General features: G+C 28.9%; 17 protein-coding genes and 1 long non-coding RNA gene across 26 annotated transcripts; 6 read left to right on the top strand and 12 right to left on the bottom strand.

Moving 5' to 3' along the window:
- Positions 1-397: 397 nt before the first annotated feature.
- LOC132940054 (acylphosphatase-2) lies at positions 398-5,975 on the top strand. The gene is made up of 3 exons (XM_061007452.1): positions 398-550; positions 3,624-3,750; positions 5,532-5,975. The coding sequence occupies exons 1-3, from the start codon at positions 484-486 to the stop codon at positions 5,644-5,646; spliced, it is 309 nt and encodes a 102-aa protein (XP_060863435.1). The 5' UTR covers positions 398-483; the 3' UTR covers positions 5,647-5,975.
- On the bottom strand, positions 4,968-15,833 carry LOC132940051 (WD repeat-containing protein 26). 3 transcript variants are annotated; one of them, XM_061007446.1, is made up of 13 exons: positions 15,506-15,833; positions 14,977-15,329; positions 13,018-13,117; positions 12,703-12,762; positions 11,913-12,049; positions 11,678-11,812; positions 10,823-10,942; positions 10,611-10,749; positions 10,290-10,550; positions 10,062-10,207; positions 9,784-9,992; positions 9,535-9,726; positions 4,968-5,118 (listed from the first exon to the last, which is right to left on the bottom strand). In XM_061007446.1, exons 2-13 carry the CDS (start codon positions 15,168-15,170, stop codon positions 5,069-5,071), a joined length of 1,743 nt encoding a protein of 580 aa, XP_060863429.1. In that variant the 5' UTR covers positions 15,171-15,329; positions 15,506-15,833; the 3' UTR covers positions 4,968-5,068. The 3 variants fall into 3 exon arrangements, with proteins under 3 accessions (XP_060863429.1, XP_060863430.1, XP_060863431.1); XM_061007447.1 differs by lacking the exon at positions 15,506-15,833 and adding an exon at positions 15,408-15,425; XM_061007448.1 differs by lacking the exon at positions 4,968-5,118 and adding an exon at positions 5,728-6,248 and having other exon boundaries at positions 15,506-15,830.
- On the top strand, positions 14,689-20,566 carry LOC132940052 (Golgi resident protein GCP60). Of its 3 annotated transcripts, none has more exons than XM_061007451.1 (9): positions 14,689-14,854; positions 16,993-17,134; positions 17,196-17,336; positions 17,402-17,506; positions 17,579-17,666; positions 18,881-19,073; positions 19,132-19,256; positions 19,371-19,563; positions 19,705-20,566. In XM_061007451.1, exons 3-9 carry the CDS (start codon positions 17,221-17,223, stop codon positions 19,941-19,943), a joined length of 1,059 nt encoding a protein of 352 aa, XP_060863434.1. In that variant the 5' UTR covers positions 14,689-14,854; positions 16,993-17,134; positions 17,196-17,220; the 3' UTR covers positions 19,944-20,566. The 3 variants fall into 3 exon arrangements, with proteins under 3 accessions (XP_060863434.1, XP_060863433.1, XP_060863432.1); XM_061007450.1 differs by lacking the exon at positions 14,689-14,854 and adding an exon at positions 16,031-16,363 and having other exon boundaries at positions 19,371-19,548; XM_061007449.1 differs by lacking the exon at positions 14,689-14,854 and adding an exon at positions 16,032-16,363 and having other exon boundaries at positions 19,705-20,565.
- Positions 20,567-21,784: 1,218 nt separating this feature from the next.
- On the bottom strand, positions 21,785-24,541 carry LOC132940050 (mRNA export factor GLE1-like). The gene is made up of 2 exons (XM_061007445.1): positions 24,321-24,541; positions 21,785-24,220 (listed from the first exon to the last, which is right to left on the bottom strand). The coding sequence occupies exon 2, from the start codon at positions 24,178-24,180 to the stop codon at positions 22,141-22,143; it is 2,040 nt and encodes a 679-aa protein (XP_060863428.1). The 5' UTR covers positions 24,181-24,220; positions 24,321-24,541; the 3' UTR covers positions 21,785-22,140.
- A 457-nt stretch (positions 24,542-24,998) lies between these two features.
- Positions 24,999-25,978, bottom strand: LOC132940277 (uncharacterized). Its single transcript, XR_009664074.1, has 3 exons — positions 25,811-25,978; positions 25,595-25,743; positions 24,999-25,075 (listed from the first exon to the last, which is right to left on the bottom strand). It is a non-coding gene; the product is annotated as an uncharacterized LOC132940277 (long non-coding RNA).
- A 772-nt stretch (positions 25,979-26,750) lies between these two features.
- On the bottom strand, positions 26,751-28,034 carry LOC132940594 (uncharacterized). Its single transcript, XM_061008321.1, has one exon. The coding sequence runs from the start codon at positions 28,032-28,034 to the stop codon at positions 26,751-26,753; it is 1,284 nt and encodes a 427-aa protein (XP_060864304.1).
- A 5,231-nt stretch (positions 28,035-33,265) lies between these two features.
- On the bottom strand, positions 33,266-41,961 carry LOC132940593 (putative uncharacterized protein DDB_G0284695). The gene is made up of 3 exons (XM_061008320.1): positions 41,910-41,961; positions 35,403-35,645; positions 33,266-33,630 (listed from the first exon to the last, which is right to left on the bottom strand). The coding sequence occupies exons 1-3, from the start codon at positions 41,959-41,961 to the stop codon at positions 33,266-33,268; spliced, it is 660 nt and encodes a 219-aa protein (XP_060864303.1).
- Positions 41,962-42,213: 252 nt separating this feature from the next.
- Positions 42,214-47,746, top strand: LOC132940592 (beta-galactosidase-like). Its single transcript, XM_061008319.1, is given in 8 exon segments — positions 42,214-42,318; positions 45,694-45,883; positions 46,044-46,183; positions 46,186-46,411; positions 46,461-46,754; positions 46,796-46,932; positions 47,216-47,431; positions 47,514-47,746. Coding segments are annotated over 8 exon segments (1,512 nt in total). The 3' UTR covers positions 47,718-47,746.
- An 8,545-nt stretch (positions 47,747-56,291) lies between these two features.
- LOC132942193 (52 kDa repressor of the inhibitor of the protein kinase-like) lies at positions 56,292-57,644 on the bottom strand. Its single transcript, XM_061010511.1, has 4 exons — positions 57,537-57,644; positions 57,245-57,437; positions 56,758-57,086; positions 56,292-56,682 (listed from the first exon to the last, which is right to left on the bottom strand). Exons 2-4 carry the CDS (start codon positions 57,432-57,434, stop codon positions 56,569-56,571), a joined length of 633 nt encoding a protein of 210 aa, XP_060866494.1. The 5' UTR covers positions 57,435-57,437; positions 57,537-57,644; the 3' UTR covers positions 56,292-56,568.
- Positions 57,645-79,723: 22,079 nt separating this feature from the next.
- Positions 79,724-82,360, top strand: LOC132941305 (uncharacterized). Its single transcript, XM_061009299.1, has 4 exons — positions 79,724-81,582; positions 81,643-81,729; positions 81,797-81,874; positions 81,934-82,360. The coding sequence occupies exons 1-4, from the start codon at positions 80,863-80,865 to the stop codon at positions 82,177-82,179; spliced, it is 1,131 nt and encodes a 376-aa protein (XP_060865282.1). The 5' UTR covers positions 79,724-80,862; the 3' UTR covers positions 82,180-82,360.
- A 355-nt stretch (positions 82,361-82,715) lies between these two features.
- Positions 82,716-83,573, bottom strand: LOC132940591 (uncharacterized). Its single transcript, XM_061008318.1, has one exon. The coding sequence runs from the start codon at positions 83,571-83,573 to the stop codon at positions 82,716-82,718; it is 858 nt and encodes a 285-aa protein (XP_060864301.1).
- A 1,527-nt stretch (positions 83,574-85,100) lies between these two features.
- On the bottom strand, positions 85,101-85,573 carry LOC132940590 (uncharacterized; the record flags this gene model as incomplete). Its single annotated transcript, XM_061008317.1, has 2 exons — positions 85,483-85,573; positions 85,101-85,426 (listed from the first exon to the last, which is right to left on the bottom strand). Coding segments are annotated over exons 1-2 (417 nt in total), but the record flags the coding sequence as incomplete, so codon positions are not given.
- A 3,698-nt stretch (positions 85,574-89,271) lies between these two features.
- Positions 89,272-90,661, bottom strand: LOC132940589 (uncharacterized). Its single transcript, XM_061008315.1, has 6 exons — positions 90,575-90,661; positions 90,388-90,520; positions 90,147-90,323; positions 89,980-90,084; positions 89,432-89,909; positions 89,272-89,377 (listed from the first exon to the last, which is right to left on the bottom strand). The coding sequence occupies exons 1-6, from the start codon at positions 90,659-90,661 to the stop codon at positions 89,272-89,274; spliced, it is 1,086 nt and encodes a 361-aa protein (XP_060864298.1).
- A 106-nt stretch (positions 90,662-90,767) lies between these two features.
- LOC132941347 (uncharacterized) lies at positions 90,768-94,623 on the bottom strand. Its single transcript, XM_061009363.1, has 6 exons — positions 93,987-94,623; positions 93,777-93,926; positions 93,407-93,595; positions 91,109-93,349; positions 90,942-91,052; positions 90,768-90,886 (listed from the first exon to the last, which is right to left on the bottom strand). Exons 1-6 carry the CDS (start codon positions 94,141-94,143, stop codon positions 90,822-90,824), a joined length of 2,913 nt encoding a protein of 970 aa, XP_060865346.1. The 5' UTR covers positions 94,144-94,623; the 3' UTR covers positions 90,768-90,821.
- Positions 94,624-106,022: 11,399 nt separating this feature from the next.
- Positions 106,023-107,650, top strand: LOC132942150 (52 kDa repressor of the inhibitor of the protein kinase-like). The gene is made up of 5 exons (XM_061010458.1): positions 106,023-106,178; positions 106,247-106,405; positions 106,505-106,697; positions 106,856-107,184; positions 107,260-107,650. The coding sequence occupies exons 1-5, from the start codon at positions 106,122-106,124 to the stop codon at positions 107,371-107,373; spliced, it is 852 nt and encodes a 283-aa protein (XP_060866441.1). The 5' UTR covers positions 106,023-106,121; the 3' UTR covers positions 107,374-107,650.
- Positions 107,651-116,182: 8,532 nt separating this feature from the next.
- LOC132940588 (beta-galactosidase-like) lies at positions 116,183-121,993 on the bottom strand. Its single transcript, XM_061008314.1, is given in 8 exon segments — positions 116,183-116,415; positions 116,498-116,713; positions 116,997-117,133; positions 117,175-117,468; positions 117,518-117,743; positions 117,746-117,885; positions 118,046-118,231; positions 121,963-121,993. Coding segments are annotated over 8 exon segments (1,434 nt in total). The 3' UTR covers positions 116,183-116,211.
- A 1,701-nt stretch (positions 121,994-123,694) lies between these two features.
- LOC132941357 (E3 ubiquitin-protein ligase siah-1-like) lies at positions 123,695-136,875 on the bottom strand. Of its 5 annotated transcripts, none has more exons than XM_061009374.1 (13): positions 136,530-136,875; positions 136,341-136,464; positions 133,708-133,804; positions 133,532-133,627; positions 132,169-132,318; positions 131,640-131,917; positions 128,881-128,969; positions 128,475-128,792; positions 125,480-125,740; positions 124,938-125,178; positions 124,657-124,869; positions 124,430-124,545; positions 123,695-124,245 (listed from the first exon to the last, which is right to left on the bottom strand). In XM_061009374.1, exons 2-13 carry the CDS (start codon positions 136,407-136,409, stop codon positions 123,975-123,977), a joined length of 2,199 nt encoding a protein of 732 aa, XP_060865357.1. In that variant the 5' UTR covers positions 136,410-136,464; positions 136,530-136,875; the 3' UTR covers positions 123,695-123,974. The 5 variants fall into 5 exon arrangements, with proteins under 5 accessions (XP_060865357.1, XP_060865359.1, XP_060865356.1 ...); XM_061009376.1 differs by having other exon boundaries at positions 133,708-133,795; positions 136,530-136,874; XM_061009373.1 differs by having other exon boundaries at positions 136,341-136,875.
- A 563-nt stretch (positions 136,876-137,438) lies between these two features.
- LOC132941866 (uncharacterized) lies at positions 137,439-143,566 on the top strand. The gene is made up of 4 exons (XM_061010081.1): positions 137,439-137,712; positions 137,880-138,017; positions 142,692-142,845; positions 142,903-143,566. Exons 1-4 carry the CDS (start codon positions 137,655-137,657, stop codon positions 143,036-143,038), a joined length of 486 nt encoding a protein of 161 aa, XP_060866064.1. The 5' UTR covers positions 137,439-137,654; the 3' UTR covers positions 143,039-143,566.
- Positions 143,567-144,179: the final 613 nt, after the last annotated feature.

Here is a 144,179-nt window from a genome sequence, read left to right as displayed (position 1 = left end):
ATCACATAACTAATTTGGCTTTTGTTTTGTAATTTAAATTGATTTATAAAACCCTCTCTTAAAATCAAAAAAATTTGGCAAGTGTGAATCTCAATGTCTATACTTCACACACCCATTTATCAAGCATATTATTTTAATTAAACAAGTGTTAACCATGTCAAGTGGATCTGGAAAAAAAGACACTGATACGTTCATGTACTATTATTTAACCCCTAGCTTGCGGAATAATTCTAGTTCCGCATTACGTATACTAAGTTATATCTGTTTATGTACCTATCTACTACTATAGTAAATATGTACAACATTTTTAGGCTCCGATTTTAAGCGTATTGAGAAATTTTCGAGAGCTCAAGGTGAGTTGAAATTGACATGGTAAACATCTGTGTTGCTTAATATAGAACACTTATCAAAAATAGAAATGGTAAGAGAAAATATATCGAGAAAAGGTTTGACAGAGACTTAGTTCGTGTTTTGGCATGCACCATGGCACATCTAGAGTCAGGTCATTCATACGTCTCGGTCGAGTTTGAAGTATTCGGAAAAGTACAAGGTAAATTGTTTTTCTCATATTTTTAATTAATTCACGTAAAATATTGAAAACTCACAATTTACATTTTATGGACACCTGCAGATACACAAACATGATTCTAATATATTAGGTATTTTAAAAATCAATTTGTTTTGAATTGTTTCGTCTTATTAAAAGTGCAATCAATTAAAAATTAATTCTATAATTTTAGATAGGTAAAAAAAATTGGGTAGTTATACATTTATAAAAATTCCCGCGAATATAAAATTGTTTATATATAACTTATCCATTAAAAAATTAACAGTTTGACGAAAATATATATTTTTTAATTGTATTAATAATTTATACATTTTATAGGTAAGTAGGTAGGTTAGATTTACAATATACATGTTGCAACTTGCAAAAAGAGTATACACTTAGCCACTTTAGGTACTTATTATAACTTATCAGCAGGTAGATAATAACATTAACAATATAATACCACATCTAAATTGTTTACCGTTAACGTTAAATTATTTTAGTTTCCAAATTTCCACCATCAGCAAAACTGTGCAGTGTGCACATTTTAAATAATATTTGATTCATATTAAAGCAACAGTGAACAGTTACTGCTTACTAATACTAAATACAAATTTAATGATTTTCTTTATCTATTGTCATTTGACCAGTACCTACCTACTTAACTGAATATTGGTTCAAGAGTTCAAGACCGATAGTCAGGGATTCTTTTGTCCACATTCCTGCATTTGTCAATTACGTAATTTTATGGTATTGTTTATAATTTGTATTTTAAATAAACACTACCTACCTGGCTACTATAATGTTTTGATTACACATGCACATTGTTACTTAGATTCAGAGTAGCGAAGAACTATTATCTTTCTATAACGTTTTTGTTATTTTTTGGAAACTATTATTTGAGGAAGAAAATTAGAGTAGATATTAGATAATATTGCTGCAAAATACGTTAAAAACGTCCATATATGGAAAAGTAATCAATAATAATAGGTACCTACACTTTACGACTTTAATTCTAAAAATGTTAATAAAATTGGGAGAAAAAAACTAAATTGTAAATTATAGGTAAAATGTAGTTGTTTAGTTTAAAATCATGTTTTATTTTATGTACATAATATTATATTGGTGTTCTATTGTGATTTGTGATGTTATTTTAAGAGGATGTCGACACGTCGTACCCGCATGTGTTGTCTCCGTCTTACACACGTATGACATACCAAATGTTCGTTCACCAGTTTCAATAGTGTGATGTTAGTTTTGATATTAGAGTGAATTGACCTATTATAAAATTTAAAGGTAAGATTATTATCTAGGGCACTAACTACAAAGTAGCCTTTTATTGATATTATTTTTAAGTAAGTTATGACATTTTTGAAACTGTACATGATCAATTAAAAATAATAATATTAATAAAAGCCTATGCCATGCCCTATAATCTTATAATAATCTTACTTTTAAATTTTAAAATGGATCTGATGGATTAAACTGGCAAACGAAAATTTGCTACGTTGTATCTACGTAACGGGTGTAAAACGGAGACAACACATGCGGGTACGACGTCCTCTTAATGGAATATTAAGTTGTAGTTAGTTATCTACCGTCAAATGTCTGAGAAAACAGGAAACAAATAAGCTGCTTTTTACAAACAATTTAAAGTAAAATTTCTTTGTTCAATATAACCAATGATTTTTCGAATGAAATGATAAACTATAATTGTTTTTAAATTTATAACTATGACAGAATATCCTAACTTTTCATAATTGCATAGGTATTTCACAATAGGTTATAAAATAGAACAAGATCCCAAAAACATAAAATTATGTGTATGTCCGTTTCTCTTGTACTTGGAAAACTTATAAAATGTAAAAGAAAAATTATTTTAATTTATATACTTAAATTTCAAGAAATTGTCTACAAAATGTATTAAAAACTACACATTTAAGAAAAAATATAATTAGGTTCTGCCTACTAAAATAAATTTGAAACTAACAATGAATATAAGAAACTAAAGTCTAGAAAAATATAAAAGAAAAAAAATATATTTATACTTATTATATTCTTGAGCTTATAAATAAACGTTATTACTATAAAATTAACTAACTGAAAGTCTGAGAAATATAAAAAAACAACAATGTTTTAATAGTTGGCACATGATAATAGTTTTATATATATATAGGTACTATTGCCAAACATCATTAGTGTAAGTATGCATTATTAAATATTTTAACTTAAGTTTGGAAAACTAAAATGATTTATATGCGGTGAAATTGATACTTTTATATTATTTAAATTGAATTAATAGGAATGATATGGAAAACTTTCTACCTAATAGAAAATTACTATATGTGATATTTTATATAAACTATATTTTATTTTTAATTAAACTTATCTATATAAATTAAAATTAAATGCTGTTTGTTGATAATTTCATCATTTGAACCGTTTTCAATAAAAGTTATATCAATAGAATCCTCGAAACTTGGAGGGTGTTATTAAATTATTTCTTCAACCCCCTTAGGTAACAAGGGGTAGTTATAACATAAATTTTTTTTTTCAGTTCACGAAAAAAGAATTTTTTTGTTTATCTAAATGGTTGCCATTCATTACATATTATATTACTATTATAATTAGTATAAATATACATTGTTTTACAAATTTATAGTATGGACAACGTCCTAAGGGGAAAATTCTCAATAAAGATAATAATAATAACTATAAAGTGGCTTGGCTGTTACCAAAGAATGCGGCTGAGAGTAAGTAACGCTCACTGCTACTAGCTCCCGGATGGGTGACCTCCTGTAGTAGTAAAAACCTTGCCACCCATACACGTGTTTGCCACCATAACAATCGTAACACCTTACCAACTATAGTTCATAATCCCCTACAACAGCTAATGACCATAGTCATCAGGCTTAAGTTCAATAATAAAAAATGGATGTTTCATTTTAATGAAAATATACTTTTATAAGCAATTTAATTTTGAATATTCTTAAGATACTTATTATTTAATTTATTATAAATAAATTATTATGTAGAATTTCTAATGATTAAAACGGTATTAATTTTTATCATTTAGGAGTGTACTTCACCAAATATTGCAGAGATCGAAGCACTGAACTTGATATTGTCGGATGGGTAAAAAACAGTAAAAGAGGTACTATAATGGGCAAAATGCAAGGACCAAAAGCAAATGTTGAAGGAATGTGAGTTATACTATCATGGCTTGTTGTATAATACAAATAAAATATTAATTTTATTATTTCGACATACATACTAACACTAGGCACACGTCATTAAATGCTGGACAATGCCTAAAATATTACTTTTTTAAAAATTACAATTAATTAGGTAAATGTAGATAAATTAAAATACAAAAAGAATTGTATACAAATTCTTCTTCATTCAATTCAGAATTATGTAAAAGGTTGAGAGTTAGACTTCAACTCGAAAATTAAAATTATAAAATTAGTTAACATATAATAATGAAATTGACAAGCCACTCTGCTGTATGTGGTCTTGTGTGTATCATCATATTTAATCTATGGTGTCATCAAGTAGCTGATCACTGTAATATATGTGTTAAATTTGAATTTAAGAGGATGTCAGCGCACTATTTGTTTTCTCTCTCTGTCCCACGTGCAAAATAGACAAAACACATTTACGCAGAATAATTTTTGCTATGTTTTTAAGTAATCTTAGAGTAAAATCACCAATCACAAAAAAGATAGAGAATAATATTTTTGAGGAAATGACATTGATTTACCTAAATATTGTCTTAAAACAATTTAAACATAATTTAAATTGTTGTTTATTTTGAAAGTCGAATACAAACTCAAATAACAATAAAATATAAAATCGATGTCATTCCCTCAAAAATATTATTCTCTATCTTTTTTGTAATGAGTGATTTTACTCTAAGATTACTTAATTAAAAACATAAAAAAAAATATTCTGCATTAATGCGTTTTGTCTATGTTGCGCATTCTCTCTCAGAAAGAGAAAACAAATAGTGCGCTGACATCATCTGAATGATAAATCATTATAATATACAAAAAACGAATCTGACAAAAACCATGTGTCAGCCTCTATTTCTAACTATAACTAATAACTATAATAGCTTATAAATTATTTATATTACTATTATTCATACAGTGGTTTTTATTTTTATTTTTGAGGTATCTGGATCCCAATGGCTCCATACTCCAAAATCGCCCTCACAAGGGCACAATATAAAGATTTTATAGGAGTCAATAATTTAAATTCATTACAAATTATTTTTATAAATGTAATATATTCATCGCTCCACTTAGAGTACAAAATGTTAAACAACTTACCAACAACATTCAATAAATCGTAAAATAGAAAAACTAATTTTTATAATAATTAGATAAGAACTACCTTTATTTTTTTGATAGTTTAAAGTACAAATCAATTATTTTAAATGTACTAAATACTTAATGTCCATACACCAGATCCTAGAATTAGTGCAAGTTTTTGATGAGTATTTTTTTGTACCGCGTTTCAACACACTTTGGGTTCATTTTTCCGTTCACATTTAACAACCTTGCTACCTGCATGAAAATGTTGGAGTTTTATTATAGATTATGTACCATTAATTTTATAATATACTTTATTATAATGATATGTACATTGTAAACAATACTATGGAGTTGTTTTGGAGATTTGCCGTTTTTTCTATTCAAATATTACACAATATAATATATTATGGACATAATATGGTAATAGTATTATTGGTATCAATGACCCTGGCAGTGCTTTAACGGGAGAAAATATTATGTAAACAAACTATTATTTTTAATAAAACTGAGGTTTTGGGAAGAAATGATGCATGCTCTCAATATAAATAATATGAAAATTCCAAACAATTCTTAAGTAGACATAACTAAGTTAAATCAGCAAACTTATGAAGCTTATATCATTTAGAAAAGTTTATACACATAATATACTTAATATTTTATTACAGGATCGCATGGTTGTCAAACGAAGGAAGTCCTGGAAGTAAAATTGAGCGATGTGATCTAATGAACTTTGAATATTTGGCAAGGAAAGAGTTCAATGGATTTAGCATAAGATTTTAAACATCCTTAAAAAGTAATATTTTATTAATGCAGGAAAGATAAAAAACACTAAAATATTGGTGAAAAAAAAAGACATGCATATATTGTTAAAATTTTTATACATTATTTATTATTTTTAAAAATCGATACTAGCTCGAAAGGCAAATACATAATACATAATATTTTATAATGTAAATCAAATTGCTTAAATATTATAATGTATTAGAAAAATGAATAAAGTAAACTATTGGTATGACAAACTATTTAAAATAATAAGTAATAAGTATTGTAAATACACATCTTAAACTCTAAGAATTTTGCAAATAAAAAAAATATTTACAGATTTTTAATTTTGCTTTATTATACTATACTCATACACACTATATGTAATTCTAAGCAACCATTATTTTAGAACTATGTTCTATAAACTTGTCTTTGAAGTAAAAGAACACAAAGAAAACAGATAGTTAAATAATATATATATATAAAAAAAAAAGACTTTTAAATTATAAAGTTTATTAATGGCAAAACAAAATTTACTATACAATATTTGTTTTCAAATAGTCTCAATAATTTTTTTTTTTACATATGTTTGGAAGGTGACCCAGAATCGTTGTTTATATCTGCGTAAAAAAAAAATAATACAAAAAAATGTATACATTTTAAAACAGGTTTCATAAACTGATTTAAGTGTGATAAAATATAAATCCAGATATTCTTTAAAAATTAACAATATCCTTTTTATTTGAGATCTATTTGGTTTATATTAATGAGGAAATCTACAAAATATAATTCACAATAGTTCTACTATGTAAAAATTATGAAAAGTGTTCATGTTAAATGTTTACTTTAGACTATGAAACAAGAACATTATATCATCTTAATTATAATAAATTATTATTAACACATACAAATTAATGAATAAATTCATTAAGAAAATAATTATCTATTAATAATGCATTTTCAGATATGATATTATAATATTATAATGGTTAATAATTAATCTATATTCTATAGATAATAGTTAATAGTTGATAATCACAATATATTTAGTAAAATAACATTATATTATATAAGTTTATATCAGTAATTAATAACTAAATACTTATCATAATATGTCATATACAAATATTGTTTACTATGAATCATTGTTAACTATAAAAAATAGTTTATTTATAATTTATATTACAGTAAATTCTGTTTTTATCATGATCTTTAAGAATAGACCTGAATGTTACATAATACATGATGAATTGAACTAAAGATGATATATTATAGATACTGTAGCAAGAGGTTTTATTTGAGTAGGACAGACACGCATTGGCTAAACCTTAACTTTTAAAAAAATTATTTTTAGATTCCATTAATTGGACTGAAGAGAACAAAATTATCCATGCTAGATCAATATCAACTTTAATGAGCAAACACCTAAACATACTAATGATGGTTGCCACTTGCCAGTTAGTCAATTTATCAATATATGTATTATGACATTTTCTCTTTTGCCTTTTTGGGATATTATGTTCTCATAAATTATACAATGTGCAATAGATCATAACCAGGGCAAATTTTATTGCAAATGCATATTTTCTAGAATATTCCAAAAAATAGCTGTCAGTTTCAAGATAAAAGAAGTGTAAATATTAAATTTTACTTGACATAATATACCAATTTAGGGTTTAAAAAGTATATTTTAACATTTTACACTTATTTTATAGGTTTTATGTTTTCAAGTTAATTTCAAATGAATTCTGAAATTTATTAAATGACTAGAAAAATATAATAGTAAATTATTTTTAAGTGAACCTCCTAAACACCAAAAGTGGAAAATTATGGTTTTACACTATCTATCTACAATTATATTATTGATAATATATAAATATAATATTTTTATTAGGTGTTAAACAATATAAAAACGATTTTTTAAATTAATTTTTGTAGTAAAAATAGTAATTACAAACAATAAACTTTTATTTTTTAAGACCATAATTTTACTGCATATTATACTATCATTGATTATAAATACTAGTATTAATATTACTATTTTTTTAATTCATATTATATTATACATTTTAATATTTTTTAGTGCTATAAAATCGTAGCCATGATAATAACAAAAGGCTTTTGTCATTATTGAACAATTTTAAATTAATATTTGAACTTAAAACAGAATTAATAAAGTATGAACTTTAAATTAAAACACTTCATTTGTTCAGTCAATTATATACAAAAAATATTATTTCTTTATTTAGTTAAAATTAATTTAATTTTAAGTTTATTATATATCATCAAGTAAATTAATGAAAATAGGATGTAAAATAAAATATAAAGTTTAAATTGTATAGGTTTAAGACATACAGGTACAGTTTAATCATAAAACTGCAAATATTTTGAATTGATTTGCTTACGTTTTATTCTAAGTAATTCATGGAATCACTTACAATTTTTATTAATAACAGATTGTACTATAAATTTATTTTTTAAAAGGTTTTTACTTTTTGAAATTAAATTTTTTTTTTTATTTCATAATCTCAGACAAAATAATTTATATGAAAATAATATTATATAAATAGTAAATGAATAGAAAACGCGTTTTTTAAATTAGGAATGAATTCCGTATTTGTTAGCTCTGTCTTACAAACCTAGCAGCATTCGGCAGGAACAATTTTGTGGTCAGTTCAATATTAAAATGAGTAAAACACTTATTATCAAAATTAAAGTTAAGAACATTATATGTGTTTGTATATTGGCATAATTTTTTAATTATTAAGTGGGTTATAAGTAGAGACTGGTTTTCATAGGGCTGCAATCAGGCAACACCCGTTTGTTACCCCCACATAGTCAATTATCTGTATACCTGACGTGTAGTATTTTCACACTCTTGCGCATAAGTCGGCCAACAACTACGTTTCTTAACTTGAACAGAGTATAGAGATGCGGACTCGAGTTTAGCGTGGTGTTTTTGAGCATCAAGGAAAGCGCATCTGGTCTCAAACGGTAGAGAGCGAGCTGGGCTCGCTATGACTAAACATGACTGTTTGAATAGTTTTTTAAAGATAAGGATTAATTTAACTATTTTATAATTTTTATTTGTTTTTCCAGTATTTAGTACATTTTTATGAAAAACCATATTTTTTCAAAAAAGATTATTTTTGCATATAAAAGATAATTTTGATGAAATTATAAAGAATAAAAACATCTTATTTTTAAGATTTTAAGAGCATATAAAACCAGTCTACTTATGAGCATTACTATAATGCAATATTTTATACTCTATAAATTGAATTTAAATATCAACAAAAAGCCAACGAATAAACACAGATAATGTTACTTTATTTGCTTATACTTAATTACATACATAAAGCATACTTTAAGTTTGATAATAGGTCAATTCATTCCAATGTTAAAACTAACAACACATATAATTAGGTTCAACAGAACACAAATTAGCTATGTTGTTTGTTTTTAAGCAAAGAAATGCGGCTAGCTAAACAATCATCTTAAATGGAATTGTGTATTAATGTCAAGCCATATCCTCTATATCCTCTACTTCATTTACCTAAACTTTTATAAATAAATAATTTTATTTATAGATAATAAATCATGATTCAATATTTAATAATTTATAAATTTCTGAAAAGTATTCTTTTTCCGAACACAAAACTATAAATGTACACTTATTTTAAAATCACAAGTGGATACCACTTTATATTATCTATAATACTGAATAGTAAAACTGAGTGCAATAAAATTTGGGTAAAAAATTCTAAAATAATTTAAATATTCATAAATATTATTTGATCAATGATAAAAGAATCACCCTGTATATATCATTGACAAGTTTAATAGTTCATTTTAACAAATTAAACTAATTTTAATTACGAAGTAAATCATCAATGTAAAACTTACCACTTTTATTAGATTTTTGTTTACGGTATTTAGCAGCAGGACCCCAAATACGAACAGTACAATCATCAGAAACCGATGCAAGCATTTGATGATAAACAGGGTTCCAACTAACACATGTAACTGCTCTTGTATGACCAGTTAATGTTGCTATTGGTAGTTCATGCTTAATATGCCACAAATATACTTTATTATCTAAAACAAAATATTTTTTCAAATAGGTACAAATTTTATTTAATGACAGTATCAAACCTTCACTTCCACTAGCAATAAAATCATGATTAACACCGCCAAAACAACTATGTATTGAAAAATGGCCCTGTGTAACTCCTTGAAATTTTCTTACTAAACACTTATCTTGGAGATCCCATAAATGAACACCTTGTGATACAACATTTAGGAGTGCAAGACGATCAGTTTTATTAACTGTGAATGACATTATAGGATGATCTTCTTGTATTCTATTTAAACATAATAAACATGATCCATATTTAGACAGACGCACAAAATGTATTTTTTACTTTGCTTACAAATTTTGATCACTGAGCTCATCAAAATTGTATGAACGAATTCGTTGACGTGTATCTGCTGCCAACACAGTTTTTCCATCCGATCGACACCAAAGACAATTTACACGAACACCTTCCCATGAATCTAATACGGAACCGTCTAAATCCTACAATTTATTTATTATTTAATTCAAATTATTTTGAAAGCCTATATGCATGTACGTTGATTATTTATTTATGTATATTTACACATTGATAAAATTGTCCTCGGATTCCTCCACAGACAAATTTTTGGCCATCTTTATGCCAAGAACAGGCAGTTAATGAGTCGTCTGATGAATGTGAGAGTTTCAACCTCAAAACACCAGTGCTAACATTCCACACCCATAAGTCGGGACAGTCTTCTGGCCCACAAGCCATGAGGAGTTCGCCATCTGGAGACCATGAAAGGTAACTAACACCGTATGAGTGGCCATCTAAAGTGATCGATTGTTCTACAGTTAATGTTTCCTGTAAATAATAATATTGTTAAGATGTAACAAGCAAGAAGTGATTTTTAATTAAACACACTGGATCAACGTCATATATTATAATGGATGCATCTTTTGAGCCAGTTGCTAATTTTTTTCCATTAGGCGAGAACCGACAGAACCATACTTCATCACAATGTTCAGTCAGTATTTGGACGGTTTCACATGGAATTTGTTCTCTGCAATAAGAACAATTTCTATTTTTACACAAATACAAAATTATAATATTATTTTAAAACACAATTTACTTACAATGAACACTTATGGTCAGTAAGTAAGGAAACAGTTTCAATGGAATCATCAAACGTTGTATTATGGAATAAACATTGATTTCTTTGCAGTTCTACTGCTTGAGTCAATAACATATGTAACCTAAAATAAGTGTAAAATAATTTAATTAAATATAAAAAAACATTAGTAGATTATAAAATATATAATATGAATATTGTATATGGTCAGTGGTGAAGTCGAGGGTGCACCTCCTAATTTTATATTTATGTGTGCACCCTTAACCAAAATTGTGGTGCGCGGGTTAGGTATAGCCCTGTTATTTTTTACAATGAATAAGGCGTGTGCCCATAAATTTTTTTAAGGACTACATACTGCATAACATATCATTTATTTGTTTTCAATGTAATAACAGAATATTCTTTGATAAAAAATTAATAATTTTACAAAACATATTTATAACTCATTAGCCTAACCTAATAATATTGAAGCATCTTTAAAAAACAAAAACTATTAAAACTTTATATTATTATATAGTCCTACCACTTTAAAATGTTTCACTATAATATTATAAAAAAAAAAACTTTTATTTGTGTTTAATGTATACTTGTATATTTATATCTACAGTAGTAATAGTGCGGTCATAACTCATAAGTAACAACGAGACAGTATTTAACCTTATTTAAATTAGAAAAATTAATAATTAAATTAAATTTTAGAATGACAAGCTCAACAATATGTATTAGTTTAAGCCATTATTTTGAAAAATTAATAAAAAAATGCAAACTCAGAATATATTTTATGTTGATATACACAAATGTACACAATGAATAATAAAATCATAGAATATATCTAATATTAAAACAAATAATTATTTACCTTTTGGGTGGTAGCATAATATGTGGGGGCAAAAATTGTTGAATCATATCCATGAGTAAAGTTCTAGATTTATGTCCTTTTCCCTCCCAATTTGCTCGTTTCATTAATTCATCTCGTCCACTACACATCATATAGCTAAAACAATAAGATCGGATAATTAAGAATACATTATAAATAAAATAAAATAATAAATTATACAAAGAATGATCCAATTTAACTTTAAAATAATCCAAACCTGCTAAGAATATGAACTTTGTCAATATTGTGTTGCAAAGGTGTCAACTCATTACGCAACACATGCAATGCATCCAAAACTTTACCATCCTCTAAATATTCCAAGTACTTTTGTTCACATATCAAAAATTTCATGTCCTTAAAAAAAAATGTAGAAATATTATTAAAATTAATAGCTTTAGGCAATAGAGTTTCTGAGATATACCTACTATTTTAAAAACAACAAAATATTATAAATATAAATATACTATTATTATTTATTGCATAAGTAATGTTCATAATAATGATAATATAAAATAAAATCATTTCACATAAGTAAAATTAGAATTAAATATATAAAAATGACTAAAATATGATCTAGATGATTTTATAGATACTAGCGCATTAAATTATAATCAAGAACTAAAGAACAGCTGGCAAGGAGGAATAGTTAAATATTATCATAACAAAGATGATAAATTTAGTCGGCAGTATAATATGAGTTGTGCTAATTGCAAGAGGTAATATTCCAGATTTGGTAGCATGGAGTATGATCTGTAATTGAGTTTTGTATTGTATATATAAACTTAGAATAGTCACCAAACCTGGCATAAAGAGTATTTTTAAAAAATGTATGAGAATATAAAATAAATAATATTAACTTATATAATATATATAAAAATAAATCATTATTTGAATATATATTTAGTGGACATATCAAGGTATATAATTCTCTGAATTAATTCTATTTTTTTTTTGAATTAAAAACATATGCTGAATTCATTACAAAAATAAATAATAAAAATACTCACTGAAAAATATTGGCATGAATTCCCTACTAAAGCTTGAAGTTCGTTCAAATCTGCACTAACCTGAAATGTTATAATTATTTTCAGTATAAACATAATATTAACTTAATTCAAATAAAAGTAGTATCAATGTTTTATAATTTAATTGATAAGATTATCTCATTTAATTTGGTTTTTTGTTTGTAGTAATATTAACAATATTAATACTAAAATATATACAATTTTAACATATTTTCTATAGCCTTATGTATTTTAAGTAAATAAAAACAGTTTTCAATTAAGTACTTGTATGAGATAATAATTAATATTAATACATACCTTGTGCCATTCACCGTCCATTACATGATGGCGAAATTGAGTGGCAGCAGGATGTTCTAAACGACACCCAGATTCTTGCATTAACACTTCTGCAGTTTGACTAAAATCAAAATTTAAAAAAGCGGGTAAGTGGGTGTTTTGCTCTGCTGTACAGTAAGTTACAAGTGGATCATTGTAATGGATGGTGTGTGTTCAGTGGTATATCTACTAGGGGTGGGAGGGTATGCAGGTCATATTCCCTCCCCTGAGACTAAATTTTGTACACAATACAACAGGTATAATATAATAATATGAATATAATATGTTTATACTGAATCCCTTGAAAAATCTTAGATACGCTACTGATGATACTCCATACGCTATGATATTACTAAGTATATTTGATGATATTTTTGAGAATAAAGTAATTTATATAATATAACCTATTTATGTGGAACCACCCTGTTTTAAATTTTTAATTCTTAGGTGTAAAAGTTGAAAATTTTATAAATTGTTAACTACGAAATCGTTTTTAAATTTTAAATTTGATACATTAAATACTTGAAAATAAAAATTGTGCCTATGTATTTTTAATGTTATTCAACTTCTATTGTAACAATATATCAGGAGCTTTGTATTAATTTTTCATGCTTTTTGACCCAATAAATTAAATTTTATTGACAAAAATTGAAAATGTCCTTAAGGAGCTCAAAACGAGTCAAAATATTTTGAAAATTTTATCAAGTATAGGAATTGATAAAATAAACACATGAAATACATCTCATTTATCTATAGTTGTTCGTTTTTGAAAAGTTTTGTTTTTCCTAGAGCTTTTGAAAACTACTGATAATTTTAAATTTTGACTTCACTAATGCACCAACTAGATTCACTTTTCCATCGAACAAGGTACTGAAGTTGAAAATCAAAGTATTATTTCGACTACTTATCGTGTAAACCTCCCCAAAAAAACAAATAACACATTGTTATAAAATTAATAGGTACATTCTTTGTTCCGCTCTGAATCTAAAATTGTAAATAGCTAGATATTAACTTATTATTTTCATATTTATTTGATGTATTACTTATTATCAAATTGCAGTCTTGTTAATTAATGAATATTTGTATTTCAATACTTTTGACAAATATATTTAACATTTTTTTTCTTTTTACGGTCATATTTCAACAAATAATATTTTTGTTTGTATATTACAAATTTAAAAATTAGCCTTAATTTATTTATTGAATAAAAATATTTATTAATTATTAAAAGTATACATTTGTGATAGACGTAAAAGATTTATATATAGTGCATCATTTTCAACCCATTTAAAATGTTGTTTACGTCATACATACGACTCAATATTTTTCTATTCTTATAAATCATGAGATAATTTTTAATAGCCGATTATGATTTATTTTTAATTTAAATTTTGGGATGGGCCACAAGGGGGGAGAGACTTTTTAAGGTAGGCCTGGGCCTACCCTGGTGCCGCCACTGTCATAAAAATTTAAAGCAATGACTTGCCTGAAACAAGGTGATGCACTTTTACTGTTCTTATGTAGCATTTATTAATGATGATAATTGTGTTTATTACATTCAAATTAATAAGTGCATTATAATATACAAAGGAATACTAATATTATTAAATATTTCATGTTACAGGTTTATAATTTAACTGAAGGTATCTTCTATCTGGTCCAACATAAATGTAAACATAGATTGATATTGATAAAATGTTTACTGTAGATTTGTGACATTGTCTAAAAAAAATAGCCACCCTAGCTCCCTCTAATTGTATTACTGTTCAAGAATCAACTATAAATATTGAAACTATCAGTTATATCATGAAATAAATAGGTAAATATAATGTAGATACTAAGTGTCTAAGTACGAATGAGTATATATTTTAAACATAGTAGGGCAGTGGTTTTTTATCGTTTAATTTTATAAGAAGACCCATATATAGGTAGGTAACTTACTTAAGCCCGATAAGCTTTAAATGTTGACCTATGAGCCGAACGATCTCTTGGCTTGACCTGCCCTTGATGTTACAACTATTACTTTGTTCCTGATCATCGCCGTTGCCAGTGGCTGAACCATTAACGGTCGAACTGGACGATGGCTGATCCACCGATCCATTGTGTTGCAAACACCCATTGGTTGGCTGCAACATGGTCTCTTCCGTATCCAAGTGCCTTTTCTTACGCGGTGGTGGAACAAGCCCACCGTCATCAGAATCGCCACTCGAGGCCAGTCTTGCTACGCGACGGCAAGATTTAAACGCTTTTCCCTCCTCTACAAAAATCTATTATTGGACTACGAAACATCAAATCTAAAATAACGAATGCATCAATAAACATAATATTATATTATGTATTCCTGATTCTTTTTTTATTTATTGCATTTTTACCCTCAACAGCTGTGCGAGATAAACATTAAACATACGCACACTGCACACCCATACGCGCGCGCGCAAACGTACAGTGTACACGCTACACACATACCCACCTTTGTTGTTTTGGATTTCTTCGTCCTTGAAAAATCGTTGTATCTCTAGGCACTGGGGTAACTACTTTACTACTGTAACAAGTCCAAAATATAAAACTCAAAAGCCTCAAATTTGGTTGAACAAAATTATGAAAATTAATTTAAATTATTAATTAATATGGTTGGAACTTGCATCATAGATTCATAGCACTATATCAAAATTATTATTATTAAATAATAATTTCCATTTTTCTTTTGGTTTATTTTTTTACGCAACAAAATTCAATATCAGAACAGGTATCAGATGACGGACAATAACAAGTCGTTGAGGAGAAATTAATAGTTTATCATGATATTTACTATTTTTTTATCCACCGTTGGACAATTTACTTAACCTCAAAATTATTTGAGATTTTAATATTGCTACCATTACATCGTTATTGATAACACGTATAACCAGCACACCACGGTTATTCAGTGGTGATAATAAAGATCTTTTAAGGGCCGTATCTGCGCTTGTCTTTGATTATTTTACATTATTATCATATTTTATCAAATGTAATTTAATATCAATACAAATATACAATAGGTATTGGCTATTACACCTCTAGTCAATACATTTTATTTTTAGCCGATTATAAATTAAATTATTCGTATTGAGTATTTGTGTATTTGTGAAATTGTGTTGGTGTAATGTGTATTATATGAAATACAAATACATATCAATAAATCGTTATTCGTTAAATAAAATTTCAATTTAATTATATCTCGTCCGATAATTTTATACGATGTGTAATAATACCAAAGAAGAAGATATTGTTGAAAAATGGGGCTTGCCATTGAAAGAATTGTATACATTGGCGCTTAAGTTTTTTAAGGGTACGTCAAGTTTTATTTAAAAATATTATTCATTCTATTCATTTTAAGAACAACTTTTTTGTGCTTAAATGTTGATAAATAAAATTTTTAATAACTTAGGTATCAAATAAAAATAGTCATCCTAAAAAATATGTTGTGTTTACTTTACTTTAGTAGTACCTATGATTTTAAATTAATTGTTAAGTACCAATCTATTTTCTAAAATATGAATACAATATTATCTTGTAAATTATATGGAATTATTGGAAAAGTATTTAGAATCTTATGCTCTTGCTACTCATTACTTTGCTTTGTTGTCTTCGTTCAAATGTATTTATTTTGTTATTAGGTAGGCTTGGTAATCTTTCTAATCAACTGTCAATATTCATTATATTCTCAAAATGTTGCTGTCCAAGACAATAAATTATTCAATTTGCCTTTTTCGAATACACCTCTTAATATATTTATTACCTTTATAAATAGTAACTATCATAATATACTAAGTACAATATATACTTATAAAAAACATGTTGAAGTACAGGTATTATACCTGTTTTATATTATATTTAACTGAAAACAAAAATAATTGTAAGTTGTAAGTATTCAGTAAGTTGTGATTATTAATTACTTTATTATTGATTGTGTTGTAGAAAAAGAAGGTAAAGCCATACATTTTACTTATGATGATAAATTAAAACTTGTTGCATATACACGTCAAGTTAGCCATGGAAAGTTGGATGAATCGAAATTACCACCTTTAGGTGTATTTGATGTTATTGGAAGAGATCGAAGGTAAATAAAATCTACAACTATACTTTAAGTATATGTATTCAAGAATATTAACATTTTATAGATTAGCATGGCAAGCACTTGGTGATATGTCAACAGAAAACTCTATGGTCAATTTTGTTAAATTGGTGAATAAAGAATGTACTTTATTCAAACATACTGTTGAAGCTTATAAAGCTGATTTGATTGAACAAAAACGCATAACGTAACTATTATTTAGTTATGATATTCATATTATATTTATATAGTTTAATTTTTATAATATTGCAGAGATGAAAATATGAAAAAAGAACAGGAAGAACTAGAAAAACAGCTTGCACTAATGGAATTAAAACAAAAAGACGAAGAAGATAGATGTAGACAAGAAAATACCAAGTAATTAAAATAGTTATACTGAAGATAACATACATTTTTATTGCAGATTCTAATTTATTATTAATATTTCAGACAACTCATTCAAGAAGCTTTAAATAAACAGACATATAGCCAGTTTTTAACATATGCTCAAAATCAATTTCCAAACAACCCAGATGAAGTAATTATTTACTAACTAACTAATTTATGTATACTTGTTAATAGAGTACATACAGTTTGTACTATTAGTGTATGCTACCTACAGTAACTCCAATGGTGTCGTATTCTACCTATCTTTAAATTGTTTCCTACTGTCAACTTTTCTGTTATTATTTTATTAATGAAATGTGATTTTTCCTGTAACTTGGATTATTCAGATAAACAATATGAACAGCAGTAGATGATATAGCTAATATAGGGGTTCATTCCCACTACATCGTGGATTAATAAAAAATTGGCATGCTCATAAAGAAAATAAAATGTTGTTTTATAGTTAAAGAAACTTGAATAATATAGTAATTTTATGTACATAAAAAATGTTACATTTCCTCTATGAGAAAATCCTAAATTGTCCATTGATAAACATAAATTAAAATACAATGGGTACTAAAGTAATTGATCTATTGTTTAGGAGTTATGGTAACTCCTAGTCATAAATATCCACTAAGACACAATACAAAAAGTTACTTTTAGGTATATTATTTTATTCTGTGTTGTGATATAATTCCAAATGAAGACAGGATTCTTATTCAAGGTTCATTGTTTTTTTGGTATATTACAAAACTATTGATTGGGTTTTAGAACAATGATTTTTAAAGTTGAAAAAGAGATCAGTAATTTTAATTACCTATTATACAAAATGTAATTTAATGAGGCAATAATTTATTTTGATAAATGGAGAGCATTTAGCATATATAACCTTATATATAAAAGATTTAGGGTATCTTCATGAAAAGGTCAACCATTCTATATTTTTTTTATGGTCCTTACAGTGGTTGCACAAACAAATTTTAGAATTTATATGGCAGACATTTTAATTCTTAATATATAATGAAAACTTGAGGAACTACAGATTTATTAGATCTCTAACTAAAAGAGGAATGGTGGCGATTAGTTAATACTGTATTCAACAATTTATTAGGTTATTTTGGGTGACTTAAAATCAATGTATTATCCTTAAAGAACATTTTAAAACACTCAAAAATGATGATGATCATCAGCAAAAAATAAAGTACGATAAAGTGTAATTAATTATTAAGTAGTATAAAATGTGACATTTAACAGTTTTTTGTAAGTAGCATACAATAGAAGTACCACAATACCACCTATTTAACTATAATAGTTAATAGAAATATCATATAATGATTAGTCAATCAAACATAATGTTATTTATAGCAAGCTGTACTTGTAAGACAATTACAAGAACAACATTATCATCAGTATATGCAACAGTTACAACAAAACTATGAACCCGGCAAAGAATTGGAAATAACAACTAACTCTGTAACTGTTCCTGAAGATAAAATTATTGAACATGAGAGCATCTGCAATGAGCAATGTGAAAATGGGCAATGTCTTTCTGGAGAATGTACATTTTGAATTAATTTCTTTCACATTTCATTCAATAATTTTTTTTTTAATTATAGGCTCTGTTCAAACATTGTTTCCTGCATCAATGTGGACAAGAAAAGATATTGATGAATTTAAAGCTAATTTACTACGAGAAGGTGGAGAAGCCGTTATTAAAGTAAATCATGGAGAAACGGTTACGGTAAATATTTTAATTACTATATAGATACATTTTACTGTAGACAATTTTTTATTGTTTTTCAAAATGTGTTACTATTTTAAAAACTGATTGTACTGTTTATTTTTAATCCTACAGGTTCGAGTCCCAACAGCTGAAGGCGGCAACTGTGTATTTTGGGAGTTTGCAACTGATGGTCACGATATAGGTTTCGGTGTTTACTTTGAATGGGTTAAACCTAGTACTAGTCAAGTTTCAGTGCATGTATCTGAGAGTGAAGATGATGATTGTGACGACTTGGAAGACGATGATGATGGTAATATCAATCAAGGTATAAATATGTATATTGAAAACGTGAATCATTTGTTCAAAATTTAGTTATACGACTTAGAATAAAATTAATATGTCATACAAATATAAGTAAATTATATATAAATATAAATTATATATGTAAAATAATAATTTGTATTAGATCTACTTCATGAATTGGAACAAAATGGTGTTACAATTAAAGATATCAAAAAGAGTAATCAGTTGAATCGACCACCATTGTCAATAATAATACCAGTATACCGAAGAGATTGTCACAAAGAAGTATATGCTGGAAGTCATTTATATCCTGGGGAAGGAGTTTATTTACTTAAATTTGATAACTCCTATAGTTTATGGAGGTCAAAAACATTGTATTATAGAATATATTACTCACAATAATATATAAATGTTGTTCTGTATAAAATTCCTACCAATCTGCAATCTGTTAGTCAGTTTAAAATGTATTAATATTTATATTCAGCTTTTTTTTTATCCAAACTATAGTTGAAATAACTCAAAGAACAATATATTACATATTAAAATATGTTTAAAATTAAAATTTTTACTATTCAATTTTTTTTTTGAATCAATATTCATACAATATGCATATAAATAATATTATCTAGTATTGATTCACTTACATAACTATTACAATAAATTTTGAAAACATTAAGAAAAATCATTGTTTTTCTTCTCCATCTAACATATTATATTGTAACCTATAGGTATAAATAAAAAGTTAAAGATTTCCTTTTTTAGTGCACAATAAAAATTAGTGCAATATAAAGAACATTTCATATGAAATAACCATTCATTTTATATTTGAAGATGCAGAAAAATCCTTTTTATTTCTTATTATTATATACAACTACTGATACTGACTAGTAAGTCAGAAGTTAACTATTGTTAAATGTTTTAAAACAAAAAAACTGCTTGTTAAGTATATTTATTTATTTATTATGAATAATAACCGTATTTTAAACTTATAATATTTAACTCTATGCTATAACCAAAAATACAAATATTTATTAATTATAATTAGGGATATTACCTAATCTGTATATTTTTAATTTGTAGTTAAAAAGTAATTAAGATTTATAACATTACAGTTATTATATATTTTTTATTCATTTCAACTTTCAAGTATCTTATTTAATTCGTATTTTTCAACTTTCTTAATATGTATAAATATCAAGATCAAAATTTAATTGATAGTACTATTGTACTATAATTCCATTAATAGCATTAAAAAAAAAAACTACTTAAAACTGAATATAATTGTATAATGTTTTAGTTTTGTAATATAATTAGGTATTTATTGAAATTAAAACCAGTCAGAATATTTGTATAAGGATTAATTTTAAATGTAAATAAATGTTTATGTACCAACCGTATATTATAATTATTAGATATTATGTATTATTGATTTAAATTAACACATTATTATAAATTCTATTAAGCTTCCCATTTTTTTTTTAATTTTGTTGAATATATATAAATATACTTAGTTCATTTTTCCTAACTTTTCTACAGGGTTATACTATACAGCATAGATAAGTATAATATAATTATGCTAGAGTATACTGTAATATTATAAAAAAAAATGTTCAGAGCCCCTCTTGAGAATTTTATTTTATTTAGGTTGTCACATCAAACATGAGTCATGACTAAATTCAAAAGCTAATTTAAGTAAAAAGTAGTAATATATTTTTAAAAACTGCATTATTGAGTTATACTGTAATCGTTAACATTTTTTTTTTTTTTTTTTTACTTTCATAATTTTTATTTACAATCTGTTACAATAAAATGAACAATAAGTAAAATAGATAATAGAATAAGTGTCTTGAGGAAAGGACGGATTTAAGAAGCCTTCCAGTGAAGACACTTTGTCAGCTGTTTAATCGTTAACATAATTATTTTTTAACAATAATATTCTCAAGCTATAGTTACTGGACAATCAAATAGCTCCTATTTTTCGAGAAAAATATATGTAAAATATATTTTTTACTGAATAGATTACTTTGATCATTGTTTTACAATATGACAAGCAATTGCTGACCACAATACTATTAATTATAAATATAGTATACCTACTGAGACATAAGTACACATTTTATTTATATATTAGTTGAAGGGATCAGCGGATAAAGGTGATGGCTTATAAATGGTATTTTTCTGCCTTGTAATTTAAATGTTCCAATAATGTTATAGAGCATAATATGAGTAAGTACAAGACAGTGTACAAGATGTATACATTTATTACATTTTACAAAATGTTTCCATAATCAAAATATTATGCAGTACAATAATTTTCTAGTTTTATACTTACATATAGGAACTAAAAATATTACTTATTGCTAGATACTATTGAGTCGTAACTTTCCACAATATACTATAGGTATATAGCCATAATATGAACCCTTTTATGAAACATATTTAAAGATTTATAATTTTATGAAAACAGCACACTTCAAAACTTAAAATAATTTATTAATGATTTCACATACATTTGAATCAAATAATTGTATTTTTATATTTATCAAAATTTAAAAATATGATTTTACAAAATAAAAGATGTTACATGATCAATTGTTATTTACCAAAAATTATGAGCTATTATACCTTTAGGTTTTTCAATATAACCTACTTGAATAACTTTGTTGATAAATGTTTTTAATCTTTGTACTGGACCTCCACAACCAACAGGTGTAACTTCATCAATCTTTTTAATATAGTTGGTATTTATGTATTCTAACATTTTCATAAATTGTTTTCCGTAAGTTTGTTTAAGACTATAACCAGTAATTATCAGTATTTCATGTAACAAAATGGCTGTAACATCTAATTGGGGAACTAAATGTACAGTTGCTGCAATCAGCATCCAGGCTTGTGCAATACCTAATGCTTTACCACTCTTAGATTCAGTTACTATGATTGCTGCAAATAATCTTACAATACCAGTCATTCTTTTTACATACTTATCCTGTTTTTCTACAACTCCATTTTTATAATTATAACATAATGATTTATAATATTCCTCATCAGTTTCTTCATTTGTTTTTTCAGCATTGTATGGGATAAGACATGGACATTTTTGTTTAAATCTAGCGTATAGTAAAATACCAAAATCTGGATGAATTTTCCAAAGTTCTGTAACAATTGATGCAACTTCAAAAGCAGTTTCGGTTTTAACACTAGCCACTTGCTCTCCAATATTTATAATTTTTTTTGCCAATGTATCCTTACAAAATATCAATGCATCTGGATGACTATTTGCTGTTACAGTAGAATTACCAGTTTTCACCGTTTTACATTTCAGTAATGCATCAAGTTTCTCAAATTTGTCTTTCATATGCCATGCCGAGACAGAAGATATACTATTAACTGGTGTATTAATTGCTTTGACTAATTCTTGTCTCAAAGGTTTTAGGTTATCATTACAAAGAAAAGAAGAATAACAATTTTTAATTTTTTTTAAATATTTCTGCACAGTTAGATGATTTTCTAAAAATTGTTTGTATTCATCTTCAAAATTATAAAAACAATTATTCTTAATATCTTCGTGTTTTGAATCTTTATTAATTTTAAAAGAAAAATTTGAGATATTAATATTGTTAACTTTTTTATTCGAGTTAAACTTGAAAGTGAAGAATTCATCAGATTTACCAACAGGCTTTTCATTTATTTTAAAAGTAAAATTGTTTATTTCAATTTTGGTTTCCTCGCATTTATTTTTTGTTTCAAGATCACTATGTTTTATTATCTGATTTTGATAATTATTTTCATTGCTTTTAAGTATATTTTCATTTGGTATATCACTCTCTTCACTTTTATGACCATCAATTTTAAATGAAACATGTTTATCTTGTAATTTTAGTAACTGTTCATAAAATGTTTGAATATTTTGTTGATGATGATTAATAATCAAGATATCTTGCTCATTAGTATTTGAAGATTTATTTTTTAATTCATTTAAAGCCGTTTCAAGAAACATATAATTGTGTTTATAACTACTAAGTAATTGTGGTGTCGTAATATGACTTTCACTTAACAATTTTTTTATGTCGCTTAATGAACTTAATGCCCTGTTTAGAGCTGATACAAATTTCATACTTAGTTTTTTTTTATCGAATGTATTTTGTTCTTCACGTAATCTAGTTTGAAATTGATCATTATTGTTATCAAGTAGTTTAATATTATAAGTTCTATCAATTATAAGTCTCTTTCGAACGGAATCCTTTGAGTCTTCATTAACATTTGTAAGTATTTTAGAACAATCTCTTTTCGTCTGTTCCCAAGTATCAACTTTTTTGTTCAATGAATCCCGTACAGACATTTTCCTACTTACTTCAATTTCATTCATTTTAATTTTGTGTAATTCATCATAGAAATGTAAAGATTCATCAATATTTTCATCAATTGGTTCATTAAATTTTTCGCTTCTTGTGACCTGAGAATGATTTTCAACTGAATGTGAATGATCATTTTGAGAGGAGTAATATTCATTAACTGCTACTAGATTTTTATTAATTCTTTTCAAGTTTTTATCAAAAAGAGAAAAATTGTTTTCGTATACTTGATTTTGAGTTGAAAAATTCTCTTGATGCATATTTGAAAATGATGTATTACACTGCATTACAACTTTTAAGTATTTATTAATAACCACAATAATTATCCTAAAACAAACACAATAATAGGTGCTTAATACACTTAGGTACTTTAGGTATCGTATACCTTAAAATGGACTACCCAAGTAATAAGAATGATTTAACTTACTTGTTAGTGTTGTTGTGGAAGCTGTGAAGCTGTGATAGCTTTTGCGGTTTCAACGTTCCGCGCTTTGCAACCACGATTTAAGATATACTCATGACAAATTAAATTTGTCATAGATAAACTTATTAAAATATACTATATATTTAAGGTATATCTTAAATCGTGGTACTGATCATGACAAATTAAATTAAGTTAAATTAAATTTGTCATGGTACTGATCACGATTGAAGATACTATCTTTAAATGTGGTCCTGATAAGGAAGGTAACCGCAATAACACTATATACTATTGCCTATGCATATCTTAAAAGGAGTTTTATTAAACTTATTTATTTTTACACAAATTATTAAATTAATTAATAAGTATCTATTATGCATATTGCATATTATTATGTACCTACTTAATAACAAAAAAAACTATTAACTAATTATAAAAGAAATATAAAAGAAGATAATTATTGTTAAAATCATAACAGTATAACACAATAAAACATTTTAAAGAATTTTACAATAAGTTAACTTACAATTTAGTAAAAACAATTATTGTTATAATAAAAATAAATATTAAATATGGAAAACAGCACATTATTATAGCTAATTGAAATTTTTGGTATTTTCATATATACCCGGTGTAGTCACTCGCACACTGTGCTTGCTCGAACAATTAAAATCAAAAACATCCCTCGACTTGTTATGTAAAACCACCATGGGTGGGTGTCAGAATTATTTTGCATCATCAATTTTAAAACGTTGATTTACCTAGATTAAAAAAAAAAATTAATTTCTTATACTTTAGCTCGGTAAACTTTAAACGTTGTACGGTTGCGTAAAACACTGAAAATCGTGAACTTCGTAAGGCTATACCATAAAAACCAATGATTTCCCGGTAGTCGAGTTTTGGACAATTAGCACCTACATAAGTAACTTATAATAATTCATATTGTAAATAAATTAGGTCCAAAAAAATATATCGGCGTCGCCGCGGACGGGAGCTTTAATTAGTCTAGTATCGACTGCCGATGTGTGTGGATAATTTAAAATGCACTGCGCGTATCCTTCGTCAAGTGCAAAAATAATTATCCTGTCATCGGAATTTAATTTGTTATCATATAGCAAAAACCGTTCGTTTTTGTAAAGTGTCCATTCATCTTTAATTGTCAGTTCAGCCAAAGAATTGGGTTTCGGTGGAATACCTCGGTTTCTATAGTTTCTAAGTGTACGTTTAATACTTTCTTCAGATCTAAATGATTTTAAACAATTTTGAGGAAGTTCACTTACTACAGCTGAAAATACTTGGCATGGTTTATTTGTTGTTATTTTCATTCGATTATTCATGTCTTCTTTAGCTTTCTCAACTGTCGCTAAATATTATGATCACCAGCGTCCAGCATATGAATGATTCTTGATTAACCGAGGGTTAGTGATACCTACAGTAATTTTTTTTTTTATAATTATTTTTAATTTATTATTATTATTTTATTTATTGTAATTTACCTTTGGAAGTGATTAAAATACCCTGACACTTTTTAGATAATGTTTGAGAGCATTTCCAGCGGATGCTTGTTGATAGATTATGATTAACTGTGTAAGCAAAACCATTACAAATAATTTTTTTATCCAATTTCAGATTTACTACTTCTTCCATTTCGATGTGAATAACTATACGAGGGTGGACAACGACTGGATTTCTTATGCGTTATCGTAACATCAATATTGTATACGTTGGGTATTTCATATTTTATCTTATAATACAGATTAATTGTGCTATCTTTATTGCCTTTTAATGTACACGATTTTTCTATCATATATTCTAGTATATTTTTTCTATCTACCTTACCTTAATACCTTCTATTTCTGTAGATTGTATAACGACGTTAAATTTTAATTCTTTATAGTTTTAAATTATATTAGATCATACCAATCATATATATTATTAATTTTGATTAATTAAGTAAGTTTAAATATTTTTTATGAAACAATAAATCAAACCGGACTTTTTTTCCGTATAATAATTTTACTGTCGGACTTTTTTTCCGGGATTCATTTTTTGTGTGTCTGTCGGTCGCGTTCACCAAACGGTTTACTTACACTGTAATATATTAAGTATACTATATTTAATATAGTATTAGTATAGATATTATATTTTGTATTGTATACTCAGTCCATGATATGAAGTACAGATAATTAAAATATTCATTTGTTTATTAACAATACTACCAATAGGGTATTGTAAATATTATACAAAACAATTACGTATACGCCAGTCATTCATAAATTAAAACTATTTTTATTTACGTTTTTTTATAAGACAACTTATTATATATAAATCACAAACATTTTTAAATGATCGTCAAAATAATAATAGCAAATTTAAATACAATATAAATACATAATAGATTTATTTTTTTAGACAATTATATACATTCTATTACAATTAAAAATCAGAAGAATCTGAAGTTTCGCCTGTTATGGTGAGGACGCATGGTTCCAAATTATCAATAATTTCGTCCATATTACGGTCAACTTCAGTCATTTTATTCTCCTCCGTTTTGACGTGTTCAATAAAATTTTGCCAATTTTCACTGGTTACACGATCAATTGCAGTATTCAGTAAGTTCTTAACGTCGTCAATTTTAAATGTGTTATTGTTCTGCTTGACATAGGTCTTCACCATTGCCCATGCCAATTCAATTGGGTTTAATTCACAATGATAGGGCGGCAATCTGAGTACAGTATGGCCGGCATTTTTAGCCATATTGTCGACGACATACGAAATATATTTTCCTTTTATTTCTCTCACCTTCGCCATCAGTTGTGGTTTAAACATACGTTTGTCAATGACAACGCCTTTTGAAGACAACCATGACAAAATTTCGTCCTTTTTTGAGGAAGCCGTTGGTATTTTGTCTATACTTACTGAGTGATACGGGGCATTGTCCATCACAATTACCGAGTTTGGTTCGAGATGTGGAATTATCGACTCGAACCATTTACGAAAATTGTCGCCATTCATCTCGTCATAGTAGTCGCTACTATTTTTCTTAGACAGAAAACATAACAGTCCACCTTCTAAAAATCCTCTGTGTGACCCAATATGTAACACAATTAAACGCCGACCCTTACCAGTAGGGTTCGTCGCACCAGTTGTCAAACCTCTGGTAAACGCATCATGTTTGGATTTTATTGATTTGTCAACCCACAACTTATCAACACAATCGCCTTCATTTACACAGGTTTCATCCAGGTAATAGACAGTACGACCTTCTTCACGAAATTTACGAACATCATATATGTAGTTTTGTCGCCAAACAAGCAAGTCTTCCCTCTCCGTCAACACGCTACATCTCTTCCTTTTAGTGAAGACGAAGTCCAATTTTTTAATAGTAGTGTAGAATGTGGTGCGTTTGAAGTTAGGAAGAGCCGGATCATCATTCACTGCTTCCAAAACCTTGTCGATTGTCGGCAATTCCTTTTTCAACCAAAAACTGTCTACTTTTTGACGAAGCGCATTCCTATCCAAGTCGTCAATTTTGTCGAACAGACACTTCTTACTCCGTTTCTTGATAGGAGATGCAACAGTCCCGGTTGATTTGTACTCAGAAATTATTTTACGTACCGAATTCAAGCCAATACCCAAAGTTTGCGAAATCTCGGACATAATTTGCTTGTACGGCATATCTGGAGCCTTCGATTTTACCTTGTACGCATTTACTATCATGGTTTTTTGACGACTCGATATCCACTAAAATAAAAAAAATATTTATAAAAAAAAAATTCGTAATTGTAAATTATAAAAGTTTTGTGTGCGTAATTATTTTTTTACCTAACTTTCAAAAAAAGCCGATCAAACTTATTTTAGAAGTTATGGTCAAAAAAATTCGAAATGCTCAATTTTTCTAAAAACCGTTTTTGAGTTTAAAATACAAAAAAAATTATTATTTTTTTAGAAATGTTAGTATTTATATGCTCAACATTTTCGTGAAATCAGAATTTGCCTATCTTACTTAATTTTTATGTTATTTCTAATAAACAATATAAAACTGAATTAAAAAGTTATTTCCAGTCGTGCTCACGCAGTGAATGTGTACAGTCGTGTGTCTCGTATTTTGCTGATAAAGTTGATTCGTTATTGCTATATCGATACACCAGTTATTTTAGTATTTCATTATGCTGTCGTCTTCGGGCGGCACAAATCGCGCCGGCCTGAATCAAGCCGGTAATAAACTCAAGTCTATGGTTGCCAAAAATTCTGCCACAAGTTCTGGATTTCAGTTAGTCGGTAAAAACGGTAAGCCACTTAAAAATCTGTCCAGCCCCGTCTCACCAAGTTTTCAACAAATTGTCAAAAATCCTCCATCTTTAAACGTATCTAACATATCTATATAGCTCGGCTTTCGATTATAATAATATCTCACTGCTAACCGATAAATCGTCTGAGTCTACGGCCATGGACATACATGATAACGCTAACGACCTCACTAATGAGTTCGATATCGATTCCTCGTCTCCAACAGATAACTCCGTTGCGGGCCTCTCCTCAACAAAACACCATAACACTTCTAATAATAATAAGTACGTCAATATTCTACAACAATCTTTTTCATCTGACTATATTGGGCCAGTAATTGTTTTAATTGAGAGCTTAATTGAAAATACAAATCTAGGAAACTGGCATCCTATCAGAGCCGCCAAATTCTTCTCTATGAATTTTACGGGCATTATAAACATTAAGCCCGCGGCCTCCAAAAAAATTAAGATCACGTTCGATACAATTACCAATGGTAACCTCTGTTTAAATTCTAATATTTTAAAAGAAAATAATTACAATGCTTGCATACCTTCTACGATTATTTTTTCGTAAGGGATAATTAAATTAGATAGCACTATCTCGGAATCGGAGTTTTTCGAAGGTGTCAAGTCTCCTGTTACTATTGATGCATTCAAGCGCATCAACATCAAAAAAGATGGAAATATCGTGCAGACTCGTATTTATGAGCTAAAATTTGTTGCCCCAAAAATCCCATCGGTCATCTCTATTTTCAACATGATTTTCGAAGTCGAGCCAAGCATCCGGTCCCCCGTCCAATGTAACTGGTGCCTTCGGTTCGGCCATACGCAGAAATATTGTCGTAGTGGTCCTAGATGCAGCCATTGCGGTGAAAGTGTGAAACCAAGCACTCGATTGACTCCTGTCCCTACTCTCAAGCCACCGACCCAGATTTGACTGGTTTATCCTAACCAAATTGTCTTTTGAAGTTGCTCCTGAAAAATGCAAATCTGTTATCTTCACTCGACGCAGATACATTAACCATCTTAACATATATTTTGATAACAATATTATACCTTTTGTACCAATTATCACTTATTTAGGTATCATCCTTGATCCCAAACTTCGTTGGTCACCTCACATTACGTCACTCACAATTTTCGCCCCACGTTGTTCTAATTTTCTTAGATCAATAACTGGTACGTGGTGGGGCTCTCATCCCTCATGCTTATTATCCATTTACTTCTCAATTATACGCTCTAAATTGGACTATGGTTGTTTTCTTTTTGGGTCAGCCTCTTTTTGTAATTGGAAAAAATTTAACAAACTTCAAATCTCCTGCCTCAGAACCATTATGTAGATTCCATTCCATGCCCTGCCATTGAAGTCGAATCTATTTGCCCGCCCTTCAATATTAGATGTCGTTGGCTCGCTGCATTTGAAATTCATATTTTTACAATATTAGATATTCACTCGATTTCTCGCATGTAGCGGTTTTGTTATTTTATTGTTATTCAAAAACGAATAACTGTAGATACATGAAAATATTTCTGAATGTTTACATTTTCATTTTCTATTCACCATAAAATTTTGAAAATATTTTGACTCTTTTTGGGATGTTTACGTACATTGTCAGTTTTCATGTAATGCAAGGCTCCTGATTTATTGTTAAAATAGCAGTTAAAAAATATTAAAAATACATAGGCACAATTTTTTTATAAGCATTTAAAATTTGAATTTTGACAAAATTTAATAATTATTTTGTAGTTAAAATGTATAAAATGTTCAATTTTTATAGCTATAGATTGAAAATTTTAAACAAGGTTCCACGTAAATAGGTTATATTATATAAATTACTTTATTCACAATAATATCATCAATTGTACTTGGTAATATCATAGGCTGACTGACCGTTTTCGCTCAGAATCGTTTTTCTTATACAATGATATTATATCATTGAATTCAAATTGAACACCACCCATTACAGTGACCCACTTGTAACCTACCGTACAGCAGAGTGACATCCACTTACCCACATTTTATGAATTTAGCTCTAGTTGATTTTTTTTATAGACTTTTGAACAATGATAACCTGGTTCCCTATGAATAATTCTTCTTTAATGATGTAATGATATGCTCACACACCATTATAATAAATAAACTAAAATCTTACAGAATAATAAATAAAAGCCAGACTGTCGTTTGTAGAAATCGGTCTCATCCAATAAAACCATTATCAACGACAATAAAAGACGACCCTATAGAAGATATGTTAACGGATTAAGAATAATCGGCGCGCACTTATAACGGTAAAATGTTGGGCGTGTGACTTTATCATATGCCGCCAGACTGGCAGAGAGAAGAAAAGGCAAAAAGTGTATCTGCCGCCAAAGAATAATCTAGTTCTAAAGCTCACGATAAACCTTTTAATAAAGCCGTCTACCACTCTGGTCAGCATATCCGTGTCGTCCCTAAAGCAGTCCATGAGCCAGTCACCTGAGTGGCCCCAACAACCTCTAATATCTCAATACCGATTTCATCGAGCGACAACTTACTGGACTTCTTATGACAAGCCATAATTAGTGCGTTCTTTATATTTTCAATTTGTGTATATTTGAAGACTTGAAGTATTACTTTGTGCCACTTAAAACTCCTACAACATTATCCATAAATAACTGCGAATCAGGTAAGGCATTTAATATAATATTTTGTATTGATTGCAGTTATTACAGTATTTGTGCTTTTTACATACAATTTTATTGTACGGCGTGTATTTGATCTAATTCTCGAATACACGATCTCGAGAGCCCTCCGAACTCGTTAATTTTACTATTTTCACATCTGATTTTAATATAACTATCGACAGGAGTTGTTTTTATATTTATCGTATTTTTACGACATTACAATGAACTAATTATTTTGAATAGTTTTTTTCTGTTTAAGAATTTGGAGATTGTAGTTTGCTTTTTTAAATATAGGTTTTTTGTTTTCTAAGATGCATTTGCCTGCGGGTGCTAACACCACCTTTCAATTTTTTTCAAAATTAATTTAACTCTTGTTGATATTTTAGTGGAGTTTTTTAAACAGTGATAACCATCTGGTGCCCTCTGTATTATTATTATTTAATGAGCTTTTTTACAAGCGACGAAGTGCGAGGGACCTACTAGTATATCATATTCATCACTTAAAAGTAGAAATATAATCGTTTTTTTATAAGTTTTAAATTTTTGAGTAATTTATATTTTGAATTATAAAATGTGTTGAACAATACAGTAAGCATATTTACACACAATATTTATTTTTAAATTAACCCAGCATGAAATATAAATGGAGTTTTAAAATGATACAGCTTAACAGGTTTTAAATTATTATTATTATTTTTAATATATATATTCATAGGTTGATAGGTACTTTGATAGGTTTAAATGTACAATACTATACAAGTGATTATAACTTATTTTAATACCTGTTTAATGCATTTTTAAAAAAAAATAAATTAACTTAACTTATTTATTTAAGTTAAGTTAAGTTCACAGTATTTGTTAACTTAATTTAAACTTAATTGATGCTAGGGGCTAAAATACTAAGTGACGAATGCGTGTCAAATATTAATAAGTGAAGACGTAAGGTAAGCGGTATTTAAAAGAAGGGGGGATTTAGGTGTTACAACCCTCACAGGTTTTTTTCGATTTAGAAATCTATCAAAGCCCAAACGTAACAGCTAAATTAATAAATGTTATAAGCCCGGATTAATGTATTAAAAATGTCTACTAACTTAAATTTTAATTTAATTGAAAAAAAAATACTTATAAGTTAACTTAACTGAGTTAAAAAACATTATTAACTTGTCCAGCCTTGGCAGTTGGCGCCACTTGGTAAATTTTCAAACGTGGTTCAAACTTCTCTCTAGACTTTACTAATATCTCTAAGAACAATTAGAAATTTTCGTAAAAATCAGTCGATTAGTTTTTGAGTACCTATTATTTAAGCTACACAACATTCATTTTTATAAATTATATAAAAGTCAGTCAGTCAGGACATGTTCGATTTTATTTATATATAGATATTCGATGAAGATATTAAATTATTTCCTTGTAATTCCATTATAATGTCTTCCCCAGTGAGATTTTCTTTATGATTTTTTTATAAACGAAGGTACCTATGTTTTTCATTCTATATAGGTACTGCAATTTAGCAATCTGTTTTAAAAGGTTTTTTTTCTGGATTACGATTTACTATTATTTTTAGGCAGTAAAAGACAATTTTCTCATTATAATTAATTGAAAATATGTACATAAATACATGTTAATTTTTATTATAGATCATTCCAAATTGACAACCATATGGGTTTTTCCATGGTCATAGAAAACAATTTTCAGTAATATAAAGGTTATCTGATAATTGAATCCGATAAAACTCTTCATGTTCTTCTTGTTAGTTGTTGCTAACTTGTATTTTATTTTGTCGAGTTTACAGATTCTAATACATTTTTGTAATAGTAGGTAATCACGTTAATAACCATAATACTAATATAGATCTACTGACATTACTGAAATGTCTTCTGGGGAAGACTTTATTGACAATGAAGAATAAATTGCTGGTCAACTCAACAAAATAAATTTGTCGTGCAAATAACGCATACAAAATCCTCTGACCATGATATTTTGTATTCTGAAAGTAAATTAATCACAATAATAAGGATTATACGAATGCATAGAACAATGTGCATTCGTACAACAATCCTTATTGTTGTGATTTGTATCAAATTTACTATTAGAATATAAGTCATGGTCATCATGGTCAGTGGATTTTCTATGCATCATTTGCTCGACAATTGTATTTCGTTGAGTTGACTCATATTCTTCATTGTCAATGAAGTCTTCACCAGCAGACATTTCAGTAATATTAGTGGACCGATTAGTGTTATAGTTATTAAAGTTCATACTATTGCAAAATGAATTAGAATCTGTATTGTTTGAAAATAGTTCTTTTAATTTTGTAATTTCATTATTAAGCTCGTCCAACATTCCATAAAATTTGATGCAATCTAATATAAAACAGAAAATAGGTAGAGCTTTAAATGTATTAGGTATTATTAGGTTTTGTATTTTATTTGTGTTTTTATAATAATTTATAGTTATAATATTTAGCTCTATAAGTAGGTAGTTGAAAATTTAATTGTAGAAACAATTTAATATTTATAATTTATAATTTGAATAATCATTGTTTTGTTTACTCTAACACCATATGTCCCTGTATAGATAGACCTATACAAAGATATATAGATATATACAACAACTAGAAAGCCGTCTGTATACTACAGTTGTGACCAATGTTGAAGTCTGCCGCCATTTATAAAGTACCTAGGCAATGTTTACATTTATTTTACATTTATTCATGAGCAATGAGCATATTATATAGTTGTTTTTTTTTTTAGGTTTTAAGTCTTCGATGAAAGGTCATTAGCCTGATGGAGCGATGTTTAGGTAAGTTAAGAAAACAGTTTTTCGCATAGATAGCATACGACTCATGTAATCATTTTTTTGTAGATAGCATACACTACAGCTGTACCTTTATAATGCTAAATATAAAATAGGTATTTCATTTTTTAATGACATTTTTAATTCATTACCTCCTTCGTGGTTTTGAATATTTTCATTTTTTTGATTTTTCTGAACATTTTTTGTTATGTTTTCAGCATGAAGACATCCTAGTTTTTCTTTGTTACATTTTCCGTGTTTATGCTTATCAATGTGTTGATCATTATAGTTATTATATTTAAATGACATTTCTTTATTATTATTTTTTTTCAAAAATGTTTGACTATATGAATTTTTCTTTTGTTTGAGATTTTGAGCTATAAGAAGAGAATCAATTAATTGTAATAATAAAATATGCCGTATCGTTTGATTTTAGAGGTGAGCGATGAGTGTGGTATTAGTTTTACAATAATGTGTTTTATTGCCTGTAGTCACGTTTTGGAGCTGTACCTACCACTTTTGGGTGGTTCCTGGTTGGAAATTGGATCTAACTGGTACTTTGGGAGGTCAAAATTAAAAATTCATAAGTATCATTTTCCAAATAACTGGTGAAAACAAACACAAGTTATGGGAAAATAGGAATATTTATGTAAAACTAGTTTTAAACAAAATTGATGTTGTTTTCAAGTTGTAATTTAAAAATAATAACCATAAAGGGACATGAAATGTCTCTAATTATCACTATTTATACTAACATTTTGGAGATATGGTAATATGGTATACCTAATTTTAAAATATTTTGGATTTTTTTATATATATTTGAAGATATTTGAAATTTTTGAATTTTTTCAGGTTTTTCGATTTATATATGTTACAACTTTTGTTTGTAAGGAAAATCTTTAAAATATGATATAATGTTCATAATATTTTTATCTTACAATTTTATAGCAATTAAATAACATTGAAAATATATAGCCAATAGTGTACCTATAATATCAATAATAATACATTTATACATCATGGGCGATGTGAATACCTAATACCTATCATGTGAATCAAGGTATGTTAATTCATATTTTGTCCTTAAGATTTACTTTTCCCATAATTTGTTTGAATTTTCCTTACAAATAGGTACTGTGTTTAACATGAGTCATTATATAATATATTATATAGTAGGTACAACCAATTTATTTTAGTAACATCTTTTAATATCTTGTTTGAATCTTGATAATATGTTATTGTTTTTGTTTCGTACTTATGTGCAGCCAAGTAAATTGTCAATGTGTTTATTTAGGTATAATAGGCTCCTATATCTATATTAGGTATTATTTATACTTACACATATCAAAGTTTGAATCACTCATTGTGTTACTATCAATTTCTTCTAGTTCTATTGTATTGTTAGAACTCAATTCAGTATGATTTGATATCAAAAATTCATCCGAAGAATATAAATTAATATTACTTGATTCAATACTTTTGCTATGACTGTTTGGTGATATTACATTATTTTTTATTGAACTTTTTATAGACTGAATTTCGTTTTTTTGTTTCATCAAATCACTGTATTCTTGTTTAAATCCTATAATCAACAATAATAACTAATATGTAGGTAAATTACTTATAATATGCAGTATAAGTCCACTATCCACACAGTCCACTGTTTCTTAAACATTTATTTAATTTGTGTATAATAATAATAAATAATTAGTTAAAAATTGTATACTTTTAAATAGTTAGTTTAGACATAAAGTTTCTCAAAAATCAAAAATTGTGTACCTTATAGTACCTACCTAAAAAGATATTTTTCAAAAGCCTGTGTTATTTTAAGGAACCTTTTACCCAAAAATAATCATTATACCTTTACTAACTTAATTTTATTTTATAAAATTCATCAAAGAATAATAATAAATAAAAAATAATAGGTAGATAGTAGGTACTTATAATTCAATTAAGTTAACTTTAATGTCTTCTGATACCAATTATTAAATTCTAAACCTATACAAATATACAATAACACAATATAGGCAAGTACATACGTTTCAAACAATTTTCGGTATCCTTTTGATCGTTCTGCACATCCTATAAATCATATAATAATTTACTGGTGTTCATAAAAATAATAATTATAACAATAATAATATATATTGTATCATTTAGTATCAATAAAGTCAATTATTAAGAACACAATATTATTCAATACCTACTATATAATATAATTATTGTTTCTCATTTGTTTTTTTAACACTTTTCTTAAGTTTGGTTTCACGTCTGTCTGTGATAAAATCTTGCGCGCTCGATTTGAGGCACTTTTTGAAGATGAAAAATTCTGAAAATTGGTATAGACCTTGGTCTTGGATGACAATACAATAATCCGTTGTCATTTTGGGACATGGACCAAAAAAAAAAAAAAGGATTGTCCCCACGACGTCGCCGTAATATCTCTCGCAGATATTGAACTTTCTCTCTTCCCCAAAAAAAACCGCAACCTCTTACGAAGCAAGTATAGGCGTGTCCTATCCATTATTATAATATCTATGGTAACAACGGTAATTATTACCAAATAACATTATACCGGTATTCTGATATAGGTACCGAAAACACCGGATACCGATATTCTTTAAACACTACAGTCAGCAGTGAAAATAAGAGCAACAGACTGTTCGTAACTTCATGTTCTTAATTATTTACTTTCAACTAAAAAGTAGAAAATAAAAAATAAAAAAAAAATTTTAAAAACACACTTTTCCATAAAAACATTTAAAAAAAAATTTTAAAAATTGCACTAAAAAGACAAAAATAATTCTCTGTACTTAAAAATAATGAAAAATTTATTGATGAAAAATTTAAAAGTGTGTGGTGCATCATACAAAACATTAAAAGCCGAGCTAAGTCTCACATACACTTCTTTGTTCAATCCTGTTTATAAGATAGTGACTGGCAGTATATGTCAAGTATAAGAGCAAAATAATGAAAAATTTACTGATGAAAAATTTAAAAGCCAAGGAAAGTCTCACATACACTTCTTTGTTCAATCATGTTTATAAGATAGTGACTGGGAATATATGTCAAGTGTATGAGCACCACACACTTTTAAATTTTTCATCAATAAATTTTTCATTATTTTTAAGTACAGAGAATTATTTTTGTCTTTTTAGTGCAATTTTTAAAATTTTTTTTTAAATGTTTTTATGGAAAAGTGTGTTTTTAAAATTTTTTTTTTTATTTTTTATTTTAAACTATATTACTTTGGAAATATGTAGATACAAACCTACACGTTATAGAAGATACCTAACTTTATTATGTTTTGGGTTTAAAATTATGAAATGTATCTATTGGCAAATTAAATAAGTTTTAAAAATTATTATAAAAATAACCTTACATATACTCTGTTCCAAAAAAGAACTCTCAATTTTCGCGCATACAACTGACGGCTGCGGCAGTGCAAAGGCCAAACTTTCCCCACCTTCTTACCAAACGATCGTCAACGTCTTCGAGAAACGTCGGCTATCAAGGTGGGGAAAGTTTGGCCTTTGCACTGCCGCAGCCGTCAGTTGTATGCGCAAAAAGTGACCGTTCTCTTTTCGAACAGAGTATAGGTATGTAAAATAATTTAATTAAGTGTATCAATGAAAACAAATAAATGCAATGCATTAAAAATTATCTTTATTTGTGGGAAATTAATATTTTTAACGCAACCCATCATGACAGCGATACTATCTAAAATAATAACCTAATATCATTGATTATAAATACTATAATAGTAGTATAATAGTATTTATAATCAATGATGATACCTATGTTATGGGCTATGGCTATACAGTATATACTAGGTGTGCAGATCACGTAATGTATTGTATATTAATATATTATAGGTAGTATAATATAGGTACCTATATTATTATGTGTAAAGGAATACTTATTTTATATTTAAATGTACAGAATGCACCATCAATTTGTTACTTAAAATTTAAATAATTATATTATACTAATACTGTTTTGTGATTTAAATATTGTATTAAATGTCAAATGTTACCAATATATTATATCCTTTGGTATTTTGAAACGATGAAATATTATCACTTAAATTTTGAGAATCATTTACTTTCTTACTGGAGTCCATTTTCAAGTGTTAAAATAATTTTTTAATTTATTTAAAATAGGTAGCTAAAAAATTTATTTTATAAGCTCTTTATAATATGTTGTATTATTTATTGTTATATTAATGAAATATTGTTGTTGAGTATAAATTATATGAGTTTTATATATTATCAGTATATCAACCAGAATATATAAAAAAAAATAGTTTTCTAAAAAATATTTTGTATTTATTTATTTTTTTTTTTTTGAAAGAATAGTGATAATTGGACAATAAATATTTTGAAAATTGCATATTTTCGGTTAGTTTTTTAATTTCATGAATTTTTTTAACACATTCAAACTAATTCTCTAATGGTGATATTATCATTTTAGTTTTTTTACATATTATATAGTGTTAGACGTTAGTAAATTAACAAAAATTCTCGTGGAGATTTTAAATATTTCAGTGCAGTAATTACATTAATTAAAGGTAAAAAAAAGGTGGACAAGTATAGGTATTGCTCTGTTTTATAGTAGCAGGTGTCTATAGGGGATCACTGTAATAGATGTGTTAAATTTGAATTCAATGATATGATATAATTTTATACCAAAAACGATTCTGAGCGAAGTCGGTATGTCAGCCTATATTACAAGGTATATAAATATAATATTTTATTATATATTACTAATTACTATAATAACTACATTAGTAAATAGTAATACAGTAAGTCAAATTATTTTTTGCAAAAAAATTTTTTTTTGAAATTGTCAAAATTAAAATTAAAAATATACAAGTAATATTTTGGGGCACTGTCCAACTTTACCATATGATAGCTACGCCACTAATATCTGCTCAAATACCTTTAAAATACATTACCTACTTTATTTAATATATTATAATTATGCACCTATTACTAAAATCAAAAATATTTCTATTAAAACAAATTAAAACATTTTACCTTTTTATATAAATATTATAATTGTAACTGTCAATTCGAAATTGCAAATGTATAAAATAAAACACTACTATTGGCATCATTGGGCTCATCGTAATTGCCTATCTTATACGTGTTAATAAGTTACTCGCTTCACACAACGATTTAGTTGATTTACCAATCTAAAAATTTTATTTTTGAAATTTAATTTGCGTGTAAATGTGTGATTGTATGTGTTTAAGCCGATAAAAGTATCAGAAATTCAATATAATATTTAGTTTTTTAAATATTAATAAATCTTTGAAGTGGTATTTTTGTTAAATTCCGCGTCATGACTCATGAGTCATGACCATTTAAATGTAAAATCAAAATTCAAATATATCTCTTAAGATTTTTAATATTTAAAAATCTAAACGTTATACTGAAGTTCTGATACATGTATCGTCTTAACTTGTAACTGAGCAAAAACGGTCAGTCAGCCTATGATATTACCATATGCGCAAATTGACTAAATTTTTTAGGGGGACTCAAGCCCCCTCACCATAGGCCATATTGCTTAGTACCACAGAATATAAAAATTAGTACCAATTACTAGATTTTGAACTGGGGGGACTTGACTGGCATTTAGGGGGACTCAGTCCCCTCAAGCCCCCCTCCTATTTGCGCCAATGGATATTACTAAGTATATTTGATGATATTATTGTGAATAAAGTAATTTATATATTTACTTATTTACGTGGAACCTTGTTTTAAATTTTCCATCCTTAGTTACAAAAGTTGAGCATTTAATAAATTTTTAACTACAAAATAATTATTACATTTTAAATTTGATAAATTTTGTCAAAATTTGAACTTTAAATGATTATAAAAAAAAATTGTGCCTATGTATTTTTAATATTTTTCAACTGCTATTGTAAAAATATATCAGGGGCCTTGCATACATTTTTCACGCTTTTCTACCCAGCAATTACAATTTTATTGATATTTATAGACAAAATTGAAAACTGATAATGTCCGTAAACAGCTCAAAAAGAGTTAAATTATTTTCAAAATTTTATCGTGTATAGAAAATGCTAATACAAACATTCAGTGAAATTTTCAAGTATCTACAGTGATACGTTTTTTTATTACAACAAAATAAGAAAATTGTTACACGAGAAATCGAGTCAATATCAAATGTTGTAAAAATAGGAATTTCAAACGCTTGTTACGTCCCAACCGACGTCGATATATACATCAACGTAGAAATAAAATACGTGATGTACTATGATGAATGTTTATTAACGTAGTACAAAAATACAATGTTATAATATATGGTGTAAAAGAGTGGTGTTACGACTCTTTAAGATAGAATTTAAACTGTGAGTGGTGTTACGACCTGACTCTGAATGTCCCTAACCGTCTGAAGAGCTCTTGTCCTGGGCTTCTATATAATATATGATTGTGTCCTTTGGAGTAGGTGGTTGTAGTAGTGGCTAAGCTCGGTCATGAGACAGAGTTCGGGTCTCGTATTTGGTATGCTGGTCGACTCGTATCCTGCGTATGGGCGTTGGCTTTCCAGGAAAGATACGTATGTGACGGCACCTTCTATAGTTTAATTGTTTTCTCTACGCTTTTGCAACGACCTCCGCATGTTATACTAACTAATTGCCTTATTAGTTATAGTGTCAAATATTATTAGAAACGTGCGGCGCGCTTTACATAGTTAATATATGACTACTTAATACGTGGGTACGTAACACGCCCATAAAAATTTAATTTGACTTTCTTGTAGACATTTTTTTTTGATAAAGTTCGATAAACTTTTGGATAATCTTCTATTATATTTTCAAATCTTAGATTGAAAAAGAAAATTTTTATGAATTCTTAACTCAAAATAATTTGCTAATTTTCGTGATTTTTTCATATTTTGTCAATATTTGAACTTTAAATGCTTATAAATAAAAACTGTGACTAAGGATTTTTAATATTTTTCAAATGTCATTGTAAAAATATAGTATGAGCCTTGTATTACATTTTCAAGCTTTTTTACCCAACAAATAAAATTTTATTGATATTTGTAGAAAAAAAAACTAAAAAAAAATGGAAACTGAAAATGTCCGTAAACAGGTCAAAATAAGTCAAAATATTTGGAAAATGTTATAGTGTATAGAAAATGCTAATATAAACATTCAGTCAAAATGTCATGTATCTATACGGTCATTTGTTTTAGAGTTACACCAAAAACCAAAATCGATTTTGTTGTAAAAATTCCCGTTTTTCCTTAATTTTTCTTTTGTTTTTCATGTCGCTTTTGAAAACTACTGGGAAATTTTTACTTTTGACCCCCAACGTACCAACTAGATTCACTTTCCTATCAGAAAAGTTACTGTTGAAGAAAATCCAAGTACTTTTACTATCCTAAAAGGTTATGACACACAAAAAAATTTAAAAATTAAAAAAAAACACATCATTGTAAAATTAATACATTCATCACTTCGCTCAGAATTTAAAATGTTTGGGTGTGATTTTGTAAATAAAGAATTGAGTTTTGCATGGAAAAATTCACAACTATTTGTGATACTTCACTCAGAACTAATGGAGAAAGAGGCCCAAACATTGGGTAGAAATCTCGAAAACTCGTCAATGTAGTTTTCAGTTAAATAATCACAAATGTTAAAATGTTTGGATCATTAGGGCAGTGTGCCATAAACTCTTCTATAAAACAATCAGAAACTTCTTCTGGGCTTAAAAAAGAAAGTCCAAATATTTTTCCTACCAGATTCCGGACTCACAGTTTTTATTTTTATACACGTCTGTTAATCTAATTTCTTGGATTTTTCTCTACCAACTTTGCGTTAAATGGAATCTGCATCTAATTACTTGTATTAATGGCCAAATCATTTTTGCCCCAGCATGAATAGATTCTTCAAAATCAACCACAATTGTTGTCAAATTTAAATTTAAATTTAATTCAGCACATTTAGTTTTCAAAAAACTAAATGTTACTTCATAAATATGTGTTGTTTTGTTAGTTAATAAAAAAAAAACGAATGGAACATAATGCCCATTCATATTTACAACGAACGTCTCTCCAGCACCACCCATTCAAAAATTTTACAATTTTTTTTTACAGGAAATTAGCATGTAATTAGCATGAATTTGCATGACTATCGCCAAAGTTTGCATGACAAAGTATACAACTCTATGACAAAAAATGATGTGCGGTGCTGGAGAGACGTATCACCAGCACCACCCAACGTGAAAAATTAAAAATAATAACAAACTCGATATACCAAAATGTAGCACGTGATTAGCACGAATTTGCACGATATACCCCGAAATTCGCACGTGTCTGGTTCGCGAACAAACCACGTTCGACTATTTCGCGCGTTTCGCCAGCACCGCCCAAAATGGAAATTTTGCGAAAATCAAAAAACTGTTTATGCCAATATTTAGCACGTCATTAGCACGAATTTGCACGATATACCCCGAAATTCGCACGTGTCTGGTTCGCGAACAAACCCCGATCGCCTATTTTGCGCGTCTCGCCAGCAGCCCCGTAAATCTAAAAATTGTTATAACGAAATTCAGTGCACTATATGCATATCGTGGCATACGAATTTTCGGGCGAATGTAAGTTCCCACACAAGAAAAAAATCACATAATTATAATACCTACACATTGATAATTAAATAATTATATGTTCAATGTCGGTTATAAAATCTAATATAAATCGCATAGGTAGGTAGTTAATGTATTTTCACAAAGAAATATTAAATTATAATTATAAAATCTAACATAGGTACTATCCAGTACTCACCTTTTTTTTACTGTGTAGGAATTTTGACATCTCATTTTTTTTGACTTAAAAATAAATATTTTAAAATAAAAAAATAATAATTAATTGAGTTTAAAAGGCAATAGAAATCTATATTTGTTTTATATAATAGTATAATATATTATACCGGGTGATTCTTTTATCATTGAACACTTATTATTTCAAAAAGTATAAATGTTTTTGAAAATATTTTTTTACATAGTTTCAAGTTGTTAATAAACCAATGTTTTTATTAAAAAATTATATTTTTAAATATTTTTTATCCTTATAATTTTTAAGGTTTTTACTTTTTTGAATGACAACATAAAGATTTCATTACATATTCCAAAGCAGAATATTTTTCTAAGTCTTGATTCATAAAAATTGAATTTAGAACGAGTATTTTATGAGTTATAAGTATAGACAAGCGGAGTAGTGGATAAACATTTTGTGGGGTAACCCCGCGTACCACTTCACTCCACCATCTAAACTTTTTTATTTATTAAATTTTCATTTTCCATTATTTTTTAGTTTTATTTCTAGAAATGTCAATAAAATTTTATTTGTTGGTTAAAAAAGCTTGAAAATGTAATAGAAGGCTCCTAGTATATTGTTTCAAAGGTAGATGAAAAATATTAAAAATATTTAGTCACAGTTTTTTTTTTATAAGCATTTAAAGTTCAAAAATCACGGAAGTTAGCAAATTATTTTGAGTTGAGAATTCGTAAAAATTTTTCTTTTTAAATCTAAGATTTTAATTTTGGTAATAATACAAAACTGTGTACAAAGTTAAATTCGAGTTGCACCAAGTTTATATTTTTAAATTAAAGGTTTTCGAAACGTAATTTCTGGTTAAGAAAATTTTGAAATAAAGTTCCCCATTTGATATTTTAATTAATTTAACTTTAGTTTTACTCAGACGCATCCACGTTGAATCAAAATCAACATATAATTTTGCTTTATTATCCCAATTTAATAAGTTTTCGGCCTCTTCTCAGGCAGCTGAAGCTGGTATTGAATCATAAAATACCTCCATTGGTATAGGCACCTATTGTATAAGTACAGGTATGAAGTATTTTATTCCCCACTCATTACACTTCTGCAGTATTATATTTAAGTATTTATTAGAACTTTACACAGAGTTTTTCAAACGTTTAATAGAAATTTCGTAAACAATCTTATTAAATTTTATTTTTTAAAATTGGTTACACTTGGAGGTTGGAATTTTTTTAAATAGATAACAATATATTGTCAAGTTATTTTAATGTAGTACCTATACAATTTGAATTCAGTTAATCAAAATGTTTTATTTGTACATTTTATGGTATACAAATGCTTTGATAATTTATTTTATTATACTGTATAAATCAGAAGCTCACACAATACAACTGTATTTTGATTGACTGCTTTTGACTTTTTGATAGTGTCATCAAATAATTCCCAATTGTTAGGCCCTCTTTTACAGTACGCTACATAGTGACCAACAGATGTGCGCAATCTACTTAGCCCTTTAGGATTATGTTATTTAGGATTATATTAATACCTACGTTTCTACTCATAAATTATACTATGTATAATTTATTATTTTACTTATTTTATTTAAAATAGTATAATGGCTTTTGGGTTTACTACAGCGCCAACACCTCTCTTCAATTTTTTTTTTTAGTACTGTAACTCTAGTTGAATAATTTGTATTGACTTGAAAATTGATAATTTGGTGCCCCATGAATAATCATTCTTTAATGAACTAAATATTTTGAATAGTTTTTTCTGTTTAAGTTTCGGGGCATTTTAGTTTGAACTTCGTAATGTGTGTTTCTACTGTCAAATTTTTTCCAAACTTTTATTTTTGTTTTCTAAAATCAATTTGCCTGCGGGCGCCAACACCTCCCTTCAATTTTTTTTTTATGATTTTAACTCTAGCCAAATTTTTTAAACATTAACAATCTGGTACCCTTTGAATAATTCTTTAATGAACTAAATATTTTGAATAGTTTTTTCTGTTTAACATTTTGGAGATTTTAGTTTGATGTTTGTAATGTGTATTCCAACAATATAATTTATATAAATTTTTTTTTGTATTCTAAAATGCATTTGCCGGCGGGCGCCAACACCTTCCTTCAATTTTTTTTTATAATTTTAACTCTAGCCGAATTTTTTAAACATTTTTAGTACTGTAATCATTCTTTAATGAACTAAATATTTTGAATAGTTTTTTCTGTTTAAGTTTCGGGACATTTTAGTTTGAACTTCGTAATAATTTCCAAATTTTATAGAATTGAGGAAAATTTGAAAAACCGGTACTGGTTCCGTTAAGGTATAAATAAATTAATCCAACTGTGATATTTAAATTAATGTTAATGATATATTTAAGGTATTAGTGTTTTAAAACAGTCAGTACTCATCACTTTAGTCACAATGTGGTAAATCCTAGTTTTTGCACTTTTCGGAACGTTATTGACTTAGTGACAAAATAGTGATAAAAGTTGAAAGTAAGCAGTACTAAGCAGTTTTAATAAGCAAAGTTAATAACTTGAATCATAATATGATGTTTCAGATCAAAATTATATTTTAATACTACATTAAAAACCGAACAGGAATTTAACAAGTAATAACTAATAACGAGTAAGTATATATAATCATTTTTGTTTTTGTATTTTCACAATTCCACATTTATTTGTTCTTATACAGCGTTAGAAATTTTTTCAGAAATTATTTTTTTAATATTTTGGGAATTTTTTTCTGATTGCCTGGTAGATATCTTTAATGTTCTATTGTCAATCAAGGATGAAAAAAATATATATAAATTTCATTAGGTAGAAAATGAGTATGGAAGTTTTTATGCCTTCGATTCTGGGTATAAATTATGGATACGTGATTTATTTAGGAGTTATATAGAAAATAAGGCTGTGCTTTTTACAATTGATGGATGTGGTCAGTCATACTTTGACTGTGGCGTTATTCCAGAAGTATACGCAACTGTAGATTTTGGAATTTCATCAAACGGTTAGTATTACAAAAAGTCAAAGTAGATTATTTGGTGTGTGAAAAAATTTAAAAATATCATCAAAACACTGAAAGACGTGCCAATTTATAAAATTGAATTAATAAATATTAAATTTATTGCAGATTTGAATTATAGTATATTTTTATATGTTTGTTTTAGCTTCCCAATGTTTTGACTTCATGAGAAAGGTTCAAAAAGGAGGTCCACTAGTGAACTCAGAGTTCTATCCCGGTTGGTTAACTCATTGGCAAGAATCAGAATCTATAGTCAACCCCATCGATGTTGTAAAACAAATGAAAGTATAATGTTGGCAATGAATGCTTCGTTTAGCTTTTATATGTTTCACGGAGGTACAAATTTTGGATTCACATCGGGAGCGAATACAAATGACACCAAAGAAAGTATTGGATACTTACCACAGTTGACCTCATACGATTATAATGCTCCATTGGATGAAGCTGTAGACCCTACAGAAAAGTATTTCAAAATTAAACAGACACTTGAAGAAGCCGTGAGTTTTAATAACAGTTAACTATCCAATATACATATACAGTTTATTAATTAATTATTTTTAAGAAATATATGCTGTGACAAACGAGATATCACCAAATTCCGCACCCAAAGGTGCCTATGGAAAATTCTATTTAAGACCTTTGGTTAGCATATTTGAAAAGGTTGCTCAACGTATTAAACCAGTGATCAGTGATGTTCCTTTACCGTTTGAGGACTTAGATATTAACACTGGTTTTGTAATGTATGAAACAACATTAACAGATGATCAAAAAAATGTTGAAAATCTAGTAAACCTAACTGTGAACACGGTTAGAGATCGAGCAATCATTTACCTGGATCAAGTAGAGTTACATTGCAGTTATAGTTTTAGAAACATGAGTGTTCAAATTTTTTTTTAGGTACAGTGGGTACTATGAATCGGTTGAAAGCTAATACTACAATAAGCTTAAACATTAACCGTACTGTTCAAAACCTAAGCATTTTAATTGAGAATCAGGGAAGGATGAATTTTGGAGACTTAATTGAAGATAGGAAGGTAATAATAGCTGACTATAAATTATTTTATTCATGGTCTGAGACTGAAATAGTATAATTTATAATAGTATACTATAGTATTATAGTATAATATAATGCTTACCAGTTATCATAGAAGTTAATATTTGATAAATTGTGTACAGACTGGCGAGTGGTTACATTACCTTTTTAGAAACAAAAGTGGTAATATTTACAATCACTAAATTAGATTGTATTATATTTATTTTAACTACCAACTGAGTATAAAATATTGTATGTAAAATAATACTAATTATATTTTCTAGGGAATTTTTGATCAAGTGATTCTCGGAAATAAAATATTAAGCCCTTGGAAAATGACTGCATATTCTTTGAATGGTACATCATGGATTTCTTCAATCAAATCAGTTGAAAACGTCAACAGTGTTAAATTACCAGCATTTTATAAAACACAGTTTACATTAACAGTTAACTATACAAAATGTTTAGACACTTATTTGGACACTTCAGGCTGGACAAAGGTGTGTTCTTACAAGTTAATACTGTTAAGTCGACTTTTATCCACATATTTACAATTTAAAAAATAATATTCGATATTTACAGGGTGTAGTGTTTTTAAGCAATGTAAACCTTGGTCGGTATTGGCCACTTGGTGGACCTCAAGTTACACTTTATGTGCCAGCTCCTTTTTTAAAACCATCACCTTATGCCAATACACTAGTGATATTAGAACTTGAAGGTACATCTCAAGATTTGTCCGTGAAATTTGTGGATAAACCTGTTCTTGATGGTCCTATAATGACATAGATAAAATGTATGTTATATAATTGATTAAGAAAAATATATTAAAATTATTAAATGTTTGATTTATTTTATTTTTATCATATAATAATTATCGTGATTTTAAACTCTGTGTGTCATTCTATAAAACCATTCATTGACAAGCAATAATTCACAGTTCATAACATCAACTAGATAGGGCCCAGCTAGGATACCTACATAATTCATATATTGTGTATAGCAATGCAATCTAGGTATCTTGCGACGGAAGTGAGTGGATGCCACAGTATGGTCTTTGCGTTAGAAGCTTCAAATTGAGTACCTAGGTATTTTGTTGTTTTTTAAATTTTTATTTACATAATTTTTTCTAGTGATTCCATCACCACATACCAGATGACGATACGTCATCCAGTAAAAAGATTGTCCGTGGCAATAAATATATAATTCAAGTTTAAAAAGTACTCTGAACTGAAACTTGAAAGTATCTATTTTATGAAAATAACCTGAACGCACTCAAATGTGCGAGTTCGTGGTATAAACTTATATTTTAATATTATATATTCCTACTGCTTAACAAACTGTCCGTCTATTGTTGGCTCATTTTATTTTTTTGTTCACCGAAATTATCAAAGAATTGTTAATCGTTCCCGACTAATGTCGATAATTATTGGCGATTATCATAAATGATACAAAATATATTAGGTATATTATGATAAATCCATTAAACTTATATAATACTCAGTACCTATATGGTCAATTGATAAATTGTGTGTTCTTTTACAGAAATCTTTGTGATCTGCAACGTATGAATAGATACGGTTAAGTTGAATTATTATTATTTGTTTATTGTCATATTTGTATATAATAATATATTTTAGTCGTTTCAATTACCCACGAATAATATTTTTAAAATAGGTATAGCACGAACTACAATCGTTCTTCTTTGTTTAAATATCTGATTTCGTCCAATTTGATTATAAAAATATAAAATAACTAGGTATAAGAAAAACTGTGTTTTTTCTAAAAAAATTTTTTAGATTTTTTGGTTACAGAATAATCTATTTACGTGGAACTTTGTTTTCAAATTTCAAACCTTAGCTACAAAAGTTGAAATATCATTTTTCAATTTTAAAGTTCATAAATTGTGCCTATTTATTTTAAAAAATTTCACCTGTTATTGTAACAATATATCAGGAGCCTTTTATTAAATGTTCATGCTTTTTGACCCCACTACTAAAACTTTATTGACATTTATAGAAAATAAAACTAAAAAAAATGGAAACTGAAAATGCCCGCAAACAGCCAAAACAAGTCAAAATATTTTGGTGGTGTATAGAAAATGCTATTATAAACAATCAGGGGAAATTGCATGTACCTTAGCTATCTACGATCATTTGACTTAAAGTTACACCAAAAACTAAAATTGATTTTGTTAAAACGTGATATTATTGGTATAGGTTAAATTTCTATTTTATAATAGATCAATAGCCAATAGATTACCTATAAATCACATTTTTTTATTTAAATCCCGGTAGTCATTTGGCATGCAAACTATAACTGAAATAGATAACCAGAATAGGTACATTGCTGATCACAAAGTACTTTCTGTAAAAGTACATACGATTTAATATTTATCAATAGACTGTATAGATACTTAGTATAATATAAAGTTCTATGGATTTATCATAGTAAATAATATATTTTATAATATCTATGGCAATCGTCAATTGTCGACATTCGTCGGCGACGATAAACAATTTTAATAATTTCAGTGAACAAATAAGTAATAAGCCATCGATATAGACCGAGTCCGACAGTTATGAGCCGTATACATTATAATGTAAGTTCTAACACAAACTCACACATTTCGTTATGATCAGGTATTCAGGTTATTTTCATAAAATATTTTGATACTATCAAGTTTCAGTTCAGAACGAGATGAAGATGGATAAAGATAGTTTCTTCGGCGACGGCGGCACTCTAGCTAGGTTTCACCGGAAGAGTCGATGGTTACGCGTAAGTTTGTTTTCATATTATTACTATTTTACATTTACTTTTTAGGCTTAAATTAAATATTTATTGCCACGGACAATCTGTTAACTGGGTTACGTAGAAGCATTTATAAGTTTAATCCCAAAAGCGCAATGTATAAAATACGCGAGAACGTCTTCGTTATAGGTTAGTTAAGTTTAATACGCAACTTTTTGCATGTTATACTATACGCCGGGTATCACTTTAGGTTTGCGCGATATATTTAAAACAATATAATATAATTAATCTTTATATTTTATATTTTTATATACATAAATACATTATACACCCCATATATTTTATTAGCATACTTACAGCTTTTTTAGTGTAGTTTATACCCTATAGATGGCTATAGATATAGGTATTAAATGTCTTGCAATTATATATTTTACTATAATTATTAATTTCATTATAATATAATATAACAATACACAAATAATTTTTTCGAAAAATATATGTAACATGTATAGCTCATACAATTATGAATTTATAGTTAATAGAAATGCGGATGTTTTACTTCATAGATATTTTTTTATTGAAATCGTGTAAATAATTTGATTAAACAATCAGGTAGGTAACCTAACCTACTCATCACTAGTATACATTTTTTATATTACGTATAAAATCACCAACACAAGGTGCAGACTGCATTTAAAAAATTAAAAACATAAAATAAAATATAAAATAATGTTGTAGTAGAAGCTGGAAACTTTAGTTTATTCTAATTTATAATCCAATTAATGTAACCGAGAATGTAACTATTAAATTCATAATTGAATTAAGAGATCACTTTGGGATAAATGCCAAACGTATAAATGTAAATTAAATTAAAAATAATTAAAAAACATTTTGTGAAAGGAACAAGATTACTGCTAATATTTAAGTTTTAATTATAATTAACAAATAAATACAAATAATTTAAAAATTTAAAAAAAATAAAGAACACATCATTATAAAATTAATACAGTCATCGATCCGCTCAGAATCTAAAATTATATACTTAGAGTTTCAGAAATCTAGTTGGTATTATGGTATTTGATGAATTTACTGTATACGTTTGGCTTTATGTTAACTCTAAAATCCAGTAATCACATTTTTATTTAATAATTCATAAAATACAATATACTCTTATAAAAAAATTCTTGTGCTTCTGATATCTATTCACCACCTTAATCAATAATTAAATTGATAAACTAAAATAATAATTTAAATAATACTTATATCATATTATTATAATTCAAATTCAAAATTATAAACTATTTTGGTTTTATTGTCATATCAAATTTCAATAGACGAATTGGTCCTTAACACGGAACTCTTTGATATAAAAAGTTGCATTATATTATATCCGTGGATTCATCATATTGACGTACCTAGTATAATATCTATATCATTTATTTATTTATCTATGGCAAATCTCAAAGTCGTTGCAGAAGACACAGTCGATTAAAAATTCTAAAATTTCAATAAGCAACGAAAATTTGAGCAAAAAACTTACTGCGTTTCGTATAATTTTATTTTTCATAAATTACAATATTCTAAGTTCTGTAATCTGGGGCGTTTCCTCATGGGTGTCACAGTTCACACACGTCACGGATTCCGCCGAAAGAGTTGATAATTAAAGTAAGTTTGTTTTTATATTCTTTTGGGGCTTAAATTTACTTTTAAGACTTAAAATAAATATTTAATGTCACGAAAAATGTGCTATCCAAGTGTTGTATGCGCATATTTTAGTTAGAAATGTATAAAATACGCGAGATATAAACGTCGTCGTCGTTTTTCCAGTCCCTGTTCGTAGAATAATTATAATTAATAGGAGCTTACCTATATAAGGTACTTAATATATATATGTTTTGGTTTAATTTATAGAAATATATGTTATAGCTTATAACTGATAATAGTCATAAGATACAATTTTAATTAATAACTGGTAATTTTTTTTCCAAATACAACGTTATAAGTTATAGGTAACTATTAATTTAGTGTCACATACTTAACTTCTATTGTTCACCTAATATCTATATTCTATATCATAGGGATTATGGACGTATACATTTATTGGTATAGTATTAAATAAATTAATGAAATAGAACAAACACACCTACTATAATTATTAGTAATAATAATATATCCATGGATAAATTATTAAAATACAAAACGAACAAACGAAAAACGATTCTGAGCAAAGACATCGTTAACTAATAAATAATATTGAGATTAAAGTAATTTATTTTATTATTAGGCATTAGTATATACAATATAGTAGGATAAAGTCATTTTTGCCTAAAAAATTACATTTGAAAGTGTCATCGTGTATATATATTATAATAATATTACTCTAAAAGTTTCATAAATCCGCGAATACCTACTATTTTTAAATTACAACAAAATAACTAAAAATCGTTATTCTTGGTTTTAATATGTAATTTCGTCCAAATTTTAACTTATAATATCTGTAAAAAGTAACTGTGTTTATAATAGATTTTTTGGTTACAATATGAACCAGGGGCGGACTGAGCCGGCGGGATACTGGGAACTTTCCCGGTGGGCCGCTATTCAAAAATGATTTGTTATTGCTATATATTTATAATTATTATTAATATAGAAGATCGGCATAAATCGGTAGAAAATCGGTATAAATATGAATTATAAATATTTTTTATTTTCATACCATGACGCGTGTGTGAAAAATTGTTTATATTAAGTGTTTAAGATGTTCGATTTCGTTACGACTGATTGTTCACCCCCTTAATCTTCAGCATCAATGCATCAGAAATTATTATTTATAATTAGGCCACGGATTTAAATATAAACTGCATTTTCTGAATTTTCTATGACATTGCTTTCCAAGCAAAAAATTCGTTTCATATATTATCAACGAATTGAAAAATGAAATTAGAACATTTATATGGGTTGAAGTCAATTTTATAAAAACTTATTAAAATACAATTAAATACAATTAAATAAAGGTAATTTATTTTACTTATATTTCTATTTTTTACGTACCCATTATGTTCGATACTATAACTATTCAGTTTTCAGCTATAGAAAACAACACTTGCCAATATGGAATTACTGTCGAAGTTTTTTTATTTTAAAATATTTCTTAAATTATTTTTATTATTTTATTTGAAACATTATTTTTAAGTATTGGGATCAATAAAACTATTTTTATTTAATTATTATTTTATATCAATTAGAATTTGTTAATAAACCAAGTAAAAAAACCGTTATCTATATTGTAAATTTGAATTCAATTTACCGCATAGAAACAAATAAATGTTTTTTTGAAGATAATGTAAAAATATCCATCATCCATCGGTTAGGACCATATATATATTTTCTATGATTAGGACGGTGAGGATATAATTATAAATAATCTATGGCAAATGACAATCGTCTGAGACGAACAGCGATTCCAATACGTACTCACATATTTCGTTCCATTCTGGTTATTAAGCTAGGTGCCTATTTTTATAAATGTCATTAATCTCAATACATCCAGACTGAACTTTTGGATCGGAGTTATGCATTTTCCTTGGCGGAGATGCACAGCTCTGACACTAGACAATATTATACACTCGAAGGGAACGCGTTTCGCCGGAATAATAAATAATTACGTAAGTTTTGTTCTTCTACTCTGTTGACGCGGTAGACTTAATGTAAATATTTATTGTCAGACAAACTTATATACTCGCTAGGCGTAGAGTAGTTTTTAAAATCCAGTTGTTATAGATGTACAAAAATTAAGATATTATGAAAAATACCTTAAATTATAATACTTTGCCTACAACTGTTAATTTATTGTTATAGTAGAATAATTTTTAAAATTTGAAATCAATGATTAGGCAATGGTTTTATAAGTAGGAAGGTAGGTTTTTATACCTATACCTAATAAAATAAGAAAATACATAATGATTAATGTTATTTAATATGATTTGTAAGTACATAGCAGATTATACCTACCACTTGGTGACGATTATTTTTGTCTTATACGTTCTTCGTAATTCCGTTCCGTCACGATAGTTTTAGTTTTCGTTAAATGTGAAACATACATTTTCGACGCATACGGGATACGGGTATTAAACATTTGGGTTTTAAGAGAACACCTCAAACGTACGTTTTATTTTGGGGGTTTTACGGGATATACCTATAGGAAATTTTCTTCAAATTTTCACATTTCACTATTTGATATTATGATATTATTTGTACCTAGGTTAAGTTTCTGTTTTAGAATCGATCGATAGGTTACCTAGGTATATCACATTCTTTAATTTAAATTCTGGTAGTCTAGTATTGGACAAGTACCTACGTAACTTATAATTCGTATCGTAATTTAATTACTAAAGAAATATTATTTCCCCAACAGTGTCTAGGGCCACCGGCAGGATAATGCATTATAGAATGTCTATAAACTTATGGTCTAGTTATGGTTAAAATTGGCATGCGACCAACTGGGGGCTTGTTCTGGAAAATTTAAATGGTCTAATAAGGTTCATCTCATTATTTGAATTAAATTAATTTTTAAGCGATTGTTGTGTTAGTTTATTTTCATATTATTTTGGGGCTTACATTTACTTACTTTTTAGACTTGAATTAAATTTTTATTGTCACGGAAAATCTGTTAACTCAGTAACGTAGAAGCATATACGTTTACTACTACCTACCAAAGGCGCAATGTATAATAATAATAAATTATTCGCCAGTCCGAACAATCCAAACGCTGTCTTACTCGTAGTCGAGTTCTAGTTGATTACTGACTTGTGAATAAATGTAATTTTTGTTAGGTATAAAAATAAAAATTATAAATCCTTGAATACAACATTTAAAAATACAAACTCTGTGTAATAAAAATTAATATTAGGTATTTATTGGTAGGTTTATATAATATCTGTAGACTGTAACGAATAGGTCATTAGAATATTGTTGAACATTTTACTGCATAAGATGCGTGTTATTTCAGAAATGGTATTCGTCAGTGAAAATTTTCAAACTGGGAATAATATTATATCATAAGCAGATTGAAATGTGTGAACGTTTCAGTGCTTCGAAGACTAAGTTCCGTAGCAGTTTTGATTCCGTCACGGGGTATGTATTTTCTTATTTCTCAGTAAGTTTTTTTTTATTATTGTTAATTGATCAAAGTATGTATTGCCCGAAATTTTTCAATATTTGTATTGTAATTATACTGGTATAACACTATTCCGGCTATCAATAGAGTCGTGTTAAAAATTAGAAAATTGGCGAGGTATGTTATTTTTTTAAGTAATTATTTCGAGTAGGGAATTCGTTCAATGATATTTAAATATTTTCACCGAGAATCAAGTACGATGACTTGTAGGTAACTAGAGACTGAGTGAATAGGAATTAGGAAGTGTGTGATATGGCGAAGATAAGGAAATGGGTCAACAGGATTTCAGAATGTTTGGTGTATGAAAGGGAAAGATGAAAAAGAAATGTAAGGTTAGGGTAGGTAAGTGGAGTGAGGGTAGCAGATATGAGAATAATAAGTTAGGTGTTAAGGTACAAAAGAGGATAGAATAAGAAATTAATTAATTAAGGGTAGTGTACATATTGTAGTGAAAACAAGAGAGAATAGGTTTAGGTGGTTCGGTCACTGTATGATAAGAGATAGTGAGAGTGGCTATAGAAGTTAATTTAGGGGGGAAATGAGGGGCGAGAAGACTGAAGAAGAGATGGATAGATAGAATACCGATCATATGGAGGAGTGGAATGAGAGTGGCTGAACCTGTATATAGCTGTGAGAGACGGGGGAAGAAAAAGTGTAAAGGTAGAATAGTTATGTTAACAATGTCGAATACGTAGGTAATACGTAACGTAATCAGTTGATAAATATTTTCTTTCATTGTTATGTTTACAATATCGAATACCTTGATGGTTAGTAGGAAAAGATCATCACAAAGCTCACGACCAGTGATTGTAGTCGTCTATCATCACCATAGCTTCAACTAACCATAGGTTTACCTAACTAACCTTCTTATGACTTATTAGGACACTTTGAATAAAAAGATCCTGAGTTGCAGGTTGCCGGACTTAATTGTTTGATTATCAAGTTGATCCTTTGATTGTTGACACCATGGATAGTCCACGCCTATGTTAAATACATTTCAGGCCGCGTTCCCGGAGGGGAAGGCAATTGAGGCTCCTTTATATTGATAGTCGATACTCGATATAGGTATACTTTATTTGGCCTCAATTGTTCCCCTCGAAGACCGCTGATAAGACCATTATGTCCTATCCATATCTTTATTATCTATGATGGAGCCATACCCAGCTCACTCGTGTAAACTTGTTGCTGGTTGGGATGTCAGCGCACTATTTGTTTTCCACCTTGGCCCACGCGTAGCATACCAAATGTACGATTAATAAAACACTAAAATGATTGTGCGTGGGTCAGAGAGAGAAATAAATGGTGCGCTAAAAATCTGACATCCTCTTCAGTGGCGTATTTAGGATTTTCTTGAGGGGGGGATATAGAAATTAGAAATACATTTTCAAAGAAACCAGTCATGCAAGACTTTTTTTTTTTTGCTAATCCCTAATTTTTAATCACTAATCAAGTATAGGTATTTTAAAAGACAATATTAATCAATGAATAGCATTTTAAGTTTAACATAATAATCTAATGAATAAAAAATATATTAATAGCTTAATATAGATTTATAATAATCAACACAATGAAATAAATTTATAAAATATTTAGCTAATTAATAATTTGTTCTGTAAAAATGTAAAATATCATATAATTATATTGATCATTGATATCTATTATCTACATAGGTATATATAACACATAGGCACATATAGCCATTTATTTGCAGTGATTTTACAAAACAAACTCCAGTCTTCTATTTTTCAGAGACAATTCATCAATGACTTCATCTGGTGTAATCTTTGTTTCTGTATGGCATGCTAATAGAGCCAATCCATTCAGTCTAGTCTATAATAACAATGAAATACACAATTTTATAAATACTTTCAATAATATATCATAATTTAAAATCTGCAAATTTACTTCATTCATACTATTCCTGAGATAAGTTTTAATTCTTTTTAAATTAGAGAATGATCGTTCAGGAGTTGTTGTTGACACTGGAAGCGTACAAAATATTTTTATCAACATGTAAATGTTGGGATAAAATTCTTTATCACAAATTTCTAATGCCTGTAATCCTGAACTAAGAATGATATTATATGTAATTAGTTTTGTTTTCCACATATTGAATTCGGCTATGCTATTGAATTTATCTACAACGGGTGAATATATGTTCACAAACTTATTAAATTGTTCTCGGTCATTTATCTCTAGTGGCAATGGCTGGGTTTTAAAAATGCAATCGAACCCTATAACAGTAAATATCAAATAATAAAATACTTTGGCAAATTAGTTATTTATATAGCTATTCAGTATTTGTACTTATATTATAATTTATAATAATATAATGTCAATAGAGATTTTTTTTTGAAAATATAATATAAAATATGTAATAACTAGTTTATACCTTCAAAAATACTTTTATGATTTATAAAACGCTCAGTAAGTTCTGATATAAAGTAATCAATATATGGTAAAAATACTGTTACACGATAGTATTGTTCGGTAGAATGATTTTGTAAATTTGGATTAGTTCTATGTGTTTGTTTAGAAGAAATTCTTTTCTCTAGCAATTCAATTCCAACATCATCTGCCATTTTCTGTAATATATTAATAAATATTTGGGGGTATATTAATGATGTAGGTACATTATAAATATTATTTTAAATATTAAACAGTATATTAAAGTAAAAGATTACTTTGACATTATTATAGATAATTTTGAATTCTATTTCATTATTTTCTCTGATACATTTTAAAGTAGCTATTACATTTTCTACTATGAGTATTGTCTTTTTCAAATCAATTTGAACTTTTTGCAATTGTTTACACAGCGGAAGTCCATAAGAAAATAATACCTAAAACAAAATTTAAAAATAACACAATATATGTACCTAAATGTATATAAAATAGATATTATCTGAACCTTTATAACAGTCAAAGAAATCATAAACTCTGAATCTTTTAACGCTTTCTGAAGCATTTCAGCATCTGTTGATTCTTTCCAATCAGATATAATGTCTAACGCATTGAGAACAAATGAAAATAGTTCAGAAAAATCATTTACAGAATCATAACGTTGAATCCAACAAGTAGCACAAAGCCGTTTGAGTTGTTTTACTTGGGGTGCATTATTTGAATTCTGTATGGTATTTAAAAGAACAGAATTTCTTTTAGGGGTATTGAAAAAATTATAAACTTTTTCGATCACCCCCAAACAATTTCTGATAGGTTTTATGCCACTAGCTGTTGAAAAAGCTAAATTCAGCGAATGTGCTGCACAATGTACATATTATATAGCGTTGGGGTATTTAGATTTCACAATAGTCTGTACTCCTTTAAATCGACCAGCCATATTACTGGCCCCATCATAGCCTTGGCCATATAAATAATTGCAATAAATTCCACATCTGTTTAAGCCTACCAACAAAAAAATGTAATTTTCCCCCATATCCCCCCCCCCCCCCCCCCGTAAATACGCCACTGATCCTCTTAAGTGTTATCAAGTTGAAGAAGCAGTTGATTGTTGACAATTTGACATTTAACATTAATTGTGGTAGGTATTATGATTGGACAAAAGTAATTAGCAGGGCTGTGAATTTAATGCAATGAAAAAGTGTTAAATATTTGCCTGCATGTATGCACTAAAAACAGGCAAATATATGCACTGAAATATTCAAAAATATTCAAAAAAATACTGAGTGAAAACGTTTTAATTTAATTTTTTTTAAATTAATAAATAATAATTCAAATTGGTTTACACAAAAAATTCTTTATTTACACACTTGGTAGGTAGGTATGTAGGTAGGTAACGGATGAACCGAAAATATAAAAACATTTTAAGAAAATAAGCATAAATACGAAGAAATCATGAAAACATGCAATTATATTAACTAACCAGAAAAAAACGCATATTGGTAACGGTGTTGTAATAATAGGGATCTCCCCAAAAAAATACGTACTAATAGTTCAAACAAATCATAAAAGCCAACTGTAACAAATATTAATTTATGAAAAAGTATATTAAAAAGCATTATTATTATAAATGAAACAAAACTATCAACTATGGACCGTGACATAATATAGGTATTTCTATATTTTTAGCTCCATAATTTCTGTTAAAATATTAGGAAAATGTATTAAGTACCGTAAAAGTGCTAAATTTGAGTTATTACTTAAAATATTATATTCATAACAAATTATAATAGAAGGTTAGGTACTGTTATTCCACATTCATAATTTATTTTAACTACAACATTCTAGTAGAGTCTGATAAAATTTGGTTCCACGACTTTGATCATACAAACTTTAAATACTAAACTATGGGTCTGAAATTTAGTTTATATAGAGCTAAATAATCCAAAATATATATTGCTTCAAAATATAAAAATAAAGTGTCTTGTATTGTAGTAGGTAGGTAACTATCAAAAAAAAAAATTAAAAAAATCATACTTGAAATCTATGTATAATATACGTATATTGTAATAAATGATCAAATGTTTACTATAGTACATTATAAAAAATTAACTTATAAGTTCAATATAATACATTATAACAGGTGTTCAAATAAACATTTCATACCACAAATTTTGTTAATTCACACAGTCTCTCTTCAATTTTAAATTTTTCTTCAAATCATCTACAAAACATTAATGTTTAGTAAATTGGAAGACTTGATTAAGTATTTAATCATTTATCTAAAAGAGATGTGCCGGGTCGCCACATTAGTATATCGAGGGGCCATGGTGCAAGTGTCGTCCATAAATACCATAACATATATTATATTAGAAATACAAACTTAATATTTCACTAACAGTAAATATTATAAAAAAATATTACGAAATGTACTATACTCATATTATATTATGATTGTATTAGTTACAAACTCTTGAATTAAGAGTTATGTTTGAAGATTTAATTAATTTACTAAAAGGAAATGCCTCAAGATTGCCTCAGTAGGTTGAGGGACCGTTGTTAAAGTGCCGTCCACCAATAGAGTACCGGGAAAAAAAACGATTACCTAATTCAAATATAGAAGGTACTTATATCATATACTTTTATCAAAGTATGATTGTGTTAGTCACAGTCTTGTGTAAATGTTATTGTCTTATGTTTTCCCAATCTAATTATACAAAATACTGAAAATTAATGAAATCACAAATATTAGTACAATAGAGAGACTGTGCATTGATTTACAAATTTGTCTTAAATTTACTTTTTGCATAGAGAATATGAAGGTTGAGATATGAGATTGTAATGAAAATTAAACGCAGGGTGTTTTTGGTTGAATTGTTGTTGCGTTTATTCTCAAAAACTTATTATTTTTCATACAGACACAATTTTAATAATTTGTTGTACAGTATTTATTTTGAATTAATTAATTATACTCTTACGAGTGTACAGATAAAATAGTTTAATAAAGGATCACATAAAACATGGGTGGGGGGTGGAAGGCGTGAACATAAAACTCACGGTTTTTGGTCGGGTGTTCATTATGACGGGATCAGTAGCACGGTAATATAATTATTACCGGCGTGAACAGCTGGGCGGCTTCAGCAGTGTGACTTGGCTCGGATGTCTGTATGCTGATAAAAAAAAAACGGCAAACGGTGTTGGACCTTTTACAATCTGTTCCGCTGGTGGTCGTACGTTGGTCGGATGGAACTGGCTGACTCGGCTCGGACGGCGGCGCTCAGTAACGGTGGACGCGTAACGACAATATATACCTCGCGACTCACTGCGGCGGTGGTGGAGGGTATATGCCGGGACAAACTGTAGAATGTCCGTTCGTGGCGGTATTAAAATACCGTCCGGCTCACTATTCGCTTTTTCTCAGCGGGGAGAATGATGATGATACGCTTTGCTTTGCTTTGAAGGTTATGCCGTTAACTATACCAGGGTTTTGCCTCTACTAGTAGGATGAAAGTTGGTGAGGGTGGTTATTTAAAATTGTTGGCCTACCCATGATAGTGGGTAGGGTTTGCAATGATGATACGGCGGCGGTCGGCGGCCTGTATTTATGTAGTACAATGCTTGCCGGTCCCGATTGGAATATCGTGTGACACTTCTCTGTGTTTTGTGATGCAGCTACAGGTTTGAAGTGTTCGATAGTATCCATCTTATAGTTTGAAATGCACTGATTATGAATAATATGTACTTTTTGTACTTGTAATTTGTTATTTTCATAAGGAAATCTAAGTTTTTCCCGCGGGCGGCGCGCGTTCGGATTACCGTGCGTCGGCCGGCGCTATCTGTAGTTACGGGCGGCGGTTGCGTTCCGTCGGGGAATCCGTATTTCTGGGCGGCGGTCGATGGATAGCTGGTAATGATGAAAACTAGAGAGCTCCACTTAAAATTGGGCACTCTGTTTTTTATCATTACAAGATGGATAGAGATTCGTTGATCGCTTTTATGTGCTTCAAATTGTTTACACGAGTGAGCTGGGTATGGCTCCATCATAGATAATAAAGATATAACATAATGGATAGGACATAATAGTCTTATCAGCGGTCTGATCTTCGAGGGGAACAATTGAGGCCAAGTCGAGTATCGACTATCAATATAAAGGAGCCTCAATTGCCTTCCCTCCGGGAACGCGGCCTGAAATGTATTTAAAATAGGCGTGGACTATCCATATCTATGGGCTTCATCCATAGCATGGATTAAGGTGTCAACAATCAAAGGATCAACTTGATAATCAAACACTTAAGTTCGGCAACCTGAAACTCAGGATTTTTTTATTCAAAGTGTCCTAATAAGTCATAAGAAGGTTAGTTAGGTAAACCTATGGTTAGTTGAAGCTATGGTGCGATGATAGACGACTACAATCACTGGTCGTGAGCTTTGCGATGATCTTTTCCTACAAACTATAATGGTATTCGATATTATAAACATAACAATGAAAGAAAATATTTAAATATTATTAATTTGGTTATGTTAGGTTAGGTTAGGATAGGACAGTAAATTAGACGTTAACTAATTATCATAGTTTTTAACACGGTCTTAAAGACTGTCAGCTAGAGTTGTACCAGTATAGTTATTAAAAACTTAAATACAGCCAACATTAAATAATGATTTTTTTAACACAACAAATTATAAAAGTATTTTAAAATATAACAAAATATAATTTTATTAGGATTTTATAAGGTTTTCAATACTTACTTTACCTATTGTAAATAGAAAATGTATAAAATCAATAGTTTTAATTTAATATATAGTTTTTAATATCCTACTGTCAATGAATTCTCAGGGTTTTCTTTCCACATTTTTTTACATTGTACTAAATGTAATTTTTTTCCGCACATATTTACGAAGACTAAAACAGATATCTGACTATGTTTTTATTTGCATTTAGACTTTATAGTTTGTAATTTAATATTGACTGTAGACCCAGCCAAACACAATATTATTTTAAATTAAACATTATTTTATGTCCTTCATAAATTACAATCTAATAGTAGAGTCCCGTGCAGGACCTTTTTCTCATTTAATTTTTTTGCATCCTTTATAAATTACATTCGTTTTTATACATTTTCTTATACATGTATTACGGTGATACACCTCTGATCATAATAACTGTTCGTATTATTATAATGTAAACAATACCTAGTTTTTGGATTGTAGTTAATATGTATTGCAGTATTTAGCTTCCAGCGTATTCTTTTGTTAAGTGTTATTTCACACAGATTTCTCAAACAATTTTTTTTTCAATTCATTGAACTCTAGTAGATTTTTATCTAAAAATATTTTTTAAGATTAACCGGCTATACCTGGGAGTACGCTGAGTACCCGTGTACTCCTAAAGAGTGTTCCTAAAGTAAAATTTTTTCCACATTTTTATTTTTTGTTTTCTAAAATTTATTTGCGTGCGGGCACCAACACCTCTCTTCAATTTTTTTTTATGATTTTCATTGTAGTCAAATTTTTTAAACATTTAAAATGTTTTTCAACATTTACTTCGGAATATGTGTTTCTAAAGTAAATTTTTTTCCAATTTTTTTTTTTGTTTTCTAAAATCTATTTGCCTGCGGGCGCCACACCTCCCTTCAATTTTTTTTTTATGATTTTCACTCTACCCAAATTTTTAAACATTGACAATCTGGTACCCTTTGAAAAATTCTTTAATGAACTAAATATTTTGAAAAGTTTTTTCTGTTTAAGTTTCGGGACATTTTAGTTTGAACTTCGTAATGTGTGTTTCTACTGTAAATTTTTTTCCGATTTTTTTTTTTGTTTTCTAAAATCTATTTGCCTGCGTGCGCCAACACCTCCCTTCAATTTTTTTTTTTTTAGTACTCTAACTAGTTTGTATTGACTTGAAAATTGAAAACTTGGTGCCCAACGAATAATCCTTCTTTAATGAACTAAATATTTTGAATAGTTTTTTCTAAATTTTTTTCCAATTTTTTTTTTGTTTTTTTAAAATCTATATGCCTGCGGGCGCAAACACCTCCCTTCATTTTTTTTTTATGATTTTAACTTAAGTCAAATTTTTTAAACATTGACAATCTGATACCCTTTGAATAATTCTTTAATGAACTAAATATTTTGAATAGTTTTTTCTAAATTTTTTTTCAAATTTTTTTTTTGTTTTCTAAAATCTATTTGCCTGCGGGCGCAAACACCTCCCTTCATTTTTTTTTTTATGATTTTAACTTTAGCCGAATTTTTTAAACATTGATAACCTGGTGCCCTACGAATAATCCTTCTTTAATGAACTAAATATTTTGAAAAGTTTTTTCTGTTTAAGTTTCGGGACATTTTAGTTTGAACTTCGTAATGTGTGTTTCTACTGTAAATTTTTTTTCAATTTTTTTTTTTGTTTTCTAAAATCTATTTGACTGCGGGCTTCACACCTCCCTTCAATTTTTTTTTTATGATTTTCACTCTACCCAAATTTTTAAACATTTAAAATGTTTTTCAACATTTACTTCGGGATGTGTGTTTATAAAGTAAATTTTTTCCAATTTTTTTTTTTGTTTTCTAAAATCTATTTGCCTGCGGGCGCAAACACCTCCCTTCAATTTTTTTTTTATGATTTTAACTCTAGCCAAATTTTTTAAATACCTATTGACAATCTGGTACCTTTAGAATAATTCTTTAATGAACTAAATATTTTGAAAAGTTTTTTCTGTTTAAGTTTCGGGACATTTTAGTTTGAACTTCGTAATGTGTGTTTCTACTGTAAATTTTTTTCCAATTTTATTTTTGTTTTCTAAAATATATTTGCCTGCGGGCGCCAACACCTCCCTTCAATTTTTTTTTTTTTTGTACTGTAACTCTAGTTTTCATTGACTTGAAAATTGTTTAATGAACAAAATATTTTGAATAGTTTTTTCTAAATTTTTTTCCAAATTTTTTTTTTATGATTTTCATTGTAGCCAAATTTTTCCAACATTAAAAAATTTAAAATTTAAATCATCATTTAAAATTTTTTTCAACATTTACCTCGTAATGTGTGTTTCTACTGTAAATTTTTTTCTACATTTTTTTTTGGTTTTCTAAATTGCATTTGCCTGCGGGCGCCAACAACTCCCTTCTATTTTTTTTTATGATTTTAACTCAAGCCAAATTTTTTAAACATTGACAATCTGGTACCCTTTGAATAATTCTTAAATGCATTTGCTTTCAGGTTCCAACTGCTTCTTTAAATTTTTTTTTTATTGATGTAACTCTAGTTGAATATTTTGTATTGACTTCAAATTTGATAACTTGGTGCCCCATGAATAATCATTCTTTAATGAACTAAATATTTTGAATAGTTTTTTCTGTTTAAGTTTCGGGATATTTTAGTTTGAACTTCGTAATGTGTGCTTCTACTGTACATTTTTTTTAAATTTTTTTTTTGGTTTTCTAAAATTCATTTGCCTTCAGTTTCCAATTGCTTCCTTCAATTTTTTTTTTTTTAGTTATATAACTCTAGTTGAATATTTTAATATTTTGTATTGACTTTAAAATTGATAACTTGGCGGTGCCCCATGAATAATCATTCTTTAATGAACAAAATATTTTGAATAGTTTTTTCTAAATTTTTTTCCAAATTTTTTTTTTGTTTTCTAAAATCTATATGCCTGCGGGCGCCAACACCTCACTTCAATTTTTTTTTGTGATTTTAACTCTAGCCAAATTTTTTTAAACATTGACTGTCTGATACCCTTTGAATAATTCTTTAGTGAACTAAATATTTTGAATAATTTTTCTGTTTAAGATTTTGGAGATTTTAGATTGATGTTTATAATGTGTGTTCCCACAATATAATTTATATAAATTTTTTGCCTGCGGGCGCCCACACCTCCCTTCAATTTTTTTTATTAGTACTGTAACTCTAGTTTGTATTGACTTGAAAATTGTTTAATGGACAAAATATTTTGAATAGTTTTTTCTAAATTTTTTTCCAAATTTTTTTTTTGTTTTCTAAAATCTATATGCCTGCGGGCGCCAACACCTCCCTTCAATTTTTTTTTTTATGATTTTAACTCTAGCCAAATTTTTTAAATATTGACAATCTGGTACCTTTAGAATAATTTTTTAATGAACTAAATATTTTGAAAAGTTTTTTCTGTTTAAGTTTCGGGACATTTTAGATTGATGTTTATAATGTGTGTTCCCACAATATAATGTATATAAATTTTTTTTTGCTTTCTAAAATCTATTTGCCTGCGGGCGCCCACACCTCCATTCAATTTTTTTTATTAGTACTGTAACTCTAGTTTGTATTGACTTGAAAATTGTTTAATGAACAAAATATTTTGAATAGTTTTTTCTAAATTTTTTTCCAAATTTTTTTTTTTGTTTTTTAAAATCTATATGCCTGCAGGTTAGTCAACTTTTTTTTTATGATTTTCATTGTAGCCAAATTTTTTCAACATTTAAAAATTTAAAATTTAAATCATCATTTAAAATTTTTTTCAACATTTACCTCGTAATGTGTGTTTCTACTGTAAATTTTTTTCTAAATTTTTTTTTGGTTTTCTAAATTGTATTTGCCTGCGGGCGCCAACAACTCCTTTCAATTTTTTTTTATGATTTAACTTCGGTCGTTTTCTCCAGCGTCTACACACGTACGTAATGAGTTTCGCTCCGTTATCGCAAATGTTATCGCAACGCTTACGGTCTTAATAATTAATTATTTCGTCTGAGATACACATATTACACGTTGGTCGAAGTCCACGTCTAATGTCGCGCTTTGCCAAATATGCCGTCCAAACGTAATTTATCCGATTCGTCAATTTCCCCCAACGCCTACGACAACAAGTCAAAAAAACAATTTTTTGTTTCACCAAATCGGTTCTCCGTTCTCGCTACGGATGATTCCACTGATAGTGCACTCGAAATGCCCGTTTCAAACAGCTCAAACATTCCAGAAAAACCAACTATCATCGAACATGTTGTGGAGCCGAAGCCCCCCCCACTGTATATTAAAAATATTAACAATTTCTCAGCATTTATAAAAGAACTAGCTAGGATTACCAATCCAAACGCCTTTACGTGTAAGTCAACTTCTCATTATCTGATCGTTCGTCCTTGTGATCGTATCAGTTATAATACAATCATTGAGCACTTAATGGTTACTAACGCCAGTTTCCACACTTTCTTACCTCGTCATCTTCGTACATACAGAATCGTGATCAAAAACCTTCACCACACTACTCTGTGCACTGATATTTCCGCCGCCTTGTTAGACAAAGGACATTCCGCGAAACACGTAATGAATATAAAAAATAAAAACAAGTGCGCCCTCCCAATGTTCTTTGTCGATTTATTTCCCCGAAGTAACAACAAAGATGTCCTTAATATTACGTCTTTACTCAACACCATTGTCGTCATCGAGAAACCTCATAAAACCCGTCGTGGTCCTCCACAATGTCATCAATGTCAAATCTACGGACACACAAGAAATAATTGTCACCATACTCCTAGGTGCGTCAAATGCAGCGAAGATCATTTTTCCGAGGATTGCACAAAAGACCAAAACAGCCCAGCTACATGCGCCCTCTGTGCCGGTGATCATACGGCCAACTACAAAGGCTGCCCAGTTTTCAATTCACTTTCAAAGCGTCTTAAAAACCATCAGAACAAAAAACGAACGCAGACTCTCAAAATAAATAAACCGGTCGAATTATCTCTTCCAGACACTTCTACTACCTCTCAGTCTAAACCGTCTTATGCATCTGTTGTTTGCAAGCCCAACGATATCAATGCTACTATAAATAACAATAGATCGGATTCATTTAATGACCTTTCCACATTATCTAATTTTCTGTCCGAGCTATCCTCACTAATTAACCCCCTCCTCTCTCTGCTTACAGCCGTTCTACACAAACTTAATACACCATAAATATTATTGTATTCAATGTTATATGCTATATCCCATTGTGCTAACATGCAATCTAGTTATATTTTATACTACCTCTTATAACCTTTATATTTATATTATTATGTAATCTTGTCTGATGTATTATATATTAATTGTTGTGCTGTAATGGTTTATACCGAAAGCAAATAAAAAAAAAAAAAAAAAAAACTTAAGCCAAATTTTTTAAACATTGACTGTCTGGTACCCTTTGAATAATTCTTTAATGAACTAAATATTTTGAATAATTTTTCTGTTTAAGATTTTGGAGATTTTAGATTGATGTTTATAATGTGTGTTCCCACAATATAATTGATATAAATTTTTTTTTGTTTTCTAAAATTCATTTGCCTGCGGGCGCCAACAACTCCCTTCAATTTTTTTTTATAATTTTAACTCTAGCCGAATTTTTGAAATATTGATAACATGGTGCCCTACGAATAATCCTTCTTTAATGAACTAAATATTTTGAATAGTTTTTTCTAAATTTTTTTCCAAATTTTAATAATATGTATATTGTAATATGTATTCCCACAATATAATTTATATAATTTTTTTTTTTGTATTCTAAAATGCATTTGACGGTGTTCGCAAACACCTCCCTTCAATTTTTTTTTTATGATTTTAACTTAAGTCAAATTTTTTAAACATTGACAATCTGATACCCTTTGAATAATTCTTTAATGAACTAAATATTTGAATATTTTATTTTTTTTAGGTTTTCTAAAATGCTTTCAGGTTCCAACTGATAAATTCAATTTTTTTTTTTTTAGTTATGTTACTCTAGTTGAATATTTTTTATTGACTTTAAAATTGATAACTTAGTGCCCCATGAATAATCATATATTAATGAACTAAATATTTTGAATAGTTTTTTCTGTTTAAAGTTCGGGATATTTTAGTTTGAACTTCGTAATGTGTGCTTCTACAGTAAATTTTTTTCCAAATTTTTTTTTGTTCTCTAAAATTTATTGGCCTGCAGGTGCCAAATTCTCCCTTCAATTTTTTTTTTTAGTACTGTAACTCTAGTTGAATATTTTTTATTGACTTTAAAATTGATAACTTTGTGTCCCATGAATAATCATACTTTTAAGAACTAAATATTTTGAATAGTTTTTTCTAAGATTTTTTCAAATTTTCTTTTTGTTTTCTAAAATCGATTTGCCTGTGGGCGCCAACACCTCCCTTCAATTGTTTTTTTTAGTACCGTAACTCTAGTTGAATATTTTGTATTGACTTGAAAATTGATAACTTGGTGCCCCATGAATAATCTTTCTTTAATAAACTAAATATTTTGAATTATTTTTTCTGTTTAAGATTTGGAGATTTTAGATTGATATTTGTAATGTGATGTGTTCCCACAATATAATTTATATAAATTTAGCCTAACCTGGTGCCATACGAATAATCCTTCTTTAATGAACTAAATATTTTGAATAGTTTTTTTTGTTTAAGATTCTAGGCATTTTAGTTTGTACTTTGTAATGTGTATTCTTACAGTTAAATTTTTTCTAAATTTTTTTTTGGTTTTCTTAAATGCATTTGCCTTCAGTTTCCAATTGCTTCCTTCAATTTTTTTTTTAGGTATATAACTCTAGTCGAATATTTTATATTGACTTTAAAATTTATAACTTGGTGGTGGTGCACCATGAATGATCATTCTTTAATAAACAAAATATTTTGAATAGTTTTTTCTAAATTTTTTTCCAAATTTTTTTTTTTGTTTTTTAAAATCTATATGCCTGCGGGCGCCCAAACCTCCCTTCATTTTTTTTTGTTTTCTAAAATTCATTTGCATGCGGGCGCCAACACCTCCCTTCAATTTTTTTTTTGTGATTTTAACTCTAGCCAAATTTTTTAAACATTGACTGTCTGGTACCCTTTGAATAATTCTTTAATGAACTAAATATTTTGAATAATTTTTTCTGTTTAAGATTTTGGAGATTTTAGATTGATGTTTGTAATGTATGTTCCCACAATATAATTTATGGCACATGGCACCAGGCCATACGAATATTCCTTCTTTAATGAACTAAATATTTTGAATAGTTTTTTTTGTTTAAGATTCTGGGCATTTTAGTTTGTACTTTGTAATGTGTATTCTTACAGTTCAATTTTTTCTAAATTTTTTTTTGGTTTTCTAAAATTCATTTGCCTGCAGGCGCCAACTGCTCTCTTCAATTTTTTTTTTATGATTTTCATTGTAGCTAAATTTTTTCAACATTTAAAAATTTAAAATTTAAATCATCATTTAAAATTTTTTTCAACATTTACTTCGTGATGTGATTCTACTGTAAATTTTTTTCTAATTTTTTTTTTGGTTTTCTAAATTGCATTTGCCTGCGGGTGCCAATACTTTCCTTTATTTTTTTTTTTATGATTTTAACTCAAGCCAAATTTTTTAAACATTGACAATCTGGTACCTTTTGTATTATCCTTCTTTAATGAACTAAATATTTTGAATAGTTTTTTCTGTTTATGTTTCGGGGCATTTTTGTTTGAACTTCCTAATGTGTTTTTCTACTGTTTTTATGTTTTAGTAGAATATATGCAATTTATAAATTAGATTTTTTACAATAAAAATATGAGCTATAAGTAATAATGAGTTGCTTGATAAAAGTAGTAACCCAGCGGCTATACACTTTACATAATTAAATTGTTGTTAGATTTTTTTTTTTTTAATTCTTTTTAATTTTTTTTTTAATTTTTTAATTTTATTTCTTTTTTCTTTTTTTGAGATTAGGAGTTTAGGTCACGGCACCATCTTCTCTTAAGCCGTCATTGGGGGTTCCCAGGTATTGTTTCTAAGTTTAGTGCTGAAATTAACGGGTTTGGGTGATTCTCTAGTCTTAGACGATAGCGTTTATGTATAACTGATGACATTTCTGATACAGTTTTAATGTGTAGGTCTGTGTGGAGTGTGTGGTTGGAAATGTAAAAGGGGGCCTTAGTTACCATACGTAAGGTGATTGATTGGAATCTTTGTATTTTGTTTAAATTTGGCAATATGGCCGCACCCCATAGCTGGATGCCATATGTTGTGATATGTCCATATAGGCATGAGAAGTTGCTTATAAATGAGTAGTTTGGTATTGAGGTTGAGTTTGGAGTGATTACCTATCAAATAGTGTAGTGATTTCCTCCTGAGGTTTAGAGTATTGCGTTTAATTTTTATATGTTCTGCCCAGGTGAGTCGCTTGTCTAGGGTTAGGCCTAGATAACGGATGTTAGAGACTGTTGGTATTGTTTGATTGTTTAGTTTAACAGGAGGTGTTTCACTCTGTCTTAAGGAAAAAGTAATGTGTGATGATTTTTCATTGTTAATTTTAACTTTCCATTTAGTATACCAGGAAGATAGGCTGTTTAGGTGGTTTTGTAAGTGTAATTTAGCGGTGTATGGATCATTTTGTGAAGTGTATATCATTTTGTCATCAGCGAATTCGGCTACTGAAGTATACGGGGTGGTTGGTTGATAGTTGTGTATAAGTTATATATTAAAGGAGATGAGACAGCACCTTGAGGAACACCGGCTAGGATAGGGGCAATTGATGATATCTCAGAGGCTACTTTTGTCACAAAGAAGCAGTTGTTGAGGTATGATTTGAAAAACAGAAAATAAGGCGCGGGAAGAATTGTTTTTAATTTATAAAGAAGGCCCGGGTGCCAAACCCGATCAAATGCCTGGGCAACATCTAATGAAACAGCAGAGAAATATTTTTTCGTTTCCAATGAGTACGATATTGAATCAACTATTCGGTTGATTTGATAGATTGTTGAATAGACATTATTTTATGTTACATCTACTCCTGAAAAAAAAAAATTGTGAATTTGGAATGATTTGATTGATGTTTATTAGTCGAGATATACGCTTTAAGATTAATTTTTCAGAAAGTTTGGCAAATAAGGGGAGAAGACTTATTGGTTGGTACGAAGTTGTTATGTCCGGGGGTTATTTGGTTTAGGAATTAAGATAAAAACTGAAGTTTTCCACTGTACAGGAATGTACGAGAGCCTTAGTATGGAGTTTAGAATATGAGTGAGATGGATGAGGGTTTTTTTCGATAACTGGCGAGCGACTTCAGCTGTGATTAAATCTAATCCAAGGGCTTTTTTGAGGGGAAATAATTTAATGTAGTGGTGGACTTCGGCAGGAGAGAAGGGTTTAGGTGGTAGATAGAGTGGTAGTGGGATTTCTAATGATTTTGAGATATGTTCTGTAAATAATTGGTCATTGATATCGTGGTGGGGTTGGAAAACATGTTCAAGATGTGAACGGAAGACATCTGCTTTCTCATCATCTGATTTGCACCAGGTACCATCCGGTTTTTTTTAAGGGGGAGCATTTAGGTTTTTGTTTTAAACACTGACGAGTTGCATTCCAAAGGGAACCGTCTTTTGCACTGATAGAGGAAATCCAAGAGTTGAAGGATTCGTTTTTTAACTGGTTCAGATTACGTTTTAGAGATGAGGATAGGTTGTTGTAACTATTTTTATCAGATGGTAATCTTGAACGTTGCCAAAGTGCTCTGGTACGACGTTTTTGACCAATTAATTCCCTGGTGAAAGCGGGAATTGAAAATGGATTTGAATGTTTTTTTGTGGGTTTTTTTTATGGAGGAATTCCAGGCTGCTGATTGGATTAAATTTGTAAGCTTTTGGGTGGCAATTTCTATATCTTCCGGAGATTTAAGACTAGTTTCTAAGTCGATATTTTGATCTAGATTGTCTATGAATTTCGCCCAGTTCATAATACCTTCAGTAAGACAGGATTGTCTTGGTTGGGGTAGAGGTTGGGCGTCTAGTGTTAGGAGAACCGGAGAATGATCCGAACATGGGTCGAGTAGATTTTTTATGAAATGAGAGATATTATTTGGAATATTTACCACAAATATATCCAATATATCGGGGCGTTTCCTCGGGGATGTTGGCCAATAGGTTGAGTTAGAGGGGATAAGACTGAGTTTTTTTATGTTTATTAAATGATTTAGGGTCTGCCCTTTTGGATTTTGGGTATGACAGCCCCAAGCTGGATTCTTTGCGTTTAAGTCACCACCTGCTAAGAAATAGCGTTCGAGAGACATGAACAATTGTTGGTATTGTAATGTGGTTATTTTGTGTTTGGGGGGGGGGGGGGGGCAATACGTTGCTGCTATGGAAATTGATATGTGATTTGTTTTGAGTGTAATTATTGCTGCCTGTATAAAATCTTCGTTTAATGTAGGACAGGTGTTGAATTATAAGGAGGATTTGATGAGGATCGCAGAACCCGCATGTGCAGTGTTGTCGGGGTGAGGTGCTGATATTAGTTTGTATCCGGGGATAGAGAATTTAGTGTTTGGTGTGAAATGAGTTTCGGTGATTAAGGCTATGTCAATTCTTTTTTCGTAGAGTATTGTGGTGAGTTCGTTTTTATGGTTTTTTAAACCATTGGCATTCCATAAAAAAATAAGTAGGGACTGAGAAGTGTATGAATTATTTAACATTGTTAGATAATAGGCGGTCGAGGACTGTTGTGAGGAGGGCTATTAGTGGATTTATAATAGCTTGAAAATTGTTAATAAAGGATGTGAGGTCGTTGTTCATATTTTGTGATGATAGGGTAGGCGTTTGAGTAGAAATTGCCTGAGCATATGATGGATCTGGGGTTGTGTTAATGGTTTGTGTTGGCCGCTGGGAACTTTCAGAGTTATTAAATTTAAAATTAAAATTAACCTTATTTGTTTTGTTACCATTATTTTGTTTGGTGGAAAATTTTCGATGATTTTGAAGCTCCTTGTATGTTTTTCAACCTTTATAGGTAGCCGGATGGTCTTCGTTGCAGTAAGCGCAGCAAGCAGTGGATTCTTTGGATTTGGTACAGGTAGAATATGGATGGTTTTTTCCGCAGCGGACACATCTTGAGGAGTGTGCTCAGTATTTTATTGAGTGGCCATAGTCTTGGCAGTTGTGACATTAGATTATATCTTTACGTTTATGAGGTTCTTCCACTTTTATTTTGGTATGCAGTAAGGACATCAAATTAAATATCTCTTTGTTTATTGTAGCTGGTTCTAGGTCAACAAAAAACATTGGAAGCTTGTTTTTTGTTACCTTCTGGAGAACATTTGTTACTTGACGTACAGAAAAGCCTAAGTCTTCGATGGCTATGCCGACTTCAGTAGTTGGTGTTGATGAGTGTAGGTTTCTGATGATAATGCGAAAAGATTTATCTTCTTGTGGTTGGAAGGTGTGGAATTGGGCTTTTTCCTCATTTAAAAAGTGAATAGTTTTCCTGTAGGAATCTGAATTAATTGTTTAAATTTTTAGTGCATTTGTAGATGACTTGAATAGAAAATTTTCTGGACCGATTAAGGAGATCAATTTTTTTCTAAAGCTAATAAAGTCTAACACTTCACGGATAAATATAGGAGGAGGTAATTTAATTTTTATTTCGTTGTTCACTTCGGGAGTTTGAGAGTCAATTTCAGAGTTAACTTGTGTATGTAAGGATGTACTACCTGTGGTATCATCGTCTATAGTAAGTGAGGAATATCGGTTAGTTGATACAAACATTGGTTTAGGTTTCTTTGGATCAGTTGGAGTTCCTGAAGACAGGTTACGTTTTGATGATTTGGGTTGAATGAAGTCTGTTTCCTCCATTTCAGTTGAAGAGTTGAACACATCATTTGACGCGCTCTGTATACGTGAGCTGGTTGTTATGTTTTGTTTAAGATTAGATGTATTTGTAGGTTTTGCTGGTTTTGTTTTAATTGGGTTCGTCGTTTTCTGTGGCATCGTTACGTAAGATAACAAACGTCAATAAGCGATCGCCGACTTCTCGGGGTGCTCGACGCGTGAACTAATTTACTAATTAATTTAGTAGGTTTTTTCCGTTTAACGGTGAGCAAGGTTTTAAATTATTTTTTTTTTGTTATTACAGTGCGACTGATTTTTTAGACGCATTCATCGATGTAAAAATTTATTTTTTTTATTAAGATGACGGTGTAGTATTAGACGTAGGGCGGCGCACGGACGACCGTACTGCTCGCGTGCAGTGGTGAGACTGTTTCTACTGAAAATTTTTTTCCAAATTTTTTTTTTTTGTTTTCTAAAATCTATTTGTTTGCGGGCGCCAACACCTCCATTCAATTTTTTTTTTATGATTTTAACTCTAGCCAAATTTTTTAAACATTGACAATCTGGTACCCTTTGAATAATTCTTTATTTAACTAAATATTTTGAATAGTTTTTTCTGTTTAAGTTTCGGGACATTTTAGATTGAACTTCGTAATGTGTGTTTCTACTGTAAATTTTTTTTTTGTTTTCTAAAATCTATTTGCCTGCGGGCGCTGTAGTGATCGCCGTGAAGGACACGTTGAACACTAATACAATAATTATTTAAACGACGTAGCACGTTCGTTGTCGTCTTGAGTCGTGGTTGAGAAAGATAGGTAAATAATTAATAACACTTTTTAGACTTTTTAAATATGACAATTACATAACACTTTATTGTTACAAGTTTTAATTACAAAATAACTATAAGCACTGTCGTAAGATTGATAGACCTACGACGAGGGCTGACCATCTTCTAAGTAATAGTAGTTGGTCTACCCGTATTTATGCGGATTCTAACAATGACGTATTGGTGCCGTGATATCTATATTCTAATATTACTTCCCTAGTAATGTCAAATTGCATTATGATGGGACTAAGTAAAACAACTTGTTGTTTTCACCTCTGATCCACGGTTCCTGTTATTTAGGCCTATTTTACATTGCATATTACTACCTACATTACCCATTATAATTTATATTAAATGTATAATTTATTCTACGTGATATTGTTTAATATCGTATTATAGCTGTGTGTATTAATACATCCCTAATATTGTTGAATTGCACTATTTTGTGACTCGGTAAAACAACTTGTTGTTTTCACCTTTGCTCTATGTTTCCTGTTATTTAGGATTATATTAATACCTACGTTTCTACTCATAAATTATACTATGTATAATTTATTATTTTACTTTTTTTATTTAAAATAGTATAATAGCTTTTGGGTTTACTACATCCCTCCCCTCTAAGATAAAAGTCTCTGACATTCAAAAAAAAAAAAATAAATAAAATATAGTATAGAAATTTCCCCCCATTAATTCATGTTGAATTTTAATTTGGGATAGATTAGGTTGGACACTACGCTCACTTCCTCTGGAACAACTTCTACTGTTTCTGGTGTCGGAGTTTGTGTCCATTTATTTTCCATCATGATAGGACACTCCCATGGTCTGGGTGGTGGTGTTTTTGTTGTTTCCTGTCTGACGAACCAGACGATTATAATGTTTATTGTTATAATAATCATTATAGAATTTCCCCCAATGACGACATATATATATATTTTTGTTTCGATTTGATCGTACCGGTCTTCCTGTTGTCGTTGGTTCGTGATTTGTTCTTTAGTATAAGGTATTGCGTTCATGTCGTGCATTTAGTTTGTTTTTACAGGATGTGCCTCCAATGTTTTGGCATACTGCCTCTGGCTGTTGTCTTCCTCTCTGTCGCTGATGACCGATGTTGGAATGAAATCAGTATACTGAGATTTTCCTGCTATACTACCGCATATCTGATTTAGGTATTAGCGTCTTTAAGTGGAAAGACACAAAAACTGTTCATTTTGCATCAAATTATCATGGATCTGAGGTAACAATAGTTTTACGTAAAAACAAAACTGGGGAAAAAAATAATGTCACAAGTCCGCAAGTTGTCAAAGACTACAATCGTTTTATGGGTGGCGTAGATCGCGCAGATCAATTGCGCACGTCGTATGGAGTAGATCGGAAGTCAAAAAAATGGTGGCACAGATTATTTTGGGATATTCTAGATATAATGTTCATAAACGCATTCGTAATTTATAAGGAACGGCATGAAAAAATACCACTTTTGGTATTTCGGCGTCAAGTTGTACAAGGCCTTTTATCTAAAAAAGAAGTTATTACTCCGTCTCGAGCATATTTATTTCAAAAACGTAAGAATACAGAAAACACTGAAGTAACGAAAAAAAGAAGAGGAAAACCGCTATCAGTTTCTAAAGACGTCAGGTTGCATAATCGAGGAATTCATTGGCCAAAATTCACTAAAAGTCGTGGTCGATGTGAATTATGTTCATTTAAATATCAACTACAATCAAGACCGTTCTCAAAATGTTGAACGTGTAACGTTTTCTTATGTTGTAATGACAAGAAAAATTGTTTTGCTGAATACCATGACATAAACTGTGATGAATAATTTTTTTTCATGTATTCTTTTAAAAATGTTAATAAATGAAATTATTATAACGATAGTACTTTTTTATAACATATTTTATAAGATATTCTAAATATTGAAAACCAAGTACATTTCTACAATTAATTACAGGACTTAAAAATTCTACATCAATAGCAACTTTTCAATAACTTGTTAAGTGTAATTTATTTTATAAGATATTTTAATTATCGAAGACCTAGAACTTTTTTTAAATTTATTAAAAGGTTTGGAAATTTATTTTTAAACTCAAAATATAACCTCAGGTAAGAATAATATATAAAATGTATCACAGATAGGGCCCAACGGTACTAATGAGTACCATGTTAAAATTGTAAATTTGACCGACGGTACTCTGTAGTACCACCATCGTAAATAAATTTGGGTTTTGAAAAATAAGTATAAAAAAAATATTTGGTAAAAAAAATTTGAAAATTCATATTTATTTTATGGTTGGTCTACAAAGAGTTAAATAATTATTATTCATGGGGCACCAAGTTATCAATTTTCAAGTCAATACAAAATATTCAAGTACAGTTACATAACTAAAAAAAAAAATTGAAGGAGGCAGATGGCACCCGCAGGCAAATAGATTTTAGAAAACAAAAATAAAAATTTGGATAAAAATTTACAGTAGAAACACACATTACGAAGTTCAAACTAAAATGCCCCGAACCTTAAACAGAAAAAAACTATTCAAAATATTTAGTTCATTAAAGAATGATTATTCATGGGGGCACTAAGTTATCAATTTTAAAGTCAATAAAAAATATTCAACTAGAGTTACATAACTAAAAAAAAAAATTGAATTTAAATGGTTTGAACCTCAATATCAGTAAATGCAAAATATTATCATTTAATATTAAAAAATCTCATGTTTATTTTGATTATAAATTTAATAATGTCTCTATTGAACCTGTGGATTCATTTACCGACTTGGGAACCACTTTCGATTCTAAGTTATGTTTTAATCAACACATTGATAAAATAACCAATAAAGCATTTCAAAATCTCGGTTTCATTACTCAAACTTGTAAAAATTTGAATAATGTAAATGCCCTAAAAAGTATTTATTTTGCTTTTGTCAGATCACATGTAGAATATGCATCCCTTATTTGGTCATCAGACAACATAGGAGTTAATAATAATCTCGAAGCTATTCAAAATCGTTTTCTTCGCTCTCTAGCATTTAAGTTTAAAATCGAACGTCCACCACATTAAAACTATAACGGAGTATTATCCTACTTCAATATAGAATCGTTAAATACAAGAAGAAGTAACCTCCATTATTCATTTTTATTAAAACTATTAAACAACTCAATAGATTGCCCTTATTTACTGCAACGATTAAATTTTCGAATAAATACTAAATCCACCAGAAATCTAGAAAGCTTTTTAATTAATAATGTTTCTAAAACATACTCTAAATCATCTCCTTCAAATATACTGATGACTATAGGAAACACTATGAATATTAATTTTAGTTAAAATTATTATAGCTGTAAAATTATATACCACATAATATGTAATTGTTATATTAATTGAATGTAAACTTTATACTATTTGTACCAACATTTTATTGTATTCATGTCACTACACAAAACAAATTTTTTTTTATATATATATTATTCTGTAAATGGAGTTTTTTTTCCGTCAATAAAGATAATAATAATAATAATAATAATAACTAAAAAAAAAAAATTGAAGGAAGCAGTTGGAACCTGAAGGCATTTTAGAAAACCTAAAAAAAATTTAGAAAAAATTTTACTGTACGAATACTTACACATTACGAAGTACAAACCAAAATGTCCAGAATATTAAACAAAAAAAACTATTCAAATATTTTGTTCATTAAAGTATTCTTCAAAGGGTACCAGATTGTCAATGTTTAAAAAATTTGGCTAGAGTTAAAATCATAAAAAAAAAATTGAAGAGAAGTGTTGGCACCGCAGGCAAATAGATTTTAGAAAACAAAAAAAAAATTGGAAAAAAATTTAGAGAAAACTATTCAAATATTTTGTTTATTAAAGTATTCTTCAAAGGGTACCAGATTATCAATGTTTAAAAAATTTGGCTAGAGTAAAAATCATAAAAAAAAAAAATTGAAGATAGATGTTGGCTCCCGCAGGCCAATAGATTTTAGAAAACAAAAAAAAAATTTGGAAAAAAATTTACAGTAGAAACACACATTACAAAGTTCAAACTAAAATATCCCAAAACTTAAACAGAAAAAACTATTCAAAATATTTAGTTCATTTAATCCTAGATAACTAAACTTATTTATCTGCCTTTATTTCTAACCATTCATCAATATGACGAATACTATAAATATTATGAACAATTAACGATTTTTAATAGGTTAAATTTAATAAATCATAAATATAATTAATAAAAACACAGTAATTAAACTTTTGGATAACTATTTATTATAAACATAATAGTTTTCCTTATTTTTAAAATATAAATTCGTTAAATTTACGTTATCGGGATAGATGTAGATCATAATATATGAGAGATACAAGGGGGGTTTGATAACATTAGATAAAATGCCTATAAATAGCAGCAATAAAATTATCAGTGTTCGTCACATCAACGTATGGTTAGCGATCTAGGGAATGATTATTATAATGGGGCACCAAGTTCTCAATTTTAAAGTCAATACAAAATATTCAACTAGAGTTACATAACAAAAAAAAATATTGAAGGAGGCAGTTGGAACCCGAAGGCAAATGCATTTTAGAAAACCAAAAAAAAATTTAGAAAAAATTTTACTGTATGAATACACATTACAAAGTACAAACTAAAATTCCCAGAATCTTAAACAAAAAAAACTATTCAAAATATTTAGTTCATTAAAGAATTATTCAAAGGGTTCCAGATTGTCAATGTTTAAAAAATTTGGCTAGAGTTAAAATCATAAATAAAAAAATTGAAGGTAGGAGTAGTATAAAATAGACAATTCAAACACACAATGGACCTGATCCCTGATTCCTGATCCCTGATTCCTGATCCCTGATTCCTGATCCCTGATTCCTGATCCTTGCCGCCCGCTGAGCCCGCCGCCCGGCCGCTCACGTGTGCGACATGAATTCCCCCCCCCCCCCCCACCTTCATCTCTCAAACTCATCCCACCGCCCGCACCCTTATCCTCATCCCGCTGCTTGCGTACGTGCGTTACTTATATTATTGTTATCACACGTTATCATATTTTATCACATGTTAACGTATATTATCACTGATATCATATAATTTTCCGTTGTCGTGAAAAAAACTGCAAAATAACCGCCCGGGTTTCGAACCCGGACCCACCAGCTCCAACGCGAATTAATTACCACTAGGCCACCCCGACCACTTGAGTACTAGTAGTTATTTTCACCCATTTAACTTTATAAATAAATATAAAAATATTTAAACCGCAGTATACTGGTCATATTATAATATCATTAGGATACTTATAACTTGCAGCTGCGTACACAAATAATATCGATGAATACACCATATAGGAGACATTAAGTAGGCATTAGTGAATAACCGTTATTAAGTCTAATAATTGTCGCAGGTATTGACACGTCAATCAAATAAATACAACAATATATTGCCATTAGATAAAATGCCATTAGGATTATTCGATATTCGCACGACTCGTGTCGCCAGGATGTGATATACTTATTGATATTAAAATAAACATTTATTACACTAAAGGTTTTATTTAATGAATGTTAAGATATTAATATATATTATTCACCGGCTCCGTTCTTAATAGCCGCCTCTCACCATCATCCCCTCCAGCTCTTCTAGGATTCACGGGTCAAACCTTATTCAATTAAATATACTGCAAAACCATTTATATTGATTGACAATAAGAGACATTAAGTAGGTATATTTTGGCGCTGTCTCGATATTAGGAATAGATCAATTAAGAGACAATAGGTATCCTGGTTCAATTAAATGCCCATTTTAACGATAGTAAAATTGCCTTTAGAATATTCTTTAGTCACCAGGATGTCGCATACATACTTTTAATAGCCACAATGGCATTTATATTGATTGACAATAAGAGACATTAAGTAGTTATTAGTGAAAAAACACATTAAAACCGATATTAGTACCTTCTGCCGGACGTATACAATTAAATATCAATTTTTCAGTATTATCTGCCCCACTAAAATCGCTCTTACCTATTAGTGATCCTTGACTGAAAGAGCCGATAGTCTTTTAGTCCGTCTACTACGTTACACCGTTGTGCACGTATACGCTCCGTCTTTAAAATTTTTAGTGAGTTACAAAGTGTTTAATATCTTTTAAATCAGTACGTTTTAAACCGGTGTACACGTATACGCTCCGACTTAAAAATTTTTTTAAGTATTTATTTTCTTTAAAAATTATTTGCTTTTAACCATGGCTGGTTCAATTGGAAACATGGCTGCATTATACAAGAAAAAATTTATATACGTTCCGCCTACGCCACCGTCCGAACTCATTGAATCTGCAAATTTCACGATCAATTTTACTGAACGTAAGTTTTTACATGTCGGTCTGAATCCTACAGAGAAATTCGATGTGTCCATACTAATAATTACACCTTCGCGTTTCGTTAAAATATCTGTGGACCTCTTAAGACGTATTTTTTCCCTGATGGGGAATATATTGTCGTTTATTTTGGATCAACCGCAAAAATACAAGCGGAATTTATTTCTGGAAACAGAAATTATTTCGATGTCTAGTATGGTGTATCAAGGGGAAAATATGCTTGTCATCGAATCAAAAACACAAGCCGGATGTCGAGTATTGCTAAGTCGCACAGATTTAATGAAATTGCAATATTTAGAATGGTCGATTAACGAAACAGTCGTTCGAAAGTCAACCATTATACGACCACTTGTCTTAAAACAGTTTGAGACTATGGGTAATTATTTGGACCAGGAATTTACCAAAGTTGATTCACCACCAAAGACACCCGAAGAAATGATCGTTTTTATCAACAATTTAAGTGATGATAAAATTATTGGATCCACTCCTAAAGAAGACATGAATTTCATCAGTCAACTGAAAATGTATGCTTCATCTCAATTAGCTGAACAATGGGCGCAACGATGGAATGGAGAAATGTCACCAGAGGTAAATCTATAAATTATATCACTTTTAAAAAATATTTAATGTATAATTATTATTTTATAGTTATTCACCGAATCTGAAATGAGGCTCATTTCACCCCCGAGATATTCGAGTATGTCTCCAATGCACGAAGACCTTTCACAAGCAAGGGTAATTTATAATTTATAAATTAAAAAAAAAAAAAATGATACAATTAATAATTATAATAATTATTTAGGTAGCTGACGAGGAACGTGGTATCGATGAATTTTTAACACAGGCGACATGGGCACCAGCTCGGAAAACAAAACTATTGGTAAATTTCACATTTAATTTTTAAGATGAATATATATTAACAAATAATTATTTGTTTAGCCTATTGATGATCCTGGCAGTCTACCCGCATCGTTTGATTCAGACAATTTTGCACAGCCCCCTCCGTGGTATACAGCGCCTCAATATATTGAATCTTCACCACCAAGTCCTGCAGTTGATGAGAATGACGGTCCAACGTCTTTCAACCTCTCACCATCATCCCCTCCAGCTCTTCTAGGATTCACGGGTCAAAAGTTGGCAAAAAAAAAACCATCTATGCGGAGCGTAAAACGCAAACTATTTTAATATTTGTACTAAATTGATGTGAAAATAAAAATCAAGCGTGATACTTAAAACAAGTTTTTTCATTTATTAGAATATAAGGCACAAAATAGTTATAAGGTATAAAATATTTACAAGGTATAAAATAGTTATAAAATATTTACAAGGTTTACAATTTTCTAACATCGCCACTAAACGGGTTGTAAGTTATAATCTGGTCATGTAGTATTAAACAATATGCTGCAGTTTTTTCTGGAATAACTGTATCCGTTTCAAATTCAATACGTAGATCTATGGTCGACGACTTCACATTATCGTTTTGACGTGATAAATCAACTACGACGATTGGAACGTAGTTTTGAAAAATGTGTTTTGATAATAATGGCTCGCAATAATCTCGCTCATAATACGATTTTTGAAAGTCTGTATAGGCCTTATACAAAATACTAGTTGTATTATTTTTAAAATCTGCACGAAAGTCTTCGTACGGATACACTTCAGAATTTAAGTGGACCTTAAGGTTTTTTAGTTGACAGTGATCGAATCGCCCAGCATCGTTTTCAATATTTTTTTTTTCGATCTGTTTGTAACCCAAACAGTACAAATCTCGGTTTTTCTAGCAGGCTACTAGACTTTACCGTCCACGAATGAGAAGTATTTCTAGGAAGTATCGGATATTCGCACAGGTCCCAAGTTCTGAACGCACACGATAGTGTTCTATGTGAATCCATTACTTTTATCAGTCTTAATTTTTCTTTATCACTGACTTTGATAATAGGCATCTTCCAAGTCACCTTAGTAAGTTCAATTTTAATTTTTTTATTTTTATCAACGGTTGCAGTAGCACCCTCACCAACAACGTGTATCGCATCAAGATCGCTAGATGCGCGATTTAAAATCAGTTGCTGATTACAATTAAGTAATATTTTTTTATAGTCTTCACAAAATCCGAATAAATGTTTTAGAGGTATACACCCGGTAAATACATCGTTGGACATAAAATTTTTATTGTCTTCGCTATCCATCGCTGAATCCCAGGCCGCGTTTTCTAGTGCATTCAAGTCGTTTGGAGTATATGAACAGTATGCTTTCAAACAAGACGAAACTCCAGGTAATTTTAATTTCTGTATTTCTATTCCGTTTATTTCATATCGCATTTCAGAGAATAAAAATGCCAATCCATTATTTGAAAAACGTACTTCTCCAACAGCATCGGCAGGTTTGTTCACTTTACCCTCGATGTAAATATAGCTTTCGCACGGTAAAGTGTACGAGTCCATATTCAAAACACTTATCCTGATTTCATCGTTATTTGATAAAGACATGTTTGAGTACGGAGTGAATGAATGATAATTCATTTGCGTTATTTTACACTCGTCTACATAGTCGGCTGTGACGTCTAAATACGAGTCATCCATCATTGCAACGAACGGAGAAAATTTAAATTATTTTTCGTGAGCTTGGTCTTGAGTTTAATAATAGTTTTAGGTTTAGATGTTATCTTCTTAACGGCAGACGATAAACTGGCAGGTTTTTTAATTGCACTGGTTTTTATATTAAACTTGAGCGCCATATCCACGCGTTATTTGTAAACGAATTGTTATCGGTTCACTGCGCAAATTTATCAGGCAATCGTTTTGGTCTTTTAGCACAATATTTACTCTTGTTACTGATCTCGTGTTGAGACCATAAAAAACTGGATGTCTAGGTACTTCAACGATTTTATACCCAGCAGGCACAGACGGATAAAGCTCGTGTATAGTCTGACTCGGTGCTCCGTCACAGAATGAGCCAGTAATTAAGTTGCACTCTACTTTTATACAGTTTATTTTCATGATGTTGACGATATTTTCAGACTCGTGAGTGGCACCAGTAGTGTATAGAACATTTCGAAAGCCTAGCAATTTCGCTATACTATTCTCGACACTCAAGTCCACTTCATGACTACACGATATACTACACTTTAATGTCTTGCTGTTTGCTTTTAACTCGAAAAAAGTGACAAAATCAGGCATCATGTTTTGTATAATAGTCTCTAAATGAACCAATTCGTAAGTCCCTGTAGGTATAATAACGTTTTCATTTTCATTTAGAATATCACGAAAACCGATAGTATTACACCCAGGTTCGATGTTTGGTATCGAATTATTTGTCTGTAAGCTCAAAAGACATATCTGTGCTGTGCTTCCTACTTCCAACGGTGGAAAAATGTCACATGACAATTCACTCGAGTTCCCGTTCAATGTTATCGTGTACATGATAAAAATTTTAAGCACAAGTGTCCACAGTTTATAGTATTATATTTCTGTTCTCTGCTATAATTGAAATTGATGTTACACCCGTGAAAATATTTTTGTACTTCTAATGGAGGTGGTAGATTTCCAAAACTGTCATAATATTGAACTTGATTTCCGATTTTTTTATACGCTACCCAGTGAGTACCTGTACCGTGTTCCGAGTCCAAGTTAACAATCGCTGATTCTTTTCGTTTACAACGTACGGGTAACCTGTCTCTTGTAAATACACCGATGAAATGAGGTATTTTCATTAAACGAGCGATTTTTATAAGTTCGTAATCGTACAGTGCTCTTCTGGGTAACGTAGATATTAGTTTTTTTTTTTTTTGGTTTTGAACCCCCACCACTTTTAAATGGTATAGCACCAGACCCGATTTTGTACGAGTTGCCTTTATACGGTGTGAGATATAACCCACCACCTAAATGCGATGGCGTGTTCCTTTTAAATTCATTAGCCAACTTAACGACGTTGGCAACGCCGCCAGTCATTGCTCCAAGTGCCGATAAACCAGCGAAAATCGGAATAAGTGGTAACACCCCGCCCTTTTTTGGAATTGTTATAATCCTTGGAACTTTAGTTTTTCTTTTTTTTTTGAATGTTTTTCGTGCGACGGTTAGACATTTTTTACTTAATTTCATCAGGTTTTTTTCATCGATATTTTTCTTTATAGCATTTTTAGCTGCTTTGATGGCTGCTTTAAACCCACATCCAGCCCCGATTTTACGTTTTGCTTTCATGGCGGTTGTCACGCCCCAAGCTACAGCTTTCTCTTTTAAATTTGAATCTTTAGCTTTAAACCTATCCCAGGCTCGCTGCTCTAATATATAATCGGCTTTGTTTCGATCTGCGAAAGAATTACTATTTTCATATGCAATGTCGTGCTCTCTACAAGCAGAATCCAGAAGGTTTATACCTTTGTCACCATGAGCTATCCGTTTTTTTAAATTTGTACCAGGACCACAATATTGATAACCTAGAGAGAAATGTTATTATTATTACTAATATAATATACGTATATTATGATCTCACCAGGCACGTGAAGCTCTAGCGGTAATTTGTTTATAAGCGTATTGATAAGACCAGCGCCTTTATTGTTGTTCCTTCTTCGAGCGAGGGACATCGTGTACTGATCAAGTTCACAGTATTACAGAGATATTTATTTAAAAATGAAATTCCTTAAACAAGATATACAACTCACAGTTGAAAACGTGGACCCGCCTACTTCGTATAAAAAACAAAGACATGGGGCGCTTCTACCTAATACGATACGTGCGCTTATTGTCGGCCCATCTGGCTGCGGGAAAACGAATTTAATTTTCACTTTATTAACCAATATAAACGGAATACGATTTCATAACGTATACATATATTCAAAAACATTGGATCAACCAAAGTATAAATTATTGAGTGATATATTATCAGATACTGATGTTGGATTATTTACGTTCTACGAAAACGATCAAGTTATTGAACCTGAAAAAGCTTTACCAAACTCAGTGTTTATTTTCGATGATATTATTACTGAAAACCAAAAGATTGCAAGAACTTACTTCTCCAGAGGTCGTCATAATTTAGTTGATGTTTTCTATTTAGCTCAGAGTTATTCGAAAGTCCCAAAACAACTTTTGCGCGACAACGCTAATTTTATTGTATTATTCAAACAAGATGAGACTAATTTAAAGCATGTATACAATGAACATTGCTCTGGTGATATGTCATATCCAGAGTTTAAAGATTTTTGTACTTCATGCTGGCGTAAAGGGAGATTTGAGTTTATCGTCATAAACAAAGACTGTGAACGCGACAATGGGCGATATCGTCACGGATTCGATACGTTCGTTGTTATATAAACTAATGTTTTTTATAAAAACACTTCATTCGCGAATATGTCGTCTAACAATGAAGTACTCGGAGAATTGATTAAAGCCAAAGAAAATATTAAACGCAAGTATACTGCATTAAAACACGGAAAAGCTGATATTCATTCATTAGTAACGGAAACATTAAAACCAATTATCAAACCATTAAACGAGATTCAAAAGTCGACATCGCAACCTCGGGAGATAACTGTTCAAAATATCGAAAAAAATAATACAGAAAATTCCAGAGTTTTTAAAATAAACGAGTTGTTGGATTCGTACAGCATAGACAAAACGTATGGTCCAAAATTGCAATCAAACGGAGACGCATATTTGGGTAAAAAAGAGATTAAACTTAACGGAAATACATTAATTATTGAAGATACATCATACCCGTTAACACAAGGACTTGCTAGTTTAATAATTTCGAAAACTCCGAAAATCTATACCGCTGACGATCTAAACACATATAAACGCATATTAATTCAAACATCAGGACATTTGACATCAGACGGGAAAAAAATTAAAAAAGGTGGAAATAAATTCACCGACATAATCAAACCATTGTTCCCGTCTGGTAGTGGGTTATCTGTGAAATTACAAAATAAAAGTTTAGTATACTGGAATGATCCTAATGAGTTAGTCGAACGTTTACGACTACTTTTAGCTTCTCAAGCTGCTGGTAATACAGGGCTTTCTAATGAAATACTTTCAATTTACGAAGAATTGTATGAAGCGGGTTTGATAAAACGAATTCCAAATGTCTAAACGTGATATCGCTTTCGAACTACACAAACCAGCCAGAAAAAATTATACGAGGCGAAGAGTAAATGTTTATGGCAAAAACGATCTATGGCAGGCCGACTTGGTCGAAATGATTCCATACTCGAAAAAAAACAAAGGTTATAAATATATTTTATGTGTCATTGATTGTTTTACAAAATTTGCTTGGGTGACACCATTAAAGTCTAAAAGTGCTAAAGAAGTTTCATATGCAATGTCTAAAATACTGCTTAAAAGCGCACCAAAACTATTACAGCTCGACAATGGTAAAGAATTTTACAATACAACATTCGACGCGTTGATGGAAAAGCACAGCATACACAAATATTCCACCTATAGTACAACGAAAGCATGCATTATCGAACGTTTCAACCGCACATTGAAAGAAAAAATGTTTAGAGAGTTTACTGCACAAGGATCACACGAATGGGTTTCTATTTTACCTTCATTGATTAACGAATACAACAATTCAAAACATAGAACAATAGGTATGATACCTATACAAGCTGATACAAATCCTTCTTCAGTGAAATTAAAGCAACGTCCAATTATTAATGGAATAATTAAATTCAACATTGGTGATAATGTTCGTATAAGTACATATAAAGGGGTTTTTACAAAAGGTTATTTACCAAGCTGGTCTATAGAAATATTTAAAGTTACCAAAATAAATAAAACTTCTCCCACTACTTATCAACTACAAGATTATACTGGAAAACCTATTGCAGGCTGTTTCTACTCTGAGGAAATTCAAAAAACCAATCACCCAAATGATTATTTAGTTGAAAATATTATTCGTAGGAAGGGGAATCAAATTTTCGTTAAATGGTTAGGGTTCGATAATACACACAATAGTTGGATAAATACGACAGACATTAGAAAATAGTGTCAGTCGAGCTGTAGACATGAACGTGTTTGGTAGTTCTCAGGCTGGTGAAACAAATAAATTTGTGACAAATCTTGAAAAGACAATCAAATCGTTTTCGTCTAAATTGGATAAAATCGAACATTTACTTGAAGAAAATCAAAAATCCGTTAATATACAACAAGAACAAACAGAAAAGTTAGAATTAACGTGCATAGAGATTACAGAGCATATGACAAGAGGCGAAGTATCATTACAATATATCAAAGAAACTATAGGCGAGATTAAAAAAATAATACCAGCTATACTGAGCCGTCTTAACACTATAGAAACTTATTATAAAGACAAGCCATAATGTCTTCAGCCATATTGGACATGCAATGCGTCCTTGGAATGGACAATAAATACATGATTAAAGAAATGTCTATTGTAGATACAGAAACATGGTCAACCCAACATTGGATTTTTAAAAATTCAAAATTTAAGCAAGACAACAAGAGTCGTAAAACCAACAAGTGGCTGGAACGTAACTATCATCAACTATCTTTGGAATATGGTGATGTCGAGTATGAAGAACTAAGTAGAATATTGAATTCATTAAAGTTCAGATGTATATACGTCAAGGGCGAACAGAAAAAACAAGTTCTCATGGAGTATATACCACACGTCGCACTCATCAACATTGAAGACATAGGCTGCCCTCGTTTGGATCAAATATGCGATGACGAAACTCTACCTTGCTGTATTTTTCATATGGAATTTAATCCTAAACAATGTACATTTTATAAAGTTTTTGCTATAAGAAAATGGTTTATAAAGAATTCTTAAAAAATAAAAACATGATAATATTTTAACGTTGTTTTTTTTTTTTATTTTACATTGGTAACCTTTATAGATTAAAAATATATAGATTACAAAATATACATGATATTTACAAATTAAAAATATAACAAAATATATACATGATATGTATAAATTAAAAATATAACAAAATATAACAAAATATATATATGGTATTTACAAAATATATACATGATATTTACAAATTAAAAATATAACAAAATATATATATATATGGTATTTACAAATTAAAAATATAACAAATTATATATATATATGGTATTTACAAAATATATGGTATTTACAAATTAAAAATATAACAAATTATATATATATATATGGTATTTACAAAATAAAAATATAACAAATTATATATATATATGGTATTTATAATTATTTCAATTGTACGTGTTGTAATAGAAATATATCTCAAGAGTAATATTTACAATATATCACAAAACTATATACAGGTTAGGTTATGCAGTGTAGAAGGTCTCTCATTAAGCCTTTCTCTTCCTCCTTCCAGTTATTTCCTTCTTCATCTAATTCAGGCCAATCATCCTCGGGTTCATCTTCCCTATAAAATTATAAATATTAATATTAATTTATTTTAAATTTATTTTAAATTTACTTTAGAGAGTAATGTCCGTGAGCCAGTGTGTGCACTTTATCTTGCAGCACCACCCTCTTATCATCGAAGTTATTGAACGTTAATTTGTTCGATTTTATCGTCATCAGTTGATGCTTGAAAGAGCGGATGGAGACATTTTCTCTTTTATTTTCCCCCTCCTCTTCCTCGTCAAACAAACACTTTTTATGATCGTAGAACGTCATGTGATTCTTTACAACGTGTTTTCTAATTCCCTTGGCTTTGATCTTCTCCTCACCATTCAAAATGTATGAATATGACTTTGCTCGCAGCGCGCAAAACTCAGTCATTATGAGCCCATCCGTCTCATCAGAAAACAGACCTGGGATTTTCTGTCGTTCGGCAATGTAACATGGATGGTCCTCCGGTAAGTTGGAAGTATCCATTCGTTCGAGCAAGTTGTTATTATTTTTAAGGTCTTCGTAGAAATTATCAGTGTGAATAAAATATACCAGTGAGTCTATAAATTGTGTAAATTATGTAAATATTTATAATAATAATAATAATAATAAATATAAATTATTTATTACCTGTGTCGGTATACATCAACTCGATTTTATCCCCATAGTGGCTTTTCATTACGTTATAATGATAATCATATATTAAACTCTTGCTTATGTCAAGAACCGCGAGACCTATGAACATTAAAAATCGCATTAATACCTTTATATATCTAAATTATTAATAGAAAAATTACCGATATAAATAGGTTTACAAAAATCAATGATTTTTTTTTCTAATGTTACTGCGTTTAAGTTTTCGGTATAGGTGGTGGAATATTTAAATGTCGATCTGTTAATTAATTTCTGCAAACGTCGGTTGCACGATACAAGCTCCATGTCCATACGTTTACGAACGTTTTCCATCGTTTTTCCTACATTAAAATCAGGTGATAAAAAAAAGGATAATTAAAATAATTATTATTTATAATAACGTACCGAATACAGCATTGTTCATCAATTTGAAGAAATCCCGCTCAAATTCATTTTCCGCCTTTTTCCTCATATTAGTGTTTAATTCAATATACTGGGCAAGCCAAGGTGATTGCTTGAATTGAATAACTCTATGCACCTATAGTATAAATGTTAGTAATTCTATGATAAAATATCATTATATGATATTCACCTTTTCAACTATGAGACCATTGTTTAAGGCTTGCTGGAGGTTTCGATAGTGAATAATATAATTTTTCTTAGGCTCAAATGTAGCCATGAGTTTGCGTACTTTTGAACCTGGTGGTACGCTGTTTTGTGGCAGGAATGGTAAGTCGTTATGTTTATTATGTAAATTTTTCGGATAAACAATGTCAACCTCGTAAACCCGTCCTATGGGCGAATCCTCAGTCAAATCGTATAAGCCGTCGAGTGATGGTTTAACCCCACTTGAAATCTCCGTAGGGCATAAACTGAGACATTGCCCAGCCGTAAAGATTATTGCCTGAAGATTAAAAAGTTAATTTAACTATATAATTATTATTTATAAATAAACTTACAATCCTGATACACAAGCCATGATTTCGGATCTGCCGGGTTGTAATCTGGTGTTTTTTCGTTGTTTGATTTTGCATACCGCATGCTGGCTTGTGTCAGTCCACCTCGAATACCTAGAAAAAATTGTTATTATATGCATATAGAAATAACATAATCACAATATACTAACCGTCTTCAAACATGAGAAGCATTTCATAATCCGACAGTAATTCTAGTTTTATCGCCGTGTATTTCAACATTGCGTCGAAAGAGAACCCCGGTGCTGTATAATAGTATGCCGGGTCTAAATGGTATGTATTCAAGCAAAGGTCCCGGAAATTTTCAAAAACATCCGCCAGAAGTAAAACATCAACTTTTAAATATAGATCGGAATATTCGCCCAGCGTTTGACAATTGAAGTGGTTCCAAACTTCTACCGCAAACTGATATTCCGTATCTTTAACATGTTCTTCTGTCAGAACGCTATAAAAATCTTCTATAGGCGGCAAAGAGGTTTGTTCGAGCTTAGACCAATCATCAGTGAAGTCGTAAGGATATACACCCTTACGGGTGACGAGCGGTAAATCATTGTTGGAAAAATGTTTTGCCGTTATACGGAATTTTTCCAAGTTTGGCGTTATTAGATTGTTGGCGAGAGTTGATAGGCTTGTAGCCATAAATCTAAAAGTATCCACGAATCTGATGGTAAAATCGTTACTTATATATTTTGAAAAAGTAACGTATTTCTCCTCGCTGTTCGGAATTACTTTTATTCTTTTTGAATTATAACCTAGTTCGGTTACAATGAAATGTGCATCATAGTTGGATAGATTGTGGATAAAAACTGGAACGTAATTTGGTTGTTTAAGACTTAGATTACACCGACTACACAAGGTCTGTCTGAATTTCCCAGTCAAATGATCGTGATCACGGACACGGGTGTATGTATCAACACTACATTTGCATAAATTACATTTAAAACATGAATTATGTTTAGCTGTGTCTTCATCGGTCATGGTCAGAGCAATGTTTGTCTTTAATAATTTTTCTATTTTCTCGGCAACGTCAGTGATATTCTGTATAAAATGTTTTGCCACGTCTTGCCTGCTTTCACTACCTCGGTATATAACTGGTCCAATCGGTATGTTAAATTGTGTTAACAACTCTATTGAAACATTTTCAGACGCCTTAACTAAAAATCCGTAACTCATAGGACGGTGTTTTTGTATAATTGTTGTATTACCCCCCTTTTCCTCTTCGGTCTTTACAAGTAGAGCCTCGAAATCGGCATATATAACTATGGGATGTCTCTGCGCGTTTTGCCATGCGGTGAATTGTAGCACATCTCCCTCTTTTGGCATTTTAGGTCGTATGGGTTTATGTGGTCCGCATATTAGCCTGTGATGTTCAAGCGCCGCCTGCCCGCTTAACTTATACTTTAAATTCTGTCTGTCGAACGATGTAAAGCAACGTTTACAGAATATAACTTGACCTGCATGACTAGTTTTTTGCGAACGGAGTAATCTCGAAAAATTTGAGATGTAAGTATAATGTGTATTATTACCATCCGTCACTAATAATAAGTCAAAGTGATCCCGTTTTTCATCATCTACGACTTTGAGTGGGAAAACCTCATATGAAGGATACTTTTTCGGTGGCTGTAATCGTTTTTCAAGTCCGTAAACATTTACAGAAACGTTCTGATTATTTTTTTCGAACTTGGTAATATCTGACAGCGGTGTCGGGAATGAAATTCCGTTAAAAATATATTTGTCCTCATGCTCGGTATAATTTTCATTGACACGAAATTTGTTTTGTCCTGCGACGTGTTTTGCTAAAATAGCCCATTTAAAACACTGTTGGTCTGTATTTTTAGGATTTATTATTGCTCGTTTATCTATGATAGATTTTGGTAATTGTATATATGATGAACCAGATATTGGTGTATACTTATAAACGGCTAGTAGTAAACCATCGATGGACTCTAACGTAAACCCGCTACCACGAGAAACATAAGCGTCTTCCTCAGCTAATAATTTCATAAAAGATTCTTCAACTACTGTTTCGATTTTTGTACCCCTAAATATTTCTTTGGCTGATGTTGTAAACGCTCGATTTTCAGATGAATTAGGTACGTTTGGTCGGTTATACGTAGCCTCGAGCTTCAAGCTAAATTTTATTGGATGTCTCTGCGCGTGCGTCCTTAGCCTGTCTGTCAGAGCCGGTTGGAGAGAACGGAGAAAGTCGGGATAATTTCTAATATTATTTAGATTTTTCGCGAAATACCACACTATTCTACGTTTTCCAGACGATGAAATTTCTCTAAGACCCGGGGATCTAACCAGTTCCATACGAGCCTTTTTCGCCTTAACAGCTGACACTGTGTTGGCGATGGAAATGCGTTTGCCACCCACCGAAGTCGTATAAGAATCTACTTAAAATAAAATAAAATAAAATCTAGCGACGAAAATGTAAAAAAAAATCTTACCTGACGCTTTGCATAGCCCTTTATTTTGAGCATTTTCTAAAACTGCCACGCACATATCATCATACCCATCGTTTGGCATATTCGACTGATGTTGAAGCTCGTATGAGGGACCAGCGGGTATATCTGGTACTATAATATTCGGGGCGATCTCTATTTCACCTCGTTGCAGTGGTCGAGCGCGTATAATACCTTATAAAATAAATATTGAATTAAATATTAAAATGAAAAAACCTAATTAATATCTAATAAAAATGTGGTATTGAATCTTTTTTTAAAATCTAGCGACGAAAATGTAAAAAAACTAACGTCTTTATGTAAATAACGGAGGGCCTTTTTAAAAATCTAATTAATTCTGATAAATAAAACTAACCTGTGTCCTCATCTTCTATTATGATGCATGTGTCATTGGCCGCGCTATCGGGGGCAACAATACGAGGCGCGAACTGGATGACGCTAGGTCGTGCTGGTTGATCTATGATCGGAGCAGCTGGCAATGGTCTGAGGTGAGCCGGAACGATACCTTAGGGAAAATAATAAATTAATATTGTATAAAATAAAACTTTATATTTTTAGTACATACCATGAATGTTCTTCAGATGCTTGTTGAGGTTGTTTTTATACGAAAATGTCGATGGGCATGCAGTGCACGGAAAACGTACACCTGCATGCTTCTTTTGGTGGACGACCAAATTGTCCTTACGCGTAAACGTAGATGGGCACTGTTCGCATTTAAACATATTTAAAATGAAAACGAAAAGAAAAATAATAAAATGTTTAAACACTTGTAAAAATTTTAAACTCACTAAAATTTTTAGAGACGGAGCGTATACGTGTACAACGGTTAATAACGTACTGAAGAACTGTTGGCTCTTTCAGAATATATAAAGACGAATTTGAATAGGTAGTAGGGGTATTGATACTTAATTGATATTAGACTACGTCCGGCAGAAGGTACTAATATCGGACAATAATGTGTTTTTCACTAAAATAGGTATTTTAATATCAATAAGTATATCACATCCTGGCGACACGAGTCGTGCGAATATCGAATAATCCTAATGGCATTTTATCTAATGGCAATATATTGTTGTATTTATTTGATTGACGTGTCAATACCTGCGACAATTATTAGACTTAATAACGGTTATTCACTAATGCCTACTTAATGTCTCCTATATGGTGTATTCATCGATATTATTTGTGTACGCAGCTGCAAGTTATAAGTATCCTAATGATATTATAATATGACCAGTATACTGCGGTTTAAATATTTTTATATTTATTTATAAAGTTAAATGGGTGAAAATAACTTCTAGCACTCAAGTGGTTGGGGTGGCCTAGTGGTAATTAAATCGCGTTGGAGCTGGTGGGTCCGGGTTCGAATCCCGGGCGGTTATTTTGCAGTTTTTTTCACGACAACGGAAAATTATATGATATCAGTGATAATATACGTTAACATGTGATAAAATATGATAACGTGTGATAACAATAATATAAGTAACGCACGTACGCAAGCAGCGGGATGAGGATAAGGGTGCGGGCGGTGGGATGAGTGTTGTGAGATGAAGATGGTGGGGGGGGGGGGGACGCACGTACGCAAGCAGCGGGATGAGGATAAGGGTGCGGGCGGTGGGATGAGTGATGAGATATGAAGGTGGTGGGGGGGAAATTCATGTCGCACACGTGAGCGGCCGGGCGGCGGGCTCAGCGGGCGGCAAGGATCAGGAATCAGGGATCAGGAATCAGGGATCAGGAATCAGGGATCAGGTCCATTGTGTGTTTGAATTGTCTATTTTATACTACTGGTAGGTGTTTGCGAACACCGTCAAATGCATTTTAGAATACAAAAAAAAATTATATAAATTATATTGTGGGAATACATATTACAAACATTAAACAAAAATCTCCATAATCTTAAACAGAAAAAATTATTCAAAATATTTAGTTCATTAAAGAATTATTCTAAAGGTACCAGATTGTCAATATTTAAAAAAATTGGCTAGAGTTAAAATCATAAAAAAAAAATTGAAGGGAGGTATTTGCGCCCGCAGGCAAATAGATTTTAGAAAACAAAAAAAAATTTGGAAATAATTTAGAAAAAACTATTCAAAATATTTAGTTCATTAAAGAAGGATTATTCGTAGGGCACCATGTTATCAATGTTTCAAAAATTCGGCTAGAGTTAAAATTATAAAAAAAAATTGAAGGGAGTTGTTGGCGCCCGCAGGCAAATGAATTTTAGAAAACAAAAAAAAATGTATATAAATTATATTGTGGGAACACACATTATAAACATCAATCTAAAATCTCCAAAATCTTAAACAGAAAAATTATTCAAAATATTTAGTTCATTAAAGAATTATTCAAAGGGTATCACAGTCAATGTTTAAAAAAATTTGGCTTGAGTTAAAATCACAAAAAAAAATTGAAGGGAGGTGTTGGCGCCCACAGGCATATAGATTTTAGAAAACAAAAAAAAAATTTGGAAAAAAATTTAGAAAAAACTATTCAAAATATTTTGTTCATTAAAGAATGATTATTCATGGGGCAACACCAAGTTATTAATTTTAAAGTCAATACAAAATATTAAAATATTTAACTAGAGTTATATAACTAAAAAAAAAAAATTGAAGGAAGCAATTGGAAACTGAAGGCAAATGCATTTAAGAAAACCAATAAAAAATTGAAGAGAGGTGTTGGCGCCCGCAGGCAAATGAATTTTAGAAAACCAAAAAAAAATTTAGAAAAAATTTAACTGTAAGAATACACATTACAAAGTACAAACTAAAATGCCTAGAATCTTAAACAAAAAAAAACTATTCAAAATATTTAGTTCATTAAAGAAGGATTATTCGTATGGCACCAGGTTAGGCTAAATTTATATAAATTATATTGTGGGAACACATCACATTACAAATATCAATCTAAAATCTCCAAATCTTAAACAGAAAAAATAATTCAAAATATTTAGTTTATTAAAGAAAGATTATTCATGGGGCACCAAGTTATCAATTTTCAAGTCAATACAAAATATTCAACTAGAGTTACGGTACTAAAAAAAAAAAAATTGAAGGGAGGTGTTGGCGCCCACAGGCAAATCGATTTTAGAAAACGAAAAGAAAATTTGGAAAAAATTTTAGAAAAAACTATTCAAAATATTTAGTTCTTAAAAGTATGATTATTCATGGGACACAAAGTTATCAATTTAAAATCAATAAAAAATATTCAACTAGAGTTACAGTACTAAAAGAAAAAAATTGAAGGGAGAATTTGGCACCTGCAGGCCAATAAATTTTAGAGAACAAAAAAAAATTTGGAAAAAAATTTACAGTAGAAGCACACATTACGAAGTTCAAACTAAAATAACCCGAAACTTAAACAGAAAAAACTATTCAAAATATTTAGTTTATTAATGTATGATTATTCATGGGGCACTAAGTTATCAATTTTAAAGTCAATAAAAAATATTCAACTAGAGTAACATAACTAAAAAAAAAAATTGAAGGAATCAGTTGGAACCTGAAAGCATTTTAGAAAACCTAAAAAAAATAAAATATTCAAATATTTAGTTCATTAAAGAATTATTCAAAGGTTACCAGATTGTCAATGTTTAAAAAATTTGGCTAGAGTTAAAATCATAAAAAAAAAAATTGAAGGGAGGTGTTTGCGAACACCGTCAAATGCATTTTCGAATACAAAAAAAAAATTATATAAATTATATTGTGGGAATACATATTACAATATACATATTCAGTTACGTGTGCACACCCGACCGAGCAACACGCTTATCGTTATCGCGCTCTCGCATTTATAGCTCTCGTAAGCGTACTGAAGCCCTACGTGTGTACAGGTAATATGAATAAATATTTAACCGTTGATCCATATTCACTTTTTAACATTATAAATTTATAAAACACCCAAAAATATGGGTGAACCCCATACCAAAACTAATAGGCTTAATGAAAAACTTATTGCCTCATCTAAAGTTTCAACTAACAAACAAAATGTCACAATAATATCTAAAACCGGGCCCTCCGTTGTCATAGCAGATAACGCGACTAATGAGCCTCTTTCATCTCAACATTCCGATAATGACTACAATAGCGACGCAATTAAGACCACCGACAAAAATATTTCTAATCACGATTACACCAACAATACCAACCATATACAGAGCGTGCATAGTATCAATTCCTCATCGCAACAAAACACCAATAATGAACCAGAAAAATACGCTTTTGGAAAAAAATCTTTCGCCGAAACCACTCTCAACTCTACACTACCCAAAAAAGAACACGCAATAGTCTTCGATTCAATCGACAACATACCCCAGATTGAATACATAATTGCAATTAGCAAATTAACTTCACCAAAAAACATAAAATTTGCCTCTCGGATAACCAACAACCGATTCTGTATATATCTCAATGACAAAAACACGGTTGATTTTCTTGTAGATAACCATCCCTACATCATAATAAACTCGCATACGACGATCAAAATTAGACGGTTAATAAATCCGGCTAAAAGAATAATCATATCTCATGTCTCACCCGATATACCAAACGAATACATTATATCACACCTAGAATATCATAAAATACAAATATTATCACCAATTACACATATCAATGCGGGATTTAACATCCCAGAACTAGCTCATATCATAAGCTTTAGACGCCAAGTTTACATCAAACCCGACGATTTCGAAAAACTACCAAAATCCATCCTGATCAATCTCGAAAATACATCTCACAGAATATTCTTGGACGACGACTCGATTCACTGTTTCCTATGCAAACGCAAAGGTCACACAACAAAACAATGCAAAAACACACCAACAGAAACCATTAATACAAATATAAATGAAAACGTATGCAATACGTTCGCAGATACAAATGTTGACACCTCTTCAAACAACATCTCACAAACCTCAACTCAAACGTCCCTCCTCGAGGACCCATTCCCGATGGAAACAACATCAAATGACATCACATTATTGACTCCAAATACAACGGATATCAAAAAAAGATCAGCACTCTCTTCAACTTCATCAAACCTAACCAACGATCCGCCTTCCTCCAAATCCCCTACTCAAGATAATATATCAAAAGAAACTACGTCCAAACCAAAGACAATCAAAACATCGCAACCAGCAACCAAAAAATTAAAACGAAATCAATCCATAGAAAATATAGTCTTAAAGCTCGATGAAATTCTCGAACCCACCAAACCCAAGTTTGAAGAAATGCAAAAAAATGAATTTTAGAAAACAAAAAAAAATTTATATAAATTATATTGTGGGAACACACATTATAAACATCAATCTAAATTCTCCAAAATCTTAAACAGAAAAATTATTCAAAATATTTAGTTCATTAAAGAATTATTCAAAGGGTACCAGACAGTCAATGTTTAAATAGTTTGGCTAGAGTTAAAATCATAAAAAAAAAAATTAAAGGAAGGTGATGGCGCCCGCAAGCTAATAGACTTTAGAAATCAAAAAAAAAAAATTACAGTAGATACACACATTACAAAGTTCAAACTAAAATGTCCCGAAACTTAAACAGAAAAAACTATTTAAAATATTTAGTTCATTAGAGAATTATTCAAAGGGTACCAGATTGTCAATGTTTAAAAAATTTAGCTTAAGTTAAAATCATAAAAAAAAAATTGAAAAGAGTTGTTGGCGCCCGCAGGCATATGAATTTTAGAAAACAAAAAAAAATTTATATAAATTATATTGTGGGAACACATATTACAAACATCGATCTAAAATCTCCAAAATCTTAAACAGAAAAAATTATTCAAAATTATTAGTTCATTAAAGAATGAATATTCGTATGACACTAGGTTATCAATGTTTAAAAAATTCGGCTAGAGTTAAATCATAAAAAAAAATTGAAGGGAGTTGTTGGCGCCCGCAGGCAAATACAATTTAGAAAACCAAAAAAAAAATTTGGAAAAAAATTTAGAAAAAACTATTCTAAAAACTATATATAAAGAATGATTATTTATGGGGCACCACCAAGTTATTAATTTTAAAGTCAATACAAAATATTAAAATATTCAACTAGAGTTATATAACTAAAAAAAAAAAATTGAAGGAAGCAATTGGAAACTGAAGGCAAATGCATTTAAGAAAACCAAAAAAAAATTTAGAAAAAATTTAACTGTAAGAATACACATTACAAAGTACAAACTAAAATGCCTAGAATCTTAAACAAAAAAAACTATTCAAAATATTTAGTTCATTAAAGAAGGATTATTCGTATGGCACCAGGTTAGGCTAAATTTATATAAATTATATTGTGGGAACACATCACATTACAAATATCAATCTAAAATCTCCAAATCTTAAACAGAAAAAATAATTCAAAATATTTAGTTTATTAAAGAAAGATTATTCATGGGGCACCAAGTTATCAATTTTCAAGTCAATACAAAATATTCAACTAGAGTTACGGTACTAAAAAAAACAATTGAAGGGAGGTGTTGGCGCCCACAGGCAAATAAATTTTAGAGAACAAAAAAAAATTTGGAAAAATCTTAGAAAAAACTATTCAAAATATTTAGTTCTTAAAAGTATGATTATTCATGGGACACAAAGTTATCAATTTTAAAGTCAATAAAAAATATTCAACTAGAGTTACAGTACTAAAAAAAAAAATTGAAGGGAGAATTTGGCACCTGCAGGCCAATAAATTTTAGAGAACAAAAAAAAATTTGGAAAAAAATTTACTGTAGAAGCACACATTACGAAGTTCAAACTAAAATATCCCGAAACTTAAACAGAAAAAACTATTCAAAATATTTAGTTCATTAATATATGATTATTCATGGGGCACTAAGTTATCAATTTTAAAGTCAATAAAAAATATTCAACTAGAGTAACATAACTAAAAAAAAAAAAAATTGAATTTATCAGTTGGAACCTGAAAGCATTTTAGAAAACCTAAAAAAAATAAAATATTCAAATATTTAGTTCATTAAAGAAGGATTATTCGTAGGGCACCAGGTTATCAATGTTTAAAAAATTCGGCTAAAGTTAAAATCATAAAAAAAAAAATGAAGGGAGGTGTTTGCGCCCGCAGGCAAATAGATTTTAGAAAACAAAAAAAAAATTTGAAAAAAAATTTAGAAAAAACTATTCAAAATATTTAGTTCATTAAAGAATTATTCAAAGGGTATCAGATTGTCAATGTTTAAAAAATTTGACTTAAGTTAAAATCATAAAAAAAAAATGAAGGGAGGTGTTTGCGCCCGCAGGCATATAGATTTTAAAAAAACAAAAAAAAAATTGGAAAAAAATTTAGAAAAAACTATTCAAAATATTTAGTTCATTAAAGAAGGATTATTCGTTGGGCACCAAGTTTTCAATTTTCAAGTCAATACAAACTAGTTAGAGTACTAAAAAAAAAAAAATTGAAGGGAGGTGTTGGCGCACGCAGGCAAATAGATTTTAGAAAACAAAAAAAAAAATCGGAAAAAAATTTACAGTAGAAACACACATTACGAAGTTCAAACTAAAATGTCCCGAAACTTAAACAGAAAAAACTTTTCAAAATATTTAGTTCATTAAAGAATTTTTCAAAGGGTACCAGATTGTCAATGTTTAAAAATTTGGGTAGAGTGAAAATCATAAAAAAAAAATTGAAGGGAGGTGTGGCGCCCGCAGGCAAATAGATTTTAGAAAACAAAAAAAAAAATTGGAAAAAAATTTACTTTAGAAACACATATTCCGAAGTAAATGTTGAAAAACATTTTAAATGTTTAAAAAATTTGACTACAATGAAAATCATAAAAAAAAATTGAAGAGAGGTGTTGGTGCCCGCACGCAAATAAATTTTAGAAAACAAAAAATAAAAATGTGGAAAAAATTTTACTTTAGGAACACTCTTTAGGAGTACACGGGTACTCAGCGTACTCCCAGGTATAGCCGGTTAATCTTAAAAAATATTTTTAGATAAAAATCTACTAGAGTTCAATGAATTGAAAAAAAAATTGTTTGAGAAATCTGTGTGAAATAACACTTAACAAAAGAATACGCTGGAAGCTAAATACTGCAATACATATTAACTACAATCCAAAAACTAGGTATTGTTTACATTATAATAATACGAACAGTTATTATGATCAGAGGTGTATCACCGTAATACATGTATAAGAAAATGTATAAAAACGAATGTAATTTATAAAGGATGCAAAAAAATTAAATGAGAAAAAGGTCCTGCACGGGACTCTACTATTAGATTGTAATTTATGAAGGACATAAAATAATGTTTAATTTAAAATAATATTGTGTTTGGCTGGGTCTACAGTCAATATTAAATTACAAACTATAAAGTCTAAATGCAAATAAAAACATAGTCAGATATCTGTTTTAGTCTTCGTAAATATGTGCGGAAAAAAATTACATTTAGTACAATGTAAAAAAATGTGGAAAGAAAACCCTGAGAATTCATTGACAGTAGGATATTAAAAACTATATATTAAATTAAAACTATTGATTTTATACATTTTCTATTTACAATAGGTAAAGTAAGTATTGAAAACCTTATAAAATCCTAATAAAATTATATTTTGTTATATTTTAAAATACTTTTATAATTTGTTGTGTTAAAAAAATCATTATTTAATGTTGGCTGTATTTAAGTTTTTAATAACTATACTGGTACAACTCTAGCTGACAGTCTTTAAGACCGTGTTAAAAACTATGATAATTAGTTAACGTCTAATTTACTGTCCTATCCTAACCTAACCTAACATAACCAAATTAATAATATTTAAATATTTTCTTTCATTGTTATGTTTATAATATCGAATACCATTATAGTTTGTAGGAAAAGATCATCGCAAAGCTCACGACCAGTGATTGTAGTCGTCTATCATCGCACCATAGCTTCAACTAACCATAGGTTTACCTAACTAACCTTCTTATGACTTATTAGGACACTTTGAATAAAAAAATCCTGAGTTTCAGGTTGCCGAACTTAAGTGTTTGATTATCAAGTTGATCCTTTGATTGTTGACACCTTAATCCATGCTATGGATGAAGCCCATAGATATGGATAGTCCACGCCTATTTTAAATACATTTCAGGCCGCGTTCCCGGAGGGAAGGCAATTGAGGCTCCTTTATATTGATAGTCGATACTCGACTTGGCCTCAATTGTTCCCCTCGAAGATCAGACCGCTGATAAGACTATTATGTCCTATCCATTATGTTATATCTTTATTATCTATGATGGAGCCATACCCAGCTCACTCGTGTAAACAATTTGAAGCACATAAAAGCGATCAACGAATCTCTATCCATCTTGTAATGATAAAAAACAGAGTGCCCAATTTTAAGTGGAGCTCTCTAGTTTTCATCATTACCAGCTATCCATCGACCGCCGCCCAGAAATACGGATTCCCCGACGGAACGCAACCGCCGCCCGTAACTACAGATAGCGCCGGCCGACGCACGGTAATCCGAACGCGCGCCGCCCGCGGGAAAAACTTAGATTTCCTTATGAAAATAACAAATTACAAGTACAAAAAGTACATATTATTCATAATCAGTGCATTTCAAACTATAAGATGGATACTATCGAACACTTCAAACCTGTAGCTGCATCACAAAACACAGAGAAGTGTCACACGATATTCCAATCGGGACCGGCAAGCATTGTACTACATAAATACAGGCCGCCGACCGCCGCCGTATCATCATTGCAAACCCTACCCACTATCATGGGTAGGCCAACAATTTTAAATAACCACCCTCACCAACTTTCATCCTACTAGTAGAGGCAAAACCCTGGTATAGTTAACGGCATAACCTTCAAAGCAAAGCAAAGCGTATCATCATCATTCTCCCCGCTGAGAAAAAGCGAATAGTGAGCCGGACGGTATTTTAATACCGCCACGAACGGACATTCTACAGTTTGTCCCGGCATATACCCTCCACCACCGCCGCAGTGAGTCGCGAGGTATATATTGTCGTTACGCGTCCACCGTTACTGAGCGCCGCCGTCCGAGCCGAGTCAGCCAGTTCCATCCGACCAACGTACGACCACCAGCGGAACAGATTGTAAAAGGTCCAACACCGTTTGCCGTTTTTTTTTTATCAGCATACAGACATCCGAGCCAAGTCACACTGCTGAAGCCGCCCAGCTGTTCACGCCGGTAATAATTATATTACCGTGCTACTGATCCCGTCATAATGAACACCCGACCAAAAACCGTGAGTTTTATGTTCACGCCTTCCACCCCCCACCCATGTTTTATGTGATCCTTTATTAAACTATTTTATCTGTACACTCGTAAGAGTATAATTAATTAATTCAAAATAAATACTGTACAACAAATTATTAAAATTGTGTCTGTATGAAAAATAATAAGTTTTTGAGAATAAACGCAACAACAATTCAACCAAAAACACCCTGCGTTTAATTTTCATTACAATCTCATATCTCAACCTTCATATTCTCTATGCAAAAAGTAAATTTAAGACAAATTTGTAAATCAATGCACAGTCTCTCTATTGTACTAATATTTGTGATTTCATTAATTTTCAGTATTTTGTATAATTAGATTGGGAAAACATAAGACAATAACATTTACACAAGACTGTGACTAACACAATCATACTTTGATAAAAGTATATGATATAAGTACCTTCTATATTTGAATTAGGTAATCGTTTTTTTTCCCGGTACTCTATTGGTGGACGGCACTTTAACAACGGTCCCTCAACCTACTGAGGCAATCTTGAGGCATTTCCTTTTAGTAAATTAATTAAATCTTCAAACATAACTCTTAATTCAAGAGTTTGTAACTAATACAATCATAATATAATATGAGTATAGTACATTTCGTAATATTTTTTTATAATATTTACTGTTAGTGAAATATTAAGTTTGTATTTCTAATATAATATATGTTATGGTATTTATGGACGACACTTGCACCATGGCCCCTCGATATACTAATGTGGCGACCCGGCACATCTCTTTTAGATAAATGATTAAATACTTAATCAAGTCTTCCAATTTACTAAACATTAATGTTTTGTAGATGATTTGAAGAAAAATTTAAAATTGAAGAGAGACTGTGTGAATTAACAAAATTTGTGGTATGAAATGTTTATTTGAACACCTGTTATAATGTATTATATTGAACTTATAAGTTAATTTTTTATAATGTACTATAGTAAACATTTGATCATTTATTACAATATACGTATATTATACATAGATTTCAAGTATGATTTTTTTAATTTTTTTTTTTGATAGTTACCTACCTACTACAATACAAGACACTTTATTTTTATATTTTGAAGCAATATATATTTTGGATTATTTAGCTCTATATAAACTAAATTTCAGACCCATAGTTTAGTATTTAAAGTTTGTATGATCAAAGTCGTGGAACCAAATTTTATCAGACTCTACTAGAATGTTGTAGTTAAAATAAATTATGAATGTGGAATAACAGTACCTAACCTTCTATTATAATTTGTTATGAATATAATATTTTAAGTAATAACTCAAATTTAGCACTTTTACGGTACTTAATACATTTTCCTAATATTTTAACAGAAATTATGGAGCTAAAAATATAGAAATACCTATATTATGTCACGGTCCATAGTTGATAGTTTTGTTTCATTTATAATAATAATGCTTTTTAATATACTTTTTCATAAATTAATATTTGTTACAGTTGGCTTTTATGATTTGTTTGAACTATTAGTACGTATTTTTTTGGGGAGATCCCTATTATTACAACACCGTTACCAATATGCGTTTTTTTCTGGTTAGTTAATATAATTGCATGTTTTCATGATTTCTTCGTATTTATGCTTATTTTCTTAAAATGTTTTTATATTTTCGGTTCATCCGTTACCTACCTACATACCTACCTACCAAGTGTGTAAATAAAGAATTTTTTGTGTAAACCAATTTGAATTATTATTTATTAATTTAAAAAAATTTAAATTAAAACGTTTTCACTCAGTATTTTTTTGAATATTTTTGAATATTTCAGTGCATATATTTGCCTGTTTTTAGTGCATACATGCAGGCAAATATTTAACACTTTTTCATTGCATTAAATTCACAGCCCTGCTAATTACTTTTGTCCAATCATAATACCTACCACAATTAATGTTAAATGTCAAATTGTCAACAATCAACTGCTTCTTCAACTTGATAACACTTAAGAGGATCAGTGGCGTATTTACGGGGGGGGGGGGGGATATGGGGGAAAATTACATTTTTTTGTTGGTAGGCTTAAACAGATGTGGAATTTATTGCAATTATTTATATGGCCAAGGCTATGATGGGGCCAGTAATATGGCTGGTCGATTTAAAGGAGTACAGACTATTGTGAAATCTAAATACCCCAACGCTATATAATATGTACATTGTGCAGCACATTCGCTGAATTTAGCTTTTTCAACAGCTAGTGGCATAAAACCTATCAGAAATTGTTTGGGGGTGATCGAAAAAGTTTATAATTTTTTCAATACCCCTAAAAGAAATTCTGTTCTTTTAAATACCATACAGAATTCAAATAATGCACCCCAAGTAAAACAACTCAAACGGCTTTGTGCTACTTGTTGGATTCAACGTTATGATTCTGTAAATGATTTTTCTGAACTATTTTCATTTGTTCTCAATGCGTTAGACATTATATCTGATTGGAAAGAATCAACAGATGCTGAAATGCTTCAGAAAGCGTTAAAAGATTCAGAGTTTATGATTTCTTTGATTGTTATAAAGGTTCAGATAATATCTATTTTATATACATTTAGGTACATATATTGTGTTATTTTTAAATTTTGTTTTAGGTATTATTTTCTTATGGACTTCCGCTGTGTAAACAATTGCAAAAAGTTCAAATTGATTTGAAAAAGACAATACTCATAGTAGAAAATGTAATAGCTACTTTAAAATGTATCAGAGAAAATAATGAAATAGAATTCAAAATTATCTATAATAATGTCAAAGTAATCTTTTACTTTAATATACTGTTTAATATTTAAAATAATATTTATAATGTACCTACATCATTAATATACCCCCAAATATTTATTAATATATTACAGAAAATGGCAGATGATGTTGGAATTGAATTGCTAGAGAAAAGAATTTCTTCTAAACAAACACATAGAACTAATCCAAATTTACAAAATCATTCTACCGAACAATACTATCGTGTAACAGTATTTTTACCATATATTGATTACTTTATATCAGAACTTACTGAGCGTTTTATAAATCATAAAAGTATTTTTGAAGGTATAAACTAGTTATTACATATTTTATATTATATTTTCAAAAAAAAATCTCTATTGACATTATATTATTATAAATTATAATATAAGTACAAATACTGAATAGCTATATAAATAACTAATTTGCCAAAGTATTTTATTATTTGATATTTACTGTTATAGGGTTCGATTGCATTTTTAAAACCCAGCCATTGCCACTAGAGATAAATGACCGAGAACAATTTAATAAGTTTGTGAACATATATTCACCCGTTGTAGATAAATTCAATAGCATAGCCGAATTCAATATGTGGAAAACAAAACTAATTACATATAATATCATTCTTAGTTCAGGATTACAGGCATTAGAAATTTGTGATAAAGAATTTTATCCCAACATTTACATGTTGATAAAAATATTTTGTACGCTTCCAGTGTCAACAACAACTCCTGAACGATCATTCTCTAATTTAAAAAGAATTAAAACTTATCTCAGGAATAGTATGAATGAAGTAAATTTGCAGATTTTAAATTATGATATATTATTGAAAGTATTTATAAAATTGTGTATTTCATTGTTATTATAGACTAGACTGAATGGATTGGCTCTATTAGCATGCCATACAGAAACAAAGATTACACCAGATGAAGTCATTGATGAATTGTCTCTGAAAAATAGAAGACTGGAGTTTGTTTTGTAAAATCACTGCAAATAAATGGCTATATGTGCCTATGTGTTATATATACCTATGTAGATAATAGATATCAATGATCAATATAATTATATGATATTTTACATTTTTACAGAACAAATTATTAATTAGCTAAATATTTTATAAATTTATTTCATTGTGTTGATTATTATAAATCTATATTAAGCTATTAATATATTTTTTATTCATTAGATTATTATGTTAAACTTAAAATGCTATTCATTGATTAATATTGTCTTTTAAAATACCTATACTTGATTAGTGATTAAAAATTAGGGATTAGCAAAAAAAAAAAAGTCTTGCATGACTGGTTTCTTTGAAAATGTATTTCTAATTTCTATATCCCCCCCTCAAGAAAATCCTAAATACGCCACTGAAGAGGATGTCAGATTTTTAGCGCACCATTTATTTCTCTCTCTGACCCACGCACAATCATTTTAGTGTTTTATTAATCGTACATTTGGTATGCTACGCGTGGGCCAAGGTGGAAAACAAATAGTGCGCTGACATCCCAACCAGCAACAAGTTTACACGAGTGAGCTGGGTATGGCTCCATCATAGATAATAAAGATATGGATAGGACATAATGGTCTTATCAGCGGTCTTCGAGGGGAACAATTGAGGCCAAATAAAGTATACCTATATCGAGTATCGACTATCAATATAAAGGAGCCTCAATTGCCTTCCCCTCCGGGAACGCGGCCTGAAATGTATTTAACATAGGCGTGGACTATCCATGGTGTCAACAATCAAAGGATCAACTTGATAATCAAACAATTAAGTCCGGCAACCTGCAACTCAGGATCTTTTTATTCAAAGTGTCCTAATAAGTCATAAGAAGGTTAGTTAGGTAAACCTATGGTTAGTTGAAGCTATGGTGATGATAGACGACTACAATCACTGGTCGTGAGCTTTGTGATGATCTTTTCCTACTAACCATCAAGGTATTCGATATTGTAAACATAACAATGAAAGAAAATATTTATCAACTGATTACGTTACGTATTACCTACGTATTCGACATTGTTAACATAACTATTCTACCTTTACACTTTTTCTTCCCCCGTCTCTCACAGCTATATACAGGTTCAGCCACTCTCATTCCACTCCTCCATATGATCGGTATTCTATCTATCCATCTCTTCTTCAGTCTTCTCGCCCCTCATTTCCCCCCTAAATTAACTTCTATAGCCACTCTCACTATCTCTTATCATACAGTGACCGAACCACCTAAACCTATTCTCTCTTGTTTTCACTACAATATGTACACTACCCTTAATTAATTAATTTCTTATTCTATCCTCTTTTGTACCTTAACACCTAACTTATTATTCTCATATCTGCTACCCTCACTCCACTTACCTACCCTAACCTTACATTTCTTTTTCATCTTTCCCTTTCATACACCAAACATTCTGAAATCCTGTTGACCCATTTCCTTATCTTCGCCATATCACACACTTCCTAATTCCTATTCACTCAGTCTCTAGTTACCTACAAGTCATCGTACTTGATTCTCGGTGAAAATATTTAAATATCATTGAGCGAATTCCCTACTCGAAATAATTACTTAAAAAAATAACATACCTCGCCAATTTTCTAATTTTTAACACGACTCTATTGATAGCCGGAATAGTGTTATACCAGTATAATTACAATACAAATATTGAAAAATTTCGGGCAATACATACTTTGATCAATTAACAATAATAAAAAAAAACTTACTGAGAAATAAGAAAATACATACCCCGTGACGGAATCAAAACTGCTACGGAACTTAGTCTTCGAAGCACTGAAACGTTCACACATTTCAATCTGCTTATGATATAATATTATTCCCAGTTTGAAAATTTTCACTGACGAATACCATTTCTGAAATAACACGCATCTTATGCAGTAAAATGTTCAACAATATTCTAATGACCTATTCGTTACAGTCTACAGATATTATATAAACCTACCAATAAATACCTAATATTAATTTTTATTACACAGAGTTTGTATTTTTAAATGTTGTATTCAAGGATTTATAATTTTTATTTTTATACCTAACAAAAATTACATTTATTCACAAGTCAGTAATCAACTAGAACTCGACTACGAGTAAGACAGCGTTTGGATTGTTCGGACTGGCGAATAATTTATTATTATTATACATTGCGCCTTTGGTAGGTAGTAGTAAACGTATATGCTTCTACGTTACTGAGTTAACAGATTTTCCGTGACAATAAAAATTTAATTCAAGTCTAAAAAGTAAGTAAATGTAAGCCCCAAAATAATATGAAAATAAACTAACACAACAATCGCTTAAAAATTAATTTAATTCAAATAATGAGATGAACCTTATTAGACCATTTAAATTTTCCAGAACAAGCCCCCAGTTGGTCGCATGCCAATTTTAACCATAACTAGACCATAAGTTTATAGACATTCTATAATGCATTATCCTGCCGGTGGCCCTAGACACTGTTGGGGAAATAATATTTCTTTAGTAATTAAATTACGATACGAATTATAAGTTACGTAGGTACTTGTCCAATACTAGACTACCAGAATTTAAATTAAAGAATGTGATATACCTAGGTAACCTATCGATCGATTCTAAAACAGAAACTTAACCTAGGTACAAATAATATCATAATATCAAATAGTGAAATGTGAAAATTTGAAGAAAATTTCCTATAGGTATATCCCGTAAAACCCCCAAAATAAAACGTACGTTTGAGGTGTTCTCTTAAAACCCAAATGTTTAATACCCGTATCCCGTATGCGTCGAAAATGTATGTTTCACATTTAACGAAAACTAAAACTATCGTGACGGAACGGAATTACGAAGAACGTATAAGACAAAAATAATCGTCACCAAGTGGTAGGTATAATCTGCTATGTACTTACAAATCATATTAAATAACATTAATCATTATGTATTTTCTTATTTTATTAGGTATAGGTATAAAAACCTACCTTCCTACTTATAAAACCATTGCCTAATCATTGATTTCAAATTTTAAAAATTATTCTACTATAACAATAAATTAACAGTTGTAGGCAAAGTATTATAATTTAAGGTATTTTTCATAATATCTTAATTTTTGTACATCTATAACAACTGGATTTTAAAAACTACTCTACGCCTAGCGAGTATATAAGTTTGTCTGACAATAAATATTTACATTAAGTCTACCGCGTCAACAGAGTAGAAGAACAAAACTTACGTAATTATTTATTATTCCGGCGAAACGCGTTCCCTTCGAGTGTATAATATTGTCTAGTGTCAGAGCTGTGCATCTCCGCCAAGGAAAATGCATAACTCCGATCCAAAAGTTCAGTCTGGATGTATTGAGATTAATGACATTTATAAAAATAGGCACCTAGCTTAATAACCAGAATGGAACGAAATATGTGAGTACGTATTGGAATCGCTGTTCGTCTCAGACGATTGTCATTTGCCATAGATTATTTATAATTATATCCTCACCGTCCTAATCATAGAAAATATATATATGGTCCTAACCGATGGATGATGGATATTTTTACATTATCTTCAAAAAAACATTTATTTGTTTCTATGCGGTAAATTGAATTCAAATTTACAATATAGATAACGGTTTTTTTACTTGGTTTATTAACAAATTCTAATTGATATAAAATAATAATTAAATAAAAATAGTTTTATTGATCCCAATACTTAAAAATAATGTTTCAAATAAAATAATAAAAATAATTTAAGAAATATTTTAAAATAAAAAAACTTCGACAGTAATTCCATATTGGCAAGTGTTGTTTTCTATAGCTGAAAACTGAATAGTTATAGTATCGAACATAATGGGTACGTAAAAAATAGAAATATAAGTAAAATAAATTACCTTTATTTAATTGTATTTAATTGTATTTTAATAAGTTCTTATAAAATTGACTTCAACCCATATAAATGTTCTAATTTCATTTTTCAATTCGTTGATAATATATGAAACGAATTTTTTGCTTGGAAAGCAATGTCATAGAAAATTCAGAAAATGCAGTTTATATTTAAATCCGTGGCCTAATTATAAATAATAATTTCTGATGCATTGATGCTGAAGATTAAGGGGGTGAACAATCAGTCGTAACGAAATCGAACATCTTAAACACTTAATATAAACAATTTTTCACACACGCGTCATGGTATGAAAATAAAAAATATTTATAATTCATATTTATACCGATTTTCTACCGATTTATGCCGATCTTCTATATTAATAATAATTATAAATATATAGCAATAACAAATCATTTTTGAATAGCGGCCCACCGGGAAAGTTCCCAGTATCCCGCCGGCTCAGTCCGCCCCTGGTTCATATTGTAACCAAAAAATCTATTATAAACACAGTTACTTTTTACAGATATTATAAGTTAAAATTTGGACGAAATTACATATTAAAACCAAGAATAACGATTTTTAGTTATTTTGTTGTAATTTAAAAATAGTAGGTATTCGCGGATTTATGAAACTTTTAGAGTAATATTATTATAATATATATACACGATGACACTTTCAAATGTAATTTTTTAGGCAAAAATGACTTTATCCTACTATATTGTATATACTAATGCCTAATAATAAAATAAATTACTTTAATCTCAATATTATTTATTAGTTAACGATGTCTTTGCTCAGAATCGTTTTTCGTTTGTTCGTTTTGTATTTTAATAATTTATCCATGGATATATTATTATTACTAATAATTATAGTAGGTGTGTTTGTTCTATTTCATTAATTTATTTAATACTATACCAATAAATGTATACGTCCATAATCCCTATGATATAGAATATAGATATTAGGTGAACAATAGAAGTTAAGTATGTGACACTAAATTAATAGTTACCTATAACTTATAACGTTGTATTTGGAAAAAAAATTACCAGTTATTAATTAAAATTGTATCTTATGACTATTATCAGTTATAAGCTATAACATATATTTCTATAAATTAAACCAAAACATATATATATTAAGTACCTTATATAGGTAAGCTCCTATTAATTATAATTATTCTACGAACAGGGACTGGAAAAACGACGACGACGTTTATATCTCGCGTATTTTATACATTTCTAACTAAAATATGCGCATACAACACTTGGATAGCACATTTTTCGTGACATTAAATATTTATTTTAAGTCTTAAAAGTAAATTTAAGCCCCAAAAGAATATAAAAACAAACTTACTTTAATTATCAACTCTTTCGGCGGAATCCGTGACGTGTGTGAACTGTGACACCCATGAGGAAACGCCCCAGATTACAGAACTTAGAATATTGTAATTTATGAAAAATAAAATTATACGAAACGCAGTAAGTTTTTTGCTCAAATTTTCGTTGCTTATTGAAATTTTAGAATTTTTAATCGACTGTGTCTTCTGCAACGACTTTGAGATTTGCCATAGATAAATAAATAAATGATATAGATATTATACTAGGTACGTCAATATGATGAATCCACGGATATAATATAATGCAACTTTTTATATCAAAGAGTTCCGTGTTAAGGACCAATTCGTCTATTGAAATTTGATATGACAATAAAACCAAAATAGTTTATAATTTTGAATTTGAATTATAATAATATGATATAAGTATTATTTAAATTATTATTTTAGTTTATCAATTTAATTATTGATTAAGGTGGTGAATAGATATCAGAAGCACAAGAATTTTTTTATAAGAGTATATTGTATTTTATGAATTATTAAATAAAAATGTGATTACTGGATTTTAGAGTTAACATAAAGCCAAACGTATACAGTAAATTCATCAAATACCATAATACCAACTAGATTTCTGAAACTCTAAGTATATAATTTTAGATTCTGAGCGGATCGATGACTGTATTAATTTTATAATGATGTGTTCTTTATTTTTTTTAAATTTTTAAATTATTTGTATTTATTTGTTAATAATAATTAAAACTTAAATATTAGCAGTAATCTTGTTCCTTTCACAAAATGTTTTTTAATTATTTTTAATTTAATTTACATTTATACGTTTGGCATTTATCCCAAAGTGATCTCTTAATTCAATTATGAATTTAATAGTTACATTCTCGGTTACATTAATTGGATTATAAATTAGAATAAACTAAAGTTTCCAGCTTCTACTACAACATTATTTTATATTTTATTTTATGTTTTTAATTTTTTAAATGCAGTCTGCACCTTGTGTTGGTGATTTTATACGTAATATAAAAAATGTATACTAGTGATGAGTAGGTTAGGTTACCTACCTGATTGTTTAATCAAATTATTTACACGATTTCAATAAAAAAATATCTATGAAGTAAAACATCCGCATTTCTATTAACTATAAATTCATAATTGTATGAGCTATACATGTTACATATATTTTTCGAAAAAATTATTTGTGTATTGTTATATTATATTATAATGAAATTAATAATTATAGTAAAATATATAATTGCAAGACATTTAATACCTATATCTATAGCCATCTATAGGGTATAAACTACACTAAAAAAGCTGTAAGTATGCTAATAAAATATATGGGGTGTATAATGTATTTATGTATATAAAAATATAAAATATAAAGATTAATTATATTATATTGTTTTAAATATATCGCGCAAACCTAAAGTGATACCCGGCGTATAGTATAACATGCAAAAAGTTGCGTATTAAACTTAACTAACCTATAACGAAGACGTTCTCGCGTATTTTATACATTGCGCTTTTGGGATTAAACTTATAAATGCTTCTACGTAACCCAGTTAACAGATTGTCCGTGGCAATAAATATTTAATTTAAGCCTAAAAAGTAAATGTAAAATAGTAATAATATGAAAACAAACTTACGCGTAACCATCGACTCTTCCGGTGAAACCTAGCTAGAGTGCCGCCGTCGCCGAAGAAACTATCTTTATCCATCTTCATCTCGTTCTGAACTGAAACTTGATAGTATCAAAATATTTTATGAAAATAACCTGAATACCTGATCATAACGAAATGTGTGAGTTTGTGTTAGAACTTACATTATAATGTATACGGCTCATAACTGTCGGACTCGGTCTATATCGATGGCTTATTACTTATTTGTTCACTGAAATTATTAAAATTGTTTATCGTCGCCGACGAATGTCGACAATTGACGATTGCCATAGATATTATAAAATATATTATTTACTATGATAAATCCATAGAACTTTATATTATACTAAGTATCTATACAGTCTATTGATAAATATTAAATCGTATGTACTTTTACAGAAAGTACTTTGTGATCAGCAATGTACCTATTCTGGTTATCTATTTCAGTTATAGTTTGCATGCCAAATGACTACCGGGATTTAAATAAAAAAATGTGATTTATAGGTAATCTATTGGCTATTGATCTATTATAAAATAGAAATTTAACCTATACCAATAATATCACGTTTTAACAAAATCAATTTTAGTTTTTGGTGTAACTTTAAGTCAAATGATCGTAGATAGCTAAGGTACATGCAATTTCCCCTGATTGTTTATAATAGCATTTTCTATACACCACCAAAATATTTTGACTTGTTTTGGCTGTTTGCGGGCATTTTCAGTTTCCATTTTTTTTAGTTTTATTTTCTATAAATGTCAATAAAGTTTTAGTAGTGGGGTCAAAAAGCATGAACATTTAATAAAAGGCTCCTGATATATTGTTACAATAACAGGTGAAATTTTTTAAAATAAATAGGCACAATTTATGAACTTTAAAATTGAAAAATGATATTTCAACTTATGTAGCTAAGGTTTGAAGTTCCACGTAAATAGATTATTCTGTAACCAAAAAATCTAAAAAATTTTTTTTGAAAAAACACAGTTTTTCTTATACCTAGTTATTTTATATTTTTATAATCAAATTGGACGAAATCAGATATTTAAACAAAGAAGAACGATTGTAGTTCGTGCTATACCTATTTTAAAAATATTATTCGTGGGTAATTGAAACGACTAAAATATATTATTATATACAAATATGACAATAAACAAATAATAATAATTCAACTTAACCGTATCTATTCATACGTTGCAGATCACAAAGATTTCTGTAAAAGAACACACAATTTATCAATTGACCATATAGGTACTGAGTATTATATAAGTTTAATGGATTTATCATAATATACCTAATATATTTTGTATCATTTATGATAATCGCCAATAATTATCGACATTAGTCGGGAACGATTAACAATTCTTTGATAATTTCGGTGAACAAAAAAATAAAATGAGCCAACAATAGACGGACAGTTTGTTAAGCAGTAGGAATATATAATATTAAAATATAAGTTTATACCACGAACTCGCACATTTGAGTGCGTTCAGGTTATTTTCATAAAATAAATACTTTCAAGTTTCAGTTCAGAGTACTTTTTAAACTTGAATTATATATTTATTGCCACGGACAATCTTTTTACTGGATGACGTATCGTCATCTGGTATGTGGTGATGGAATCACTAGAAAAAATTATGTAAATAAAAATTTAAAAAACAACAAAATACCTAGGTACTCAATTTGAAGCTTCTAACGCAAAGACCATACTGTGGCATCCACTCACTTCCGTCGCAAGATACCTAGATTGCATTGCTATACACAATATATGAATTATGTAGGTATCCTAGCTGGGCCCTATCTAGTTGATGTTATGAACTGTGAATTATTGCTTGTCAATGAATGGTTTTATAGAATGACACACAGAGTTTAAAATCACGATAATTATTATATGATAAAAATAAAATAAATCAAACATTTAATAATTTTAATATATTTTTCTTAATCAATTATATAACATACATTTTATCTATGTCATTATAGGACCATCAAGAACAGGTTTATCCACAAATTTCACGGACAAATCTTGAGATGTACCTTCAAGTTCTAATATCACTAGTGTATTGGCATAAGGTGATGGTTTTAAAAAAGGAGCTGGCACATAAAGTGTAACTTGAGGTCCACCAAGTGGCCAATACCGACCAAGGTTTACATTGCTTAAAAACACTACACCCTGTAAATATCGAATATTATTTTTTAAATTGTAAATATGTGGATAAAAGTCGACTTAACAGTATTAACTTGTAAGAACACACCTTTGTCCAGCCTGAAGTGTCCAAATAAGTGTCTAAACATTTTGTATAGTTAACTGTTAATGTAAACTGTGTTTTATAAAATGCTGGTAATTTAACACTGTTGACGTTTTCAACTGATTTGATTGAAGAAATCCATGATGTACCATTCAAAGAATATGCAGTCATTTTCCAAGGGCTTAATATTTTATTTCCGAGAATCACTTGATCAAAAATTCCCTAGAAAATATAATTAGTATTATTTTACATACAATATTTTATACTCAGTTGGTAGTTAAAATAAATATAATACAATCTAATTTAGTGATTGTAAATATTACCACTTTTGTTTCTAAAAAGGTAATGTAACCACTCGCCAGTCTGTACACAATTTATCAAATATTAACTTCTATGATAACTGGTAAGCATTATATTATACTATAATACTATAGTATACTATTATAAATTATACTATTTCAGTCTCAGACCATGAATAAAATAATTTATAGTCAGCTATTATTACCTTCCTATCTTCAATTAAGTCTCCAAAATTCATCCTTCCCTGATTCTCAATTAAAATGCTTAGGTTTTGAACAGTACGGTTAATGTTTAAGCTTATTGTAGTATTAGCTTTCAACCGATTCATAGTACCCACTGTACCTAAAAAAAAATTTGAACACTCATGTTTCTAAAACTATAACTGCAATGTAACTCTACTTGATCCAGGTAAATGATTGCTCGATCTCTAACCGTGTTCACAGTTAGGTTTACTAGATTTTCAACATTTTTTTGATCATCTGTTAATGTTGTTTCATACATTACAAAACCAGTGTTAATATCTAAGTCCTCAAACGGTAAAGGAACATCACTGATCACTGGTTTAATACGTTGAGCAACCTTTTCAAATATGCTAACCAAAGGTCTTAAATAGAATTTTCCATAGGCACCTTTGGGTGCGGAATTTGGTGATATCTCGTTTGTCACAGCATATATTTCTTAAAAATAATTAATTAATAAACTGTATATGTATATTGGATAGTTAACTGTTATTAAAACTCACGGCTTCTTCAAGTGTCTGTTTAATTTTGAAATACTTTTCTGTAGGGTCTACAGCTTCATCCAATGGAGCATTATAATCGTATGAGGTCAACTGTGGTAAGTATCCAATACTTTCTTTGGTGTCATTTGTATTCGCTCCCGATGTGAATCCAAAATTTGTACCTCCGTGAAACATATAAAAGCTAAACGAAGCATTCATTGCCAACATTATACTTTCATTTGTTTTACAACATCGATGGGGTTGACTATAGATACTGATTCTTGCCAATGAGTTAACCAACCGGGATAGAACTCTGAGTTCACTAGTGGACCTCCTTTTTGAACCTTTCTCATGAAGTCAAAACATTGGGAAGCTAAAACAAACATATAAAAATATACTATAATTCAAATCTGCAATAAATTTAATATTTATTAATTCAATTTTATAAATTGGCACGTCTTTCAGTGTTTTGATGATATTTTTAAATTTTTTCACACACCAAATAATCTACTTTGACTTTTTGTAATACTAACCGTTTGATGAAATTCCAAAATCTACAGTTGCGTATACTTCTGGAATAACGCCACAGTCAAAGTATGACTGACCACATCCATCAATTGTAAAAAGCACAGCCTTATTTTCTATATAACTCCTAAATAAATCACGTATCCATAATTTATACCCAGAATCGAAGGCATAAAAACTTCCATACTCATTTTCTACCTAATGAAATTTATATATATTTTTTTCATCCTTGATTGACAATAGAACATTAAAGATATCTACCAGGCAATCAGAAAAAAATTCCCAAAATATTAAAAAAATAATTTCTGAAAAAATTTCTAACGCTGTATAAGAACAAATAAATGTGGAATTGTGAAAATACAAAAACAAAAATGATTATATATACTTACTCGTTATTAGTTATTACTTGTTAAATTCCTGTTCGGTTTTTAATGTAGTATTAAAATATAATTTTGATCTGAAACATCATATTATGATTCAAGTTATTAACTTTGCTTATTAAAACTGCTTAGTACTGCTTACTTTCAACTTTTATCACTATTTTGTCACTAAGTCAATAACGTTCCGAAAAGTGCAAAAACTAGGATTTACCACATTGTGACTAAAGTGATGAGTACTGACTGTTTTAAAACACTAATACCTTAAATATATCATTAACATTAATTTAAATATCACAGTTGGATTAATTTATTTATACCTTAACGGAACCAGTACCGGTTTTTCAAATTTTCCTCAATTCTATAAAATTTGGAAATTATTACGAAGTTCAAACTAAAATGTCCCGAAACTTAAACAGAAAAAACTATTCAAAATATTTAGTTCATTAAAGAATGATTACAGTACTAAAAATGTTTAAAAAATTCGGCTAGAGTTAAAATTATAAAAAAAAATTGAAGGAAGGTGTTGGCGCCCGCCGGCAAATGCATTTTAGAATACAAAAAAAAATTTATATAAATTATATTGTTGGAATACACATTACAAACATCAAACTAAAATCTCCAAAATGTTAAACAGAAAAAACTATTCAAAATATTTAGTTCATTAAAGAATTATTCAAAGGGTACCAGATTGTTAATGTTTAAAAAATTTGGCTAGAGTTAAAATCATAAAAAAAAAATTGAAGGGAGGTGTTGGCGCCCGCAGGCAAATTGATTTTAGAAAACAAAAATAAAAGTTTGGAAAAAATTTGACAGTAGAAACACACATTACGAAGTTCAAACTAAAATGCCCCGAAACTTAAACAGAAAAAACTATTCAAAATATTTAGTTCATTAAAGAATGATTATTCATGGGGCACCAAATTATCAATTTTCAAGTCAATACAAATTATTCAACTAGAGTTACAGTACTAAAAAAAAAAATTGAAGAGAGGTGTTGGCGCTGTAGTAAACCCAAAAGCCATTATACTATTTTAAATAAAATAAGTAAAATAATAAATTATACATAGTATAATTTATGAGTAGAAACGTAGGTATTAATATAATCCTAAATAACATAATCCTAAAGGGCTAAGTAGATTGCGCACATCTGTTGGTCACTATGTAGCGTACTGTAAAAGAGGGCCTAACAATTGGGAATTATTTGATGACACTATCAAAAAGTCAAAAGCAGTCAATCAAAATACAGTTGTATTGTGTGAGCTTCTGATTTATACAGTATAATAAAATAAATTATCAAAGCATTTGTATACCATAAAATGTACAAATAAAACATTTTGATTAACTGAATTCAAATTGTATAGGTACTACATTAAAATAACTTGACAATATATTGTTATCTATTTAAAAAAATTCCAACCTCCAAGTGTAACCAATTTTAAAAAATAAAATTTAATAAGATTGTTTACGAAATTTCTATTAAACGTTTGAAAAACTCTGTGTAAAGTTCTAATAAATACTTAAATATAATACTGCAGAAGTGTAATGAGTGGGGAATAAAATACTTCATACCTGTACTTATACAATAGGTGCCTATACCAATGGAGGTATTTTATGATTCAATACCAGCTTCAGCTGCCTGAGAAGAGGCCGAAAACTTATTAAATTGGGATAATAAAGCAAAATTATATGTTGATTTTGATTCAACGTGGATGCGTCTGAGTAAAACTAAAGTTAAATTAATTAAAATATCAAATGGGGAACTTTATTTCAAAATTTTCTTAACCAGAAATTACGTTTCGAAAACCTTTAATTTAAAAATATAAACTTGGTGCAACTCGAATTTAACTTTGTACACAGTTTTGTATTATTACCAAAATTAAAATCTTAGATTTAAAAAGAAAAATTTTTACGAATTCTCAACTCAAAATAATTTGCTAACTTCCGTGATTTTTGAACTTTAAATGCTTATAAAAAAAAAACTGTGACTAAATATTTTTAATATTTTTCATCTACCTTTGAAACAATATACTAGGAGCCTTCTATTACATTTTCAAGCTTTTTTAACCAACAAATAAAATTTTATTGACATTTCTAGAAATAAAACTAAAAAATAATGGAAAATGAAAATTTAATAAATAAAAAAGTTTAGATGGTGGAGTGAAGTGGTACGCGGGGTTACCCCACAAAATGTTTATCCACTACTCCGCTTGTCTATACTTATAACTCATAAAATACTCGTTCTAAATTCAATTTTTATGAATCAAGACTTAGAAAAATATTCTGCTTTGGAATATGTAATGAAATCTTTATGTTGTCATTCAAAAAAGTAAAAACCTTAAAAATTATAAGGATAAAAAATATTTAAAAATATAATTTTTTAATAAAAACATTGGTTTATTAACAACTTGAAACTATGTAAAAAAATATTTTCAAAAACATTTATACTTTTTGAAATAATAAGTGTTCAATGATAAAAGAATCACCCGGTATAATATATTATACTATTATATAAAACAAATATAGATTTCTATTGCCTTTTAAACTCAATTAATTATTATTTTTTTATTTTAAAATATTTATTTTTAAGTCAAAAAAAATGAGATGTCAAAATTCCTACACAGTAAAAAAAAGGTGAGTACTGGATAGTACCTATGTTAGATTTTATAATTATAATTTAATATTTCTTTGTGAAAATACATTAACTACCTACCTATGCGATTTATATTAGATTTTATAACCGACATTGAACATATAATTATTTAATTATCAATGTGTAGGTATTATAATTATGTGATTTTTTTCTTGTGTGGGAACTTACATTCGCCCGAAAATTCGTATGCCACGATATGCATATAGTGCACTGAATTTCGTTATAACAATTTTTAGATTTACGGGGCTGCTGGCGAGACGCGCAAAATAGGCGATCGGGGTTTGTTCGCGAACCAGACACGTGCGAATTTCGGGGTATATCGTGCAAATTCGTGCTAATGACGTGCTAAATATTGGCATAAACAGTTTTTTGATTTTCGCAAAATTTCCATTTTGGGCGGTGCTGGCGAGACGCACGAAATAGTCGAACGTGGTTTGTTCGCGAACCAGACACGTGCGAATTTCCGGGTATATCGTGCAAATTCGTGCTAATCACGTGCTACATTTTGGTATATCGAGTTTGTTATTATTTTTAATTTTTCACGTTGGGTGGTGCTGGTGATACGTCTCTCCAGCACCGCACATCATTTTTTGTCATAGAGTTGTATACTTTGTCATGCAAACTTTGGCGATAGTCATGCAAATTCATGCTAATTACATGCTAATTTCCTGTAAAAAAAAATTGTAAAATTTTTGAATGGGTGGTGCTGGAGAGACGTTCGTATATTTACATGGATTGTAAAAAGTTGATAAAAAACATAGGATATGAAGAAAATGTACCATTAACAAATATTATATTAAACGAGCTTAGAGCCTTCAGATTAGGTACTGTCTGTAGACTGTAGAAAAACACATCATATTGTTCACCAAATCTGTATGTATTAAAAATGACTCACCTTCAACAGTTCTTATTTCACGATTATTCATAGTTTCAATCACTTCAATAGGATTTTTTGGAAGTGAAGGTATGCATTTTCTACGTTCTCGATGTATACTTAAATATTTCACAGTTTGTTTTAAAAAATGTTTCATTTTGATAAATAACTAAGTCATTTTCTCATTCTCCAGCTACGATTTTGAAATTAGCCGTTATTCGCATCATTACGCGTACCTATACAAGATGGATTATCATCAATTAGCGATAACATTTGTATACAGGTATTTCATATAATATTTATATTTTTGATATTATTTATATATTTTTAGACTACCTACACTGGCGGAATCGATAAAGCTTTATCCCCAAGTATAAAAAGATCCGACTGAATCGATGAAACCCTGACTTTATTATATGCCGCCAGAGAAAAGGAAGGGTAAAAAAGAGCCTCTGCCGTCAAAAAATAATCTAGTTCCCAGGCTCACGATAACCTTTTGATAAAGCCGCCTAACACTCGTCAGCAAGTCCATTGTCCGTGTCATTCCTTAATTCAGTGCATGAGCACAAATCACCTAAGTTGTTACTAACAACCTCCCAATACCGAATACTACGAGTGACAACTGGACTTCTTATAACTAGCACTGTAAAAGATACTTTTAAAAAGTAGGTATCGTTTCAAGACACAGATAGGTAGGTACTTATTTTTAAAAGTATTTAAAATATGTATCTGAATACTTGGAAAAAAAGAATTTAAGTACAAAACATTTTTTTTTAAATGTGTTTTACCTTAGCCTAATGATTTTATAGATAAATAATTGAATCATTAGTAAACTGAATACATTTTTATTTTAGCACTATCTAGTTTTAAATATTAAAAAAATATAATAGGACCAGCACGATACAAATTACGTATTGATACTTGATGCTTATAAGCAGTGGTTAAAGTGGGAAAAATGTTGAGGGACTTAAGTCACCAAAAATTGAGGAGCGTTCCCGAGCTCTTCCAAAGTCTATATCTAATCAAACTTTTTAAAGAAACCCCTTTTAAAACAAAAAAGTACACCATAGGTACCACCAAAAACAAAAATCGAAAACTTACCAACTATAAGTAACTATATAATATTATTTATTAGTCATTACTCATTAGGTACTATGCATCGTTCATCATTATCACACTATCACAGCCATTCTCAATATCACATCAATTATTGATTAATGCTCTAATATTATATTAGAGCATTAAATATTTAAATATCAATAGTATTATGAATTATGATTTATGATTATGTTATATTAAAGGCCTTATTGTGTGTCTCGCTGACCGGTATTGCCGCGTTCCGGCGTTTGTGTTTCTACGTACAGCCCGTATAATACGTGTTACCAGGCTATCTATACGAGCGACCGTGTATCTTTAACTAGACACCACTACAATATTAGTCACTATAATTTATCATTTAATAATTCACTTATCGCACGCGTCCTTATCATCAGAAACGTGGAGATTATTGGCGTGAAATAAAATACGTTTAAATTCGGTGATTAATCGATGTGTGTGTGTGTGCATGAGCCATTTAATAAATTACTAAAATTTAATAGCGTCCCCCCGGACTTTGTAGACTTAAATTAAAGGGGACGCATAATCTTACCATAAATAAGAAGGGGTAATAAAAAATATGCTTATTGTACAAAAAAATGATTTATAGATCATTTATGACATTTTAAAATAATATAACATAAAAACACAATCCTACTATTTATAATGCATATTTATTATTTAATAATGAGTTTATTACAATTTTTTTTTTTTATTGAACAGTTAGTTTTAAAATGAAAATCTATTTTACGTACTATGCAATTTTGGCGTCTAAACTATTATTTTACTAAATATACAGAAACATTATTATATTAAAAATATAATATTTTATATTATACAAAAATAAAATTACTACTACACATAATACATAATATATACATTATATACATCTAAACACACATAAATTAAAACATGTTTTTCATTAGTAGATACCAGATTCATAAGCAAGACGCAGGACCAACTTTTAAAACAATTGGTAGGCGACGGCGTCGTTTTTTTATAAATGGCTCTAGCACTTCACTAGGTAAAGAAAATATATCTTTTTTCAAACCATTGTTGTTAGACATCTCATAGATTTCTGAATATGGAAGAGTTGATCTCTCATACACTAACTTTTGTGACCAATCACTACGATCTTTATGCTGAGTTAATTGTACAGAAAAATTAAATTGTTTTGCTTTAACTGCTGGTCCAATAAAATTTACCTGGCTGAAAACAATAATAAACATTAAATTAACAATCAATAACTGTTTAAGTACTAACATTTTGTGTTCATATATTCTTTCTTTTTAGTTTTTAACTATAGTATAATATTTTTTAAATTATTGAGGTGAAACAAATATTATTTTTGAAGTAATATTTCAATTATTTACTGAATAAACAAAATCCTTACATCTTTACTCGTCTAGGTGGCATAGATGAATGAGCAATTACAGCAAAATATTCACAGTGAGATAATAAAAACCACTTGTATGTTTGATTATTATTGGGCAACATAATATCAAGAGTCTATAAAAAAAAATAGAAATTTAGTAAAACATTTAATTATACAAAAATTTACATTTAAAATATAAAATAATCTAAAGCCTATTTTTCTAACAATTGTTTATTAAAATGCACCTGTTCTGATCCAGTTAGAATGCAGTTATTGTGATTATTAATCATATGGGAGTGCAGTTCAGGATAATAACCTTTCCAAGCACAATTAGTGAAAAAACATTGGTAATGTCTATAACAACATTCTTGCTCATGAACTTCTTTTTGACCAACAAACATTTGCTGCTTACACCCAGTTAAAGCATTTCTACAGGGAAACTTTACCAAATAACCAACCTAAAAACAAAAACATTTTGATAATTGATAATATTTTTGTTACAATTAATATATATAAAGTAATTCACTTTTTCCATGTATAGGTTACGTTTTGAGTTGAAAGGATTTCTACATGTTGGACAATTTTCACACATAAGTACACATTTGTTACAAATTAAATGTCCGAGTAGGCATTGAAAAATGGGAGGGACAATATGTTCAAAACATACAGGACACTCAAATAAACGTATTAACTGATCGTTAAGGTCCACATATGTTTCTGGATGTTCTTCAACACGTACTGGTGCTGTTTCTTCCGTTGCTCTAGATCTACATAATTTTAAAGAAAATTGATTGAGATTTTTAAAAATTAAATTTAAAATAATGCATATTATATGCTTTCAGTTATAAATTAACTACAGTTAATTTTTTTTTAAATAAATGTTATAATAAATTATTCAATTATTATGTAGGTAGTATATAAAATATGTTGTACAGTGAAATGTCCTAACATTGAACATTCACAACAATACTTTATTTTCTGTTTATCTACAGTGGGAAGAAATGTTATAGTATTTTGTTCTTATTTTTTTTTATCTTTTGTGGGTTTAAAATTTAAATACAAACTTACTGGTTATTACTATGCATTGCACATGTTAATGTAGGATGAGGAATTCTCGAGATTGTTTCACTAATATCCTCATTAATAGAATCAACTATTTCATCAATTCTAACTGAATTATTAACAGTCTCACTTTCTGTATTATTTAAGTCTACATCAATTGTTCTACTAACTGAACTATTATCATTATTAAGTATGTCAGAATGTATAACATGTCTGAACTGAGATGGGCCAGGAATAGTGTAATCGGTAAGTGGTAATATAGAGCCACTGAAAAAAACGTAATAAAATAAAATTACTTATAAAACCAAGAAAATATTAAAAAATGTATAATAATTGTTAAATATTATTATCATTTACTGAAAATTGTGTTAGTAGTATCATGTAATTCATGTTGTAGCATTGTATGAATATAACTCATAAACCATAAAATAAAACATTTTAATTTTTAAGTTATGGGATAACAATAAAAATAACAATATACCTACTGGTGAAACTAAATAAAAAAGTATAAGATAATCAGAAGAGTTGAAAAGTATCTAAAAATGTATTATGGATCAGTTGTGACATATTTGTTGATGAGCAAATTTTTTCAACATCATATATTTACCCATAAATTAACAAATTCACATTGAACAATTTTCTTATTAGGTTGTAATTCAAATACGAGTAAACGTCGATCCTTGACATTTTCATCGAATTTTTATTTTATCATTTTCTATATACGATTAAAACATATTCAAACTATTTTGAGCTATTTATAGACATTTTCAATTTTATTTTGGTTTTTTTTTTACAATTGTTAATACAATTGTTTTCTTTGGGTCGAAATGCTTGAATATATAATTGTATAGCAGTTTAAAAATTTTAAATATTAAAGATACCTACATAGGCAAATTTTTTTTTATAAGCAATTAATGTTCAAATGTTCACAAAATTCATTAAAATCCTGAAAATTTGTAAATTATTAATTTTTTATAAATAAGGATTAAACATTTTAAATAAAGTTTTTAATAAGTATATCATACTGTAATTGAGGTACACGTGTCGTATGCTATCTACACATTTTCTCATTCTATTTTTAATACATTAACAACTTGTTACGTTTGTATTCGTATTTGCTTTGTCGTCTAGTATGTGTTCGGTGTTTGATAAACGTATGCGTACTTGTATTTTAGTGTTTATTTGAGTTGTATGAAAATGAATAGTTTAGTTGATTTATACAGATTGAACTTGTTTGGTGCGGGGTAAATGAATTTAAAGTTGCACAAATCAAAAAAATAACTGGCAGAGGTCATCATAGAGTCTTGGATTGGTTCAATCTATATTGAGACCTTATGGCAGAGCAGTTTAAACAACATGGATAAGGATAAATAGTACAAATAGACAAATGTATCTATCAAGGAAAAAGTAAGTACAATAGAGGAAGACTACAACGTCTTGGAAATTGTAAACCTGTTGATAATAAAAATACTGATGGTAATGCCAACGATACTTCCGAAGATAATTCTAAAAAAGAAAATCAAAACTAAGATACTAATAAAAATTATGGCAGCTGAGTTCAAGGACCTTCGGTGTTTGGCATGTGCTGTTTGCGTGAAGATGGAATTTTGGAACCCTATTTTTTTATAGTCAATAAGAGGGATCAAGAAACATTAAGATTTATGACCAATAATAATTCAACAAATAGAATCAGGATCAACAGTTAATTCAGATGAGTGAAGACTGTACAGCACTTTAAAAAATCACAGTTTTCTTTACCAAACTGTAACCCAAGTAAGAACTTCATAAATCCACATACAGGTGCTCAAACACAAACAATTGAGTGTTTATGGAGACACGTAAAAGTAAAATGTAATAAAAGATCACGTGGTGCAACAAACCTCCTCGAAAGGCAATTACAGGAAGAATGGTGGCGTTCAGTCCATCCAACCGAAGTCTTTGAAAGTTATTTAAGAGACATAAAAGATACATTTAATATAAGACAACTATAATTTCAATGACAACTGTAAAACTACAAGCTCTAATAAAAATGTTTAGGTAAGTTAAGAATACATTTTTTCGCATAGATAGTATACGACTCAAGTAATAATTTTTTTGTAGATAGCAAACACCAGTAGATAGCATACACTACAGCTGTACCTTTGTATGCTATATATAAAATAGGTATTATATTTTATGATGACATTTTTAATTCATTAGCTCCTTCGTGGTTTTGAATAATTTCATAAATTCATATAAAATGTAATACATTTTCATGTATTACATCCACCGGTAGATAGCATTTGGCACGTGTACCGTAATCAAAAAATCAATAATTATATTTATATATTTTTATATATTCATAAAATTGATTAAATTTTTTTGGTGTATTTCAAATATTATAGATACTTTAAATGTTCACAAAATGTAAATATGACTAATTGCCATACATGATAAAATTTTCAAAATATTTTGACTCTTTTTAAACTATTTATAGACACGAGAAATTTTCAATATTCATTCAAGTATTCTAGACTGACAAACCTCCTTCGCTTAGAATCAGTTTTTGTATACAATGATTTATCATTGTATACAAATTTAACATATCCATTACAATGATATACTTGACAACCACTGTACAGCAGCAGCCTAGTAAAGTGTTAAAATAATTTTATTTTTATTCGAATACTACTTTAAATACTTTTTTTAAAAATTATTCAAATACACATTATTTTTTTAACTCATAATTTGTGATAAAACAAATTGTTCTATTAAAAATTGGGCACATTATAAGTTATAAACAATAGTTTTTCTATTTGAATGAAATATTACTGACCCATGTTTTTCCAACCATTCCAAAACTGATAAATATTAGCAGGAAAAAAAATATATTCTTCTAATGCATATTCCAAGTACAAAATAAAAGTATTCTGTAGAAGACTGCAGCAGAGCTTTCCCCACTTTCTACCTTTTTTGGATTTCATTTGTTCCTAAGAATTATTATTATAAGCAAGTTACTTACTGATTACTGAAAACATCATTATTAATTATCAATAATGTTCTAGACGCATCCACTAAATTGTTGTTTATTCTTGTCGCTGGTATTTCTGGAGTATCTGGAGGAGATTCGGGTGATGGACTTAAAGGTGTTGGTGACATAATAAATGGAACAACTCTTGTTCTCGGAGTTTCATTAGATACATCTAAAGTACCATCTCTATTTTCTTCATCTGCATTTGTGTTATGGTTTTCAGAAGCTGAAAAATGTGAAGATCCTCTATCATCACCAGAATCTTCATCATTATGAGATGAAACACTTGAGATACTTTCTTGACCATGACTATATTGTATAAAAATAAATTAGCATAATACATTTTATCAATCAATTTTATAATGAAAAATTAAAGAGAATAATGTTGTTAACTAACTAGACTTCATCATATTGGTTGTCAGGCTCCATTACATGTTCTAGTACTTCAGGAAGTTCTTGTTCTGGAGTTTGTGATCTGTCAGGAGGCTAAAAATAAAATTAATTTCCAATTAATATAAATATTGATTTTTGAAGAAAAATATATACATATAACATATTATTAGGTATGTTTTAGTTTCTTAATATGTTAGCTATCAAGAACACCTGTCATACTTTGTATACTTGTGCAAATTAAATATATATATATTCAAAGAACAAATTATGTCGCAAAAAATAAAAAAAACCATGAACATGTAATTGGTTATGATTTCTAAAATACATTTAATAAAAAGATCCTATACATATATACATATGGGCGCCGAAGTGGATATAGTCATTTGTTTGATTTATGCACAGTGTAAAAGAATGTAAAGTTCCTCACACCATACTTTCTATATAGTGCTATAGTTTGATAGTGTCATACAGTTTCTAATAAGAATTCACTCCATTGAGAGTGTCAGCTGTCAGCTCATGTTTCTTCGTGGAAAAGGGGGGGGGGGGGGTAATGATATCATGCTTACAATATTTTATACAATGTATATTGCTCATAGTTAAATACAGCTAAATCTCCGTAATATTTGATATCTGATGAGCAATGATAATAACTTTGAAGTTGACTCAATGAACGGAAAATAAGAGAAAACAATTATAAACATTTAATTATATTGGTTTGGTGTTTAAATGTTTGTGTAACCATGTTATGAGAACATTTTTCCTTCTTCTATAAATCCTTAGATTTTTCCATTTCTATATGTATTTGGTACAAAATATACACGTTAAGTAAAATTATATAGTCTTAATTAGTTATTTCTATCTCAATGACAATAATACAATAATTTCTTCTTAAAATCTTTATTTGATGTTAGGGTAATTTATGGATAGCAATATTACACTTTTGAAATAATTTACAATTATTGTGAACCTAATTAGTCTGACAAATAAGTATTTTAATCATTTGATAAAAAACTAATTATTAAATATAGTTTAAAACAGGGACTGGACCGTTATGATTTTATCGGTTTAGATTTAGGATATCAAAAATTTAAAGTTTTGGTTAATACTGGTTTTAACTATTTATTTAAACTTGATTTTTTACAACATTTTTAAGAACCTTTATTTAACAACAGCTATTTTTAGTAAGCGCTTTTCAGTATTTAGGTTATATAATATCTAAAATATTATCACTAAAGCTAAAAAAAGGTAGACAAGTGGGTACCGCTCTGCTGTACAGTAGTTGTAGAGTATGTCATTGTTATGGATGTGTTATATTTGAATTCAATGGTAAACATTGCATACTAAAACAATTCTGAGCAGAGACGTTGTATCCTCCCACAATTAATAATCCTAGTATAAATACTAAAAATCATCAAATTAAAAATTAAAAAAGAGAAATTATTAAAAATCAAAAATATCTCATGGCTCTAAATAGCTCAAAAATAGCGTTTAGTTGGAAAATTTTATCGTGTATGGAAAATACTAAAATAAATATTTGGTGAAAATTTCATGGTCTACGGTTGTTAGTTTTTAAGTTACACTAAAAAAATAAAATTGATGTTTATCAAAACCCGTATTTGCGTAAAATTCCCTATTTTTTTTCCAACGCTTTCAAAAACGACTGAGAATTTTCAATTTTGACCTCCTGAATGCACCAAGTAGATTCGGTTTTCTCAGACTTTTACTTTTATCAGAAGAGATGCAGATGTTAAAAATCGGAGAATTTTTATCACCACAAATGTTGATGACAAAAAAATAACCCATCATTGTGAATACAATACATTCATCGCTACGCTCAGAATCTTAAATATACTATTATATTTTTGTGTGACGATTTATGGAAGTTTGACTGCATCATTGAATTCCAAGCCTTCTAAGAAATACTTAATATGACTATCAAAATCTAAATATTAATATATTCAAAAAAATACCGATTATATTAGTTATTAGTAATTTATTCAACTATTAGAGAAGTACAACATATATATGAGTATATAATGACTTATGAGTAAATTACTAAATTATCGACACTAACTTGCATTGCCGCAAAAAAAAAAATTGTATTTGATAAATTTCTAGACATTTTAACTCTGGAATGTTGACTTCCAGTTAGTACTATAGAACAATAACCAGTATATCTCCAGTACTATAGCCTCAACTAACTGTTTATTGACGAATTGTTATTTCCAGAAATAATAATTAAATGTTATTGGCATCCCGCCATTCCCGATGCTATCATCTGCTATCGAAATTTTGATACGATAATAGTTAACCTACTACCAATAGGGGCTTATTATCGATTACACGGTCATTGGAATTTATAATATTTTATTTTACAAGTCTGTATAAAACACAATATAATACTACAGTAAAAATTAAATTCTAATTATTGATATAATTTTACAGGTCTACAATTTTATAATTATTAGATATAATTCATTACTACTATAATTCATTATAAATAGATAATCTATTGGAATTTGAAACCAAAAAACTTCTAGTCTATATTTAATATAGGTTTTGATTTCTAAAAAAAAAATTATTTTGGGTTCTGGTCAAAAGATTTTCAAAATGTTTTGGTCTTTTTCATTTCCAGTTCCTGGTTTAAAATTTAAATTACATATAAGATAGGTACATGTGTATTTGAATGATATCTAGTAATTACATTATAATATTATCAGTTTAAAGCAAATAAGATTATAAAACAATATTTATTAAACTCACATGATCGTTGTAACCTCGGTTTGTAGATGAAAAACGAACACGCCTATGGATTGTTCTGTTATTAGAGGGATTATTATCTAAATTATTTCTTATAAAATAAGGATGGTCTGTAAATCTCCTTGATCGTCTTCCTGATCTAGAGTTTCTCAATTGATGTATAGCATGTGACATTGAACTATAATAGCTAGGTCTTGGATCAATATTATTTCTCCAATAATTAAGGTTTAAAGGTTCATCATCACTTTCCTCATTAATTGATACATCAGCTACCTCATTATCTAAAAAAAATAATGTCATGTGAATAAATTGTTCACGTCAATTTAATGTTTTTAAAAGTGTATAATATATAATTACAATACATGTGTTATTTATTTGTTCTTTCTTTTGTTAAACAATCAATATATTAAGTAGTTATTTAAAAGTAAATAAACTAAATTTAATTTATAATTTTTATAATGTATAAATTATGTTAAACCAAGTTTCTAACAATGCATACATATAAAAACTCAGTATAAAAAAATATATTTACTAGATGTAAGAGAGTTTGATGTTTGAGTATTAGGTGGTGTATTATTCAATGGAATTTGCCCAGCTGCTGTTATTTGCTGAGTTTCTGGATCAGTAATAGTAAATCTTACAAAAGGTGATCGGTTTCTTGCAGCATCTCCATTTGCTGTACCTAAAAGACAGTTGACAATTACAATGTTTTATTATTATAAATCTTGAAATGTTGTTTTTTTTTTTGTTAGTGTGATGGTTTAGTCTATTTAAAATTGTATAATATAGTAAGAGCGCTTATATAGTTGTATAAGTGCCCTGTTTACTGATTGCAAATTATACTTAATATTTAATAAAAGGTTGCTTTTTGAATTTCTGAATACATTTTCAAGTATAAATAAGAAGATTTTGTGCTTTCAACAACAAAATCCATTTATATTTTCTGTTTTAATCTCAACGTTGAGCTACCTAACTTTTTTCGTTTTTACTTATCATGACCAAGCATATTACACTGTTTTATTAATATTGTAATGGGAATTTAATTCCGCGAATAAAGATTATTATATAATTATATACAGTTGTATAAGACTAACAAATATGGACCAATTTGTTAGACTTATATTTTCCAGTTTTTTTTTTTTTAATATTTATGAGTATTTAGTTTTTCGGAGCATAATATCTTGGAATAAATTACCAACTGTAAGAAAAATATACTTCTGTATATTTATTATTAGTTTTCATATTAAAATAATTTTTAACTTTTTCATGAAAAATACAAATAATTATAATAATAATTTTTACAGTTACATTATATTTTTATTTGATGTGTCTATGTTTAGCTAGGTTTCGTAATTAATAATTATATTTAGAATAAGCTACTAGTAAATGAATGGCATTTTGGAATAGTGCAATGGTAGATAATAGGTATGTGTATAATTCACACTTGAGACCATGAATGTGCAGTAATTTCATGCTTGAGACTATTAAAATAATAAAAAATTGTTTATATTGAAACCTTATCATTTTTTAAAAATTTCAAACTAAAATATAATTTGATATTCATTCATTATTTTTGCATAAAAAATATATTGTTCACATTTTTAAGAGTATATAAGGAGAATACCCAGGAGACTATTTGTATGTTTTTTGAAAAATATTTTATTATATTAAACTATTTTTTAGCCTAAAAAATTTGTCTAGTGATTGGTTTCTATTAACTAATAGTCATAGATTTTTATTATAACTATATTCACCTAGGTATATATAGTTAGTTTAAAAATTAAAATTAATATATGGTAGAAATTAACAATTAAATGTTTAAATATCTGTAATTATCTTAATTAAATTATGAACTAGTTGAAAATATATGGTGAAATAATTTTAAAATAACTTACTTCCTCCAATTCGTGTCGAACTACTTAAGTTTTCGAAATAGCTTGTATAATCTCTTGATCTACGATATTGCTCATTTTGTTCCATATTATTTGTATCTAAAATAATTAAAATAGAATAAAAAATTTTAGTTTACCTAAAAATGGTTAAATTAATTTAAATTACAAATAATACCAACCTGTTAACACTGGAGGCATTGATAAATGATGACGGCTACTGAAAACTCGACTTGGTCTTTCCATACGGTTAAGTTCTTCTAAATCAATCTGTAATAACTAATACGTTATTATTCATATGAACAATATAGTTTAGTATGACAATCAGTGGCGTATATATAAAAAAAAATTGGTATGGCTAAAATGATTTTAGGTGACCTATTCCTCATAAAATTGTTATACGGACCTATAAAAGTCCTACTGTCCTTCAATCAATACCCACGCCCGTCGATATCTAAGGTGTTGCCTGAGCAACACTTGCACCCAATGTTACAGCTACTAAAAACTAATAACCATAATACTATACTAGAAACATATCAATATGTACATCAGGTAAGAATAGTTCAAATTTTATAGATTGTATCCACTTTTATCTTAACTATAATAATATGATATGATACATATACTATTCAAGTGAACAAACATACTTGGCGGCAACCAGTGAAATAGCAGTAAAGCAACACCTGTTCATCAATTCTACCATCTGTATGTTAGAAGTGTAATAAGTAGGGTTCGGATTTAAAGGCAATATAATCAATAAAAAAAGCATTTAAAATGTAAAAAAAGGCAAATAAAGGCATTTAATTTATATAAAAAGGCAATTCATAAATATACTACAAAATAAAAAAAGTGAACATTTTTTAAACACTTTCAATTGCACACATTTTGAGAAAAATACAAATTAAAAATTAAAACTGCATGCAAAATAAACTAGTTGGTATTAAAAAAAAAATTGACTACCATGTACTTTGATAGGCTGTCTTCAGTAAATACCAAATACTCGATAAGACGATATCGATAAATATTGCGAATAATAAAACCCATTTGTAGTGATATACGCAAGCTGTGTATAAAATTATAAATCAACTGAAAAATTAAACACAAAATAGGCATTTATAAGTACAAAAGGTAAAAAAAAGGCAAAAAGGCATTTATAAGTAAAAAGGCAAAAAAAGGCAAAAAAAAAAAGGTTCTATCGTCTAATAAATTAAATGAAACACATTTTTGTATAAAAATTATTTTTCTATTATGATTAATAAAAGAAAGGCATTTGCCTTCAAATCCGAACCCTAGTAATAAGCCACCTTCTGTGCACTAGTAGGACCGAAAAGTACATTTCATAAATTTTTTTTGTATTGGTAAATTTTTAAAGAAATTAAAATGATCCTACTTGAATAAAAAATTATAAATTATAACATAGGTTCCTACCTAATAATTTAATTTAAATTTTTATAAATAGGTAAAGCCATTATTATAGTTTTAAACATCGGTAGGGAAAGTTATTTCATGTCATGGATAAACCCACAAATTCAGCAAAAACAATTACCAAATGGCTAGTAATTTCCATGATAATAGTAATAGAACTTAGAAGTATATTTATTTCTATTGAGGTAATTTCTTTTTCACACATAACAATACAGTAGTATAAGATAGTAATAGGTAATTCATAGTAAAAATAATAATTTAAAAAACATATGCACCTGATTAGAATTAAGACAACTTTTTGACAAAATATTTTTCTACCTATCTACAATAAATTTAAATTATATATGTTAAGGTGAATGACGACATTTGGTGAATGTTGACATTCACCGGTGAATGTTGACATTCACTGCTGTTTTTGGTGAATGTCAACATTTTGAATGGATATTAAAAATTTGCCAACAGTCACCGGTGAATGTCAACATTCGCAACGATTATCGGTGAGTGTTGACATTCACAATTGAGTTTTGGTGAATGTTAGACATTTTTAGTTAAAATTGGAGTATAGACGTTATCGTGTCATACGTTAAGATAGTAAATGTTTATAGATATGATATTGTTCACACAATATTTAATCGAACGGTGTTTAATGATCTATATAATATTATCCTAGACATTTAGGCATTTAATGTTACGGTATGTGTCTGTCTGCCTGTATCCACTACCTATCTCTCTCTCTCTCAAACACACCAAGCTTAGTTTAAGGGGAAAGTCTAACCTAACTTATGGTTAATTAATTTGTAAAAATTATTTTATCACTAGGTATTCATCTTTTTTTACAACATGTTAACATTCACTAAAAACAGATGGTGCATGTCAACATTCACCAGTGAATGTCTACATCTAAGAAAAAATTGACATTCACCAGAAATTTCGGTGAATGTGACATTCACCGGTGAATGTCAACATTCACCAAATGTCGTCATTCACCTTAACATATACATAAATTACGCAAAAAATTCTTCAACAATTTTAATCAGCTTTATTACAATTGTAAGAATTGGAAATAGAAATAAACAAAATTATAATATAAGTATAGCATTATTGATTAAATAATATACACTTAAGACTTAAATACTTGATCCATTAGGCAATAAGGATCAATTTTTTCAGACAATATCTTGAAATTATCTCAGAGTTTAAAACATAGATATATCTATGCTTATTTTTTCATCAAAATTCTTCAAAACTAATAACATATTACATTCATGATTAAGTACAGATACTCTTCATCCTGACAGTTTAATATAAATAAAAGTATAATCTACATCGAAGAACAAAAACACTAATAAAAAAATTAGTACCTACTTAAAAAATATATATATATTTTTACCAAATTAGATCGTCGATTCGCATAAAGTCGTATATCCACAGATTCGTTTTCGTTGGCAGACATTTTCATACAACAGGACTTTGAGTCAAAACTACATCACACCGATGTTGAGTAAATGTTATACCTATGAGTTAACTTAATATGTTGAAAAAACGGTAAATAGAACAAATTAATTTAGCAAACACGTACTCTACTTTAAAAATTTTATTAGTTCATTGTAGAACAACATTTCAAAAACTCAGAATAATAATTATTTTTAATATTCATGAATCATTTGCATTCACAATAGTTTTATAATAGCTTCTTAGTTCAAAACTTAAAAAACATAATTCAATAGTTGTATCATACATTCATACTATCATTATGACTATTCATTATACATTTTTTCTAATGGTTTGGCAATCCCCAATCTTCATACTAAACACCACGGCTAAAGGTAATCTAGTAAAATGTGATAACGTGAACTGTGCGCAGACGCGCTATAATAGTACAATGAAAGCAGAAAGAAATGGCCATATTATTCTATTCTGTGATATTATAGAAGCACCACAATTTAAGATATACAGCGAGGTGTGTTGATATACATTACACCTTGATAGGGACCTTATCTCTAATCTTAATGGTCGTACACCTGGTTATTAGTTATTACCACGATTTAAGATATGGTTGCCCAACGAACATGGAATGTTATAACAAACAAAGAGTACCTACAACTTACTGGCTTCTAGTTCATCCGGAGTACTACCATTTTTCTATGGTACTACACGACTGTATATCTGTATTCACGGACAATACAGTAACTGTATACAATTATACTGGATACGAGATGAATATTGTGGTTACGAAATGTACTTCAACAGGCGGTGTTCGGGGGGATATTTTCCTTTTCGCATTACTAGCGCTGTCTTAGTGGATACTTATGGAACTAAAACCCATCATACAAATTTCTAGTTCCATAAGTATCCACTAAGACAGCGCTATAGTAATGCTAAGAGGAAAATATTCCCCCGAACTCCGCCTGTTGAACTACATTTCATGGTCAACCCCCCACACCCTCCAACCATGTCGTGACCAGTCCTGTATATTATCTTAGTCCGTGTCTGTATTGTTTTTGTCGGTTTTGTTTGGTTTTTTGTTATCTGAGATAATAGATTACTATATAGCAGCGAGTAAGTGAGTTTTACTTGCTATTGAAATATTATTTTTAACTAATTAATTTAAAATTGTTTAACTTTAATAAACCTTTGAACAGTAAATATTTATTAAAGTTAAACAGTAAAACATATAGCTTTGTTTTGTATCTTCATAATAAATATGACAAAATCAAAAGCTTTCCTTTCATTAGTTATATTTTCTGCAATATTCGTTCATGGTGAGTACTATACTCTACAGGGAGTGGCCCTATGGTATTTTCTGTTGTACTATCTTATATTAAATGTCTTAATGTCTTATGTATTATGTTATAGCATTATAATAGGTAGTATATGAAGTAATCCTTGGAGATATAACTGAATTTATCTTTTTATTGTTATTTTATAGCTCAATCATTATTATTATGCTACCAATGTGTTTCAACACATCCAGGTTGTGGCACACCATTTAAGTGGCTGTGGCATAAAACAATTTCTTGTCCTGAAGAAGATGATTTATGTGTAAAAGTCATTGAGAAAGTTGGAGGTAATTATTTGTATTATACATAACAACATTTTATTAATATTTAATTAAATTATTGACTTTTACTTTATTAATTTCAATATAAATTATTAAGTAAACATCAAAATATTTTTAATTTTGCATAGTTACTGAAGAATATCTATTACATTTTTAGAATTTTTATTTTTAAATATATTGCGTTGAATAAGTGGTCATTAGTGAATATTATAGTCAAGGTAAGCTCTGTTAAGATGATATCAGAATTTTCTGTTCTTGACTTGAGTAATTTTAAAGTCAAATCACCTACCTATAACCAAAATTATTATAGAGTATAATATTTCTAAGGGTTTAACATATAATTTAAGTATGTTATTGATTATTTGACTTAATAACTTTAACACTAATCTAATGTACTATGTACTGTATGTTATACTAGTTAAAGTTTAATTTACTGATTCATTATACTTATAGTTATATTGATACTATTATTTAGATACCATTATGTAAATTTAAGTAAAGGTCTTAAAGTGTTAAATACTAAATAATATTAACAAAAGTTTAGTCACATAATACTCAAGAATTTTTCAGGCTGTGATTGGACAAAATAATACTATTGTGTGATTTTATTATTTTAATTTCTTGATTAAGGCTAAAACTTAGATAATTATATTTTATACATACATGAATAAACTATTTGTATGCATTTTTTAAAAATAAATACATTTATTAGGCAATAATGACTAAAGCAATTCAAGAATGTGTGTATTTATGTATTATACAAATGGTGACCAGACTTTTTCGTTGGACAGTACTCTTTTTTGATGAGTGTCCTTAAGAAGATGTCACACCCGCATGTGTTGTCTCCGTTTTACAAATGTACAACATAGCAAAAACTATTTTGGAACCACTGATATAGGGTGGAAAATTATCTATGCAACATTGTGCCCATATTTTAGATAGGTAACATAAATACAATACAAGTTATTTGCTTCTAAACATTTGATTTTTTTGTTTTTTTCATTTGCTTATAAAAAATAATTGTATACTGCTATTAAAAAAAAGAGCACGCTGTTGCACAGATAAAGTTCTTCTTTACGTTTTGTTAAAATTTGGTAGTTATACAACAAATGTGGTGCGAGAAAAGTTGTCCTGCGCAAAATAGTTTTTGCTATGTTGTACATTTGTGAGACAGACAACACATGCGGGTGTGACATCCTCTTAACAATAGTGTTAAGTACATGGAAGTCTACTCTTTTTTTTTTGAAAATATTATTGGCTAATATCTGTTTATGATTTTTATAATTTGTTTATACATTTATATTTTATGGTTCGACCATGCATGTTTAATTGAATTTATTATCTGTTTTGTTTTATCAGTGATTGTGACTATGACATTACTGAAGATAAAAATTGATAGAATTCATAGAATGACATATTTATAAAGTTTTGTGTTTATTTATTTATATTTTTACCTTTAAAAAATAATTTATGCTTTAGTTTAAGTTTACTTTAAAAATTAAATTACTTAAATTTCATCATAAAAACTAAATGAGTTGACATTATAATTTTAAATAATTGGTTTTTAAAGTTAATACTTGATAATAATAAAAAAAAGGTGGATAAGTGGATGTTGCTCTGCTGTACAGTAGGTTACAATTGGGTCACTGTAATGGATGGTGTTAAATTTGAATTCAATGATATAATATCATTGTAAAAGAAAAACGATTCTGAGCGAAAACGGTCAGTCAGCCTATGATATTACCAAGTATATTTGATGATATTATTGTGAATAAAGTAATTTATATATAACATATTTACGTGGAGCCTTGTTTTAAATTTTCAATCCTTAGCCATAAAAGTTAAACATTTTATACATTTTTAACTACAAAATAATTAATAAATTATAAATTTGATAAATGTTGTCAAAATTTGAACTTTAAATGCTTATAAAAAAAAATCGTGCCTATGTATTTTTAATATTTTTCAACTGCTATTAGAACGATATATCAGGAGCCTTATATTAAATTTTCACGCTTTTTTACCCAGCAAATAAAATTTTATTGATATTTATAGAAAAAAAAACTAAAAAAATTGAAAACTGACAACGTCCATAAACAGCTCAAAAAGAGTCAAAATATTTTCAAAATTTTATCGTGTATTTATTTTCAAGTATCTACAGTCATTCGTTTTTTAATTACAATAAAATAAGAAAATTGTTACATGAGAAATCGAGTAAATATCAAATGTTGTAAAAATATAAATTTCAGACGCTCATAAAAATTTAATTTAAGTTTCTTGTAGACATTTTTTTTTTTGATAAAGGTAGACAAACTTATAAGTAATCTTATATTACATTTTCAAATCTTAGATTTAAAAAGAAAAATTTTTATGAATTCTCAAAATAGTTTGCTAATTTTCGTGATTTTTCTGTATTTTGTCAAAATTTGAACTTTAAATGCTTATAAATAAAAACTGTGACTAAGGATTTTTAATTTTTTTCATCTGCCTTTGAAACAATAACCTAGGAGCCTTCTATTAAATTTTCAAGCTTTTTTACTCAACAGATAAAATTTTATTGATATTTATAGAAAAGGATTTAAAAAGGATTCTAAGATTAAAAATTGAAAACAAGGCTCCACGTAAATAGGTTATATATAAATTACTTTATTCACAATAATATCATCAAATATACTTGGTAATATCATAGGCTGACTGACCGTTTTCGCTCAGAATCGTTATCATTGAATTCAAATTTAACACCATACATTACAGTGACCCACTTGTAACCTACTGTACAGCAGAGCGACGTCCACTTACCCACCTTTTTTTACTTGTGGACAAAGGGACGGTACAAACTAATGTTTGAAATATTTTTTATTAAAATGTGTATTTCAATTGATGTTAATTATATAACGAGTTTTACTATTTCATATCAAAATTATTTTTGATATTAGTTTAATAATTAATTATAATATCACCCTGTGTTCTGCCCACGGTTTAAGATAGTCTTAAAAATTATCTTAAATTGTGTTTCAAATGAAATATCATTTATCAGTATTTAAAATTTTAAAATTTTTTTATACTTATCAAAATATGTGGTCTTGTTTGAATCAAAAACAATAATTATTAATTTTGTTATCTATATAGCATATTGAATATACAAGTAGATTATTATTAATTTTTTTTTCTACTGTAACAATGTAAGATGTATAAATTTGGTATCAAAATATATTATACTTATTTGGAATTCAAAATTTGTTGTTGAAAAATAGTATGAAAAGTATGTATGTAAGGTAGGATTGTGGTGGGTGTTGGGGACAGCCCCCCACGGGCTTGTGTTGAGTAATAACAACCATGGAACTAAGTTTTTAAATCGTTGTATTGAGCTCCTCTACTTAATTTTTCCCAATTCGAGCACTGATTACTTAACAATATAAGTAATATAATTACACGTTAGTTAGTACATTTTATGACAATATTGCTTAATAATTATAAATTGCTTCTAAATTTATTTACTAGAATAAAATGCTATAAATATAATAAAGATATGACATAAAAAATATAATAATTATTAATATTATAAAACAGAATTTTACAAATTGTCACATACAATGTTGTTAGTTCAGAAAAAAAGGTAGAAATGCTAAGGAATAATACCATAATTTGTCTATAACATGGAAATATGCCAAATAGCAAATTTTGCCATATCTATAAAAAAATGTATGGCATTTATGCTTAATAAATATGTCATTATTACTTGGTACTATTAATTTTTTTTTTGTTACTTAGGGCATTTTTAAAGAACACTAATTGTGTTTATAAACACAACATAGCCAATATTATGTCACTTAAGGGGTATTTTTTCAACAAATTATGTGTAGATGCCGTATCTTACTATTTTTTTTTTACAGCACACGCACATGGGTCGGAGAGAAAGTAAATAGTGATTGCTGATATCCTCTTAAATATTAATAATGTTCAATAAACTAACTAACAATCATGATATATAATGTCCGGTTAAAGTTAATTGACACTTAGCCGGCCGAATTCTGCCGGTAACAAAATCTGTTATCAGTTGGTTAGCTTTAACCGACACTTTACCGGACATTGTAAGAACGACCCTTAATCTCTAAGATATTATAAGATATTATTTACAGTTTATAATATGAATACTGGTATCGAATATGTGAACATCATAAATATGAATTTCTAGAGATCAAAAAAGTTTGGTTAAAAAATAATCACATATTATGCTGGATTAATTGATATATTATTAACTTTATTTTTACTTTTACTAAACATAGTATTATAATATACTGAATTATTGAAATATATTTTGAAAATTTTATTAAATAATTTTATGTAGTCATTAGGTAATCAAATAAATCAATAATCACTCTTATTAAAATGCCCAATTATTCTGAAATTTTAATATTTAAATTATTTAAAGTGTTATTTTATTTCAAGTTGATTGTATTGATATTTGATATGCATTATGTTAACAATAATATTTTATTTGTTGAAATTAATTGGGTAAAGCATGGATCTAAGAGAGAAAACCAATATTGAGATTGCGTCCTCTTAAGATTTCATTGTTAAATATTTATTAAACAATATTTTATAACATTTAATTTTAATAATAAGTATTTAATATAATAATTATTATAATTAGATTAACTTTTATTTACATTTTTTTAGCTGAAGAACGTATTACTCGTGATTGTTTGAGTTCATTAAAAGGTTTTCGAACTGATATTCCAGCCGACAAGTATGAGGGTTGCAGAAAGAGTTCTGTGGATGTTAAGCTAGGCCACTATGTGAATAATTCAATACCTGAATTGGATATTAAACGGTATATTTTTTAAATAAACATGAAGTATTACATTTTAATTATTGTAAATATTTACAGAGACTATTACGATTCAACTACCTGGTGCTTTTGTTATTTTGACCATTGGTGTAACTCAGCTAACATGTCTACATCTTCCAATTTGCTTATAGTGTTGATAAGTATATTTTTTTTTGTCCGTAATATTGATCAATGACTTCTCGAATTTACATTAATTTAATGCAAAAGATTCATGTTCATTATTTGTACTAAAAAATCAAACATTGATTTAGGTTTTTGGTTTTATTATTTACAAATAATTTAAAATATTGTTAATAATATTTTTTTCGGAAATATTTTTGTTCAATCATATTGTAAAACTGTTATAAATTTACTTTAATTTATATAATTTATATTTAATTATGATAACTAGAAGAACAATATTGTGATCAGAAATTGTTGTTTAACAATTTATAATAATTATAGCACTTTTACCAAATAGTTTTATAATGATAAACCATTTGTTAAGTTATTCATGTTTAAGGGTATAACTTAAACACCAAACATTTAATTTTCATATCCGTCCAAATATGTTTGCTCTTTTATTATATAACTTTGTTTATTGATACATTATTTTTAAGTATGACTGTATTAAATTATAAATTAGTTAAGGTAATTCCTTAAAATAACAAAATCCGTCCATTTTATACAATTTTTTATTATTAAAACCAAAAATCATCTATACATTTTTTTGTTTTTTTTTTTTTGAAATGAATAATTTTATACTGTTAAATAAGTATTGAATGTATTTTTTAATTTATAGATCCAATCTTTTTATCTTAATATGAAGAAATCATTTTAAGGTAAAATTTTAATTTTTAAATGATTGGTAGAAATTGTGTTTTGTTAGATCTAAATAAAAGAAATTTAAAAAAATGTATATAAAAAGAAGAAAATACATTTAATATAATATATTTAATTAAAATTGTTAAATATTAATATTTTTAATTTTATCCAAAAATACTAACATATTAGTGTTATTACATATTTCATAATAATATATAATATATTCTATTTTAGCCTTTGGGTACTTTTGATTAAATTTTTTCAAAATATAATTTTTTTTCTTATAACCATATTCTAGATTCTTTTAATATTATTATTTATTAGTTATTACTAAGTTACCTATGTAAATATTGCAAAATGCAGATACAATAATTATTGGCCACACAAATTTAAATTAACCCTTTTTTATTTTTGGAACTTGAAACTTTTACTTTTTCTAGTTGCTGTCTTGTTTTAGTTTTGTATAAAATATTGTACGTCAGACTTCAGTTACTTATATTTTGATGCCATAA

This window comes from Metopolophium dirhodum, chromosome 3 (genome assembly GCF_019925205.1).
Source record: "Metopolophium dirhodum isolate CAU chromosome 3, ASM1992520v1, whole genome shotgun sequence".
In the NCBI taxonomy this organism is placed as follows: Eukaryota; Metazoa; Arthropoda; class Insecta; order Hemiptera; family Aphididae; genus Metopolophium; species Metopolophium dirhodum.
This window is presented reverse-complemented; position numbering and strand designations above follow the sequence as displayed.

Excerpts from the sequence above, each read along its gene's own strand:
- LOC132940054 (XM_061007452.1), top strand. The coding sequence starts at position 484 with ATGGCACATCTAGAGTCAGGTCATTCATACGTCTCGGTCGAGTTTGAA. Across the intron at positions 551-3,623 it reads AGTATTCGGAAAAGTACAAG|GAGTGTACTTCACCAAATAT; the intron begins GTAAATTGTTTT and ends TTTATCATTTAG. Across the intron at positions 3,751-5,531 it reads AAAGCAAATGTTGAAGGAAT|GATCGCATGGTTGTCAAACG; the intron begins GTGAGTTATACT and ends ATTTTATTACAG.
- LOC132940051 (XM_061007446.1), bottom strand. The coding sequence starts at position 15,170 with ATGTTGCAGCCAACCAATGGGTGTTTGCAACACAATGGATCGGTGGAT. Across the intron at positions 10,208-10,289 it reads GAGGACAATTTTATCAATGT|GATTTAGACGGTTCCGTATT; the intron begins GTAAATATACAT and ends AATAAATTGTAG. Across the intron at positions 5,119-9,534 it reads ACAAAAATCTAATAAAAGTG|GTAGCAAGGTTGTTAAATGT; the intron begins GTAAGTTTTACA and ends ATTTTCATGCAG.
- LOC132940052 (XM_061007449.1), top strand. The coding sequence starts at position 16,273 with ATGTGTAATAATACCAAAGAAGAAGATATTGTTGAAAAATGGGGCTTG. Across the intron at positions 17,337-17,401 it reads ATTGAACAAAAACGCATAAC|AGATGAAAATATGAAAAAAG; the intron begins GTAACTATTATT and ends ATAATATTGCAG. Across the intron at positions 19,564-19,704 it reads TGATGGTAATATCAATCAAG|ATCTACTTCATGAATTGGAA; the intron begins GTATAAATATGT and ends AATTTGTATTAG.
- LOC132940050 (XM_061007445.1), bottom strand. The coding sequence starts at position 24,180 with ATGCAGTGTAATACATCATTTTCAAATATGCATCAAGAGAATTTTTCA.
- LOC132940594 (XM_061008321.1), bottom strand. The coding sequence starts at position 28,034 with ATGATAGTAAATGCGTACAAGGTAAAATCGAAGGCTCCAGATATGCCG.
- LOC132940593 (XM_061008320.1), bottom strand. The coding sequence starts at position 41,961 with ATGATTTGGCCATTAATACAAGTAATTAGATGCAGATTCCATTTAACG. Across the intron at positions 35,646-41,909 it reads CAGATTCCATTTAACGCAAA|GATTTAAACAAGAATACAGT; the intron begins GTTGGTAGAGAA and ends TGTTGATTATAG. Across the intron at positions 33,631-35,402 it reads TGATTCAAACTTTGATATGT|ATTGCATCAAATTTTATGGA; the intron begins GTAAGTATAAAT and ends GTTTTATATTAG.
- LOC132942193 (XM_061010511.1), bottom strand. The coding sequence starts at position 57,434 with ATGGCAGATGATGTTGGAATTGAATTGCTAGAGAAAAGAATTTCTTCT. Across the intron at positions 57,087-57,244 it reads TCATAAAAGTATTTTTGAAG|GGTTCGATTGCATTTTTAAA; the intron begins GTATAAACTAGT and ends TTACTGTTATAG. Across the intron at positions 56,683-56,757 it reads TCAGGAATAGTATGAATGAA|ACTAGACTGAATGGATTGGC; the intron begins GTAAATTTGCAG and ends TTGTTATTATAG.
- LOC132941305 (XM_061009299.1), top strand. The coding sequence starts at position 80,863 with ATGGCTGGTTCAATTGGAAACATGGCTGCATTATACAAGAAAAAATTT. Across the intron at positions 81,583-81,642 it reads ATGGAGAAATGTCACCAGAG|TTATTCACCGAATCTGAAAT; the intron begins GTAAATCTATAA and ends ATTATTTTATAG. Across the intron at positions 81,730-81,796 it reads AAGACCTTTCACAAGCAAGG|GTAGCTGACGAGGAACGTGG; the intron begins GTAATTTATAAT and ends ATAATTATTTAG.
- LOC132940591 (XM_061008318.1), bottom strand. The coding sequence starts at position 83,573 with ATGGATGACTCGTATTTAGACGTCACAGCCGACTATGTAGACGAGTGT.
- LOC132940589 (XM_061008315.1), bottom strand. The coding sequence starts at position 90,661 with ATGGCTACATTTGAGCCTAAGAAAAATTATATTATTCACTATCGAAAC. Across the intron at positions 90,085-90,146 it reads TTGTAAACCTATTTATATCG|GTCTCGCGGTTCTTGACATA; the intron begins GTAATTTTTCTA and ends TAATGTTCATAG. Across the intron at positions 89,910-89,979 it reads GTTGATGTATACCGACACAG|ACTCACTGGTATATTTTATT; the intron begins GTAATAAATAAT and ends CACAATTTATAG.
- LOC132941347 (XM_061009363.1), bottom strand. The coding sequence starts at position 94,143 with ATGTTTAAATGCGAACAGTGCCCATCTACGTTTACGCGTAAGGACAAT. Across the intron at positions 93,596-93,776 it reads AATAGAAGATGAGGACACAG|GTATTATACGCGCTCGACCA; the intron begins GTTAGTTTTATT and ends TTATTTTATAAG. Across the intron at positions 91,053-91,108 it reads GCTTCTCATGTTTGAAGACG|GTATTCGAGGTGGACTGACA; the intron begins GTTAGTATATTG and ends AATTTTTTCTAG.
- LOC132942150 (XM_061010458.1), top strand. The coding sequence starts at position 106,122 with ATGCTTCAGAAAGCGTTAAAAGATTCAGAGTTTATGATTTCTTTGATT. Across the intron at positions 106,179-106,246 it reads TTTCTTTGATTGTTATAAAG|GTATTATTTTCTTATGGACT; the intron begins GTTCAGATAATA and ends ATTTTGTTTTAG. Across the intron at positions 106,406-106,504 it reads TTATCTATAATAATGTCAAA|AAAATGGCAGATGATGTTGG; the intron begins GTAATCTTTTAC and ends AATATATTACAG.
- LOC132941357 (XM_061009373.1), bottom strand. The coding sequence starts at position 136,409 with ATGAAAATGTCTGCCAACGAAAACGAATCTGTGGATATACGACTTTAT. Across the intron at positions 124,546-124,656 it reads TTCTAACTGGATCAGAACAG|ACTCTTGATATTATGTTGCC; the intron begins GTGCATTTTAAT and ends TTTTTTTTATAG. Across the intron at positions 124,246-124,429 it reads CCACCTAGACGAGTAAAGAT|CCAGGTAAATTTTATTGGAC; the intron begins GTAAGGATTTTG and ends TATTGTTTTCAG.
- LOC132941866 (XM_061010081.1), top strand. The coding sequence starts at position 137,655 with ATGACAAAATCAAAAGCTTTCCTTTCATTAGTTATATTTTCTGCAATA. Across the intron at positions 138,018-142,691 it reads AGTCATTGAGAAAGTTGGAG|CTGAAGAACGTATTACTCGT; the intron begins GTAATTATTTGT and ends ACATTTTTTTAG. Across the intron at positions 142,846-142,902 it reads CCTGAATTGGATATTAAACG|AGACTATTACGATTCAACTA; the intron begins GTATATTTTTTA and ends AAATATTTACAG.